The following is a 144,179-nucleotide window of genomic DNA, read 5'->3' as shown; positions in this document are numbered from 1 at the left end:
TCCATGTATTATAATTCACCTCATAGTACTCCATATATTATACTGCACCACATAGTCCTCCATGTTTTATAATGTACCCCCATAGTCTATGTATAAGGTAGGCTCCATAGTCCTCCATATATTATAATGAGACAGATCAGCGCAGCTCCTCTCTCACTGGCAGGAGCTGGCTGCTGATCTGCCGGGCAGCCGCCGGGCCCCTAACCTCCTGGGCCTGGTTGCAATGGTGACCGCTGCAACCACGGTAGTTACACCCCTGTCAAGGTCCCTTTGCTAACATGAATCATATAGTGGCATACAGTCCTTCTCATAATTATTGGCACCCATGACGTTAAAGTACATAATATGGAATATCTCCAGAAAAAATTAAGTTTTCTCAAGAAATTTCTTGAGAGTCTGAAAGATTAGCGCACTTACGTTAAAAAAACGCATGCAATTTTACCGCAATTTGCCACGTTGTTGCCGCATTTTTGGTGCGTTTTCCCACAGGTTGATCCCTGCATTTTTTTTACCATTATCTATGGCAAAAAACGCACTGCAGAAAAGAAGTGACATGCACATTCTTTTTCTCAAGAAATTCTGCAGAAAGAATGTTCTTGAGAAAAAAACGCAGTGTGCGCACAGCTATTTTTTTTCCATAGGTTTTGCTGGGGAATGTCTGCAGAAAGGTTACAACCATTTTCTCAAGAAATTTCTGCAGCAAAAACGCACAAAAAACGCAGTTAATAACACAGTGTACGCACATGGTCTTATTGTATAGAGCAATTGTGTTAAATGCAAAAGAGCAAATGATAAACAATAATTTTAAAGAAAAAACAATGGGAGGGGAAAAGACAAAAACCTAAAGCTGCTGTGACACTGGTATTGGCATCCCTTACATTGAATAAGTATGGAAACATATTTTGACTCACTTGTGGTAAATTACAAATGTGAATCACTTGGGATAAATGATCGGTGCCCATGAGACATGAATTAGTCAAGGAGGGATGACTTCAGAGTTTTAAAAAGCCATATGGTAGGCCCTGTTCCTTTATCACAATGGTGAAGATCAAAAAGGCTATAATTAGTAAACACAAGACATCTATCCTGTTATGTCTTAGGCTATGTCCGCACGTTGCTTTTTACCTGCTTTTTTGCTGCTTTTTCAACTGCGCTGCTTAATGCCAAAATGGTTGTGTTCTGCTTTTCAAGCAAAGTCTATGGGAATTTGGGTTTCTTGTCCGCACTATGCAGTTCAAACTGCAGCCTTTGTGTTGCAGAACTTTGGTCAAAAACTCAGCTTTGCAGTGCAAAACCCAAATGGCAAAAACAATTGACATGTCACTGCAAAGCTGAGTTTTTGACCAAAGTTCTGCAACAAAAAGGCTGCAGTTTGAACTGCATAGTGCGGACAAGAAACCCAAATTCCCATAGACTTTGCTTGAAAAGCAGAACACAACCATTTTGGCATTAAAAGCTGCAGTTGAAAAAGCAGCAAAAAAGCAGGTAAAAAGCAACATGCGGACATAGCCTTAGAGGGAGTGCCCTACTCCCATCATTTTGAGTCTTTCCTGGTTGAAAAGACATAATCTAGTGATTAATTGGCAGTCAGGAGAAGTAGTCAGTTGGAGACGTTCTTGCGGAAGCAAATGCCTGGGTGCTTCCATCTCAGGTGGACTCCTCATAAAAGACATGACCCCCTGTCTGCTAGTGGTGACTGTAAAGGTTCCTAAGAAAAGGGACTATGTGTTACCCTTATCCCCAATGGAGGTTAAACCCCAGTGTTCCCCTATGCACTTTGCCTAAACCTCCTATGGACTTTCCCCTGATCTTCATGGACTTTACCCATTATGGACTGTTTCCTTTTCCTAAGGACTGTTGTTGGGGGGAGGAGGGATGGAGACTCAATATCCCAACTTGGTTGGAGTCAAGGACTTTATCACCATCCAATGGACTATTGGGCTCAGTGCCTGTTTACAAAAAAAAGGACTTGGTTTCTTTGGTTCCAGGATCCTAGCCTAATTGGACCGATTCAGTGTTGCTCTTAAAAGAGAGGAGATGTCAACATGGTTCTGTGTTCCAGAGAAGAACAGTGGAAAATATTGTGATAATTAATATTATGTTATGTACGGCATTGTATATTGGTGTTTTCCAGATTTCCAGATGGTTGAGGACAGCCATCATTAAAAAGGGGAGGAAGGAAGGAGGTGGACGGACTGTCACGTTCCCCACCATCACCCAAAGACACCAGTTGTGTTGATATAATGTGAACTGTAATGTGTAATGTTTAAATGGGTTTTCTGGACACAGGGTATGATAGACTTAATGTTTGCCTGCATCATTTTGTGCATTGCCATGTGAAATGTACTATGTTTCTATATAATGTATGCTGTAATACAGTTATGTATAGCAGTGTTTTAGGAATGTATAGTGTAAGGTATAGTAATATATAAGATGTAGTTGTGTTGATAATGTAATGGAAGTGTATTAGGCTAAGCAATAAAGCATGCAAGTGTTTGTAATGTAATATTTTGCATGGAACTGTGTGAAAGGTTAAGTCTGCCCAGCAACATTTAACATTTGGGATTAGCTCACAGTGGGAACTGCTAGAGTATAGAGAAAAAGACAGTTTTTTTCAGTATGTAGTGTGTAATGGAGACCTTCACAGAGAAGACAAGTCTATGAGTGTGTGTGTTCTGTAAAAAGCAGCATCTATTAGATATCCTCTTCCAGATTTTATTTGAGATTTTGAGGATGTTTTTTTTCTGAGACTGAATCTAAAGTTCTTCCCTCGCAAAGGTCATATGTTTGTGCTATCAAATTTATATCAGGGACGAAATTGCCTAAATCTCCTCTTTTTAAGGCTATGTGCGCACGCTGCATTTTTTAGATGCTGCGTTTTTGTGCGTTTTTGGACGCTAAAAATGCACAAAACCGCATAAAAATGCACCCGCAGCAAAAACCGCATAGGTAAAAACGCATGTGTTTTTACCGCGTTTTGGTGCATTTTTGGCTGCGTTTTGCTGCGTTTATGATCTCTGCGTTTTTCTGCGTTTTTCCAATGCATTGCAAGGGGGAAAAACACAGAAAAACGCAGGAAAGAATTGACATGTCCATTTTTTTTTTTGCTCAAAGACGCAGCTTAAAAAAAAGTTGTGTGTGGACAGCAAAAATGAAAACTCATAGACTTTGCTGGGAAAGCAAAGTCATGCAGTTTTGAGCCCAAAAACGCACCCAAAAAATCCTCAAAAAAGCCGCAAAAAACGCACTGTGCGCACATAGCTTAACCGCTCATTTCCTGAAAGAGATGCCTTGAAGAGCACATTCAAAAGAGTCTCTCTAAGGCCATGTGCGCACGTTGCGTCCAGGACATTGCAGAAATGAACGCGCCCTCTGGCAGAATTTGTCAATGTCAAATTTGGTTTGACCACAAAAACGCTGGAAATACGCATGCGTTTATCTAGCGTTTTTGCCGCGTTTTGACCGTGCTTTACATGCATTTTTTGTACTTAAAGTCAGCTTTGTTTTCAACACAAATACACTACTAAATAAAGTTTAAACATTCAAACACTGAAAAAAATGGAAAAAAAAATAAAAAAATCATGCTTTAAATCATACACAAAATAGCTAATTTTAATAAAAAGATTATTGTGATTTAATATTTATGTATAAAATAACGTAAAAATATTGTTTGACTTTTTTTTATAGTCGGGCTAGATATATGTGTGAAAGGAGACGTCATTACTTCACTATAATTTCAAAACCGCATGCGTTTGGCATCAAAAAAGCATGAAAAACGCAAGAAATTTGATTTAGGATGCGTTTTGATCATTATCATTGACTTCAATGTTAGCAAAACACTGCCAAAATGGCAAAAACAATTGACATGTTGCTTCTTCAAACGCAGAGTTTTTGACAAATTTTACGCAACTAAAACGCTGCATTTTTAAAAGCATTGTGCGCACAAGAAATCCCTATTTTCCATTGACTTTGCCTGGATATCAAATGCAAGATCAGCAGTGACTTCAGTCAGGTTATGTGCGGTGACAGCTGAAGTCACCGCTGATCCCACGCGGCTTACTTCACTTGCGGCCTGACCCTCATAGCGAGCAGTCATGTTCTATGGCCTCTCTCTGTGATTGTCAGATGCAGCAGAGCTTTATGATTCGTGGGACCTCGTGTGGATTACGTCGGACCTGGAGAGGTATTTTTGTGTGTTTTATTTCAAATAAAGATTTTTTTTGGGTGATTGTGTTTATTTACTTTCACTTACAGCTTAGTGATGAGGGAGTGTCTCATAGACGCCTGCCATCACTAAGTTGGACTTAGTGGCAGCTATGGGCTGCTGCCATTAACTCCTTATTACCCCGATTGCTACCACACCAGGTCAATCAGGATGAGCCGGGTAGAGTCCCAGGACTGTCGCATCTAATGGATGCGGTATTTCCGGGCGGTTGCTGGCTGATATTTTTAGGCTGGGCTGCTCCCCATAACGTGAGGCACCCCATCCTGAGAATACCAGCCCTCACCCATATGGCTTTACCTTGGCTGGTATCAAAATTGGGGGGACCGCACGTTGTTTTTTGAAAATTATATATTTATTTTACTGAATGATATAGACCTGCCCACCTGCATCTGTGATTGGTTACAGTGAGACAGCTGTCACTCAGTGTGGGGGCACATCTGCCTGCAACCAATCACAGCCACCGGTGAGCAGGGAAGGAGTGAATATGTTATGAGCCTAATGAGCGGCCGTCTCAGGAAGATGAAAGAGCTGCGTGACAGCCGCCCGGTGATCGGTGAGTATGAAGTGCTTGCTCCTACCCCTTTGCGCTCGATTCTGGTCCCCATAGACTTCATATGGGGAGCAGTATCTGGCCAAATACCAGCCCTCCCAAAACGCAGGGACAAAATGCAAAAAGAATTGACATGCTGCATCTTTGTGGTCACCACAAAAACGCAGCTAAAACAACCTGCAATGTGCGAACAACAAAAATGAAAGGTCATAGACTTTGCTGGGGAAGGAAATTCATGCAATTTTTAGAACAAAAACACACCCAAAAAATGCGTAAAAATGCGGCAAAAAATGCAGCATGCGCACACAGTCTTATGCAAATTAAAAGCTGATTTTTACAGTACAAGTAAAAGTTAGGAGACTTGCTAAATCTAATGCAGAAGATAGTTTGTTCCTGACTGATATGAAAAACCGCTGCATTTTTTAAAGAAGTAGCATGTCAATTCTTTCAGCATTTTTGCAGTGATTTTTCAACATGGAAAGCAAAAAGAAAGTTCAAAAACGCTACATGTGAACATAGCATAACGGCAAGATGAGACATTTTGTTTGCCTTACGTAGGAGTCATTATACAGGAAAGAATGTTTTCTAGTCTTTCTTCCCATAAAATCATTTGATCTTCCATTTGCTATATTTAATTGTCACCATGTAAAAGTGGCATAATACTTTCACAACATTGTTTCCAGCAGCAACCTGGGAGTCAGAGATGCATCCAGGCATGTTCCCCATGGGGTTCCCTTACCATTTGAGCGCTGATTCGATTCATTTCAGAAATTTTCCTGCCTCCCCAGACCTCCTGGGGTTGGTCTGTCGGAAAAATGGTTGAGATTCCCATTCACTTCCATCATATTCGTTACTCAAGTGGAACCCAACCAAGCTTCTGACCTACTTGATTCAGATAACGAGCACTCAAGCATTTTAGTGCTCGCTCATCACTATTTTTTAGCATTTTATATCTAATGTGGAGATAATATTATAGTGACATAATATTTTGCTGTGATATTGACTGTAATAAATATCCTTCCCAGGACGCACATATTTCAGCAGAATGACACAATAAATGAAAGTCAACTTCTCTGCTTGAGCAAACAATATGAAGATGAGAGGTAATTTGGGGATATCTGTACAACAACTTGAGCCAGGTTCTTTGTTGAAGAATTAAAGCTCGGTATTTTAATTTAGATTGCGTGACAAGATGCACATTGCCACTGCATTGTAATGAATACTTTAGCATCATTTTTTAGACCTTAAGTAACCTTTATTTTTCATAGAGTAGGCTATTTCCTTCTGAATTTACATATTCAGCTGCCTAGTTTTACCCCTCGTTATAAGATGTACTAATGTCTGGCCAGCATAGTGATGCAACCTACACTTATGTAGCCATCAGATCAATAGAGTCATGCATTTTGCCCCTACATTTTTCCCCTACAAGATCTATAGAGTTAAGCACTTTGCCCCTACGACACCAAGTTATGGCGACCAGAAATATGCATTTGTTTTATGATTATGACAATGTTTACCATTATTGAAGAATGAGCGTGCTCGGCAATGCTCGGTACTTGACAAAGTATCGTCGTATATGGTTGCCATGCTCAAATCCCCACCCCATATGTTTTTCAGCTGTTTTTCAATCACTAAACATGCAAGAATAGCCTGCCAATCACGGTAATGATATAATAATGTTGATTACTGGCATTACTGTGATTGGCAGGCTCCATCACATCATTTGGTCTATATAAGACACTGTGACACTGTGCTCGGCACACTATACACAGGAAATAGTGTAGAGAGAGCTGCTGGAGAATGAATAGTGTATTAGAGGCATGTACACAGGAATTCTAACCTTACAGACCTTGCTGCTGTTACATTAACAAAAAGTCCACTTCAGGGCTAATTTATATCTATTTGTATTAGCCCTTTAACCCTAATTCAATTGAATTCAAAGTACCCTAATTCAAATCTATTCTTGTGTAAATGGATGCACACATGGTATGCCTTCACAAGTAGCTCCCAGAGAACAATAGAAGAAAATCGGGTTTTTATCAGCCGCGCCAATGATCCCTTCTCAGGTATTCAGATTAATGGATCTTTTACTTTGCACAGGTCTACGCGTTTCTGGAGTCTCAGCTCCCTTCCTCAGGACCATCAGGCATAAGAACACATGAATGTGTTTGATGTGTTCTTATGCCTGATGGTCATTGGCGCGGCTGATAAAAACCCGATTTTCTTCTATTGTTCTCTGTTATCTGCCGTTTGGGTTACTGCTGCCGTGATCCCAGTTTTCCATGCCTATATAGTAGTTGTGACTTTCACAACTTCATTTGGTGAGTATTACTGCTCCCTGTCTTTACCCCCTGTGTTATTGGGGTAAAACCCTATTGCGCTTCTTTTCCACAGCTCTCTACTCATCGGCTTCACAAGTAGCTCAGGCAAATTTGGTTAAGTTTTCGGAAACCACTGAACCACTGAGTTGAGGATGTGGGCCAGACATAGCATATGTGTGAGCCTTCCAAGCTTCAGAGACACCAACAGGCTACGGCTATTATCACACACAGCCATGCATAGTTGTAGGTTTAGTGGCAAGAGCCACAGATCTGTTTGGTCTGCAATTCCTTTCAACAATTCTGCAGCAGTATGCTGTTGCCACATAAACAAATTAGTTTTAGCATAGCAGGAACTTTTTTGTCAATGTATTAATCTATATCAATTTACATTCGAGTAGAAATATGTAAAACCTACTTGATAGACTAAATATGAACCTCATTAGAGAAATGTCATCATTCTCCATAGGAATTCAGCAGACAAATATTTAGAAATAATAATGGTGACTGGATAAAATACTTCACATTTTATTTCAAATATTAATTACTAAGAAATTGTTACAAATACTTAAAGTTAGGATAAATAATTTAATGTTTAGATTAGATTTACTAGAAACAAACATTTTATTTTAAGTGTTTGTCTTTTTACATGATGCTAAACTGGTGTCAGTAAAACGTTCGGGGGAATTAGGCTGTGTGCACAGTTTATTGTGGTGTTAAAAAAAGACTGGTATTTAAATGAAAACCGCTTCAATTAAACTCTACTTTTTTGGAAAGTTTTTGAAGGCGTTTTTCATTTCCTGAAGCGGTTTAGAAGAGTTTTTGAAGCGTTTTGGAACATATTTTTTATTGTTTTTTTTCTCCAGTCTTTTGATTATAATTAGACGGTGTCAAGTTTAGAATGGATTCCATGAGTAGCCATTTGCAGAAGCAACATGCACTTGAAAATGAAGCAGAAAAAAATGCTCAAAATATTGAGCACATGAAAAGCAAAGTGGTTTACAATAGAAATGAAAAGTAGGAGTCTTTCAAGCCTTGTTTCTTAAAAAATTATTATTAGCGTTTCTTTTTAAATTGACCCGCTCAAAAAAAACTAAGTGTGCAAGGTACTCAGTAGTTAGCGATGTTGGCTGAGATCCTGGGTTCAAATTCCTCTGAGGACAACACCTGTAAGAAGTTTGTATGTTCTCCCTGTGTCTGCGTGGGGTTCCTCCGGGTTCTCCGGTTTTCTCCCACACTCCAAAGTCATTCTGATAGGGAATTTAGATTGTGAGCCCCAATGGATATGGTGATGATAGTGTTTATGAAGTGTTGTGGAATATGTTATATTAGCAGTAAATAAGAACTTCATACCCTTCATACTCTTAAAGGTGTTGATAGAATTAGCCAGCACTTCCTAGCCTCTAATTTGGAATTGGGAGGAGCAGTGAGTGAGTTTTCAGTCCTTAATGAGGACTGCGTATTTCTTGACAATATACTCTACTTTCTCTCAAGGCTAAGGTCACTAAATGTGACCAGGAAATGCTAACTTTGGTCCCATATTGATTTTAATAGGCCTTCTCAACTCTCACAACTTTCAGATAGTCTTATGGCTAATCTATCCTCTGTGCCTTTATAAGCATCAGATAATATATCACAAGTATTAGAAGAATCCATAGTTGGAGTAATTTTTGAAACATGAACACTGGAATTTTACTACATTATTCTCAAAAAAATATGACTTACCATACACTCTTTGACATTGAAATTGCAACACAAAAATGGAAAAGTTGTGCAATTATGAAAATCATTTTTTTTTTGTGACATGCAAAATGATGAAAAAATGGAAATAACATTTTCAAAACATCACATGCAGAAATCACCACACTTACAGACCTTGGCTGCTATCACTGAGGCTTTCAATGGTAGTCTGATTAATTTTCTGCCATACTGAATGCACCTCAGCATCTCTAAAACCCGCTTTACACGTTGCAATTTCGCATACAATATCGTATGCGATTTGCAACGCCCCCATCGTTTGTGCGGCACGTTCAATTTGTTGAACATGCCGCACAGACGATTCACCCCCGTCATACGTACTTACCTACCATACGACCTCGATGTGGGCGGCGAACGTCCACTTCCTGGAGTGGGAGGGACGTTCGGCGTCACATCGACGTCACGCGGCAGCCGGCCAATAGAAGCGTAGGGGCGGAGATGAGCGGGACGTAAACATCCCGCCCACCTCCTTCCTTCCGCATTGTCGGCGGGAGCCGCGGACGGAGGTAAGCTGTCGTTCAATGTTCCCAGAGTGTCACACACTGAGATGTGTGCTGCCTCGGGAACATTGCACAACCTCATGTTCATTTTTTGAGGAATGAACGACGTGCATGCGATGAACGGATATTCGTTCAATGGCATTTGCTCGGAGGTTTTACACGCTACAATCATACTTACGATGCCGGATGTACGTCACTTACAACGTGACCCCGCCGACACATCGTAAGATTTATTGTAGCGTGTAAAGCGGGCTTAAAACATGAAGATTTGCTGCTGCCAACTGAATTTTCCAATTACCAATCAAGGACGTCCCAGTTATGCTCAATAGGAGAAAATCTGGTGATGCTACAGGCCATGACACTTAGGCCACGCAGGGTCCTAATAGTAGCACAAGCAACATTTGACCTGGTATCGTAGTATTGAAAAACAGCTCCTGGGAAACTTCACGTTCCTGCATAAAGATTTCTTTATGGAGTTGCCAACGTGGTATAAAGACTAATATCCGGCTATCATTTTATCAAAGACAAAAATGGGACTCACTGAAGAGAATAGACATCCATTACAGCCTCCATTAATGACTTGCTCTTCATCATGACAACCTTCAAGAGTGGAAAACCTATAGCTGAGCATCTGGCTCATAGACAAATGTCGTGCAAACACCTTTGGTTTGTGTAGACACTTACATCTTGGACTTCTGACATCTAATTTCACTTGCAGTACAGATTGGATCACTATTCACCAATCTTCAAACCAGATAAGACTACATAGGTGAAGCCATGAAGTGGCCTTATGAAGAAATGTCCCACTTGCCCTACTTCCAGATTATGTTGTGTGGTGTGTGGGCAATAAGCTCTGGTAGGTGATGGCAGGGACACAGAAAAGAGGCACACAAAGTCCAAAAAAGTTAGTGTTTTATTCACACTTGATAGCAAAAACATACATGCACAGTCTTACTTTAGACCAAGAAACACAGGAAAAGTCCAGTTTGGTAGCAGCATAACATAAGTCCCAGCCTTGACAGTCCATTCACATGTGCTTTCCCCACAAAGTCTCCTTCAGTTCTCCAGCCCAACCACCCACACACTGAGAAGTTCTGGTTGCCTTTTTATGCTTTGCTAACCATACACATGTGCTCATTAGGCCTTGCCTCACAACCTGAACTAGCAGAGAAGATCCAGGCCAGTAGTAACCTCTTCTCTCCTGTTCACCAGTGCAAAGGACAAAAGACCAGTAGGAATAGCTCCCATCAACCACCTTAAACTTTACTGCGTCACAGGTGGTATAATGTGTTGTAGTTGGACCCCTCTATTTTTAATTCCAGTGGTATTGCCATTTCTGCAAAGTGTGCCATGAGGCATTTTTCCAATTTTTCAATGTTGAGGAGTGTATATACCAATGGAAATGGTGTATTTATGTCAAGAAGCAATTAGCTTTACCTTGTAAGTTACCTGTGCATTTTTCCCTTATGTAGTTGCCATTAGGCAGCTAATAAAATGTGCAGGAACGGGAAAAATCATTATAAGAGACTTTCTCCTTATTACCAATATTATAAAAAATGTGGGTTGTACAAAGGTTGCATTACAATGAATAAAAAGGATTTCTGTTTATTTGCAGTATCTGAAATTATGCTCGTAATGCCTTCCATTATTAGTTGAAACATTAATACCATTACACTGAAAATGAATTATTCCTGCTAAAGAGTTTACATTTTGCGCGTACATGTTATTGCTCAATGTCACTTAGCTATGCAGAAAATTGTGATTTATCATCAAGATAAAAAGATGCATGCTGGCAACACAAATCCAATGCTCTGTCACACATAGAAGGAAGAGAACGTTAGATGTTGGTGTTCTATAACAATTGTGGACATGCAAAGGTCATTGCTAGTTTATCAAAAGAAAATAAAAAGGTAACAGCTATGGAATAGATATGAAATCCAATGAGATCAATAAAACAAAAACATCTTCTAAGCATCTGATTATTATGCCTCCTGGTTTATTAACTTAGGACGAAGCTTCCGATGTTTAGAGGAATATATTCAAACTAGAAGGTGGCCCGATTCTAATGCATCAGGTATTCTAGAATTTATTGTGTAGTTAATGTATGATTTTTGTTATATATATATATAGATGTTGTTGTGTGTAGTTGCCAAGTGTTTGTGTAGGGCACTGTAAATGTTCTGGGTGTTGTCTGGGTGGGGGGGTGTGTAAGAGCGGTGTTGTTTGTGTGTTGAGTTGTGTGTGTTGCGTTGTTTGTATGGCGCTGTGTGTCTGCAGCGTTGTGTGTGTGTGGTGCTGTGTGTGTTGCTCGGTTTCTGTGGGTGTGTGTGTGTGGGGTGCGTGTGTGTGTGTTATATGTGTGTGTCGCAGTGTTTGTGTGTTGGGTGTTGTTGTGTGTGTGCGGCATTGTCTGTGTGTGTGTGTAGGGCGGTGTTTGTGGTTCCCAGTGTGTGTGTGGTGTGTTGTGCGGTGCGTGTGTGGCAGTGTGTGTGTGTGTGTTTTGGGGGGAGGTGTGTACCCCCATTGTGCTCCATCCCCCATGCTGCACACCCCCCATCATGCTCCATCCCCCATGCTGCACACCCCCATCATGCTCCATCCCCCATGCTGTGCACTCCCTTTGTGCTCCATCCCCCATGCTGCACACCCCCATCGTGCTCAATCCTCCATGCTGCGCACCCCCATCATGCTCCATCCCGCATGCTGCACACCCCGATCGTGCTTCATCCCCTCATGCTGCGCACCCCCCATCGTGCTTCATCCCCCCATGCTGCGCACCCCCTATTGTGATTCATTCCCCCATCCTGCGCACCCCCATCGTGCTCCATCCCCCATGCTGTGCACCCCTCAGAGAGGAGCAAAATAGGAGGACTATAATAGGAGCAGTATAATAGGAGGAGTAGTACTGGGGGGAGAGAAGTATAATAGGAGGAGTATTCCTGGGGGGAGAGGACTATAATAGGAGGAATAGTCGTGGGGAGAGAGGAGTATAATAGGAGTAGTAGTCCTGGGGAGAGAGGAGTATAATAGGAGGAGTAGTCCTAGGGGGTGAGGAGTATAATAGGAGGAGTAGTCCTGGGGGGAGAGGAGTATAATAGGAGGAGTAGTCCTGGGGGGAGAGGAGTATAATAGGAGGAGTAGTCCTGGGGGCAGAGGAGTATAATAGGAGGAGGAGTCCTGGGGGGAGAGGAGTATAATAGGAGGAGTAGTCCTGGGGGGAGAGGAGTATAATAGGAGGAGTAGTCCGGGGGGGAGAGGAGTATAATAGGAGGAGTAGTCCTGGGGGGAGAGGAGTATAAAAGGAGAAGTAGTCCTAGGGGGAGGGGAGTATAATAGGAGGAGTAGTCCTGGGGGGAGAGGAGTCTAATAGGAGGAGTAGTCCTGGGGGGACAGGAGTCTAATAGGAGGAGTACAGTAGAAATGCCTGGCTCAACTATATTGATAAGAAAGGTGCTCGGAAAAAAACGTATCCAATAATTAGAAAAAATGCCGGAACACTAATAAAGATATCCACGAAAAAAATCTTTTTGTGAAAGTTTTTATTGTATTGCGTTATTCTTGTGAGGATGTCAAATAAACAATTGTTCTAGTCCAACGTTACGACCACAATCTTTGGTCTTTTTCAAGGACTATACTCAGCGATTTGTGAGATAGCATGTAGCACATGAAACGAACTGTTGCATTTGTCTAGTGTTCACCACTCATAAAGAGCCTTGGCACCCTCATATTAGTATTCAGAATGTGAATGATCCTCTTATCCACTCTCTGTATGAAGCTATCAATCCAGAGAAAGGTCCAATATAGTAAGAAAAAAAACCACCAGGGATGTTCTTATATGGTAACTGGAAAAAAGGCTAAAGACACCCTAGGACACTGAGTAATATGTTGACTCCAACTTGTATAGCTTGAGATCTGCAGGCTCAAGGCTCTTTATGAGTGGTGAACACTAGACAAATGCAACAGTTTGTTTCATATGATACATGCTATCCCACAAATCGCTGAGTATAGTCCTTGAAAAAGACCAAAGATTGTGGTCATAATGTTGGACTAGAACAATTGTTTATTTGACATCCTCACAAGAATAACGCAATACAATAAAAACTTTCACAAAAAGATTTTTTCCGTGGATATCTGTAATAGGAGTAGTAGTCCTGGAGGGAGAGGAGTCTAATAGGAGGAGTAGTCCTGGGGGGAGGTGTCTAATAGGTGGAATAGTCCTGGGGGGAGGTGTTTAATAGGTGGAGTAGTCCTGGGGTGAGGTGTTTAATAGGTGGAGTAGTCCTGGGGGGGAGCTGTATAGGTGCCCAATGTGTGCGGGGGGAGGTGTACAGGGGCCCAATGTGTGCGGGTTGCGGGGCCGAGCGGCCAACGTGTGTGGGGGCGGGGCCGAGTGGCCAATGTGTGCGGGGCCAAGCGGCCAATGCGTGCGGGGGGCAGGGCCGGGCCAAGCTGAGCGGCCAAGGCGTGCGGGGGGCGGGGCCGGGCCGAGCGGCCAATGCGACAGTTGTCACTGTAATAACATCATTTTGGAGCAAGACAGACAGACAAAATAAGGCAATTATATATATAGATTACTAATACCGGTATATACACATTTAAATATGCTGTTTTATAACTCATAAGTCATACCCACTGGTTAGCAAACATTTCTCCCTCATTTCATGCAGCTTGCATTTTAAAAATACCCACAGATGGGGGATATATAAGGCAAAAGATCCACATACAACCTTTTTATCCATAGTCACAATTACTTCAAATAAACAAATACAGCTCTGGCAAAAATTAAGAGACCACTGCAAATTTTCAGTTTTTCTGAGTTTTCTCTTTATAGGTATATTTTTGAGTAAAATGTAATTTTTTTTTATTGCATAAACTACTGACAAAATGTCTCCGAATTTCCAAGCAATACATTTTGTATTTATTTTCTGAAAATGAGAAATGGTCATAATAACAAACGTATGAATCAAGGATATATAAATCAAGCCGCATAAAAGATTATCCTCGAAAACTAGTTGCTTCCTTCTGCTCAGGCAATGTTCTACAACTCTGAGGACTGTTTTTTCTAGCAGGACAATGCGCCATGCCACACAGCTACTGTAGGTCAATTAATGATGAAGGACTACCACATCAAAACCATGTCATGGCCAGCCCAATCTCCGGACCTGAACCCCATTGAAAACCTCGGAAATGTAACCAAGAGGAAGATGGATAATCACAAGTCATCAAACAAAGAACTGCTTACATTTTTGCACCAGGAGTGGCATAAGGTCACCCAAAAGCAGTGTGAAAGACTGCCAAGACGCATGAAAGCTGGGATTAAAAATCATGGTTATTCCACAAAATATTGATTTCTGAACTCTTCCTGAGTTACAACATTAGTATTATTGTTGTTTCTAAATGATTATGGACTTGTTTTCTTTGCATTATTTGAGGTCTGAAAGCAATGCATATTTTTTTTGTTATTTTGACCATTTCTCATTTTCAGAAAATAAATACAGAATTTATTGCATGGAAATTTGGAGACGTTGTCAGTAGTTTATAGAATAAAAGAACAATTTACATTTTACTCAAAAATATACCAATAAAGAGAAAAATCGGAAAAACTGACAGTTTTGCAGTGGTCTCTTAATTTTTGCCAGAGCTGTATACTTGTCCAATATGTGATGTGTCCTATCTCAAACATTAGAGTTGAGTGAATAAATTCAAAGTTGAATTATCTTTCTCCGAATAGCTGTATTATGAAAAGTTACCTTAATTTCTGTCCCACTAATCTGATTGACACCTCCTCAGTGTCCTTCCTCCCTGCCACTGCTGAGATCTCACAGTGCTCTTTCCAAGGTGGAACAATATATGAGACTATGTGGGTAGAGAATGAATGCACTTGAACTCATGTTCGTGTTTGCCGGGATTGGATGGAATATAGTCCAAAGTTTGATCCACCCAGACTTAACCGGACTCGAACCCGGATCCAAACCCCATATAAGTTATTGGAGACCTGAACTTAACTGATGTAAAAGGCTCGTAATAAGGGTTAAGGGGCTTCAAAAGGAAGCAAATGAGAGTAACAGCAGAACAGTTATACATACCACTTTTCCCTGAAAATAAGATGGTCATAAAACTGCTGCACTGGCCCCATGTTTAAACAAAATAAATATTCACTGATTCACCCACCCACCCTGTGTGCCAGCATCTGTGATTTGTTGCAGTCAGTCTGCTGTATTTTAGTATAAAAATAAATAAATATTTTTTTTTAAAAAGTTACATCTGGTCCCCCCTATTTTGCTAACCAGCCAATGTAAAGCAGCAGTTGCGGGATGATATTAGACTGGGAAGGGGCCAGTAACTATGGCTCTCCCCACCCTGAATTAGCAGCCCAAAGATGTCAGTTTTACCTTGACTGGTTATCAAAAATAGAGGGGCCCCCAACATCTTAAATAAATAAAAAAATAAATAATTTAAAAAAAACGGAGTAAGGTACCCCCGTTTTTGATAAAAAAGCCAATGTAAAGCAGACATTTGGGGGCTGATATTATCAGGGTTAGAAGGGCCATGGATATTTGGATTTTCCAGCATAAAAATAGCAGCCCACAGTCACCCCAGAAGTGTCTCATACATTAGCTGATCCAATTCTGGCGCCCTGCCCTGCTCTTTCCGATTGCTCTGGTGTGGTGGCAATTGGGGTAATGGTTTTTGGGTTGATATCAGCTGTGAAGTGACCTATGGAGCCTTGGTCTCTGTACCAGTCTCCATAGCTGTTAATAATGAATTGCTGGACGTCATGGGACCACACTAGTTCCCGTTATTGGACTACATCTGATTCTGTCGATTACATCTGATCTTCATGATTTTGTTTGAATTTTTTAAATAAATTGAACGAAGGAGTAGGGATGTGTGTTTTCAACTAAACTATTTTTTCCTGAGTCTGTGTTTTTTTCAACTCTTTACTTGCCGGTTTAGGAATGGGGGTGTCTGATAGACCCCTCTCCATTACTAACTCTTGAGCTTAATACCACCTGTCAATTCACAGATGACATTAACCCTAAAACTGTTACCCCAATTACAACTGCCCCAGGGCAATTAGGAAGACCTGGGCAAAGCACCTGAATTGGCACATGTAATGGATGCACCACGTCTGAGGCGGTTGCGTGGTGCTACATTTAGGCTGAGTAGGGTCAAACATCCATGGCCTTCTTGCACTTATAATATCAGTCCCCAGCTGTCTGTTTTACCTTGCTGGTTATCAACAAAAGGGAGCTTGCCATGCTGGTTTTTAAAATTATTTATTTAAATAATATAATAAACCGGCATGAGATCCCCTCTAATTTTGGTAACCAGCTTAAGTAAAGCTGGGAGATGGAATTATCAGGGTATGAAGAGGCATGATATTGGCCTCCTCCCAGCCTGATATCAGCCTGCAGCTGCTGCTTTACCTTAGGCTGTTTATCAAAATACGGTGGGATCCCACATCATTTATTTATGGTTGAGGAGGGCAGCAAAATCAGTGAAATGTTAGAAAACAGTGATTAAATGAATGAGAACAGTAAAAAACAGCTAATAAGATTTGCAAGGTACTACAGCTCACATCAATCGTGGCACAACACTGAGCACAACGCTGAGTCGCGGGTCTGATGAGAGTTGAAGTCAGTACTTGACAAATAAAAATAGCTGTTTTTTACTGTTCTGATTCATTTGAGAGCTGGTTTCTACCATTTCACTGATTTCCCCGCCCTCACAAGCCCTTAATAATAATACAAAAACTAACTATTCTCCTCCGAACTTGAACACGGACTTCCCTGAGAAGTCTGTGAGTTTGAGACAAAGCCACTAGGTGTTGGGTATGAATTTCAAACTTTACCGTTCGGGTTCTCTCATCACTACTCTTGAGCTATTACATTCCATAGCTGGACTCATCTTAATATCAGAATTATATAACCATTCTACCTACAATTTTCTACGTAAACACACCTGTCTGATCAGATTTAAGATATCTATTTAATAATGTGTGCAATTTTTATTGTGAAATCCAATGACAAATCTATTTTAAGCAGGATTCTCAGGTATTTATATGAAAAATTATTTTGTGCAGCTATTCATTTTATTATATAATTGGCCCAGTTTTACTTTTGAATATACCAATAATAACTAAAAGACAATTCACTCGTTACAATTAGTAATGGGCGAACCAGAACTGTTACGTTCGTGGTCTGAACCGTATACCTTGTGTCCTTGCACAGACCCCGAACACGGAGCTCACAGGGAAGTCTGTGTTACTGTTCGGGTTTGCCCACCTGGATAATTTAAAAACAATAAAGGAAAAAGAAAGAAAATAAGGAATAAAGCATTATACTTACCAACCTTCCCCACGGCTGTAACAATACTTTTGGGTCTTCTCATTAACTCTCATACATATTCACTGTTTCCCCTGCCCACTTGCAGTCCCGGCGTCTGTGATTAGTTGCATTCAAACCGCATCCCCACCCTGTGTGACAGCATCTGTGAATGGTTGCTATCACACAGGCGATCTGCATTCCTGTAGTGGTGTAAAAATAAATAAATAAAAAAATAAATTGGCGTAGAGTCCCCTCATATTGTGATACCCAGTGCAGATAAAGCATACAGGCTGCAGCTCCAAGCAGATAAACTGATGTTACTGCCTGAAGCCGCAATGGACGGTCATGTTCTGTTATGTGCCCACGGACTGCAACTTCAGATTGTAGCAGAGCTGGGTTAATCGTGGGATGTCATGTGGATTACGTCAGAGCTTGGTGTTTGGAGGGTTAACAAACTGGAGAAATAGGGTGTTTTTTTTGGTATGCTATTTCAAATAAAGGATGTTTTCGGTGTTTGTGTTCATTTCTTTTCACTTACAGGATTACTTATGGGGAGGTCTCATAGACCCTACCCATTACTAATCTAGTGCTTAGTGGCAGCTGTGAGCTGTCATTAACCCCTTATATTAGCGCGATTGCCACCGCACCAGAGCAATTAGGATGAGCTGGGTAAAGTGCCGAAATTGGTGCATCTAAAGGATGTGACAATTCTGGGTGCTTACAGGCTGCTATTTTTAAGCTGGGGGGCCCACTAACCATGGGACTCCCCAGCCTGAGAATAGCAGCCCCCAGCTGTCGGCTTTATCTTGACTTGGTATCAAAATTGGTGGGACCGTATGCCGTTTCTAAAAATTATTTATTTAAATCATTAAAAAAAAAAAAAAAGCCTCATATGGTCCCTCTTATTTTGATACCCAGTCAAGAAAAGAAAATAGGCTGAGGCTGCAGCCTATAGCTGACCACTTCATCTGTGCTAGATATCACAATATACAGGTGACCGTACGCCAATTTTTTTATTTCTATATTTATTTCTACACTAATAAAGGGATGCAGACAGTGTGTGATTCCAATCAATCATAGATGCTGTCACACAGAGTGGGGGTGCAGTCTGACTGCAACCAATTGCAGACATCGGGACTGATGGGAGGCGAGGGAACTAGAGAATATTTATGAGAGTTAATGAACGGACCCAGTAGCTGTGTGACAGCCCCACGAGAGACTCGGTAAGTATAAATGCTCTGCTCTATTCCCCCAATCCCTTTTTACCACCATTTTACAGCATAATGTTCAGGTCCTAATAGACTTATATGGGATGTTGCGTCCGAGCAGATGCTCAGGCTCAAGTTCGTTCCCGAACCAGACTTTTTTTTTTAAAGTCCGGCCAGACTCGCCGAACACAAACATCTGCAGGTTCACCCATCTCTAGTTACAATGACATTTTGGATAAACATACAATTGATGAATTGTATTACAGGAGATGTTTTAGTATTCCTATGTTATATGAAATGCTCCTTATTTTCTTTAGTGTATATGTGAAAGCACATCAATGGGATCTAGTACCATTGCTAAACTAAGCTTGAATTATTGTCCAGCTTTATTAATGTATTTCCAGACTTTGCTCAACTCTTAGGCTATGTGCGCACGTTGCGTACAAGCCCTGCAGAAATTTCTGCAGCGATCTGAAGAGCACATGTGCGCTTAGATCGCTGCAGAAATGTCCGTAGTGAGCGCCGATTCCATGCGCTCTGCCTGCAGCTCCTGCCATAGACAGAGCAGGAGCTGCCGGCAAAGCGCAGGAAAGAAGTGACATGTCACTTCTTTTTGCGCAGCGCTTCGGCAGTAGCCGAGGCGCTGCGCTCTTAAACGCCACGTGCGCACGGCCCCTGCACAGTCTCCATAGACTGTGCAGGGGACGCAGGACGCATGCAGTTACGCTGCGCTACAAAGCGCAGCGTAACTGCATGTTTTTACGCGACGTGCGCACATAGCCTTACAATTCATCCCTTGCAGTGAGCAAACCACATCCCCTATACATCATACATTTGTACTAAAAAGACAGTTGTAAAATAACCACATGAAGACATTGCTTTAAAGACTGTGAAATATTTTTTAAACTGAAAAAAAAATCTCACAAGGAGATGCAAGAGATAGAGAGTGGCTGAAGATATGTACTTAATAATACATTAGAGATGAAAGCATGAAAGGAAAGCAAACTGGAAGAGAATAAGGTTAAACTGTACCAGAAGGCTTCTTATGAAAATGTCAGCCTGAACCTCGCATGATACCAAAGTAATACAATGATACCTGAGCATTAGAAAATGATAAATTATTAGGACTACTGAAAGGGTGATGGTGAAAACAGTATAATGTCAGGCATAACACATCGGTCTCTGTTGCATATTATCTGTTATACGACTGCCTCATGTTCAAGCACAAAAGCTGTCTACTCCATTCTAGCGTTTAATTGATATTTATTAGCATAGGCTTTGGACAACATTTTCGCATAAGTTATTGTATCTAGTTTTATACATGCTTAGACCAGTATTTATACTTCACACAAAAATAAAAGTAGCTAAGCTGGAAAAGGTTAAAGAGGTGGTTCACCCATATTTTTTTATTTTGTAGATCGATATTATATTGAGAAATAAATGTTTCTCTCAAATACCGTATGTTGGCAATAGTGCCTGTGAGAGGCGCTATTGCAGACCATTGTTCCCTGCTCCATGACCCCGGGCTCCGTTGACGTCACGTCAAGTTCCTGACACTGCAGCCGGCCGCAGTGTCCGTGAGTAATGGGCTGTGAGCGGTGTTTCACCACTCGTCACAGCCCATCAGCTCCCTCCTTTCTCACAGCAAAGCGCTGCAAGCAGGAGACACACTGGGCTGTGACAAGCGGTGAAACACAGCCCACTGCCCCGTGACTCAGGAAGACTGGGGCCAGTCGCAGTGATGTGATGTGTCTGGAACTTGACGTGACGTCACCGGATCCCCAAGGTCACAAAGCCCAGGGGTAACAGAGCAGGAAACAGCAGTCTGCAATAGCGCCTCTCACAGGCACTATTGCCAACATAAGGTATTTGAGAGAAACATTGTTTCTCAATATAATATCGATTTAAAAAATAAAAAATATGGGTGAACCACCCTTTTAATGTAAGACAATATGTCAAAATTTGAATGCAAAAAATTGGTCCAAAAAAGTCAACTGATATATACAGTATAGTGTAATGTACAACACCAAAGAAGAAAAAAACGAACAAGGGGGTCACAAAAATTGTCTTTATTAATATTCAATTAAAAGAAACACAATAAATATCTCATACAATTGTTATTTTTAAATAACTGACAACAGCTGAATATTATACTGGGTCATGACCTCTGACCACAATTTTTACTTAGTATCTGACATTCTATCTTTATGTTGAGATCTATTTATGTGCACTTATTGATTCAACTCTGTACTATACCCTTATTTCTATACAATCCCATTTATATGCAGGTTACCTTGTGACGCCCCCTTTCCAGTCAATGGTTGTGTTTTTTAAAAATAACAATTGTAGGAGATATTTATTGTGTTTCTTTTAATTGAATATTAATAAAGACAATTTTTGTTTTTTTCTTCTTTGTTGTATATTTAAACTCCGAATGGTCTTAATGGTCCAATATATCCCCACACTTGATACATTTTTCTGCTAATAATTATTGTCATATATATTTTTGTCGGTGTCGTACGGGTTTATTCTCTAATTATTGGTGTTTAGTATAGTGTAATGACAGACAAAAGTTCCGGAATATGCCCCAAATTTAATATCCAACAGTTGCCATTGTGATAAATTTGGCGCATTTCAGGCAATCTAGGTTGGTACTATCCATATATTAGACAGGATTGGTAAATCTGTCCAATTGTGTTTACTTTTATTTTGTCATATTGTCAATGTTCTCTGAAATTCAATAGCTTTGCTCACATTTACAAAAGCGCTTCACCCGTGATCAACTCATGTTCTAAGTTTGTTAAGCGTTTTCACAATACTCCAAAAGGAAGGATCTGAATTGTTAAAATATACATCAAAACCATAGTAAAAAACTAGGCTAAAATGTAAAGTACGGTAACCAAACATTGTACGAAGTGTACAAACATGTTAAGAAAGGCAAACATACTAAGGCTAGGTTCATTAATATGGTGTTTTCCATTGAGCACTACATTGGACTTTCCATCGGAATACCATAAAAACTGTATTCTCAAGGGATCCTTGACTGATCCCTGATGAAGCCATTTACTTGCAAGAAGTCAAATGCAGTCGGTGTTACACTGTCTGTCATCCTTCTTGCAAGTATTCATGTTTTTGGTCATGTCTGAAAAAGGTGAATGCTGCCAGTGACTCCATTGGCTTCATTCAAGAGAATGGCTTTCAAACGGGCTCTGTTGGTTCTGATCAGAATACAGTTTTTTGGGGATTCTAACAGAAACACATATTGCTTCTCAGAGTTTTCTTGTATCAGTGTAATTAAATATAAAAGAAGCAAGAAGGCGAACACTGTCCACATTTAAAATTATATATTTTTTATTATTCAAAAATAGAACAAAAAATGGTGTAAGATTAGAAATAGTGGTGAAAAACAAGCCTCACCTGACAATTTACATATCAATATAATAATCAACTACAAACCAAAATTTATCAATAATAATCACTGTATATATAATCACAACAATTAAGAAATATGCATTTATATATAAACAATATATTATCTACCTGGGGTTAAGCAAAAACTACACACTGATTAAATAAACCTCATGCTGCCAGGAATAATATTAACACAAAAGGAAAAGGGGGAGGTGTCTAAACATTAGACTGCAAAAGGAGCTGTGGAAAGAGAAGGCGCAATATTGTCTTAATCGGTATGACACAAGGGGGTGAATGCAAATAAAAGCACTCACCTGGTAGGGTTGTGCCAGTCACAACCCCTTAGCAAGCATATATTTATCATGGAAGGCAGCAGTCCCGCAACGAAGAGGTATATCAGATAGCAGGAGAAAAGCAGGTTTAAATACTGCGCCAAACCACAGGATTCCAGATGATGTTATTAAATTTCTTCCCTTTATTTTCACAGGTCTATGCGTTTTGAGGACATATCCGTCCTCTTCCTCAGGACAATGTACAGAGAATACTTTGATAGTATTCTCTGTACATTGTCCTGAGGAAGAGGACGGATATGTCCTCGAAACGCGTAGACCTGTGAAAATAAAGGGAAGAAATTTAATAACATCATCTGGACTCCTGTGATTTGGCGCGGTATTTAAACCTGCTTTTCTCCTGCTATCTGATATAAACATTAGACTGGAGAGTATCACCAGTACAGCTATTGAATGAAGTTGAGCCTCTGCTACTAACATGACCGGTAGCGTTCCATTGTTGATATGATGAACTCAAAAGTTACCGTAACATTTAAGCATATGCCTCCCTAATGTGGGATGAAACCTGTAAATAAAAATGTTCTTCTTTTTCTATTCTACAGTTTTGAAAAAAAATAAAATAAACCTCTGATGTCCTGTAGCTCAAAGACGAGCTACATTTAATCAAGGGGGAATGTGACTCCCCTGGACTATCGGGTCGTCACAGGGTATTGCACAATCTGTCCTCCCACACAGTATCTACCTCCTTCTTGGTTTTGGGTCCCTAACCATATGGTGTTGCCTACACCAGCTAATCAAATCCTAGATACACCCTGCATCACACCCACCAAACACACCAGTGGACGGCTTGAGTGGAATAGAGTCGCCCACCTGGGGGGTTGGGGAGGGGAGGTGAGGAGTGTCAAAAAAAGAGAGTAGTCTGTGGAGTGACAGTGAGAGGAGGTTGGGAGCAGGGCCTAGAGGAGTCGGATCCCCGGTCTCAGGGGATCGTGGCAAGGGGCACAGAATTGTCGAGGAGTACAGCCGGCGGACTTGCACCATCACCGGGCTGGGACCAGGGCACGACGGGGTATGTGGACCCTAGGTCAGGGAGTAGCTTCAGGCAACCTGACAATTTACCCAATGAGAACGGAGCCTTCAACATCCGCTCTCCACCCACTCCAAAATTGGGGTACTAGCGCAACGAGGGAGATAGGACTTCCACTCAAACGGACCAGAAGATCCCAAGCGTGAACCCTGAGCGCAAGCTCCCACACTTAGCAATAGTGGGGAGCAGGAGTGGGCAAGTTCCATACTACCAGGACCAACAGAGAAGTAAAATTAGTGCCAGGAGGCAGGTCACGGATCACCAGGCAGCACCACTGGGGACTGGACCCAAACTAGCTCCCCTCAGCGGCATCCAGAACTTTCATTTATCCAGTTGTCGGTGTCAGCTTAATGGACTGAGTGAGTACGTAAGTGACCCCTTTGCACCCAACGGCACTCCCCCACTCCAACACCGACCCCGGGTATTCCCCCTACCCGTGGAGGGTCACAACACCTGGCTGCCCCATTCCATCATCCTCAACTGCAGCAGTGGTACTCCTAGTTACCACATACCATGGATGGCGTCACGAACTCTAATACATTCCCCTGTAAATACCCCCTTCATTTGAGTGGCCCCACAACCCCCGGGTCCGGAGACCCCTTGAGCCACCGCGGGCCCTGATCAGAGCAGCTCGGCTGCTGGCATGGGGGCGGCACATATTCACTATGCTTTAATTATTTTGACAAATGTAAGAGCTTCCACACTTGCAGAAGAAAATCCAGTAAGCTTGGTTGTTACAAAGACACCTGCAGCACTGAATATTATGATGGTCCCCTGGAGGCAATACACCCATGATAAACTGAGCAGGTTCTTGCCCCTCATCCACTCAGCCTACCCAGAAGTCCATGTGGATGGGGCTTAGAGTATCTGCCTGATTAAGGTGACAGTCTAGGTATGCCTGAACCTGTCTGTTGAGGCAGTGCATCTATGTTTACTGATGTGCATTAGGTTGTCACACTGGCAGAAAAAACAGTTTGGGCGATTAAATTTAGAATATTCGACATGTAGGGAGAATAAGTTACACTGCCCAGATGTAGTTGCAATAGAAAAAGATAGTGAACCACTAAATATATTTAAAAACAATAAATCAACAGTGTGCTTGTTAGTGCAATAAGAGGCAGACTACAGACAAGGAGAAAAGATATTGCACACAGGAAAACAAGAACAACTCAGATACGAAAAATAATGAAAACAAAACCTTTATTACAATTACACGATTAAAAACAATTGAAACAGTTTATCGCAATAAATAAAAATCAACACTCTAAAAATTTTTTTTTATATGTATATTATGTAATATAATGTAAGTAAATGACTAGAGTCTCATAACCACAGGAGAACTGTAACCCATTGTTGGTGCACAGGGGAAAAGCAATTGTTCACAATAATCATAGCAGTGCATACAGACCCATATTCAAGGATAAAGTGCATGGAAAATGCATGGCATACTCAGAAAAGAATGGTGCTAGAAAAACAATTAGTGAAATAATCCCCAATATGCAAAACACATGCAACAAGCAAAATCTGCCTGATGTAGTAAACAACCAGTGAACCTTATGCTAAAATAAAGGAGATAAGATACTATAATCTATGGGCAAATGATCACAAAGCAAAGCAAACACCACACAACTACCAACGGATTGTTGAATAAAGCAATCCAAGGCGCAGTGTAGACAAACCCGGGAGAGTGCTGCAGGAAGATCTGCTGGGGAAGTCTGCGAGCGCTGCCTAGTTTCCCCTCTGCCTCCACCGTTCTGCGCAAGGGCTGCTCCGCTCCTCCCATCAATTTCCTGCTCCAGGGCAAGATGGGAAAGAGGTGACATTGGGTCATCTGGCCAGGGCATGCGCAGAACGGTGGAGGCAGAGGGGAAAGTGCGGGCACGGTTATGGGCGGGTTCTTGCTGATGAAAATCCCAGCGCCGCCCATAATCTCGTGCCTGCGCAACGTCACCAGTGGTCACACAGTGCACAGTCCCGCTAGAGTGGCAAGGCGCATGCGCGAGACCTCGGACGCACTGGGCGGTGTCCAGAGTAGAGATAAGCGAACCGGCCGTGGTTCAGCTCGAGTTCGGATCATCGAACGGAGGTCTCGTTCGAGTTCAGTTCGGCGAACGTTCGACGAACCAAACTCGAACCAATAGGAAATAATGGGAGGCAGTCACAAACACATAAAAACGCATTATAAATGTACACATACAGTTAATAAACATTGCCATAACACTTACCGGTCCCCGCGATCCCTCCTGCACTCTGTCTCCTGAAGCTATTCCATCCGATGATCGCTGAATCCTCCCGGTGACCAGCACTGCCAACAGTGATGCAGGACCTATCGTGACGTCAAAATAGCCATGTGACCAGTCATGTGGCTATTATCTCATTGGCTACAGACTGGTCACATGGCTTTGACGTCATGTCCTGTCCTAGGTCCTGTCATTGCACCCTCCGGTACACGGTGCACATTTGTGTATCGCCGTGTACCGGCGACATGCTCTAGCACACGGTCGACTCCCCGTTCCGTTAAAGACCGGCTGACACAGCCGGTCATTAACGGAGATCACCGTTGCCATAGCAACGCAGTTAGCGGTGACGTCACCGCTAACCGCGGCTCCGGGAATTACATGATCGGAGCACCGTTGCTATGGTAATGCGTCTGTCAGCGTTACCGCTGTTACCGCTAACAGCCAGCAGCACTGATCACTCACGGAGTGAAGGCTGCACACTGCTTCCCGTGCAGCCTTCACAGAGTGATTTCTGCACGGGAAGCAGCGTCTTCCCCCATGCAGCAGTGATGGAGCAGAGCTCCATTTGTTGAATGAGAAAGATAGAAGACCATAGATCGTGGAGGGCTGACAGGGGGTAATAAAGATGGAGTCTCTAATGTGTCTGTGTATTTATTTCTATTAAAGTATTTTTTCTCTGTGTGGTGTCTTTTTTTTAACCCTTTATTGGAGATTCTTAGTGGCCGGGTAAAACGTGCCTGACATTAAGAATCTCTGGCTTAATACTAGCTAGTAAAACAAAGCTAGTATTAACTCATTATTACCCAACAAGCCACCCGGCTTCAGGGCTGTTGGAAGAGTTGGATACAGCGCCAGAATATGGCGCTTCTATGAAAGTGCCATTTTCTGAGGCGGCTGCAGACTGCAATTCACAGCAGTGGGGCCCAGAAAGCTCAGGCCAACCTGTGCTGCGGATTCCAATCCCCAGCTGCCTAGTTGTACCTGGCTGGACACAAAAGTGGGGCGAAGCCTACGTCATTTGTTTTCTAATTATTTCATGAAATTCATGAAATAATAAAAAAAGGGCTTCCCTTTATTTTTGGTTCCCAGCCGGGTACAAATAGGCAACTGGGGGTTGGGGGCAGCTGTGCCTGCCTGCTGTACCTGGCTAGCATACAAAAATATGGCGAAGCCCACGTCATTTTTTTGGTGGGCAAAAAACTTCTGCATACAGTCCTGTATCCAACTCTTCCAGCACCTGCCTGCTATACCTGACTAGCATACAAAAATATGGCGAAGCTCACGTCCTTTTTTTGTAGTTTTTTGGCAAAAAAAAAAAAAATTGCTTCCCTGGATTTTCCATTGCCAGTGAAGGTAACACCAAGCAGTGGGGGTTAGCAGCCAGTAGCTGCTTGGATTACCCTTAGCTAGCAATACAAAAAATGCAGCGGGAGCCCATATATATTTTTTTTTAATTATTTATTTAAATAACTAAAAACAAAATGGGCTTCCCTGTATTTTTATTGCTGGACATCACAGTGCTGTAAAAATAAATCTTTAAAAAAAATGACGTAGAGCTCCGCGGTATTTTTGATTCTCAGCGCAGATAAATCAGACAGCTATGGGTTGCCACCCCCATCTGCATGCCGTTACCTTGGTTGGCAATCAAAATACAGGGAAGCCCATTAATTTTTTCTATTTAAAAAATTGTTAAAAAAAAAATGACGTTGGGTCCCCCATTTTTGATAGCCAGCTAGGGTAAAGCAGACGGCTGTAGCCTGAAAACCACAGCTGGCAGCTTTACCGTGGTTGGGGATCCAATGTGGAGGTCACCCCAGGCTCTTTTTTTATAATTATTTTATAAATATTAATAATTACACAAAAAAAGTAGGGTCCCCCGCAAATTGAATAACCAGCCAAGGTAAAGCGGACAGCTGTGGTCTGGTATTCTCAGGATGGGAAGGTCCATAGTTATTGGGCCTTCACAGCCTAAAAATAGCAGGCCGCAGGCACCCCAGACGTGGCGCATCCACTAGATGCGCCAATCCTGACGCTTCACCCCAGCTCATCCCGTGCCCTGGTGCATTTGCAAACGTGGTAATAAATCGGGTTGATACTAGCTGTAAAGTCACCTGAAATCAAGCCCAGCAGTTTGTGATGTCATGGCGTCTATTAGATACCCAACATCATAAACTGTCAGTACTAACAAAAAAAAAATCGACAAAAGAAATTTATTTGAAAAAGCAGTCCCCAAAACATTTCCTCTTTCACCAATTTATTGTAAGAAAAAAAATAAAGGGGTCCCACGACGACTCTGGACCGTCTAGAATATGGGGGGGGAGACATTCAGGGAACGTATCCCTCATTTTCTAGGAGTGCAGACCCTTCATGTGAGGAGTGTGGGTGCAATGAATCTGCACTCACTCTCCCCGGGTCCACAGCAGCAGAGTCCATGTCGTAATGGTTGCTACCAAAGCTGCAATGCCCTGCTCATGAGGTAAGGGCATGCCTAATCAGGAGAACTATTCTACATTTCCAATCATTGGTATTTGCTGATATTATTGCTATTCCACCTACTATATATTGGGGATAGAATCTTGGAGATGGAATACCCCTTTAAGTCCATTTATCCAGCTGAATGAATACTTAACAACAGAGCTCGCTATTTAGATGTGTTTTCTTGTGGCGTATAACGGACTCTCATGTTTGGTAGTCGTTCAGCAGGGAAACTATAAAAGCAAATCCCTCCATTTGGAAATGTAGTATATAGCTCTCCTGATAAATTATGTTCCTTACCTCATGAGCAGGGCATTGCAGTAATAATAATAATTTATTAATTTATATAGCGTTATTAATTCCATAGCGCTGTATGTCTTTGGAGTGTGGGAGGAAACCGGAGGAAACCCACGCAAACCCGGGGAGAACATACAAACTCCTTGCAGATGGTGTCCTTGGTGAGAATTGAACCCAGGATCTCAGCGCTACAAGACTGCAGTGCTAACCACTGAGCCACCATGCTGCCCGTTTAGCTTACAGATGCATAACCACCACTCTCTGTGTCTGAACACAGGAAGCTGAGCTGACAGCCGCTCTGTGCATGCGGCAGCGTCTATTGTGAAGGAGAGGGCCGTGGGGGGATCAACGCTGCACAGGTACCGTGGGACACCGGGGAACACCGGTGGGGTTATAGGGGGTGACCTGGTAGGGCCTGGGGAGGAGTTTTCTGTCGCATGTGTCATGGCACATGCGACAGAAATCAGAGGAGTAGGGTGAATGCGGCCGGCGCGCTGCTGTGCGCGCGGCCATCTTGGATTTCTGGGAGGGCATCAGGGGGGCACTTTGGCGACACCGGGGGACCGGAGGGGAACGGGGAGGAGATTTATCATGTTTGTTCATGCCAGATGTGAGATAAATAATTTTTTACCGGCGCTGTCATTTACTGTAACGTGATCATCGGTGTATGGTGTATACCTGTGATCACGTGAGCGGGGACCGGAAAAACCGTCCTGAATCATGATCTCCAGGGTCTCAGCTAGCCCTGAAACCCCGGAGATTTTCTGGCGCCGGGGGGCGCTATTCACTTATTTCTGCCTGCTGTTTATAAACGGCAGATCAGAATAAGGCTACATTAACATGACCGATCCATTTTTGCGGTCTGCAAAAAGCAGTCCGTTTTTTTCACGGGTGCATCCATGTGGCATCCGTTTCCGTTCCGTAGACGGTCCGTATGTCATCTGTTTGTCATCCGTGTGCCTTCCGTTTTTTTTGTGTACTGCAAAAAACTGAAGGAGGGAAAATACATAAATTTACCCAGGATCCATAGCTTCATCCTACATGAGGCGGTCACATGTTCACTCCAGTGCCATTTTCTACTGCTTTTCACAGCGTAGAGCGCTCTGGTGATTTTCTTGTGCTTGTGCACTTAATATCAGTCTTTTCTGTCATTATAATGGCAGAAAGACACATAATGTCCCACTCTCCTGCATTTTGTAATTTTGCACCCTTTGGTGCCTTTCATGTGGCACTAAGGGGTGCTTAGCTTTGTATTTAGCCAAAAAAAAATAAAAAAAAAAATGACGTAGGGTTCCCCCTATTTTTGTAGCCAGCTAGGGTAAAGCAGACGGCTGCAGCCTGCAAACCACAGCTGGCAGCCTCACCTTGGCTTGTAATCCAAAACTGAGGGCACCCCACGCTGTTATTTTAAATTAAATAAATAATTTAAAAAAAAAACACGTAGGGGTCCCCCCAAAATTGGATCACCAGCCAAGGTAAAGCAGACAGCTGGGGGTCTGATATTCTCAGACTAGGGAGGTCCATGGTTATTGGACTCTCCCCAGCCTAAAAATAGCAGGCCGCAGCCGCCCCTGAAGTGTCGCATCCATTAGATGCGCCAATCCTGGTGCTTAGCCCCAGCTCATCCCGTGCCCTGGTGCGGTGGCAAACGGGGTAATATATGGGGTTAATACCAGATGTGTAATGTCACCTGGCATCAAGCCCTGGGGTTGGTGAGGTCAGGCGTCTATCAGATACCCGACATCACCAACCCAGTCAGTAATAAAAAAAAATAGACGACAAACACATTTTTATTTGAAAAAACACTCCCCAATACATTCCCTCTTTAACCAATTTATTAGAAAGAAAAACAAATCCAGGTCTGGTGTAATCCAAGGGGTTGCCATGACGATCCACACTGTCCCAGTCAATGAAGAGCAGGATGTTCCCCATTGGCTGGGAGAGCAGTGCAGTGACCTGAGCTAACATCAATGGGTCAGCCCAGGTCACTGCAGGGGATGACAAGTGCTGCTGTCAGCGAGGTACATTACCTGCGCTGATCTCCTGCACTGCTGACAGCACCTGTCACTGAGTTCAATGACTGCCGCCTTCACAGCCAAGTATCGCAAGCGGCCCGTGACGTCACCGCTAGTCAGTCTCGGGTCGGAAGCGAGAGAAGGTGATGTGACAAGCGGCGGCCATGGAGGACAGTGACAGCGCTGAGGTCGGGACTTCATCACCGCAGGTAAGCCGAGCGGGACCATGTGTGCAGAGTGCAGGTGGGCGGAGCCATGTGTGCTGGCGGCGGAGTGCGAAGTGGGTGGCGCTGAGGGCGTCAGTGTCGTGGACTGCTTGGCTGGGGACAGGTGAGTGTGAGTGTGTGTGTGTGTGTACATGCCGCGTGCAGGAGGGGGCGGAGTGAGCTGAGCGGGGAAGTGTGGGCTTCCTGCACGTAACTAGGATAAACATCGGGTTACTAACCAAAGCGCTTTGCTTGGATACCCGATGTTTATCTTGGTTACCAGCTTCTGGCAAGCTGCCAGCGATGGCTCCTGCACACTGTATCTGTAAAAAGCCCTGCTTTTTGCTGCTAGAACCGTTCTCGAACATATCTAGAACTATCGAGCTTTAGCAAAAAGCTCGAGTTCTAGTTCGATCTAGAACAGGCCCCAAAATCACTCGAGCCGCAAACTGGAGAACCTCGAACCGCGAACCGTGCTCAACTCTAGTCCTGCGGTATGGAAATGAGCATTGGGGGATGGCCTAAAGTGGCAGGAGGAACAGTAACGGACACCAGACAGCCCGCCCCCGTGGTAGAATTAACAAGATTTGAATACAAAAAGGTACCAATTTATAAAGTATTTATTTTGGTCTAAAAGGGGGCAAAATAACTATAGGAACCTTGCTAGAATGCAGCTCAGGAGCTGCAGAAGGGGAAACTTTTAGGTTTAGGGCAAAATTTCTGCTGACAGGTTCCCTTTAAGTTGGCACATAAGCGTATGATTGGAAGCATATGGTTGCTTTCTGACCATAGAATCAGGTGATGGCACTGACCAGATACTACTTATTAAGGATGTAACATGGATATCAGAAAGATGAGTGCAAGGAGAAAGGGTATTAAGATAACTTGCTTTTCCCACATGAGCAGGTGATTCAGCTTCATGCACTGATGGAAAGCCATATATTATGCACATACATATTCCAACACGAATAATGGGGGAATAAAGCCTATCACAATGCAACCACACCCACACCCCACTGGTTTCTGTACAGACTAGTATCCCTAGCTTCGCAACACCCAAAAGTTCCTACCCAGACTGGAATACTCAAAGCCGTATAACTAGAAACCCACAACTCGGACCTATCTGCCTGAAAGACTGGCAAGTAGTTATTTGTACCTCCTAACGTACAAGAGGAGAGTTTGCTAAGCCTTATGTGCCGCCCCTGCAGCAGTCGGACTGCTCTTTCTCAAGGATCCCCGGACCCAGGGCTCAGCGGCCACTTTGATGTAAAGGGGGGATATTTGCAAGGAGAGTTTGTGACGTCACCTGCGGGTTGCGGTAAAGGGGAGTACCGCCGTTGCTGGATGGAGGACCGGGGAAGATGGTGTGGAGCAGCTGGATGGCAGGTTCCTCCACAGGTAGGAGTGGATGAGATGGAAGGCTGGGTACAGGGGCAGGGTTTTACTCACTGTTGGGTCCACAGTACCGCAGAATAAGAGGCACACACACTGCTGAACCACATCTCTGAGTCACTGCTGCTCTTAGGGAACATGTCCAGGTCCCGTGCCCCAGGTGTCATTAGTGATCCAGTGCCTGCTTCCATGCACAGTGTTTCTGTCTGGAGTCCCTATAGTCTGGAGCTATCAGGAATGTTTTTTCTGTTATTAGATGAAGTCATTGCCCTTGGGAGCTAGCAAGCAGAACCTTAGCAGGCTGTCTGTATGGGAGACCCCATCCCCCTCAGTGTGCTGTCGCCCCAACCTCTGGGCTCATGGGGAAGGTCCCTGAAGGCCCCTTTTCACCGCAGGTCAATTATTGGGTCGCATAGAGCTTCTCCCCAATCTGGGGTCCTGGCACCCTGTCGTGCTCGGCACCAGTCAGTCATTGTCGCTAGCTGAGGCCGGCTACCGTCTCCTCTGGCCCTGGGTCACTGCTTGCGACCCAACACAAGTCCCTTCAGGGAGCTTCAACTCCCTCCAGCTCCTCACACTTTGTGAGCTCTCTCTACACTGTCTACTCACTTGGTTCCTCCCACTAGTCTGCCTGACCCCTAGGTGGGTGGCCCTTTCCCACTAGACCATTCCACTGGTGTGCCTGACATGTGAGGTGCATGTTGGGATTTGTAGTGCAGATGGTATGACACCTGAATCTGGGTTTCTGGAACCACAGGGGGTGGGCCCTGCACTATGAAGGAGAGGATGCAGTTCCCTGTAACACCCTGATATAGTCAGGGGTGTCACACATCCAAACCAAGATAGGGAGAGCATGCAGAAGTAGATGGAAAAAGGGGAAAAAAGAGAAAGACAAGTGTAAGCAAGGGAAACCTCACATCAACCTAGTAGAGGAAAAAAATAAGGTTTTGGGAAGGCAAATAAGAAAACACAGAGTAATCACAACACTGGTCTCTGCCTGTGGCCTCTTCTCCACTAGCGTTTTTTTCCTCCAAATTCCATCGCATTGAGAAATGGTTTGCAATCTTGCAAATGGTTTTAAATGAAGCTGTCTCCATTTCCCTGTTTTTCTCAGACGATACACGGGCTCTCCTTGAAATCGCAGCATGCTGCGATTTGATGCGATTCTCAACTCTCTCACCCCCATGCAAGTCAGAATCCGGGTGGCATGCGCATGTCACACGGATCCTGACACTTGCATACCGCGTCAGACTGGCTACTGGAGGAATCTCCTGTAAAACCAGTCCTGGCCGCTGTTACATGCACTGAACCCCGGAGCTGTCACCTGAGCTCCAGAGTGCAGCCTGAACAGCGAGCGCCGAGTGATTGATTCCCCGGCGATTGCTGTTCAGGTCAGCACAGCTGCAGACAGATCAGGCAGAACGCTGGAGCTCAGGTTACAGCTCTTGAGCTGAGTGCAGGTAACCGCGGCCAGGACTGGTTTTACAGGAGATTTCTCCCGTAGCCAGTCCTACGCTGCTTGCCTAAAAACTCACATAGCACTCGCATGCCGCTCACATGTCATACGAATGCTATGTGAGGAAAAAAACACACACTGTACGCATATCACACGCAGATCACACGCAGGATACTCGACTCACATTTTGAGCCGAGTATCGCTGTGATTTATAAAACGCTAGTGGAGAAGAGGCCTTAGGCCTCTTCTCCACTAGCGTTTTTGTCCTGCAAATTCCCTCGCATTGAGAAACGGTTTGCAATCTTGCAAATGGTTTCTAATGATGCTGTCTCCATTTCCCCTTTTTTTCCAGACGATACACGGGCTCTCCTTGAAATCGCAGCATGCTGCAATTTTATGCGATTCTCAGCTCTCTCACCCCCATGCAAGTCAAAATCCGGGTGGCATGCGCATGTCACACGGATCCTGACACTTGCATACCGCGTCAGACTGATACCGGAGGAATCTCCTGTAAAACCAGTCCTGGCCGCGGTTACATGCACTGAACCCCGGAGCTGTCCCCTGAGCTCCAGAGTGCCGCCTGAACAGCGAGCGCCGAGTGATGGATTCCCCGGCGATTGCTGTTCAGGTCAGCACAGCTGCAGACAGATCAGGCAGACGCTGGAGCTCAGGTTACAGCTCTGGAGCTGAGTGCAGGTAACCGCGGCCAGGACTGGCTTTACAGGAGATTTCTCCCGTAGCCAGTCTGACGCGATATGCATAAAAACTCACATAGCACCCGCATGACGCTCACATGTCATACGGATGCTATGTGAGGAAAAAACACACACTGTACGCAGATCACACGCAGGACACTCGACTCACATTTTGAGCCGAGTATCGCTGTGATTAAAAAAACGCTAGTGGAGAAGAGGCCTTAGGCCCCTTCTCCACTAGCGTTTTTGTCCTGCAAATTTCCTCGCATTGAGAAACGGATTGCAATCTTGCAAATGGTTTCTAATGAGGCTGTCTCCATTTCCCCGTTTTGTTCTGACGATACACGGGCTCTCCATGAAATCGCAGCATGCTGCGATTTGATGCAATTCTCAGCTCTCTCACCCCCATGCAAGTCAGAATCCGGGTGGCATGCGCATGTCACACGGATCCTGACACTTGCATAACGCGTGAGACTGGCTACCGGAGAAATCTCCTGTAAAACCAGGCCTGACCGCTGTTACCTGCACTAAACCCCGAGCTGTCACCTGAGCTCCAGACTGCAGCCTGAACAGCGAGCGCCGAGTGATGGATTCCCCGGCGACTGCTGTTCAGGTCAGCACAGCTGCAAACAGATCAGGCAGACGCTGGAGCTCAGATTACAGCTCTGGAGCTCTGTGCAGGTAACCCCAGCCAGGACTGATTTTACAGGAGATTTCTCCCGTAGCCAGCCCTACACTGCTTACCTAAAAACTCACATAGCACCCGCATGACGCTCACATGTCATACGGATGCTATGTGAGGAAAAAAACACACATTGTACGCATATCACACGCAGATCACACGCAGGATACTCGACTCAAATTTTGAGCCGAGTATCGCTATTATTTATAAAACGCTAGTGGAGAAGAGGCCCTAGGCCTCTTCTCCACTAGCGTTTTTGTCCTGCAAATTCCCTCGCATTGAGAAACGGTTTGCAATCTTGCAAATGGTTTCTAATGAGGCTGTCTCCATTTCCCTGTTTTTCTCAGACGATACACGTGCTCTCCTTGAAATCGCAGCATGCTGCGATTTGCTGCGATTCTCAGCTCTCTCACCCCCATGCAAGTCAGAATCCGGGTGGCATGCGCATGTTACACGGATCCTGACACTTGCATACCGGGTCAGCCTGGCTACCGGAGAAATCTCCTGTAAAACCAGTCCTGGCCTCGGTTACATGCACTGAACCCCGGAGCTGTCACCTGAGCTCCAGAGTGCAGCCTGAACAGCGAGCGCCGAGTGCTTGATTCCCCGGCGACTGCTGTTCAGGTCAGCACAGCTGCAAACAGATCAGGCAGACGCTGGAGCTCAGATTACAGCTCTGGAGCTCTGTGCAGGTAACCCCAGCCAGGACTGGTGTAACAGGAGATTTCTCCCGTAGCCAGTCCTACGCTGCTTACCTTAAAACTCACATAGCACTCGCATGACGCTCGCATGTCATACGGATGCTATGTGAGGAAAAAAACACACACTGTACGCAGACCACACGCAGATCACACGCAGGATACTCGACTCACATTTTGAGCCGAGTATCGCTGTGATTAAAAAACGCCAGTGGAGAAGAAGCCTAAGGCCCCTTCTCCATTAGCGTTTTTGTCCTGCATATTTCCTCGCCTTGAGAAACGGATTGCAATCTTGCAAATGGTTTCCTATGAGGCTGTCTCCATTTCCCCGTTTTGTTCTGACGATACACGGGCTCTCCTTGAAATCGCAGCATGCTGCGATTTGCTGCGATTCTCAGCTCTCTCACCCCCATGCAATCCTATGGGGGTGAGAGAAAAGTCAGGATCCGGGTGGCATGCGCATGTCACACGGATCCTGACACTTGCATACCGGGTCAGCCTGGCTACCGGAGAAATCTCCTGTAAAACCAGTCCTGGCCGCGGTTACCTGCACTGAACCCCGAGCTGTCCCCTGAGCTCCAGACTGCAGCCTGAACAGCGAGCGCCGAGTGATGGATTCCCCGGCGACTGCTGGTAAGGTCTGCACAGCTGCAAACAGATCAGGCAGACGCTGGAGCTCAGATTACAGCTCTGGAGCTGAGTGCAGGTAACCGTGGCCAGGACTGGTTTTACAGGAGATTTCTCCTGTAGCCAGTCTGACGCTGCTTACCTAAAAACTCACATAGCACCCGCATGACGCTCACATGTCATACGGATGCTATGTGAGAAAAAAAAACACACACCACACGCAGATCACACGCAGGACACACGCAGGATACTCGACTCACATATGCATCCCATACTCGCTGTGATTTTTTTAACGCTAATGGAGAAGGGGCCTAAGGCTGGCATCACACTTGTGACTGTAAAATCAGTCCGATTTTCATGCTTGAAAGTAGGATGAGCTCTGTCCGAGTATTGATCCGTGTGCAATGCAACTGCAATGCGATTATGTGATTTTTCTCTAGATTGTAGTCCGTGTGCAATCCGTGTGTGATCCGTTTTTATTCTCAGCAGCTATGTCATCTGCCATTCAGCTCTGCTACATTCCCGTTGACAGCAGACACAGACAGAGTCGCGTGATAAGAATGAAGTCGAATGAACTTCACCTGACTTCATTGTCATTCCGCGGCTCTGTCTGTGTGCCGCGGCCTGATTTTCGGTCACCGATGAAGGACTCACCGGTGACTGCAAATCCCATGAGTGACTGAAGTGATCTGCACGATCAGCGGTGCCATCACTGAGGTTACCCGCAGCCGCCACTGAAGTCCTCCACCTGAGATCTTTGGCCGCGGGTAACCTGAGTGACGTCATCGCTGATAGCGCAACTCACTTCAGTTGCTGTGGAGAGCTAACAGAGAGTGGTCATGGTCTTTGGCAACTCTCTGTCAGTTCTGATGTAGCAGAGCTGAAAGCATCGTGGGAACTCCTGTGGATTACGTCGGACCCGGATGGGTGTTTAGGGATTAATAAAATGGTGAAAGAGGGTGTTTTTTTTTGTCTTTTATTCCAAATAAAGGATTTTTGGGTGTATGGGCTGCCATTAGCTCCTTATTACCCCGATTGCCACTGCACCAGGGCAATTCGGGATGAGCCGGGTACAGTCCAGGGATTGTCGCATCCAATGGATGCAGCAATTCCGGGCGACTGCTGGCTGATATTTTTAGGGTGGGGGGCTCCCCTTAATATGTGGCTCCCCATCCTGACAATACCAGCCTCCAGCCGTATGGCTTTACCTTGGCTGGTATCAAAATTGGTGGGGACCGCACGTCGTTTGTTTTCAATTATTTATTTATTTTACTGCACAATATAGACCCGCCCACCGGCAGCTGTAATTGGTTGCAGAGAGACAGCTGTCACTCAGCATGGGGGCATGTCTGACTGCAATCAATCATAGACTCCGGTGGGCGGAGAAAGCAGTGAATACGAGATGGAATAATGAGAGGCCAGCATTTTTAAAAGAGGAGCCGCCAGAGCTTTGTGACAACTGTGCAGCGCCGCGCCGGTGATCGGTGAGTATGAGAGAGGGGGTGAGAGCGAGAGACCAACTGACAGAGAGAGAAAGACCGACATAGAGAGAGAAAGAGAGAGGAACCGACATCTGATACCTGACGAAAGCAATAGAGACTTTGCTGAAACGCGTTGTATAAAACAGGAGTTATCCTTTCTATTACTATTATTAATAAAGCGAATCACCTACAAAGACTGGCAGCTCATTCACTAGCGCTCAACCAGACCGAAATTGAATCCATTATAGTTACAGGGATGGAATTTCTTAGCAGTAATTCACATAGAAATACCTAGTAATGTGCTAGAAAGAGGCAAAGGAGTTCCACTGTGACCTGGGTTTGGTAGTGGTACTGTCTGGATGTCTAGTGGTGCTGCTGCTTGAAGTCTCCACGTTTTTAAGCGGAATATGGGGAGTTTATATTACCATGCTAATTGGAATTGCCTCTTTCTTTTGCCAAAAAATTTCTACAATATAATAACTAACTTTTGACAACCTTATAACCCTAATTATTCCCCCAATGCCAAAAATGATGAAAAATGATATGGGTGTCATCGTGGACTAGTATTATAGATAACACTGGGCAACGCAATTTTTCTGGCAAAAGGTTTTAAAACATATTTTAAGTCAATTTTTCCTGCTGATTACGAATATGAACTCCATTTTTGGCTATTGTGTCGCCCTGGGCAAGCCAGGGGACACAGATAACAACACACACGCACCCCACATTCCCTGTAGGTACACCAGCTAACCCAAAAATCCTTGTTGCCTTCCTCCAGAGGTTGATGATGCACACCAGGGGGTGGGCCAGGTGGTTGGCTCCGCCCACCGAGGAGCTCACAACTCTGGAGGCAGGAAGAAACCAGGCAGTTGAGTCCAGGAGGAGGAAGTGGAAGGAGATAGGAAGAGGAGATAGCTCAGGGAGGAGCAGGAGTGAGGAGCTAAGAGAGAGATTAGCCCAGGCAGGGCTTGTGTGAGAAGGAAACAACAGAGTGTGGCTCAGGAGGGAGCTAGAGTGAAACAGCAGTGGAAGTGACAGAAAGCCTGAAGTTGGTCTGTGGCTGTGTGCCCAGACGGAGTCAGCAAGGTCAGCAGACAGTGGTGAAGATCTGCAGTGGGACTGTCTGGAGGTTGCTGGAAGGGCCACGGAGGCTGTGTGTATCCGGGGGCCTGGAGCAGTATACAAAGGGCAGTCAGCACCAGAGCAGGGGCTTTCGGAACCCAGCAAGGCTTGGAGTCGCTGTAAATTGCTAAATCCGTTAGTGAAGGGGACGTAGATCCCCCAACAAGCAAGTCCTGATTGACGGCAAAGGTCCAACCACAACGGGGAAACACCGCCACCGCCAAGGCACCAGTTTCCCAGGGCCGGCGCCTGCGGGCAAAGTGTGGAGCTCCTCCGGCACAGATTGCAGTCGGGGAGCGGGTAACCGGTGGGAATCCACCGCTACCAAACAGACATTTCAAAGGTGCAGGGAAGAGACCGTCACCGCTAACTGCAGGGAACTGCAGCACCGTGAACCGTCCGAGGGACCCGTCCAACCAGCCGTTTGTTTACCGAGAACTGTGTCGTGTTTACTGGCTGAGTGAGTACCTCAGTGCCGCAAGGCACAGCGCTGCCCCTGCGCCCCTGCACCCCACTGGGCCCCGGGATCACCAACCCCTACCCACGGAGGGGCGACACAACAACTGGCTGCTCCACATCACCATCCCCGGGATCCCCATATTGAGCAGCGGTGGTGAAATCACCACAACCGTGGGTGGCGTCACGAACTATAACAATCCCCACACCCAACTACCCCCCTTTCACTCACGGGCGAGGAGTGTCGCTCGAGAAACCCCGGGATCCGGCCCACCGCTCGAGCCACCACTGAGCAGCTGCCGGACCCGAGCAGAAGGGGTGAGCGCGGTGTGCTGACACCCTCCTCCCCACCCGCGACACTATCACATCAGGATTTCGAGATATTTACAATTTTTGATGAACATTACTCATATTGAATGTTTTATGATAAAAACACATGATTTTAGGTACTACATTTTGTATATTTTTAATCAAGGAATAACAAAGATTACAAAGTCTATCTACCTCAAATCAAATATACTTACAGAATTAAACTACAAAATATAAAAACACATATATATGGCACACAGATGAATGGCAAATGGCAGTTATTTGAACTTTCTTTTCTTGGCTGATCTGTGATGTACAGCTTCTGGGTTGTGTCTCATCAAGCTCCAGCAACAGTCAGCCATCATATGTGAGCCCCACCGGCCTTGATACCGTTCTTCCATTGTTTTAATGTCCTGATTAAAACGCTCCCCTTGTTCCTCGCTCACATCCCCAAGGTTCTCTAGAAAAATTTCCAAATGGCTGTGGAAATAGTGAATCATGATACTCATTCTACATAAAAGATTTTGCAGACTCATTAGTAGCTCTTCCACAATCTCTTCCTAGTTGTCTGCTTTCTTATTCCCTAGAAAATTCTGCACCACATTACAAAATGCATTCTAAGCTCTATCTTCTGTCTCATTCATTGATGTGATAAAATTTGGGTCTCTCATAAGTGTTCTTATTTGAGGACCACCAAATATTCCAGCCTTTTTCTTCTCTTCACTAAGACCAGGAAAAGTTGAACATATAGTTAAAGCATTCTCCACTGTTATAGAGAGCTTTGACAAACTGCTCCATCAATCCAAGTTTTATGTGCAAGGGAGGAAAGACAATGTTCTTCCTATCCACTAGAGGATCATGGATGACATTCTTATTGCCAGATACCAAACTCTGTCGCTGAGGCCATTCAGTTTTCACCCAATGCTCTGCTGTAGCTCTACTGTCCCAGTAGCACAGAAAACAAGGGTATTTTGTGTACCCTCCTTGCAGATCCAAAAGGAAGTTAACCATTTTCAAATCAACATAAATTAACCACCCATGAACATTATATTGTAACCTCTCTAGAACAAGCTTGATGTTTTTATATTCTTCTTTAAGTTTTACAGAATGACCAATTGGTACAGAGCCATACTTATTTCCATTGTGTAACAGAACACATTTTAAACTTCTTTTGGAACTATCAATAAAAAGCTTCCAATTCCTTGAATCATATGCTGGAAGTCCCATAAAGAGAAGTAGCCCTTCAACATCAGTACAATAGACAAGCTGGCCATCTGAATGAATGTACTTATGCAGTTCTGCTTCCCTGTTACGACAAAATGAGACACTTGTTCCGGATTTCAACATTCTATTTTCTTGTAGTCTTGAAGTCAATAGTTCAGCAGACTCTTTTGGTAGATAAAGATCTCTAACCAGATCATTCAAAGCAGACTGAGTAAACAGAATTGGTTTGTCACAATCTTCATCACATGGTTGAAAAATATCTGGACTGTCTTCTTCATCAGTATAACAATGTGAGGAGAGATCTGTGTCAACATTTTCTGGAAGCGCAGTATATTTTGGAACAGGTATGTCTTCACTATGGGAAACTGGTAGAATAGCTGAAGGGATACTCGGGTATTGCAAATATTGCTTGTTTTTCTTATTAAAACCTTTTACATCGACAAGGCAGAAATATCAGTCTTCTAAATGATTGCTTAGTTCTCTCCAAACCATAGGAACTCCAAACTGAAGTTTAGCATTCTTTCCTTGAGACCATGATCTCAATCTCTCAATACAGGTTTTACACACTTTGTGAGGAGCTCAATGCTTGTCTTGGTCTCCAACTTTTACTTTGGAGTACGCAAAATACACCCTCTTAACAAAGTCAGTAATGTTGCGCCTTTGAGTCTTCACAGTAAAGTTTCCACAGATACCCCGTTTTTCCCTGAGGAAGCCATCTGGATATGGGGGGGTTTGCTTTAGATCTCCACCTCCTCCATGACTGCTTTTTCACCATTGCTCTGTTTGCCTTAATGGGAATTATTCTGCATGCCCCTTTTTCCATCATTGTGATTCTGGTAAAGATTATGGCGTTGTATATATTTACTTATATGTAAACCTGCTTTATTCCATCTCACAAGCTTTTCCATGCCCTCTCCTATGGTTGATTGGATTAATATATGTATTTGGGCATTTTTGCATATTGCATATTGATTTTTACATATTAATGTATTAGCCATTTGTCTTTAGGACTGACACTTATATCTTTGCGGGGTTTTTTTTTTTGCATGCTATATGATTATGCTTCATTGGTGTTATTGATTGCAGTACATGGTCTAAAATCTCTGAGGTGGACACTTCTCAGAGGCTTATGCTTTATTATAGCAAACCTCTCATGTTTATTGTACTTCATGTTTTTAGATGTTTGTAAACTATGTTGGTGTTTTTCCTACAATAAACTTTTGAATATTTATTGCCATTATTGTTTTGGTGATCTCCTCATTAGCACACCACCCTTTTCTCCTTTTCATTGTTTCCACAGATGTAACAAAAAAATATTTGGATCATTTGAGCACTGTCTTCTGCGAGATGTAGAGGCCATTGATAGATCAGCAAAACATCCTGCAGAGAAATACAAGAAAAAAGTTGTTAGCTACCTGAGTTGTTCATTGAATTTCTGTCCCCCACACCTTAGGTATTGATTCACAAACAAAAAAACAGTAAAACAGCAGGATAAAAACAATACATATCAAAATTCATTGAAAATTTCAATAAATAAAACAGTACTTGCACACGACTGTTGTGTACGTTGAAAACTGTTTACTTTGTTATCATAACAAATGGGAATTATGCAGGTTCAAACAAAATAAAGATATTCTCACATTTATTGGGAGACTAAATGACAACTAAATTTACCTTAGTGAACCGCACTTTTGATACACTACTTATATTTTTCATGGAATTCATGAAAATGGGATATATACCTATAGTGCAAAAACGTGATGTGATAGAGAAATTATTAGGTCAGATTTGAATTCAGCACCCTCAAATTAGTCTAAAACTCTTAAAGTTCATGACAGAATTTTTTTTTTTTTTTGTAGACCAGTATAATGCAAAAAACAGACATGCACAGTTAAATTACTTTTTTTGCTATTGTTTTTTAAGCACTTTACTTGTGACGTGCATACTACTTTGGGAAGTAGACAGTAGAAAATAAATCAGTTTTTTTGGTTATCTTTCTTTTGTAATTTTAAAACACAATTAACTCCCCCTATAAGGATTGCATAAGAGATAGAACAGTTAACAATGTTACTAGCTTGTAAAAGCACACTTTCCCTGACTGACACTGAGTTCAGTTGTTTATTGTTTTTTTGCTATATGAAAAATATTGTTTTTGCTTGCCGCTTTCTAGTGTATGAAAAAAATAAGAAAAAATGTGTAATTCATATTAAGTACTGTAAACTGCCTGTCCTGGTCCACTATATCACAGATCAATAATACTGACTGCTCTATTGCTGAGCTGTGAGCTCTCAGGTATTCTCTCTATCTTGTATCATTCTAAAAATGGCTGCTGCATTCCTTGCCTTGACTTTTATCCAGACTATGATAGTCCTGCCTGATTTATTAACTTAACATTTTAATGATTTTTTTGTCTACTGGATAGCAAACAATAACGATCCCAGTGAGACATCTGATAGGATAGGATTCTTTTTGCCAATTATAATTCAATATTCCCACAGCCAGATTAAATAGTAACATACTTGAACTAACAGCGTGTATGAAAATCACTTGCACAATTTTAAACACATACAATATTTCATGAACAGCTGGACTGTGTCAGATCTTTCACTTGTGTTTTATCTTCATCACTTAAGTAGTAAATGCAGCTCAATGGCCCCATAAATATTTTGATAGTAACTGTGATGATTTGTCTTTGTCTCGATGCATAATAGAAGAATGTTTAAGGCCAATAAATCTTAGCAGTGAAAGTCCACAATAACAAGAACTGTTGTCGCTATCTAAATATGCGTACTATATGTTATGTAATGAATAGTGATGAGTGAGCACTAAAATGCTCAAGTGCTCCGTACTCAATTTGAGCAGGACAGACGCTCAAGTACCAAGTATAATGGAAGTCAACGGGACACGCGAGCATTTCTCCTGAAGACCCTAACAGGAGGGCTAGGAAGGCAGGAAAATTGCTGAAATAGACAGAAACTGTCCACAAATGGAATGGGAACAGCATGGGGAAGATGCCTGGATGCATCAATTACTCCGAAATCGTTGCTGGAAACAATGTTGGCAGAGTATGACTCCACTTTTATGGACTAACAGTAAAACATACAAAACAAAAGATAAAATGTATTGAAAGGAAAAAAAATGTTAGAAAACATTTTTCCGGTATGATGACTTGTATATAAAGCAAAATTAAAAAGAGGAAAAAAATGCCTCCTCCACCCCTTAATAGCTGGGCCACCTCTCACCGTATTTCTCTATTGCCTATAACTATAGTAGATGACACAGTAGAGTGGAAAATAAACCTACACCCACCAATAGTCACCAGTAAATGTCATTTTAACATTTTACTACCTTCTTTGTGCATGTAGTGTGTGTGACATGGTCAGACACAATATGTTTAATTTATGGAGAAGGGACTCTTAAACTCGCAAAACCTATGAGAACAATGCAAGAACTGTCAAAAAGTAGACGGAAGAGGGACTCTAATACACCCTCTAATGGGTCTCCTTCACACATCCGTGTCTCCAGTACATGTGGTGTCCATTTTCACATGTACTGGAGACATGCAGCTCTTCCATCGTTCAGGTAAAGGAATAAACACTTCTCCATTACTAACACCAGAGCTTGAAACCATTACCCTGATTGTCACCGGACCAGGGCAATCAGGATGAACCAAGGCAAAGCACCAGAATTCGTGCATCTATTGTAAGGCACCACTTCTGGAGCAGCTGCGGGCTAGTATTTTTAGGCTGTGAAGAGCCCAATATCCATGGACCTTTCCAGTCTGACAGTATCAGCTCGCAGCAGTCTGCTTTACCTTTGCTGATTATAAAAAATGGGGGGATCCCACTTGTTTTTTTTTTTTCATTTAATTATATATTATTTGGTTAAAAGCTGTAAAATCTGGGTCCTCTCCTGTAATAATATTCCCATCCTGGCCCCTTCTTTAAATAATGTCCCCACTCTTGGCCAATGCTTGTAATAATGTCTCCATCCTGGACCCCTTCTTGCAATAATGTCACCATCCTAGAACCTTCCAGTAATAATAACCCAGTCCTGAACCCTCCCTGTAATAAATGCCCCCAACCTTGGCCCCTTCCTGGTATAATGTCTTCCATCCTGGCCCCTTTCCTTTGTATTATACTTCATCCAGGGCCCTTCCTCTAATAATGTCCATATTCTGGCCCTTTCCTGTAACAATGTCATACATTTGTGCCTTTTCCTTTCTCAATAATTTCTCCTGTCTTGGGTCTATTTATGTAATAGTGCCCTTCATCCTATCCCCTTCCTGTAATAATGTCCTCCATTCTAGTCCCCTTCCTAAAATATGTCTTGGCCCCTTCATGTAATAATGTGCCCCTTCTGGCTTGTTCCTGTAATATCCCCAGTACTGGTCCCTTCCTGTAATAAATTTCCCCATCCTGGGCCTCTTCCTGGTATAATATTCCCCATCCTGGGGCGCCTTCCTTGCATAATGTCCCCATTATATGACCCTTCCTGTAATATTGGCCCCTATCCTCTGCTCCTTTAGTAATAATATCTCCCATCCTTGGCCACTTCTTGTAATAATGTTCTCCATCCTGGGCCCCTTCCTGGTATAATGTCCCCCATCCTGGGCCCATTCCTGGCATATTGTCCCCCATCCTAGACCCATATCAATAAAAATATCACCCATCCTGGGATCCTTACTGCTATGCTGTCCTCTATCTTGAGCTGTTTCCAATAATAATGTCAACCCTTCTGCCACTTTTCTCCAACACATTTTAAAAAGAAAATGATTTTTCTTAACTTCGACCACTTATTTTCCATAGCCAGTGCATATGACATCTATGCCATGCAATACCCTTAACAGGCATGCTGACATCAACTGCCAGCTTCTGATTGGCAAGCTACTTGGATGCACATCCAGCTGAAATAAGTGCTGGCGTCAAAGGGCCGCACTCTTTCATGTGCCAGCTGTAACCACAATCATTACTGTCTTGTAAGTAATGTATACTCACAATTTTACCCTTACTATTTCAGTACTGCATCCTACATGTTTTTTTTTCCTGTCTGATGTATACCTTGGAGGTAATGGCAATGTAAAGTGTACAAATGTAATAAATCTTATTATAACCTACATCTTAATAATTTGTCAGAGAAGGATATGTAAGGTAAAGGAAACCTGTCAGCATATTTTTGCAATATAATGTGACAGCATCTTGATGTAGGAGCAGAGACAATAATTCAATTGATGTGTTTCTTACTGAGCTGCATGTTACTGTTTCAATAAAATCATTGTTTTCTCAGAAGGGGATTATCATTACAGGAAAAGATATCCTTGTGCCTCTTAGTCCATTAATGCCCCCACCACTGGCTTTATGTCAATATACAATGTAAAAAGAAAGCTGTTAATCAGTGGTTTAGCTAGGGTTATACAGTAATGGTCAAAAGTGTTGACAACCTTGAAATTGTTCCCGAAAATGTAGTATTTCTCTCAAAAAATTATTGCAATTACACACACAAAACTCCTAAAATGGCCCTGACAAAATTGATGGCACCCTCAACTTTGGTTGCACACCCTGTGAAATAAATAACTGCAATCAATCGCATCTTTTAACTGTGCCGCCCCTGTGCCAGCACCTGCCACTGCTCGGATCCGGACCTTCAGGGGTGGTGACTCGAGGGTCTCCGGACCCGGGGGTCTCGCGGACACGCTGAATAAAATGGGGGACGTAGATGTACGGGCTAGGCCGTAATAGGTTTGTGACGCCACCCACGGTGTGTGGTGAGGTGGGACACCATCGCTGCTGTTATGGGGCACCCGGGTGAGATGTTGTGCAGCAAGATGTTAACCCCTCCGTGGGCAGGGATGGTGGCCCCGGGACCTGATGGCTCTGGTGCAGGGGGAATAATGACCACAGAGGGTGTTGGTGTACTCACTGTTAGGAAAACACACAAGTCTCTGGTAAACCAAGATGGCTGTGGCCGGTGCCACGGCCGGTTGCGTTCGGGATCCCCCCACCTGCCTGGTGGTCTCGATCTTTTTCCTGCACTGTTTTAGTTGAAAACACTTCCTTGTATGAAACGTAGCAGTCCGCTTCCGGCTGGATGTGGCCAAAGGAGCCGTGCCCGCAGACGCTGGCGCGTGGGATCTATGGGCCTTGGCAATGACCTCTTATCCGTAATCGGTGGGCTATTGTCTTCTATGAGGGACTTTGGGTGGGACAGAACCTCTAGTCCTGGCCTCAATCGGTTAATTAACCAGTTCCAGTAGGTTCTGGTTAATGGCTTCAGGATCCGAGTACCCACCTTTGTGCTACGGTTTCCGGGTCGGTTCCCCGTGACGGTACCGGCGAGCTCCAACCCTGGCCTGGTCCATCTCGGTTCCACCGAACCGTCTTCCCACCTCCTGCTGACGGAGACCACCGTCTGCCTCCTAGCTAGTGGCACCAGGGCTCCTACCCTGGTACCTGTCAGTTAACTTCAGGCCTGACACAAAGGCCTGACCTCCACTCTCACTGAACTCTAAAATTGATCTGACTACTTTCCCGCCCCCGGGCTGTCTAAACCCCTGGGTGGGCGTGCACCAACCACCTGGCCACGCCCACCGGTGTGTCTATCTGTCCCTAAGGGGGGTGACTAGGGTTTAATGGTTGGCTGTGTGTTTCCTAATGAGGGAAAGGTGTAATGCGGGGGCCTATCTGTGACTACCTGGTTTTGCCAGGGCATCACATAACCATCACCAATCTTCTTACATCTCAACTAGAATTTTAGACCAATCTTCTCTTGCAAACTGCTCTAGGTCTCTCATATTTGAAGACGCCTTCTCCCAACACAAGTTTAAGATCTCTCCACATATGTTCAATGTTATTTAGATGCGGACTCATTGCTGGCCAGTTCAGAACTCTCCAGCGCTTTGTTTTCATCCAGTTTTGGGGGTTTCTTGAAGTATCTCTTGGGTCATTGTCTTGCTGGAAGACCTATGAAAAATTACACATACCCAGCTTTCTGACACTGAGAACTACCTTGCGACTCAAAATCCTTTGGTAGTGTTCAGATTTCATGATGTCTTCCAGACAGTCAATGAACCCAGTGCCAAAGGCAGCCAAACAACCCCAAGACAGCTTTGAATCTCCACCATATTTGACTGTAGGTATTGTACCCTTTTCTTTGTATGCCTAATTCTGATTTCAGTAAACAGTAGAATTATATGCTTTATCAAAAACATATATCTTGTTCTCATCTGTCCACAAGACTCTACCCCAGAAGGATTTTGGCTTACTATCATATATTTTGGTAAATTGCAGTCTAGGTTTTTAGTCTCTGTGTCAGTGGTGGGGTCCTCCTCTGTCTCTTGCCATAGGCTGTCATTTAATTCAAATGCCAATGTTCACGCTGAAACTGATGCACCCTGATCCTGCAGGCAGCTTGAATTTCTTTGGAACTTGATTGGAGCTGCTTATACAGCACTCTGGCTATACTGCATTGTAATGTTTCATAATTTTTTCTCCGCTGTCCACATCCAGGGAGATTAGCTACAGTGCCATGGGTTATAAACGTCTTCATCATAATGTGCGCTGTGTACAAAGGAACATCAAGATCTCTGGAGATGGACTTGTAACCTTGAGATTGTTGTTTATTTTCAACAATTTTGCTTCTCAAGTCATCAGACAGTTTCTGTTCTCCGTGCTTAGTGTGGCACACAGACCCACTATTAAAAGATTGCATCAATTTCTCCCCTTTTTATCTGTTTTCAGGTGAGATTTTCATATTGCCCATATCTGTTACTTGCCACAGGTGAGTTTGAATGTACATCACATGCTTGAAATACAGTTGTTTAAACACAATTTTGGAAAGGTGCCAACAATTTTGTCAGTACCGTTTTTGGGGTTTTGTATGAAATTATGTCCAATTTACGTTTCTTATCAGTTTTATATGTGTTCCAATACACACAATGGAAAAAATAAAGATGTGTAAAACAAGACGTGTAATTGCATAATTTTCTGGAATAAATACTTAATTTTCTGGAACAATTTCAAGGTTGCCAACACTTTTGGTCATGACTGTGATTGTATCACAACTGAAAACTGGGATTGTATCACAACTGCTGCACCATTAAAATAAGTGATATATTGTTGGAATCAGGGTCTCTATGCCTACATCATATTACTGACAGATTATATACCAAAATCATGCTGAGAGATTACATTTAAGAGCAACAAGATTTTTAAACAATGCACAAGTCTGGGACAGATGTCCAATTAAGTTTCTAATTACACTATTTTTGTGTCGTTACATCTCAGTGCTGAGTCAAATTAACATGTGAAAGAGCTTTATATCCCACATGTACGTGTACCGCCCCGTGCTCTGCAGCCGAGCCGCTTGGATCCGGACCTTCAGTGGGTGGCTCGAGGGTCTCCGGACCCGGGGGTCTCGCGGTCACTTCAACTAAAAGGGGGGTTGTGGTTTGGGTACGTAGATGTACGGCCAGAGCCGTGTTAAGTTCGTGACACCACCCACGGGATGTGGTGAAGGTGGACACCACCGCTGCAGTTACGAGGCACCCGGGGGAGATGTTCGGCAGCAAGTTGTTAACCCCTCCGTGGGCAGGGATGGTGGCCCCGGGACCTGTTGGGGATGTTTGGCGGTGCAGGGAGATGGGCGACCGGAGGGTTCTGTTGTACTCACTATTAGTAAACACACGAGTCTCTGGTAAACCAAGGTGATGGTGGTTGATGCCCGCAGCCGGCTGCAGTCTGGTCCCCCACCCAGCTGGTGGTCTCTGTCTTTCTCCCACACCTGTGTTGGATGGTGGACTGCCTGTGCTTGCAACTTCAGGAGTCCGCTCCTGGCTTGTGGTCGCCTAAGGAGCCCTTTGCCCACAGACACTGGCCCGTGGGCTCTCTGAGCCGTGGCGGTGGCTGCTTATCCCCCTCATTGGGCTGTTGTCTTCAGTCGGGACTTTGGGTGGGACAGGACCTCTAGTCCTGGCTGCAATCAGTTAATTAGCTAGCCCCCAGTAGCTTCTGGACCTAGCTTCAGGGTCTGGGTACCTCCCTTTGTTCTCCGGTTTCTGAGTCAGTTTTCCGGGTCAGTACGGGCGGGCTACAACCCTGTTCCAGTCCCCCTCGGTTACACCGAGCCGTCTTCCCGGCTCCTGCAGAAGGAGACCTCAGTCTGCCTCCTAGCCAAAGGTACCAGGGCTCCTACCCCGGCACCTGCTCAAATTGGGTTTTTTCTCCTCTGCTGGAGCTGCACACAGCTCCAGCCCACACACCTCTCCAACTTGAACCCTGAAACTGTTCTGTTTACTTTCCCGCCTCAGGCTCTCTGAAATCCTCGGTGGGCATCTTCCAACCGCCTGGTTCCGCCCCCTGGTGTCTCCATCAAGCCCTGAGGGGGGTGACTAGGGTTTAAGTGTTTGGCTGTATGTTACCTGAGGGACAGGTGTAATGCGGGGCCCTATCTGTGACTACCTGGACCGGCCAGGGCATCACATAGGCTGCAGTCAATCACGAGCCATGAGCACACATGAGCCACAAGACTGCTGAGATAAGCTTTTGGCTGCAGCGAGCTAGAGGGGGTATACAAAATGTCACCAATACAGCAAAAGAAACCCAACACCAGTGGAGAGAATGAGGTTAACTGGATCCATTTATATTACTTACTTATTTTAGCTGTATTAATGGCTACGGGCAGAGTTTTAAGTTACTTTAAAAACTCTTTTAACCGTTGTTCTATTCACTGTAAGTAAATTGTGGAGTAAAAGGACTTCTTATCACTTTGTCTAATGGTGTGAATCGATTTGCAGGATTAAGTCCAGTGGCCACGTAACATGTGGTCACTGAGTGGGGGCCCTGTGAAGCGTCTTTTCTCAAACAGCATCTAAGCATCTTTTTTGATCAGCCTGATGCCACATTATCATGATGTACAGGAACATCGGCTTATACTGGCTAATCACAGATATGAGCTGTAGATGCCAGCAAGTAGGTGCTTGTTCATAGGGCACTGTCGAGCAGTCAGAGAATATTATTAGTAGTATTTATTATTATCCAAGAAAAGAAAGAAAAATTCAGCTCACCGAGTTGCTGCAATCCGCTGTCTGTCAGGGCCTGCGCACGAAGGGCTAGGCTGCCAAGTAACGATCAGAAGAAGGAAATTCTAGCGCAGTCCAATATGTCCGATTAAAATTCATTTTTATTCAGTAAATCCATAAGCTGAGCATGATTAAGACTCAACGTCGAAACGCGTAGCTTTGTGGGGTCTGTACAATATCCATGCAATATCCTGCTGACCGCCTTGTATTTTCCTAATTTTTATGGATTTACTAAATAAAAATGAATTTTAATCGGACATATTGGACTGCGCTGGAATTTCCTTCTTCTATTTATTATTATAGCGCCTTTTATTCCATAGTGCTTTACATGTGAGAAGGTATACATAATAGGGATAAGTACAATAATCATAAATAATACAAGGCACAGACAGGTACAAAAGTCGAGAGGACACTGCCCACGAGGGCTCACAGTCTACAGGGAAGGGGTGGTACAGGAGGAGAGAGGACCCTGCCCACAAGGGCTCACAGTCTATAGGGAAGGGGTGGTACGGGAGGAGAGAGGACCCTGCCCGCGAGGGCTTACAGTCTACAGAGAAAGGGTGGTACAGGAGGATAGAGGACCCTGCCCGCGAGGGCTTACAGTCTACAGAGAAGGGATGGTACAGGAGGAGAGAGGACCCTGCCCGCGAGGGCTCACAGTCTACAGGGAAGCGGTGGTACAGGAGGAGAGAGTACCCTGCCTGCGAGGGATCACAGTCTACAAGGGATGGGTGAGGATACAGTGGGTGAGGGTGGAGGGGGTCGTGCAGCACTATGGTGGACTGAGGATCAGGTCCTGTGAATCTATTCACATCGTATTTACTTATCACATAGCTCCTAACATTTTATTGCCTATTTAATATCCACGTGGTCTGCTTTATATATAAACGAATGTAGCAGTTCAGTGCAAAGCAGAAGAAATTTGCTTAAATTTCAGATAAAAGCAATAACAGATGCCATCTAAATAAATTGCTACCTCTCTATCAGAATTTAATGACAAGAGATGTTATAATGTGAGTAGTTTTAAACTATGGAATCATGTTAACGTTTAACCATTGATATAATTTGTTATTGTCCATAGAACAGAACGACTTTGAGATAATCAATCATCTAGTGTCATTCCTCTGACAAAAACTGACTACTATAGATTTATTGAAACCAAATACTGTGCATCAGGTGCAGGAGTGCTGATTTACTGGGTTTCCTGAGTGATCCTCATCCCTAAATGTATGAAAACATGGATGAAAAACTGCTAAATGTACTTTCCATGGTGCTGAAATGCAGAAGCATCATGGTGGCTATCTACAATAATTACTCTTGAGAGACCATTATTAGTCATATGTAACAGGCTAAACCTCGCTCATCCCAATCTTAATCTAGTTTTTGCTATCAGAAATCATGTTCATATAACCTATCCCATCTATTAAAGTCAATCAAAATGAATATCTAAACTAAGCACAGTACTTGTAAGTAACATGACACTTAAATTAAAGTTAAATAAAATTCTACCTTTAGTGTTTTATACCGTATGCCTGAAATCTTATTCAAAAATGGTGATAAAGAGCTTATTAATACCTCCTTGGCTTGGCCAAGTGATTAAACACATGTTTCCATCTTCATTTTAGTGAATCCATTTTACAGGATCCATTTTACAGCTGTGTTAAATTTTGGTGTTATCGCTCACATACTTTCATACTAGTCACTGGAAGTTGAACATTGCAACTCATGGTCAAAAAATTCTGTGAGGATCTGAAAAAAAGAATTATAGCTCTACATAAAAATGGCTCAGGCTATAAGAAGATTGCCAACAACCTGAAACTGAGCTGCAGCATGATGGCCAAGACCATACAGCGGTATAGCAAGACAGGTTCCACTCAGAACAGGCATTGCCGTGGTCGACCAAAGATGTTGAATGCACATGGTCAGCGTCATATCTTGAGGTTGTCTTTTAAAAAAAATGTATGAGTGCTGCCAGAATTGCTGCAGAGGTTAAACTGAAGGGGAATGAGCCTGTCAGACCATAAACTCCTGTCGTCCAAGAAAGAAGCCTCTTCTAAATATGATGCAAAAGAATGCCCAAAAACAGTTTCTTGAAGACAGGTAGTCTAAGTACATGGGTAACTGGAACCATGTCCTGTGGTCTGATGAGACCAATATAAAATATTTGGTTGAAATGGTGTGAAGCCTGTGTGGTGGCAACCAGATGAGGAGCACAAAGACAAGTGTGATTTGCCTGCAGTGTTGCATGTTTATGGGAATGTCATGGTTTGGGGCTGCATGAGGGCTGACACCTGTGGGAAGCTACAGTTCATTGAGTGAACCATGAATGCCAACATGACCTTTGATATACTGAAGCAGAGCATGATCCCCTCCCTTCAGAAACTAGTTGCAGAACAGTATTCCAACATAACAACAACCCCAGACATACATTGAAGATCACCACTGCCTTGCTAAAGCAACTGAGAGTAACAATGCTGGACTAGCCAAGAATGTCTCCAGACCTAAACTCTATTGAGCATTTGTAGGGCCTGCTCAAGTGGAAGGTGGAGTAGAGCAAGGCCTCTAACATCCACCAGCTCCGTGATGTCGTCATAAAAGGAGTGGAAGAGCATTTCAGTGACCTGTGTGAAGCTCTAATGAGCTCCATGCCCAAAACAGATAAGGCAGTGCTTGAAAATAATGGTGGCCACACAACATATTGACACTTTGGGCACAATATGGTCATTTTCACTTTTGTTGTCGGTTGGTTTAACATTAACAGCTGTGTTGAGTTATTTAGAGGGCACACCAAATTTACACTATTATACAAGCTAGACACTGACTACTTTACATTGCATTAAAGTGTCATATCTTCAGTGTTGTCCCATAAAAAAATATAATAAAAAAAATTATAAAAATGTGAGGGTGGTACTCAATTTTGTGATATACTGTATACAGTATATATGTGTGGCATTAGAACACATCACGTTAAACAACTTTGTAAAATATTTTAACCTACAATGGAATCAGGGACTACAATGTCATCTGAAAAATTATTTTGTTTAATAATTGGAATTTAAATTTAAAATACAATGCACATAAAATAAACGCCAGTGTTGGGGTAAGAGGACCAAGACACAAATAACTTTGTAATATATCTTATCAGAGAACTGTGCTTGTTTCTCCTTCTGGACTTATAATTAATTCTCAATTCAACCAACTCATTTGTAAAATTTGTATTCACTGAAAATAGATTTTACTATTACTAAAATTCCTATTCATAAAATCTCAGGTTACAGAAATCAGTGGTCAGGAAACTCTGATATCAGCAAAGAATCCAAAAACTGATCTAAAAACTAAATTTTTAAGGTTTCCATAATATCTAAGGTAAATGTGTTCAGAAATGATTATTATTTATTTTTAAAGAACCATTGATTCCTTGGTGCTGTACATGGTTAAAGGGATTACATACAAAATACAAAAATAAATTACAATGAACAAACTAAGAACGAACAGACTGGAACAGAAGGGAAATGATCCTGCCCCAACCACTTACATTATACAGGATAATCGGGAGGACACAGTAGGTTGGGGATTTGTAGCAGCTCTGTCATGGTGAGATGGCAACAGCTTCATTGCAGGCTGTAAGCTTTCTTGAAGAGATGGGTTTTTGTCACATGTAGTTTTTCACAAAACTCACTGACTGTCATGGCGGCATCAAGCTCTGTTCACATTGCAGAGTCTGATACTCCGTACGATGGAATTTCTGGTGTTTCTGATCAACTCAGACAGATACGGGTGTCTACCTGCTGTCTTCTCATTTATAGACAGGCTAGCAAGAGTTAACCTCTGCTAGCCTGTTTGTTATGCTTCTTTCATCGCATGTCGTAGGGAAGCCAATCACTTCTGCTCCTCTAATTTTTAGGCTGGAGGAAATCTTCTACCTATGCCAACTTTATGCTGTCTTGGTCTGTGAGTTGTGGTGTCCCAGACTTGCTGGAGAAAGAGTTGCTTTGTGCTTGGTGTTGTTGTGAAGGTTTCTGTTATCTTGTTGTTTGCACCCTGCTCTTGTTTTCTTTCTAATCTCTTATTGTCTTATACCTCTGTGTGTGTGTGTGCTGTGTGACAGAATTTTGGTTTTTCGTTTGTCTATTTCTGTGAGTTAAATCACACTACTGTCCTGGCCTCCCCTGGGGGTGGGAGTGGGGGTATATAATCAGGGCTGGTCAGGAGAAGGGCCAGTAAGGAGACTCAGACATCCCAACTATTAGGGGTATCTCTGAGAATAGGGCTAGCACAGGGCCTTCTAGACTGAGGATCAGCTTGGGGGACCCGGTTTCCCGCTATCCCCATAGTCCCTCATGATAGTTTTCAAGTTTAGGCTGAAAGTTAGGATTATCGTGGATAATCGGATGTGTTAGCACACAGAATTCAAGTGGATGCTGGATTGTCGGGAAAAGTGGAGGCGATTGGGTAACATAAAAGTGTAGAGGAGAGAAGTAGGTATTGGGAGAACTGGAGATTACATGTTGGAAGATACTGGAAAGTTAGATGGGAGATACACTAGAATAGTATTCACGGCAATTCCGTAAAATATGTGGATACTCTGGTAGGGTCCAAGTCTGTCTAATAATAAATTTGAACTAGGCACTCCAATGAAAGCAAGATGAATAATTATATTTACAGCATCAGATTCATTGGAGTGCCTGGTTCAAATTTATTATTAGTTGGGAGATACAGTCATGGCCAAAAGTGTTGGCACCATTGAAAGTGTTCCCGAAAATTATGGCAATTACGTGTTTTGCTATACACGTACTAATTTACTTTTTCTTTAATGAAACAACACAAAAAAAAGATAAAAAAGGCACATTTTTTCTGCCTCTGACACTGGGTGTCTTGACTGTGTGCAAGCCATTATTAGATTAGAAGATTACCACATAATTTGAGTTACAGTGTAGTGCCCAGTGTCAGAAAGCTGGGTTTGCCTCCTAGGTCATGGATCTTCCAGCAGTACAACGACCCCAAACATATTTCAAGAAACACCCACAATTGGATGGAAACAAAGGGTTAGAGACTTCTAAAATGGCAGCAATTTGTCTGGATCTAAATCCCATTGAACACCTGTGGAAAGATCTTAAAATTGCTGTTGAGAAAAGGCATCCTTTAACCCCTTAAGGACGAAGCCAGTTTTGTACTTAATGACCAGGCCATTTTTTGCAATTCTGACCAGTGTCACTTTATGAGGTCATAACTCTGGAACGCTTCAACGGATCCCGGTGATTCTGACATTGTTTTTTCGTGACATATTGTACTTCATGATAGTTATAAATTTAGAACGATATTTTTTGCTTTTATTTGTGAAAAAATCGGAAATTTGATGAAAATTTTGAAAATTTTGCAATTTTCAAACTTTTAATTTTTATGCCCTTAACCCAGAGAGTTATGTCACACAAAAGAGTTAATAAATAACATTTCCCACATGTCTACTTTACATTAGCGCAATTTCTGAAACAAAATGTTTTGGGGTTAGGAAGTTAGAAGGGGTCAAAGTTCATCAGCAATTTCCCATTTTTTCAACAAAATTCACAAAACCATTTTTTTAGGGACCACATCACATTTGAAGTGACTTTGAGAGGCCTAAGTGACAGAAAATACCTAAAAGTGACACCATTCTCAAAACAGCACGCCTCAAAGTACTCAAAACCACATCCAAGAAGTTTATTAACCCTTCAGGTACTTCACAGGAACTAAAGCAAAGTGGAATGAAAAAAAGCAAAAAATAAAATTTTACCTAAAATGTTGCTCTACCCCAAATTTATTCACTTTTAGAAGAAATAACACAACAAAATGAACCACAAAACTTGTTACCCACTTTCTTATGAACGCGCCAATACCCCACATGTGGTCAGAAACCTTTGTTTGGACAAATGGGAGGGCTCGGAACAGAAGGAGCAATATTTGAATTTTGGAAAGCAAATTTGGCTGAAATAGATTGCGGGCACCATGTTGCATTTACATGTCCGCCAAGGTACCTAAACAGCAGAAACCCCTTACAAGTGACACCATTTTGGAAACTAGACCCCTTAAGGCTTCTATCTAGGGGTATAGTGAGCATTTTGGATCCACAGGTACTTCACAGATTTTGATAACGTTACGTTGTCACATTGAAAATTTTCATTTTTTTCTCAAAAATGTTGCTTTAGCATCAATTTTTTCACTTTTTCAAGAGGTAATTCCAAAAATGTGACCCCAATGTTTGTTACCCACTTTTTTATGAGCGCGGTGATACCTCACTTGTGGTCTGAAACCTTTGTTTGGAGAAATGGGAGGGCTTGGAACGGAAGGAGCAATATTTGAATTTTGGAAAGGAAATTTGGCTGAAAAAGATTGCGGGCACCATGTCGCATTTGGAGGACCCCTAAGGTACGTAAACAGCAAAAAAACACCACAAGTGACCCCATATTGGAAACTAGGCCCCTCAAGGAATTTATCTTGATGTTTGGTGAGTACCCTGAACCCCCAGGTGCTTTACAGAAGTTTATAACGTTGAGCCATGAAAATAAAAAAATAAAATTTTACCACAAAATTGTTACTTCAACCAGGTAGCTTTTTTTTTCACAAGGGTAACAGGAAAAAAATCACCATGAAATTTATTGCGCAATTTCTCCTGAGTTTGTTGATATCTTGTATGTGGTGGAAATCAACTGTTTGGGCACACTACAGGGCTCAGAAGAGAAGGAGTGCAATTTGACTGCAAAATTGGCTGGAATCAATAGCGGACGCCATGTTGCATTAGGAGAACCCCTGAGGTGCCTAAGCAGTGGAGGTCCCCCACAAGTGACCCCATTCTGGAAATAAGACCCCTCAAGGCTTTAATCTAGGTGTATATTGAGCATTTTGAATCCACGAATACTTCACAGAATTTGATAAGCTTAGGTTGCCATATTGAAATTTTCATTTTTTTCACAAAAATGTTGATTTAGCGACACATTTTTCACTTTTTCAAGAGGCAACAACAAAACGTGTACCCCACAGGTTGTTATCTAATTTCTTGTGAGCGCAGGGATACCACACATGTGGCCAAAAACCTTTGTTTGGATAAATGGGAGGGCTTGGAATGGAAGGAGCACCATTTGAATTTTGGAAAAGTTGAAGTAAATTGCGCGCACCATGTCACATTAGCAGGGCCCCTTGGGCACCTATACATCAGAAACCCCCCACAAGTGACCTCATTTTGGAAACTGGACCCCTCAAGGATTTTATTCAGGAGTATAGTAAACATTTTGAATCCACAGGTACTTCACAAAACTGTTGCTGTAGCAAAAAATTTCTCACTGTTAAGGGGGCTTTACACGCTGCGACATCGCTAATGCGGAGTCGTTAGGGTCACGGAATTGGTGACGCACATCCGGCCGCATTAGCAATGTTGCTGCGTGTGACACCGATGAGCGATTTTGCATCGTTGCAAAAACGTGCAAAATCGCTCATCGGTGACATGGGGGTCCATTCTCGATTATCGTTACTGCAGCAGTAACGATGTAGTTCGTCGCTCCTGCGGCAGCACACATCGCTATGTGTGACGCTGCAGGAACGAGGAACCTCTCCTTACCTGCCTCCCGGCCGCTATGAGGAAGGAAGGAGGTGGGCGGGATGTTCCGGCCACTCATCTCCGCCCCTCCGCTTCTATTGGGCGGCCGCTCAGTGACGTCACTGTGACGCCACACGGACCGCCCCCTTAGAAAGGAGGCGGTTTGCCGGTCACAGCGACGTCGCCGGGCAGGTAAGTATGTGTGACGCATCTGCGCGATGTTGTGCGGCACGGGCAGCGATTGCCCGTGTCGCACAACAGATGGGGGCGGGTACCCACGCTAGCGATATCGGGACCGATATCGCAGCGTGTAAAGTAGCCTTTAGGCTATGTGGCCATGATCCAGCGACACGGCGTCTAGTACCCAGTGTCAGCCTCCTGCAGAAATGTGAGTGTTGTCCACGGGAGAACGCAGCTGCCCATGCCCACGATTTGGGTTCAGGCTGCTGTGGACTTTAGTTCTATTCTACCTGCAAAGAACACTCATCTCCGCAGCATAAATTGACATCCTGAGGCTCGGGAAGCTGCGCCACAGGTCGATTTATGCTGCGGAGAAAAGAAACACAGTGGGCACGGGATTTCTAAAAATCCTGCCACTGTGCTTCTACTGCACAACGCAGCGTTATGGACACAGGGAAAACACTCTGCGCCCAAAACGTTGCAAACCCTGATTGTGGGCACACAGCGTAAAATGCTACAATGGATGAATGGATAGATGTCAAACATATATAACGTCCCACCCCCCTGCATATTCTAAGCTGGCGCCCTTTAGTGCCTTTCATGTGACACTAAAGGATGCCTAGCCTTGTATTTAGCCCAAAAAAAAAAAAAAGAATTAAAATAAATGACGTGGGGTCCCCCCTATTTTTGATAGCCAGCTAGGGTAAAGCAGACAGCTGTAGCCTGCAAACCACAGCTGACAGCTTCATCTTGTCTGGTGATCAATTTGGAGGGCTCCCCAAGCTGTTTTTTTTTTTTAATTATTTATAAATAAATAATTAAAAAAAAAAAACAAACGTGGGGTCCCCCCAAATTAGATCACCAGCCAAGGTGAAGCTGACAGCTGGGGTCTGGTATTCTCAGGATGGGGAGAGCCACGGTTATTGGACTCTTCCCAGCCTAAAAATAGCAGGCCGCAGCCGCCCCAGAAGTGGCGCATCCATTAGATGCGCCAATTCTGGCGCTTCGCCCCAGCTCATCCCGCGCCCTGGTGCGTTGGCTAACGGGGTAATGAATGGGGTTGATACCAGGTGTGTAATGTCACCTGGCATCAAGCCCAGCAATTAGTTATGTCACGGCGTCTATCAGATACCCGACATAACTAATTGACAGTAATAAAAAAAAAATTGACAACAAAAAAAAATTTATTTGAAAAAACACTCCCCAAAACATTCCCTGATTGACCAATTTATTGAAAAGAAAAAAAAAAATCCACAATAATCCATTTGGACGTCCCACGTCGACTCTGGACCTTCTAGAATATGGGGGACACGTTCAGGGAACGTATCCCCCATTTTCTAGGAGGGCAGACCCTCCATTTGAGGAGAGTGGGTGCAAAGAATCTGCACCCACCCTCCCTGGGTCACAGCTGCAGAGTGCGAGCAGCCAGCGTCCTGAACACAGGAAGCTGACAGCTGCGCTCTGCTCATGTGACCGGAGTCTGCTGTGAAGGAGCCGGAGGAGGGGGCCGCGGGGGATCAGCGCTCCGACAGGTATGTATGACACCGGGGGACACCGGGGAACACCAGGGGGGGGGGTAGGGGGGGACCCGGCAGGGCCTAGGGAGCAGGTTTCTGTCGTATGTGTTATGGCACATACGACAGAAACCATAGGAACAGTGGAAATGCGGCCGGCGCGCTGCTGTGACCGCCGGTGCGCGCGGCCATCTTGGATTTTCGGGAGGGGGTTGGGGGTCGGGGGGGCACTTTGGGGACACCGGGGGACCGGAGGGAACCGGGAAAAAGATTTATCTCCCATCTGGCATGTTTGATCATGCCAGATGGGAGATAAATCATTTTTTACCGGCGCGGTCATTTACTATAACTTGATGATCGGTATACGGTGTATACCGGTCATCAGGTGAGCGGGGACCGGAAAAACCGGCCCGAATCATGATCTCCAGGGTCTCAGCTACCCCCGGCAGCTGAGACCCCGGAAATTTTCTGACTCTGGGGGGCGCTAGACCCTTTTTTCCGACCGCCGTTAAAAAGCGGCGGATCGGAAAAAGTACCCTTATTTACCGCCGTTAAAAGGCGTATCGGCGGTCGTAAAGGGGTTAAATATGAGAGACCTGGAGTATTTTGCAAAGGAAGAGTGCTCAAAAATTCCAGTTGAGAGGTGTAAGAAGCTTCTTGATGGTTATATGAAGCAATTGATTGCAGTTATTTATTCCAAAGGGTGTACAACCAAATATTAGGTTGAGGGTGCCAACAATTTTGTCTGGACCATTTTTGGGGTTTTGTCTGAAATTATGTCCAATATCTCTTTTTTCTCTGTTTTTTTTGTGTTGTCTAGTTCACTCAAAGAAAATAAACATGTGTATAACAAAACATGTAATTGCATATCCCTTTCTGTAGAAATACTTAATTTTCTAGAAACATTTCAAGGGTGTCATCCCTTTCAGTCATGACTGTATACGGAGGATACAGTTTATTAACGGCTTTGTAGGTCAATGTTAGTAATGTTGGAAATATCATGTCTATATCTTTTGTGTTAAAATTAGGATGAGTACATCCTATGTCTGCGCTGACTGTTTGCAGAACTGTTGTATTTTAACTTTATAATATTTTGCTTTCAATTATATAAAATACCTAAATGTGGAACTCATATTTTGAGAACAGTGATAATTATTAGGGATGGTCGAATATCACAAATATTCGGCTTTGCGAATATTCGCCGAATAGGTTGCCGCTTTTCGAGTATTCGTGAATATTCGATGCGCAGTGTAAAGGGGGCTTTGCATGGTAGCGATATCGCTAGCAATTTGTAGCGATAGCAAGCGTGTAAGTACCCGCCTCCATCGCGCATGCGATTGTTTGTGATCGCTGCCGTAGCAAACATTATCGCTACGGCAGCGTCACACATACTTACCTGGTCGGCGTCGTCGCTGTGACTGCCGAACAATCCCTCCTTCAAGGGGGAGAGACGTTTGGCATCACAGCAACGTCACCGCAACGTCACTAAGCGGCCAGCCAATCAAAGCGGAGGGGCGGAGATGAGCAGGACGTAACATCCTGCCCACCTCCTTCCTTCTGCATTGTGGCCGGCGGCAGGTAAGGAGACGTTCCTCGCTCCTGCGGTGTCGCACATAGTGATGTGTGCTGCCGCATGAGCGATGAACCACCTGGATAAACAACCCTTACCGATTTTTGAGTTTGGGATGACCTCTCCATGGTGAACGATTTTCACCATTTTTGAGGTCGCTTAAGGTCACTGGTCAGTGTCACACGCTGCGATATCGTTAATGACGCCGGATGTGCGTCACTAACAACTTGACCCCGACGACAAAACATTAACGATATCGTAGCGTGTAAAGCCCGCTTAAGTCTATGGGAAATTCGAATAACAACTATTCGGGATTCCCATAGACTTACATTGCGCATCGAATATTCGCATAGCGGCAACCTATTCGTCGGATATTCGCGAAGCCGAATATTTGTGGTATTCGATCATCCCTAATAATTATTAGAATTCAAATGATCATACACAATTTTACTACCAACAGCCACAATAATAAAGCAAATCCAGACCCATTAAATACAGTGAAGTTCTGTTATAACTTACAATCAGTTGATAATTAAACTGTTTCTTATATTACAGTGGTATAAAAAGATCAAATGGCCCATTAAACAACTGGTGAAGCCTGCTAGCGGAGAACGACTGCCTGATTATGTCTGCTAATTTACTGTATGGAGATCTTTCACAATCATTTCTCCGTGTGATATTTAAAAATGTCCGGAAGAATGGAAATTGAATAATTTAGTGTAGGTGACTGCACATGTAGGATATGATTGATAATGATGGTCATGGATATGTAATAGAGAAAATGAACTGCACTGCCATCACATAGAGTCTCAGGAATGTATTTCTAACCATGTCTTTGTGCTTTATTATAAGGCGTCTTCTGTTTTGTATCTTCCTCATATCTTGTGGAGTGCTTATGACCAACAGAGAGCACCTGTCACTTGCCTATTACACTGACGCTATGTTATGGCTCCGGGTTTCAAGTATGTAATTCTGTAAGGAGTTTCTAGTGACATAAATAAATCACTTGACCTTTAGATCTTTGCTTTGTAAAATCACAAGCCCTACTTAGCAAAATTGCACTGCACAAAAATAATGCCGGGTCTGATGGCTGTATCCCTGCCCTGTTTACGTGAGGGTTTTCTGCATATTAGTGTTTGCTTATGTGCATATTTCCAGCTATCGCCCGAACACTGCGTTGCTGCTTGGGATTGTCAGCCTCAGTGACATTTTAATGTTAATACGCGAAGCTCTAAGAGGAAATATACTCAAAGGGCATTTTATTCTTTCATCTGTATACCAATTATGCTTGAATAAGCCTCATGTTTTTGCACTTATTTTGTGCTCCTGTCTAAAAAAGGAAACACTATTTCTTTCATATACTTTTTCAACTCTCATTTAAATTACTGATCTCCCCAGTATGAGACGGCAACATTAGACAGACAGGGCATTTGAGGGGCATGTTTCTAATGAAAAAGAAATAACTTTTAATACACAGTTTCTCTGTTGTTTATGGAATGTAGAAGTAAAAAAGAAGAATCCTCTTACTCTAAACTTCTTATGATTTATACAGACTACTTCTAATTTGAAGCGCCACTCAAGCATTTTGTCCTGATTCCTCAGTGCAGAGCATCTTGCACACTAGGAGTTGCTCTGCTGTGTTTCCTGAGCTACTGAGCTGGCAGGTTGATTGACAGTGCAGGCTTCCAGATGGGTCGGGGAGGTGCTGATTACTTAGGTGTTCCATCTTCTGGGTAATTGCTCTGCTTCTTTAGTGCGCATGCTCTCCCAGAACCTTGCCAGTCATACATTCTGGTTCTGTTGTTGTGCTGTTGGCCTGTGTTCCTGCCTGTGCTCTGATCTTTTTTCTGGACCCCAGACTGTTTTTTGACTCCTCTCTGCCCGTGCTCTGTACCTGTCGTGACCTCCTAGCTTTTGACCTCGGACCATTACCTGACCACATCTCAGTTTTCTCTCTGAATCTATTACGTGCCTTCCCGGAATTCTGACCCTTGTATCGTGACCTGACTATGCCTCTGTGTACTCCCTGTGTCCATACGTGTCCTCCTGTTACCAGACCTCAGCCTTCTTGACTACTCTACATATTATACTACCCGTAAGAAGTGACTAGCATCAAGCATTTTTTTATTTTACCCCAGAGTGGTGCTATCTTAATTCCCTGCCTCTAGTCTCTTATTATTCTTCCGACGTCTTAATCTGTTATCAGCACCACTCCAGTCCATCTTCTGCACCTGCTGGCTGCGCCAGTGCTTCATTGAGCAAGCTGGATGTTACAGCACAAGGTAAGTCGATAAGAGCCTTGTTGTGACTTTTATAGACTTGCATTGAGAGCTGGTGATGTAACTTTTGACTTGCAGCCAGTGAGAAGTCGTGGTCACAAGATGAAACCACAGGGTTCAAGTGGCATCGGTAAGCTGTGAAGAAGCCAGAGGGTCAGTATAAGAGTAGCGGCAAGGTCCTTATGATAAAAGCGCCACTGCAGCGCTGAAAAACAAAATACAACAGTGGTGATTTAAGAGCCCAACTTATTTGTGCATTACATAAATTGTTCACTGTGACCGCTGTGTCCCAAAGATTTGTCTGGAGCAGGTGTTCTCAATATAATATGTTCACGGGGCAACGTGAGAGACTGTGACTGGTCTGGAGGGCGAACCAGCTGAACTTATTTGTATTAATATTGTTTTATATTACTTTTTATCACTTAATACTGAGCAGAATTAGATATTTTGGCTAGCTACTAATGTTAATCCATGACACTATAGGGCTATTTGTAACCTGTATTCTTGTCTGAAGTACTTCTATGAAAACCATATAATTTACTGCATTTTATAAATTTTCTATAAAGCAATAAATCACACTGCTCTTGTTATTCAGTTCTTGTATCTTAATTGACAGTTCCCAACAAAATATCATGCACCCATAGTCCCCACACATAGTATGATGTCTCCAGATAGTATGATGTCACCTCACCACTCCTGAAACAGTAACTTCCCCTCAAACAGTATGATCTTCCTACATAGCCACCTATGCAGTATGATGTCCTCATACAGCCTCACTAAACAGGATTATGTCCCCAGAGAGCCCCTGACACAATTATGTCCCCACACAGCTCCCATGTAGAATATCCCCTCACAGACCCCTTGCATTGTATTATGACCACACACAGCCCTCATGCATAATGATGTCCCCAAATATTCCCCCATGTAGAATGATCTACCCACACAGTCCCCTTATGCAGAATGATGTCCCCACACATTCTCCCATGTAGAATTATATCCTCACACAGCCCCCCATTTATAATGGAGTCTCCTCACAACCCCCTTAGACAGTATTATGTCCCTACACAGCCCCCCACTCAGAATAATGTCCCCACACAGTATTATGTCCCCAAACAATACTCCATTCATAATGAGGTAAAAAAAAAAGACTACTCAGATCACCGTCACGATTTCTCTATGCAGAGCATCTCACAGACCTGGAGATGCTTCGAGGCACTTACAGACTTGACAGTGTGTCTATTCCTTTCTGCAGAGCATCTTGCCTTTGGAGATGCTTTGCGGTGCCATCCTTGACAATGAACTAGCAGCTTGATCACTATACTGGAGTCAGGTTGGTTCTGGGAGGTGCTGGTTACTCGGCTGTTCCATCTTCCGGGAAATTGCTCAGGCTTCTTTACTGAGCATGCTCCCCCAGAACTCTGCCAGTTGTATTTTCTGGCTCTGCTGTGTTGCCATAGTTTGTGTATCTGCTAGTATTCTGACCTTAGAGTATGGAGAGGCTGTGGAAAAAAAGCGCAATAGGGTCTTACCCACAAACACACAAGGTGGACACAACTGGGGTTACTCACCAAGTCGAGTTGTGAGAGTCACAACTACTGTAAATGCATGAGATATAGGCCACGGCAGCAGCAACCCACAGGCTGATGACAGAAAATAATGGAGAGAGCGTACTTAAAACACCGCGCCAATGACCACTGGTAAAGATGATAAGATCAATGTCGCTTTATTGCATGTTCAGGTCTACGCGCTTCAGGAGGCTCTGCTCCCTTCCTCAGGACAAACAGCACAAGAAACATCAAATCTCTGTTTTGTTTTTTTTTTCTTGAGGCTCTGCTCCCTTCCTCAGGACAAACAGCACAAGAAACATCAAATCTACAGACAAGGCAATAGACTAAACATATATACCATTGGTGTGACGTCATAGGTCCACCTACTTTACAGAAAAAAAACGGCGGGAAATCCATACATTTAATACATGACGTAATGTGGTGAATTCATTGTAAACCAAAGCAATCTTCAGTGGGCATAAACCTCTGATAACCATGTGAATAATCAAGTATAATAAAATTGATTATGCAGAAAAAATGCAGTGTGTTTATTTGCAGTAAAAGAGAAAAAAAAAATAAATATATATATATGTCAGATGCAAGCAAGGAATAGAATCAAGTGATAGTGAGGTCAGCATCAAACTCACAAAGAAAGTAGGGTTATGTCAAAGTCCTTGTATCTACGGAGTTCTGACCACTGGACCATCAGTGAATGTGTGCAAGAACAACAAAGAAAAAATAAACAATAACTTATCACACCAGAAGTACAGAAAAAAGGAAATAGTTCAGTATCATAGTATAGATAAAACATCCCACCACTATATGTACTAGAACAAACGAAAGACAACAGACGGGGTCATAAGAGTGCAAGACCGTGGGAAAAAAAACTACTGCGCATGCGGAGAAAGAAAGACAAGGAGCCGGAGAGCTGTGTCAGGTCAATAGAGTTCAGAAGCGTGGGAAAAAACAATACTGCACATGCGGTGAAAGAAAAGATTTGATGTTTCTTGTGCTGTTTGTCCTGAGGAAGGGAGCAGAGCCTCCTGAAACGCGTAGACCTGAACATGCAATAAAGCGACATTGATCTTATCATCTTTACCAGTGGTCATTGGCGCGGTGTTTTAAGTACCCTCTCTCCATTATTTTCAGTATTCTGACCTTGGTATTCTGACCCTGGATTGTTATTGGACTTCTCTCTGCCCGCTCCTTATTCGTATCGGGAATTCCTGTCTTGGAACCCAGACTGTTATCTTACTATGCCTTTGCTTGCTCCCTTTTACTACTATGGGCTCTTCTGGTATTGTGACCCTTGGATTGTGCCCTGACTACATCTCTGTTTACCCTTTAAGATTATACGCGACCTACTGTTACCAGACCCCGGCTCTCCTGAATTCCTGTCCGTTCATGTGACCCTGTAAGGTGGTGAGCGTTACAATCACCCTGTTCCTTGCAGCTCCAGTGTAGATTGTGCATTGAGGCACAGCAGGTGCAATGTAGTTACATCATCATGCCTGCTACACTCTGATGCACAGGCCCAGTAATGAAATAGGAAGCCGACAGCTCCTTCTAGGATGAGTGCTATCTTATTTTCATGTTGGGTCTATTTTTTAAAACTGGAAAATCACTTAAAATATAAAGTGTTAGTACCTGTGAAAACAATGTACACATTAACATCATGTATTATTTCATTTTGATGCATTTTACAATGCACAGAATAGATGTATTTCTTAGTTTATGTATATCATACTGCTGTCTCCTCAAATATTTATCCATTCGCCAAGAAAATTATGAAAGAAAAATAGTCTGATAATATTACCGTCTACATTATCGTAAGAGCTACCTCATGTGTAATCGCTTTTCTATTTTATTTTATATCATAATAAAATGAAAGGACTGTTTCATGTATTGGAACATTATTACAGCTGTCCGGTAACATCTGTTTCATTAATACAGCTCCAGACGGGAACACGCAGGTCGGTTTCCATAGGGAAGGTTTCTTTTGATGTACAGCACACATTGATTTCACAGATTGATATTTTATGTGAATATCAATAATACAGTAATTCATCGCTTTGTATTTATGACCCCATTGACCCTGACATAATGCCAGGTTAAACTATTAGGCAGAGTTCAGATAAAATACCACAATGGCTTTTCATTGCAAGATTTAATGGAAATGAGAACAATACAGCTTTTTGTAAAAAAAAGTACAATTATTTTTTTAAGAACTATTTTTACAGTTTTGTAAGTTTCACATTTTAAAATAAAAATATTTCACTTTGTATGATTACAAGACATTATATCATCAAGCAGCAGCTGCAAAAGCAAACAAGATTCTAGGGTGTATAAAAAGAGAGATTAGATCCCGCGATCCCAACGTATTGTTACCCCTCTATAACTCACTTGTAAGGCCACATCTGGAATATGGGATTCAGTTTTGGGCTCCACATTTTAAAAAGGACATTCAGAAGTTAGAGTCAGTTCAAAGGCAGGCAACTAGACTACTACAAGGAATGGAAGACCTCCCATATGATGACAGGTTGAAAAAGTTAGATATGTTTAGCTTAGAAAAAAGACGTCTCAGAGGAGATCTCATTTATACAGTTAGTTCCAGAAATATTTGGACAGTGACACAATTTTCGCGAGTTGGGCTCTTCATGCCACCACATTGGATTTGAAATGAAACCTCTACAACAGAATTCAAGTGCAGATTGTAACGTTTAATTTGAAGGTTTGAACAAAAATATCTGATAGAAATTGTAGGAATTGTACACATTTCTTTACAAACACTCCACATTTTAGGAGGTCAAAAGTAATTGGACAAATAAACCAAACCCAAACAAAATATTTTTATTTTCAATATTTTGTTGCGAATCCTTTGGAGGCAATCACTGCCTTAAGTCTGGAACCCATTGACATCACCAAACGCTGGGTTTCCTCCTTCTTAATGCTTTGCCAGGCCTTTACAGCCGCAGCCTCCAGGTCTTGCTTGTTTGTGGGTCTTTCCGTCATAAGTCTGGATTTGAGCAAGTGAAATGCATGCTCAATTGGGTTAAGATCTGGTGATTGACTTGGCCATTGCAGAATGTTCCACTTTTTTGCACTCATGAACTCCTGGGTAGCTTTGGCTGTATGCTTGGGGTCATTGTCCATCTGTACTATGAAGCGCTGTCCGATCAACTTTTGCGGCATTTGGCTGAATCTGGGCTGAAAGTATATTCCGGTACACTTCAGAATTCATCCGGCTACTCTTGTCTGCTGTTATGTCATCAATAAACACAAGTGACCCAGTGCCATTGAAAGCCATGCATGCCCATGCCATCACGTTGCCTCCACCATGTTTTACAGAGGATGTGGTGTGCCTTGGATCATGTGCCGTTCCCTTTCTTCTCCAAACTTTTTTCTTCCCATCATTCTGGTACAGGTTGATCTTTGTCTCATCTGTCCATAGAATACTTTTCCAGAACTGAGCTGGCTTCATGAGGTGTTTTTCAGCAAATTTAACTCTGGCCTGTCTATTTTTGGAATTGATGAATGGTTTGCATCTAGATGTGAACCCTTTCTATTTACTTTCATGGAGTCTTCTCTTTACTGTTGACTTAGAGACAGATACACCTACTTCACTGAGAGTGTTCTGGACTTCAGTTGATGTTGTGAACGGGTTCTTCTTCACCAAAGAAAGTATGCGGCGATCATCCACCACTGTTGTCATCCGTGGACGCCCAGGCCTTTTTGAGTTCCCAAGCTCACCAGTCAATTCCTTTTTTCTCAGAATGTACCCGACTGTTGATTTTGCTACTCCAAGCATGTCTGCTATCTCTCTGATGGATTTTTTCTTTTTTTTCAGCCTCAGGATGTTCTGCTTCACCTCAATTGAGAGTTCCTTAGACCGCATGTTGTCTGGTCACAGCAACAGCTTCCAAATGCAAAACCACACACCTGTAATCAACCCCAGACCTTTTAACTACTTCATTGATTACAGGTTAACAAAGGAGACGCCTTCAGAGTTAATTGCAGCCCTTAGAGTCCCTTGTCCAATTACTTTTGGTCCCTTGAAAAAGAGGAGGCTATGCATTACAGAGCTATGATTCCTAAACCCTTTCTCCGATTTGGATGTGAAAACTCTCATATTGCAGCTGGGAGTGTGCACTTTCAGCCCATATTATATATATAATTTTATTTCTGAACATGTTTTTGTAAACAGCTAAAATAACAAAACTTGTGTCACTGTCCAAATATTTCTGGACCTAACTGTATGTATAAATACATGTGTGGTCAATATAAAGGACTGGCACATGACTTATTTCTTCCAAAGACAATACTAAGGACCAGGGGGCATTCACTGCGAGTGGAAGAAAAGCGATTCCGACAGCTAAATAGGAAAGGGTTCTTTACAGTTAGAGCAGTCAGACTGTGGAATACCCTACTGCAAGAGGTAGTAATGGCAGATACTATAACAGCTTTCAAAAAAGGGCTGGATGATTTCCTCAGTACACACAACATTGTTGGTTATAAATGACTTGGTGACCAGGTGTAGAACTGGTGGAGGAAGGTTGAACTAGATGGACCTAGGTCTTTTTTCAACCTTAGTAAGAATGTAACAATGTAACAATATATACTGAACACAAATATAAATGCAACACTTGATTTTATTCCCATTTTACATGAACTAAACTCTAATGTCTTTGACTTTTTCTAAATTTGTGTTAGTGATCCAGGTGTCAGGTTCGGTGCAAGGTGGGGGATCCATGGGACCGCGTACCAGACTCCCCCAAGGAGACCACCAGGAGCGAACCCCTATACAGGGGCTGTCTGGCAATCACCCCAGAGGGCCTAGATACGCAGCAGCCAGGGCATAGGAGCGTTGCAGGTTAGCGTCCGAGGATGTCCACACAGGATATGGAGGCTGGTCCCAGTGTAGAAGTGGACTGAGAAGAACCGGGTACAGGTGCCGACTGGAGTTTGCAAATGGAGTCCGGGGTAAGCGAAGGTGCAGTCAGGAGATACCGGACAGAGTCCAGGATCGGTGACGAGTACAGGCTGGAGGAAGATGACGGGATCCACAACAGTCTGACACCGGGGATTCTCCTGGAAAGCTGGAGGACCGGACACGCACAGGCAGCAGTCAGGATCTGCGGGCAGAGACATAGTTAATCCTGGACACAAGACACAGAGGGACCTGAACACTAGCACAAGAGACACGGCTACTGGTACAAGTTGAACAAGCACTGCCTATAGGGGAAAAATGTCTTATATACCTTGTACCTGTTATCAGCCATTTCTTGTTTCAGAGATGCTGGCCCTTTAAGAGAAGGGGAGAGAGTGCGCCCGCGCCCTAGTGCGTATGTGCGAGACCCGGGAGCCGGAGAAATGTGCAGGACGCAGGAGAGATGAGGCGGAGTCCTGGGCTTCAGCAAGACGCCGGGACCACCGAGCGGGGAGCACCACGTTATCGGGAGCCCACCACCCTAACAATATCACCCAGCAGCCGCCCGGAATTGCCACATCCATTAGATGCGACAGTCCCGGGACTCCACCCAGCTCATCCCGAATTGCCCTGGTGCGGTGGCAATCGGGGTAATAATGAGTTAATCATGCCAGGCGTCTCCCCGAGATACCTTCCATGATTAAACTGAAAGTGAAAGTAAAGAAACACACACAGTGAAAAATCCTTTATTTGGAATAAAAGACATAAAACAACTCATTTACCTCTTTATTAATCCCAAAACAACAATCTAGGTCCGAAGTAATCCACACGACACTGTCAGCTCTGCTATATGAAGATGCAGGGAGCAATCTTTGTCCTCTCCATGTAGCACCTGAACTGAACCGTGCTGTAGTCTGAGACTTCAGTCTGCAATGCAGAAGTCAAGATTACCAAATCTGCCTTTTTTTTTCATTAGAGCCAGTAGCTCAATGGTTAATGCGCTCAACTCAGAAGCATTAGTTCATGAGTTCTAGTCCTGTTAAAAAAAGTTAATTTAATTTTAAATTAGAATTATTTATTTATAATTATAATTTAATTTAATTTAATTATCCACTGAGGGGAGGAGCCGGACATCAGCTGTGAGCCACACCTCTAAAATCGGAGCTTTCTCTCTTTCTCTCTCTCTTTCTCTCTCTCAGTCGCTCAGTCTCAGTCTCTCTCTCTTTTTTTCTCTCTCTCCTTTTCTCTCTCTCTTTTTCTCATTCTCTCTTTTTCTCTTTTCCCCTCTCTCTCTCCTCTCTCTCTCCTCTCTCTTTTGTTTCTCCTCTCTTCTCTCTCCTCTCTCTCTTTTCTCTCTCTTCTCTCTCTCTCTCAGTCTCTCAGCCTCTCTCTCTCAGTCTCTCTCTCTCTCAGTCTCTCTCTCTTTCTCTCTTTGTCTCTCTCAGTCTCTCTCTCTCTTTCTCTCTCTCTCTTTTTCTCTTTCTTTTTCTATCTCTCTTTTTCTTAATCTCTCTTTTTCCCTCTCTCTCCTCTCTCTTCTCTCTCTCAGTCTCTTTCTGTCTCTCAGTCTCTCTCTCTCAGTCTCTCAGTCTCTCTCTATCAGTCTCTCTCTCAGTCTCTCTCAGTCTCTCTCTCTCTTTCTCTCTCTCGCTCTCTTTGTCTCTCTCAGTCTCAGTCTCTCTCTCTTTTTCTCGCTCTCTGTTTTTTCCTTCTCTCTTTTTCTCAGTCTCTCTTTTTCTCTTTTTCCCTCTCTCTCTCTCCTCTCTCTTCTCTCTCCTCTCTCTCTCCTCTCTCTCTTTTCTCTATCTCCTCTCTCTCCTCTCTCTCTCTTTTCTCTCTCTCTCTTCTCTCTCTCTCTCTCTTTCTCTTCTCTCTCTCCTCTCTCTTTTCTCTCTCTCTCTTCTCTCTCCTCTCTCTTCTCTCTCCTCTCTCTTCTCTCTCCTCTCTCTTTTTTCTCTCTCTTTTCTCTCTCTTTTTTCTCTCTCTCTTCTCTCTCTTTTTTCTCTCTCTTCTTTCTCTCTCTCTCTCTCAGACCTGGCGATGATCAGCTGATGCGGACGGAATCAGCTGACACTATAAGTCGAGCGGTGAGGCCGGCTTTTTACTGCCAGGCCAGCTAAACTATCAGCTGATGCTGTCAGACAGGAGTCTGCACAGAAGTGTGTAGTTTTTTTTTTTGCACTGATGCATCATCTGATTGTATAAAAGCCGTTTATACAATCAGCTGCTGTGTTATGTGATTCAAGCCCTTGAACCTGACACATCATCTGATCGCTTTGCCTTCCAGCAAACCGTTCAGATGATATTGGATCCGGATTGAACGGCGTGGGACCCTTGACCCAGGATTACTGCGGAGGGGGGTTCTTTATTTCAATAAAGATGGAGTCACTAATTGTGTTGTGTTTTATTTCTAATAAAAATATTTTTCTGTGTGTTGTGTTTTTTTTTATCTGTACTAGAAATTCATGGTGGCCATGTCTAATATTGGTGTGACACCATGAATTTCGGGCTTAGGGCAACTTGATAATATACAGCTAGCCCTAACCCCATTATTACCCAGCGAGCCACCCGTCACCAGCTGGAAGAGTTGGATACCGCACCAGAAGATGGCGCTTCTATGAAAGCGCCCTTTTCTGGGGCGGCTGCAGACTGCAATTTGCAGCAGGGGTGCCCAGAAAGCTTGGGCACTCTGAGCTGCGGATTCCAATCCCCAGCTGCCTAGTTGTACCTGGCTGGACACAAAAATTGGGCGAAGCCCACATCTTTTTTTTTTTTTTTATTATGTCATGAAATTCATGAAATAATTAAAAAAAAAAGGCTTCCCTATATTTTTGGTTCCCAGCTGGGTACAAATAGGCAGCTGGGGGTTGGGGGCAGCCCATAGCTGCCTGCTGTACCTGGCTAGCATACAAAAACATGGTGAAGCCCACGTAATTTTATTTTTGGGGGGGGGCAAAAAACTCCTGCATACAGTCCTGGATGGAGTATGCTGAGCCTTATAGTTCTGCAGCTGCTGTCTGTCTGTATGGGGGAGAGCAGACAGCAGCTGCAGAAATACAAAGCTCAGCATGCTCCATTCACTAGTGTATGCAGGAGAGCAGACAGCAGCTGCAGAACTACAAGACTCAGCATACTCCATCCAGGACTGTATGCAGGAGTTTTTTGCCCAAAAAATGATGTGGGCTTCACCATATTTTTGTATGCTAGCCAGGTACAGCAGGCAGGTACGGCTGCCCCCAACCCCCGGCTGCCTATTTGTACCCGGCTGGGAACTAAAAATATAGGGAAGCCTTTTTTTTAATTATTTCATAATTTTCATGAAATAATTAAAAAATATCAACATGAGCTTCGCCCCATTTTTGTGTCCAGCCAGGTACAACTAGGCAGCTGGGGCTTGGAATCCGCCGCACAGGTTAGCCCGAGCTTTCTGGGCCCCTCTGCTGCGAATTTCAGTCCACAGCCGCCCCAGAAAATGGCGCTTTCATAGAAGCGCCATCATATGGCGCTGTATCCAACTTTTCCAGCTGCCCTGAAGCCGGGTGGCTTGCTGGGTAATAATGAGTTCATGCTAGTTTTGTTTTACTAGCTAGTATTAAGCCAGAGATTCTTAATGTCAGGCAAGTTTGACCTGGCCATTAAGAATCTCCAATAAAAGGTTAAAAAAAAAGACACCACACAGAGACAAATTACTTTAATAGAAATAAATACACAGACACACTTAGAGACTCCATGTTTATTACTCCCTGTCAGCCCTCCACGATCCTGCTCTTCTGTCTTCATTCTTCTTCAACCCATGCGGCTCTTCTACATCAGACAGCGCTGCATGGGAGGAAGACGCTGCTGCTCCCCGTGCAGTCTATTCACTCAGTGAGAGTGAGCAGACGCTGCAGGCTGTAAGCGGTGACGTCACCGCTGACAAGCGGGTTACCATAGCAATGGTGCTCTGATCACGTGATTTCCGGTGCTGCTGTGGGTTGTAGGCGGTGATGTCACCACTGACAGGCGGGTTACCATAGCAACGGTGCTCCGATCACGTGATTCCCGCTGCCGCTATTTACCGGCTGTGACAGCTAGTCCCTGCGTGTGGGCTGACTCTGTAAAGAGCGCACACATGCAGGAATGGGGAGTTGACCATGTGCCAGAGCATTTTGCTGGTATATGGAGATGCTGGAACGATCACTGCGTACCGGAGAAATGCAATGACAGGACCTAGCATGACGTCATAGCCATGTGACCAGTCTGTAGCCAAGGCGATAATAGACACGTGACTGGTCACATGCTTTTTTTGACATCACGGAAAGTCCTATCATCAGTGCTGGTTACCGGGAGGATGCATTGTTTATCAGAAGGAAAAGCGGCGGGAGACAGAGTGCAGGACGTGTCGCGGGGACTGGTAAGTGTTATGGCAATGTTTATTAACTGTATGTGTACATTTATAATGTGTTTTTATGTGTTTGTGTTTGCCTGCCATTGGTTTCAATGGGGCTCGAGAGGTTCGTCGAACCGAACTCGAACGGGGCCTCCGTTCGACGAATTGAACCGAACTCAAGCCTTCAGAGGCTCGCTCATCTCTACCAGAGAGATCAGACCATCAAAGGTAGGAGAAAGATCACGACCAGCCAACTCATCCTTGATGCGACCGGAGAGCCCCTTCCATAAGGCCGCAGTCAATGCCTCGTTGTTCCATCCCAATTCGGAGGCAAGCGTGTGTAAACGAATGGCGTATTAACCAACGGTTAAAGAGCCTTGGCGTAGTCAAAGGAGAGAAGAGGCTGTCACGGAGGTACGTCCCGGTTTGTCAAAGGTGTTGTGGAAGGCCTCTAGCAATGACCGGATGTTGGTGGTCACCGGATCTTCTCTCTCCCATAAGGGATTCATCCAGGCCAATGATTCTCCCTCCAGATGGGACATCAGGAAGACCACTTTCGCCTGATCCGAGACAAAGAGGTGTGGCCGCAACTTCAAGTGCAGGGAGCATTGAGTCAGGAAGCCTCTACAGGCTTTGGGGTCCCCGGCATACCGGGGTGGAGCAGCCAGACAGAGCTTTGAGGCTGAGGTGGACGCAGCCGCGGGAACCACTGCCGTAGACTGATCAGATAGGGCTGTGGCTGTTGCCTGAAGAGCATTCAAACGGGTATCCACGGACATCATAAAGGCCAGCATGCAAGATTGGGTCTTGCGTTGTCGCACCAGTTCTTGGTGTAATTCAGCCAGTTGGAACGTTTGTGACCCAGCGGGATCCATGGCCTGTTCAAGCTGTCAGGTTCGGTGCAAGGAGGGGGATTCATGGGACCGCATAGCAGACTCCCCCAAGGAGACCACCAGAAGCGAATCCCTATACAGGGGTTGTCTGGCAATCACCCCAGAGGGCCTAGATATGCAGCAGCCGGGACATAGGAGCATTGCGGGTTGACGTCTGAGGATGTCCACACAGGATATGTAGGCTGGTCCCAGGGTAGACGTGGACTGAGAAGAACCGGGTAAAGGTGCCGACTGGAGTTGGCAAATGGAGTCCGGGCTTAGCGAAGGTACAGTCAGGAGATACCGGACGGAGTCTAGGATCAGTGACGAGTACAGGCTGGAGGAAGATGACGGGATCCACAACAGTCTGACACCGGGGATTCTCCTGGAAAGCCGGAGGACTGGACTCGCACAGGCAGCAGTCAGGATCTGCAGGCAGAGACAGGGTTAATCCTAGGCACAAGACACAGAGGGATCTGAACACTAGCACAAGAGACACGGCTACTGGTACATGTTGAACAGGCACCGCCCATAGGGAAAAGGAAGTCTTATATACCCTGTACCTGTTATCAGCCATTTCCTGTTTTAGAGACGCTGGCCCTTTAAGAGGGGGGAGAGAGCGCGCCCGCGCCCTAGTGCGCATGTGTGAGACCCGGGAGCCGGAGAAGCGTGCAGGACGCAGGAGAGATGAGGCAGAGTCCTGGGCTGCAGCGAGACGCTGTAATACATCCCCTACACTACCCCTCTCCATAATACACTCGCTACACAACCCCTTTCTATAATATCTCTCCCACACTGCCTCTCAATATCATATAACCTCCACACACTGCCCCTCAGTATAATATCCACCCACCCAGACACTGCCACTCTGTATAATATCCCTCACATACGCTGCCCCTCTGTATAGTATCCCCCCACACAATCCCCTCTTTATAAAATCCTATTGCACAAACTGCCCCTCTCTGTATTGCCCCCTCACAATGCCTCTCTGTATAACATACTCCTGGTATATATGTCCTCATGCATGTCCTGGTATATTTGTCCCCATCCTGCTTTATTTGTCCCCCTCCTAGCATACAGTATATGTCCTCCTCCTGGTATATATGTCCCCATCCTGGTATACATGTTCCCTTCCTGGGCCTCTCCTGATTATATATATATATATATATATATATATATATATATATATATATATCGCCCTTTTGGGCACATCCTGGTATATATATTCTCATTCTGCTTTTTTCCCCTACTTGGTATATATGTCTTCCTTTTGCTATATATGTCCCCTTCCTGGGCCCCTTCTGGTATATTTGTCTGCCGCAAAAGGAAATAAAAACAAAACATTTTACTCACCCTCCCTGGCTCTCACATCATGCGCCATCCTCTCTGAGCCTTCATGCATTTCATCTGGTTGTGACGACAGGGACTGGGGTCGGCACCCCCCCCCTTCACCCATTTTGAACGTCCCGCTCCTGTCTTCAGCTCACAGAATGCTTACCTTTCCCCAACAGCTGCCGTGCGCTCGCCACCTCTGCGGATCTGAGTTGCAGCAGTATGATGAGGTCACAGAGGAATTACCTCATCACGCTACTGCACGCTGGGCCGTGGGATGATGTGACTGCACCCTTCTCTGCTACACTGACCTTGCATTCAGCAAATGGCTAATTTGCATATGATGCCCTTAGCATGCAACTTAGTAATGTGTAGAGGTCGAAGAGACACGGCTGGGCCCCTCTGCTATGGCTGGGACTGGGACCCCTGAAGAAGGGGGCACGGATGGGTGCAGAGCTTAACAAAGCTAAGCAATTACCCCAGGCCTGCCTGGGCCCCCCTTTTCACCAAGCCCCATACACCAGTCATGGTTATCGTGCCCTAATAGCAGTCCTGTAGTGAGCACTTCTCCTTTGCCAAGATAATCCACCTCACAGGTGTGGCATATCAAGATTCTGGTTATATAGCATGAGTATTGCACAGGTGTGCCTTAGGCTGGCAACAATGAAAGTCCACTCTAAAATGTGCAGTTTTACAGTATTGGAAGGCACACATGTGCAACAATAATCATGCTGCTTAATAAGCATCTTGATATGCCACACCTGGAATATCTCCACAAAGGAAAACTGCTCACTAACAGATTTATACCACTTTATTAACAAAGTTTGAGAGAAAACAGCCTTATGTGTAAGACGAAAAAGTCTTAGATCTTAGAGTTCAGTTTATATAAAATGGCAGAAAAAATAAAAGCGTTGTGTTTATATTTTTGTTCAATGTATATGACAGAGGAATGTCTTAAAAAAATAAAAAAAAATCTATGGAAATAGGTCATGGAGACACATGTAAAAAAACAAATTGGTGAAGTTTGGTTTTGTGCTACCATTGCTAACAGAGAATAAAAGGTGTCTAAAGAAATGTGATCCCTTTTTGGAATAATATTGTTTGTAATACTGTAAATCTTTATACAGTAACTTACCTGTTCTGGCTTCAGTACCAGCCCTTGTATCTTCCAACTACCACCGTCAACTCTTTGCTTTCCTTTGTGTCAAGATGCTATAGTAACCCTGTGTTTATCACTGTTAACTTGTTTAGCCTTTGAAAGGGAATCTGTCACCAGGTTTTTGCCACCTAATGTAGAATAATGTAGAGGCAGAGACCCTGACTCCAGCAATATTTCACTGACTGGGCTGCTTAGTTTACTTTTCATAAAATCACTATTTAATCATCAGGAAATTATCATTAGAGGACTAATTGGCCTCTTGCCAGGTAGTCAAGCATATTCATAAACTCTGCATTACCATCCCCACCACTGATTGGCAGCTTTCTACAGTTGTGCTCAAAAGTTTCTTGTCCTTTTTTTCAGAAAATATGAATGATAACACAAAATCGTTTTTTCCACTCCTGGTTAGTGGTTGGGTGAAGCCTTTTATTGTCAAACTACTGTCTTTTCTCTTTTTAAATCATAACAACAATCAAAAACATCCAAATGACCCTGATCAAACGTTCACATACCCCAGTTCTTAATACCGTGTATTGCCCCCTCTAACATCAATGACGGCTTGAAGTCTTTTGTGGAAGTTGTGGATCAGGCTCTTTATTTTTTCAGATGGTAAAGTTGCCCATTCTTCTTGGCAAAATGCCTCCAGTTCTTGGTCTGTATCCACCTCCACAGAACACAGACGTAGCCCCTCGTCGGACGGGCAGTTTATATGTGAAGCCCCACAAGTGCTGTATCGGTGCATACCTTCAGGGACTCCACGTAGCTGGTGCTGGTCACAGGTAGGGAATCTTCGGTTTTGATCGTGACGCCACTCTCAGTATTGCGGTCAGTGGGGACCGCCACTGCAGGTTAGGGGACGCCTGGGGCTGATGGTGGGTGCAGTCGGATGTAGTAGCCTCCTGAGAGTGAGGCAAGCCCCAGGGCCCTGTGTAGGTTTGTAGTACCACAAGTCGCAGAATGACTCACACAGGCAGAACTGTCTTTCAAGGGCTTTACTCACATTTGATGGCAGGGTGAGTAGCCCGGGCGTAGCTGAGATGAACCAGGTGGGAACCAGGTATCCTTCAGGCTGACTTTATGAGGGTGACTACTGACTCGCCTTCCTTAGCCCTTGGTGGTTTGGGGTGACCCCGACTTTGAGTCCCTATGGGGGTCACCCAGGGAAGATGCTGCAGCCTCTCTCCCCCTTTTGTTTGCCGTTTGCTTGTTCCCCGGACCAGGCCACTCCAGCTGCTTGCCTCCTGTGACCTATGGGCCCTCACTGCGGTTACGTGGCTGCGGCTTTTGTGGTGTTGTGGTGTGGGCTTTGAGAGCCCCACACCGGCAGGTTTAGCAGAAGAAAGCTGGATCTATCTTCGCTTCGGGATCTGCCGCCCGGTTGGGCCTGGTGCTCTCTAGCAGTCTCCTTACTTCCCACTCCGTGCTTTCTCTCTAGCTGAAGCTGGCTTTCAGGTAGCACTCCTAGTTGACCGTTCTCCCCCGTCAGTAGCCACTGCGCGGGCGCTGTTAGACAGCATCAACCCCACAGGTCTGCTCCTCACCGAGCCCTCTGGAGTTCTCCTTCTAACTGACTCACTGCTCCTCCTCTCCTGTTCTTGCCTACGCCACCTAGCAACCAGACTCTCCACCACACCCCTTGAGAGGAGATGGAGGCTTTCGACCCCCTGCCACTATTCCAGTGGAGGTATAGGCTTTGCCCCCTCCTGGGATCCCCAGGGGTCCTCTCAAAGGTACATGTGTGAGACCTGATCACTATGCGCCTGTGTTCCACACCCCGGTCAGCCTTCTGGATTACCTGTATTGTACTGTCCCCAGCATGGGTGCAGTACTCAGTGGTGCCTGACCAGGTCAGGGGCGCCACATTCCCCCTTAGTTATCACCAGCACGTCCTCGGGCTGCAAGACAACATTTTAAAATGCATAAAACATTAAAACATGTTAAAACTTTTAAAAGCACCAGGTACCATACATCACCACCCTCCACCCACAAGTCCGTTAACCCACCCAAAACCCTTTCACGTTGGCCGCGACTTCAGCCACTTCTGGCAGGATGTAGAGGCGGCTTACATGGGCTGGTGGTTTCAGGGTATACCTGGCCTGGTGGATCCGCGCCTTCAGCCTCTTCTGGCAGGATGCAGAGGCGGCCTCCACCGTTGGTGCTGACCAGGTACCCTCTTTGTGGTGGTGAGCCAAGGCCCCATAAACAGGCGTGCTCTCTGGTTGCAGGTGAGCCAAGCCCCTAAACAGGCTGACTCCGGTGGCGGTGGTGCCCTCTGGTGTAACTATTTACACTGCGAGAGTTTGTGGCTATAGCCAGTTCATAGCCTTAAGGTTTATGGTTTTCTCACAATAGTTTTTGTGGGCACATTACTTGAACTTGAGAACGTTGCAAAACAAACTTTTTCAAAACTTCAACTGGTAACTTCTTTCTTTACTTTACTCCTCTTTACCAGGGCTTGAGCCTGTATGGCGGTGGCACCTGCTGCTTTCCTGCTCTTTGTCGTCGTCTGTGGTCGTCTCATCCGTAGGTTCTTTTTCTCTGCTTTGTCTTCCTTCTCTTTCTTTAGGACTTTGTGTTACGTCCAGAGCATACAATCCTCTTTCGCCTTGATGCATAGTAAACTGGACTGAATCTCCCATCTTTAGATTTCTGCCAGGGTGTCCTCTAGGCAGATGAGCTCTCACATCTCTTCTGTTGACAAATATCCCTTCTTTGATACCAGGGGCTACGATGAATCCATATCCACTTCTCAGATTAAAATCCTCCACTACTCCTCTGAAAAGGGGTCCTCTGGCCTGGGCTTTGGACCTTCTCAGGGCTCGTTTTTCTTGCAGGTCTCTGGCGGTGACTTCCCGCTGCTCTGGGGATGACGGTGCAGGGGATAGTTGCGTTCTGTTGCGGTGTGTCTTACGGGCTGGATTCTGTAGGGTGCAGCTCACAAACTCCCAGGTAAGGCTTTTGGGCAGTTCTTCCTCAGCCGAGGGTATCGGGTCGTCCTCATCCCAGCGAGAATAAGGCAGCATCTCGGGCTCTGGGTATGGCTCTGGAGTCAGCCTCTCAACCTCCTGGCCTCCTCCCCCCCTTAGTTCTTCCTGGCACTCCTTGGGTAGCAGTGCTGGGGATGGACTTTGTTTTGCCGGCCCAGGTGGGGAACTCTTTGCCGTGGTTGCTGCAGGGGTTGTCGGGATACTCTTTGGGGTGTGCGGAGGGAGCATGTACCGCTCCACCATCTCCCGTGGGAACTTAGCTTCCATGTCGGCTTTTAGCTGCCAGTATGCGGAGTCCTCACCTACCAGGGATTGCCTAGCAGGGACTTCCTGAACCTGGGGAGCCTTGTCTGCTCTGGCCTTGCAGGCCGGGGTAAATGGTACGTCAGCCTTGTCTTGGCGGGCCGCGCCTGGCATGGCGGCGGCCTGGTCTTGGCGGGCCGCGCTTGGCATGGCGGCGGCCTGGTCTTGGCGGGCCGCGCCTGGCATGGCGGCGGCCTTGTCTTGGCGGGCCGCGCCTGGCATGGCGGCGGCCTGGTCTTGGCGGGCCGCGCCTGGCATGGCGGCGGCCTGGTCTTGGCGGGCCGCGCCTGGCATGGCGGCGGCCTGGGTCAGTGTCGTTGTTGCAGGGGGCTCTGTGCGGGCCGGGCAGGGCATCGCTGCGGCGGCCGGGGCTTGACGGGCCGAGCAGGGCATCGCTGCGGCGGCCTGGGCTTGGCGGGCCGCACCTGGCGTGGCTGCGGCCTGGCTCAGCGTCGCCGCGCCGGGCGCCTCTTCAGGGACCGCGGGCGTGGCAGCAGGGGTCGGGGCACTGGCGCTAGCCGGGGCATCACTCGACTCACCCTCCGTTGGCAGCATCGGGGTCTGAGTTGTCACCGCCCGATCTGGCACTCGGTGCGCGGCTCTCTCCTCGTAGGCCCGAACCGCCGCGGTCATCCATAGAAACTCCTCGCGTCCCTCTCTGATCAGCCTTCCGACCCTGGCTTCTAGTTGATCACAGAACTCGGCAAGCTCCCGACACCACCAGGCAGCGGAGCCTGGCTCTGGGTCTCTGCTCTCAGACGCCATCTTCATTAGCAAGCTGCTGGCTTCTCTTCTGCTCCGCCGTCTCCGGACGCTTCCGCTCTCTTCGCTGGCAAGCTCAGAACTCTCCAGGGGATCTCTGGGTAGCCACACCTCTTCGTGGGCGGTAACTTCTTCCAGCGCGGGCTGCTGTTGTTTTTCAGCGCGCTTTTCATGGTGGCAATATGGCGGCGCTTCCAATTTTTCAAGCGGACCGCCCAGGCACATGGTCACCTGTCTGAACAGGTCTAGTCCTTATCCTGTTCGTGACGCCAGATGTGGAGCCCCGCAAACGCTGTATCGGTGCATACCTTCAGGGACTCCACGTAGCTGGTGCTGGTCACAGGTAGGGAATCTTCGGTTTTGATCGTGACGCCACTCTCAGTATTGCGGTCAGTGGGGACCGCCACTGCAGGTTAGGGGACGCCTGGGGCTGATGGTGGGTGCAGTCGGATGTAGTAGCCTCCTGAGAGTGAGGCAAGCCCCAGGGCCCTGTGTAGGTTTGTAGTACCACAAGTCGCAGAATGACTCACACAGGCAGAACTGTCTTTCAAGGGCTTTACTCACATTTGATGGCAGGGTGAGTAGCCCGGGCGTAGCTGAGATGAACCAGGTGGGAACCAGGTATCCTTCAGGCTGACTTTATGAGGGTGACTACTGACTCGCCTTCCTTAGCCCTTGGTGGTTTGGGGTGACCCCGACTTTGAGTCCCTATGGGGGTCACCCAGGGAAGATGCTGCAGCCTCTCTCCCCCTTTTGTTTGCCGTTTGCTTGTTCCCCGGACCAGGCCACTCCAGCTGCTTGCCTCCTGTGACCTATGGGCCCTCACTGCGGTTACGTGGCTGCGGCTTTTGTGGTGTTGTGGTGTGGGCTTTGAGAGCCCCACACCAGCAGGTTTAGCAGAAGAAAGCTGGATCTATCTTCGCTTCGGGATCTGCCGCCCGGTTGGGCCTGGTGCTCTCTAGCAGTCTCCTTACTTCCCACTCCGTGCTTTCTCTCTAGCTGAAGCTGGCTTTCAGGTAGCACTCCTAGTTGACCGTTCTCCCCCGTCAGTAGCCACTGCGCGGGCGCTGTTAAACAGCATCAACCCCACAGGTCTGCTCCTCACCGAGCCCTCTGGAGTTCTCCTTCTAACTGACTCACTGCTCCTCCTCTCCTGTTCTTGCCTACGCCACCTAGCAACCAGACTCTCCACCACACCCCTTGAGAGGAGATGGAGGCTTTCGACCCCCTGCCACTATTCCAGTGGAGGTATAGGCTTTGCCCCCTCCTGGGATCCCCAGGGGTCCTCTCAAAGGTACATGTGTGAGACCTGATCACTATGCGCCTGTGTTCCACACCCCGGTCAGCCTTCTGGATTACCTGTATTGTACTGTCCCCAGCATGGGTGCAGTACTCAGTGGTGCCTGACCAGGTCAGGGGCGCCACATATACTGCAGACTGGACATGCATAGCATGATGCCATGAGTATTTCTAGCCATTGAGAGATTTGTGATGGTTCTGTGATACGAGCTTCTCATATACTTCTGAGGCTCTACATATTAAATGTACTTGTTTCCCATTGGTGCAGCCAGGGTTAATATCTTTTTCCTTGCTGCTACCGTGTTTTTCCAAAAATAAAACCTCCCCCAAAAGTAAGCCCTAGCAGGGATTTTCAACATTTTCAGAGAAAGGCTTAAATATAAGCCCTCCTCCGAAAATAAGCCCTTGTCGCGGTTCAGTAATGAAGTGTCCGTGCAGCTAAAAAAGATACAGATACTGCAGTAGACTTCATTATAGACAGCGGGCACCCGGCAATTACACTCACCCGACACTGAGCAGCAGGACCTGCAGTGATCACACACCCGCACACATCAGCTCTCACACACACACACACACACACAATCAGATCTCACACACACACCAGATCTCACACACAAACATCGGATCGCACACACAGTCAGATCAGATCGCACACATAATCAGATCGCACACACAAACCGGATCACACGCAAACATCAAATCACACACACAAACATCGGATCGCACACACATCGGATCGCATACACACTCACCTCATCCAGCGACACCGATCTCTTCTCGCCGGGAGAATCCTGAGAGGCAGTGCAGTGGAGCGCAAGGAACAGGACCTGCGGTCGGACACGTGACTTGCTCTCATTCCCTGCTGCCGTAAGTTCTGGATGTGATGTGATGTGATGTGATGTGTGTGTGTGATCTGCTGTGTGTGTCTGCGATCGGCTGTGTTTTTCTGCGATCGGCTGTGTATGTCTGCGTTCGGCTGTGTGTATCTGTGATCGGCTGTGTGTGATTGTGATCGGATGTGTGTATCTGTGATCGGCTGTGTGTGCCTGTGATCGGATGTGTGTATCTGTGATCGGCTGTGTGTGCCTGTGATCGGCTGTATGTATCTGTGATCGGCTGTGTGTGCCTGCGATCTGCTGTGTGTGATCTGCTGTGTATATCTGCGATCTGCTGTGTGTGTGATCTGGTGTGTGTGTGATCTGCTGTGTTTGATCTGCTGTGTGTGCCTGCGATCTGCTGTGTTTGTCAGCGTGTGAGCTAGCAGCAGGGTAGGACGGCGTGCAGCACCGACCGGAGATCACAGGAGGACCTGGGAACCACGCAGACGTCCTGGTCTGGTGAGTATGAGTCTCCTGGGAAGTGGGGGGGGGTCTGCTTTTTTGGGGGGTAAATTTACACCCAACCATGTTTCTCCAAGAATAAGACCTCCTCCAAAAATAAACCCTAGTGCTTTTTTGGGGGGCAAAAAAAATATAAGACAGTGTCTTATTTTTGGAAAAACACGGTAGCACCTCATTAGTTGATCTCAGCTGCAGTTGGTTTGTGATCTCTCCCCTCCTTAATTAGTCATATGATCCATCACCTGATGCTGGCAATAGATTCACTCTGTTCTGACCATCCAAGGAGAGAGGAAGGCTGTTGTGGTGGCTGAAGATTCTACTATTGGAGCTGTGTCATTTGTAGTCTGTTGTTGTGCTGCAACAGTTTGTTATATATCCTTTTCATTGATATCCCCTTGTCTTTTTACCTTCCCTCGTGTTGTATTATTGTAGTGGTGGGACTAGCGCTCTCGCCAGCCTTCTCACTAGCCAGGGTGAGTTTAGGGTAATGGGATGAGAGAACCCATATAGGGACGTTAAGGAGTGCAGGGCACAGACTCAGGTGAGTGCAGGAGGTTACCTCGCTACCCTCTCCCTAGCATCAAGGTCCACCATTGTATCATGTACCCTGTGTGTTGCTGTGCTCACTAGGGGTTCCCTTGTCCCTGGCATAGCCCCAAAAGTCACACCATGACACATGAACAGCATTGTCCCCAGCTACAGTCCATTTGCGCCACCACCACCCCACTGTATTGCCCCACCCACTTTGGGGTATCCACCCCTTTTTGGGCTACCATCCCTTTTTGGGTACTCCAGTCTAGAGGGGGTACGATCTGTGAACTCCCCAGGGAATTTTCGTGTACTAATTCGTACAGTTCCTTGGTGTGCAAGGTGTCTCCTTGGGCACTCTGTGTCTGCACTGGGCCCATTACTGCCTCATCAAGATGCTCCAACAGCTATTGCTGTGGCTGACACAGCTCCCACTGCTATCATTGGAACTCCAGGTTTCTCTGGCTACCAGTTCGCTGCCACTGCTCCCGCTGCTGTCGCTGGAAGTCCTAGCACCTTCATCTGCTGGTCCCATGCCACTCCTGCTGCTGCTACTCCCACTTCTGTCATTGGACCTCCTGGCTCCTCCAGCTGCCGGTCCCATGTTGCTGCTGCTGACCTGCACCAGGTACTTTCATGGCTCCTCCATTTCATCTGCATCTAGTGCTCCACTCATGGCCACTATGCTCCCACAAGTCTGTACAGCTCCCCCGGATCCACAGCCTCGTCTGCAGTTGTAAAATATGCTTCCTGGATTAATGCCTGCACTCTAGCACCAAATGTGATGGGGTTACTCACTCAACTTGTTGGTTGAGGCAGTACACAGGAACAATTTCTATTTAAATTCAGCAGGTTTATTCCTTCCTCATAAACTGTTCTATCAAAAAACTACTTTTTCTGGCACAAAGTCTTAACCAGAATATGAAAAGACCCCAAGATCCCACAGGAGATGTTCCAACCTACACACACAGGACCATGTGTCAAACAAACAGACACCATTTTAAAAACATGAGACACACTCAGGGGCCAATGTATGTAGAGAGACAAACCCAACCATCTCTCCAGCTGTTAAACTAGCTCTTTGAATGCCTTAACAAAACTTGCAGCACTAAATTTACCAGCACTGATATTCCAGGTTTACATCACAAAGGAAAACCATCTCTGGGATATATACCCTCTGCTATGTTACACCTTCTTTACTAGGAGATTAACTTTAACCAGGAGCATAACTTGTGTTGGAATGAGGCTATATAAGACTCATGTATAGCTCCGAAAAGGGGCTTTAGTTGGCATTCAGAGAAGAGTCCCTTGAAGAAGGCTGGCATTTAGATATTCATCCCTGAGACAGGTAAGGCATACCAAGGAGAGGACATTACAAGGAAGTTAGATTTCTATACCAAGGTGGCTTGACGAGGAGGAACTAATGAAGATGCCAGATAGATAAGGACTGCATATAGAGATTTGAGTGTGTGAAGGGTTCTTTTTTGGCAACTATTACATTATGGAAATCAACATACGCTTAAGGACTTAATATCTCTTTGTAAGTAATACAGTAATCATTTAGATATTGTGATTTTGTTATATAAATTTTAGATTTATTATATGCTTCTAGATACAAAATAATTTCATTTTACACACTTTTGTCGGTGTGCTTTTTTGCTTACCCTCCCCTTGAACCTGTGTAGGGATAGTGATGCTGTGCAATATTCTTATGGATTAATAGTTTTGTATGCAATACTATTTTTTGCTATTATTGTTGCTCAGCATCATTTTAATACAATATTGATATTGTTCTTTGTAGTGTTATGTCCTACATATTATATATACATTTCTACTAATATTTATGGGTAATAAGCTGATGAAATTTCTAGGGTAAATAAATCAAAATTATCAATTAAAAAGGTTGTTCACGACTTAAATATTGATTACCTTTCCTTTGGATAGGTAATCAATGTCTGAACAGATGAAGTTCGACACCCAGCACCCCTGTCAATCAGCTGACCTCTGTGGTGATAGCAGCAGTTAGGTGGAAATGCAAAGTTCCAGAGTTACTCTTTCTTTTGATAAGTGTCACGGCCAGGTACTGTACATTGGCCTCCTGTTCAGATGAATAGTGGACAACCTCTTTAATTTATAATTTAGATTTGCTTTACCTAGAAAATTGATTAGCTTATTTCCCCCATACTGGTATATATGACCTCATCCTGGTAAATATGTCCCCATCTTAAGCCCCACCTTGGTATATATGTCCCCATCCTGGAATACTTGTCATTCTCCAAGGACCATCCTGGTATATATGTCCCCATCCTGCTATATGTGTCCCCCATCCTGGAATATATGTCCCCATCCTTATATACATGTCCCCATCCTAGGCCCCACCCTGCTATATATGACCCCACCCTGGAATACATATCCTTATCCTGGGACCATCCTGGTATATATATTCCCATCCTGCTATATGTCCCCCATCCTGGAATATATGTCCCCATCCTGATATACATGTCCTTATCCTAGGTTCCTTCCTGGTATATATGTACTCTTCCTACATGTCGTTATCCTACATGTCGTCATCCTGGACCCTCTATTATCCAAAATAACAGTTGCACTCAAATAAAGGGGAGTGGAAAATAACTTAAGTATGTAAATAGTGAACACTGAAATGTGAATATGCATTACTTCCCAGAAAACATGACATTTTTTGGGGAAAGAAAGGAGTTACTCCAAATAAAAATGGCCATCAACGTCTGTGCCTTAGCAACACATGATTGGATGCTGATGTCAACTGTCAGTCACTGTTTGGCCGGTGGCTTGTATTGCAGAGCAGGGACCCAACAGGTCTCTGCATTGCAATACATTTCAGCTGGAGGTGCCGCCGAAGTCGCATATCCAACTGAAGCATGCACTGGAGTTGGTGGTCCCTGGCACCCCTGGACCCAGTCGCGACCTCTGTCTGTATGTCTTGAATACAAATTTATACTGTTGAATACCATTTATACTTCCAAGATTAGAAGCTACAGAAACAAGACTATTATTTAAGGTTTTTTTTCTCTATTTTATTTTTTGTGAGTATTCTTTTGAAAACCAAAAATTTCAGGGTGACAGATGGAATGTGTAATAATGATAAACTACAGCCACTCCACAATAGCATCAATAGAAAGGAGAAGAAAAGGAGTACTAAATGGCCAACCACAAAATCAAAAAACATCAAGACCATTGTCATTATGGTATAAAACCTAAGTAAGTTTATTAAACATAATTTCAGACAATGGTAAAATCACAATATTAGAAAAAGACATAGTAGGTAGGAGATCAGTCCCAGAAAATCATTCCCAAAACAAGGGGACAACAGCCCTATATAGTAATGGTATATACAAAAATGGGCAAGCAGCACCCTGAGGTGTAGTAGAGGAATTCCTCTTGCTATAAATACAATAAAGTGTCTATAGAGCAAAGCTGCATACCCATTAGAAAGTGCAAAGTGCTAGGTCAGTGCCAGGGCAGAGGTCCAGATATCAGTGGGGCTTCTCCCACTGATATCTGGACCTCTGCCCTGGCACTGACCTAGCACTTTGCACTTTCTAATGGGTATGCAGCTTTGCTCTATAGACACTTTATTGTATTTATAGCAAGAGGAATTCCTCTACTACACCTCAGGGTGCTGCTTGCCCATTTTTGTATATACCATTACTATATAGGGCTGTTGTCCCCTTGTTTTGGGAATGATTTTCTGGGACTGATCTCCTACCTACTATGTCTTTTTCTAATATTGTGATTTTACCATTGTCTGAAATTATGTTTAATAAACTTACTTAGGTTTTATACCATAATGACAATGGTCTTGATGTTTTTTGATTTTGTGGTTGGCCATTTAGTACTCCTTTTCTTCTCCTTTCTATTGATTCTTTTGAAAACACAGATTTCTTTATAGTATGGGAAGTAGGAAGTACAGTCACAGAAGTCATTAAAAACATTATGGCAAATTACTCAATTAGCATAGCCCCTAATGTAACAAACCAGAATGAATAAATATTGTAAATCTGACCATAACTAAAAATTCAATGCAGAACTGATAGAAAATTGTGCATGAGATTAATTACTTTTTCCAAGAATGTTATGTGAGATCCTAAAGAACAGGAATGTAAAAGCGATTTTGTAAATAGCACTAATATTTTGGAGATATGTACTCCAAATTGACAGATTCAACACCTTTATCACCCAGCAATTTTCCGTTTTTTATTTTTTCCTCCCCTTTTTCCGAGAGCCCTAACTTTTTTATTTTTCTGTCAATATCAATATAGCCATATGAGGGCTTGTTTTTTGCAGGACAAATTATACTTTTGAATGTCACCATTTGCTCTGCCCCATATTGTACTGGAAAATAGGAAAAAAAAAATCCCAGTTTCTGTGAAACTGCAAAAAAGTACATTTGCACAATAGTTTTTTTATTGTACTGGAAAATAGGAAAAAAAAATCCCAGTTTCTGTGAAACTGCAAAAAAGTACATTTGCACAATAGTTTTTTTATTGTACTGGAAAATAGGAAAAAAAATCCCAGTTTCTGTGAAACTGCAAAAAAGTACATTTCACAATAGATTTTTTACTTAATTATTTTACTCTCCAACTTATTCCCTGGTTCAAAAATGTATTAAAAAACCCATGAAACCCATGCAGGTCTGACGTAGTCCAGGGAATCCAACATAGTCCAATCCAGGGAATCTGATGTAGTCCAGAAATGGAAACCTTAGAAGCATTAAAAAAGAGGAGTGAAATAAGAGACTTTCTCTTGTTCACAAACTTATTAGAAAGCAAAGCTCCCACACAAGTCCAACGTAGTTGTCACACTTCCCGGTCCCCTGGTCCCGTCCTCTGGTTCCCGTGGCTCGCTCCCCGCTCCCCGGCGGCATCCCCTACTTACCACTCCGGTCCCGGTCTCCTCTTCCCCGCCTGCGGCCTCCATGCGTCCAGCTCCCCGCTCCCGGCGCTCCTCTGCGACATGGGACTCCCAGCCGGGCGCTCCTGCTTCCTCCTCACCGCTTCCTGGACTGGCTTCTGACACACGGGCCTCGTGCATGCGCATTAGGGCGCGCGCGGTCATTGACCCTTTCTTAAAGGGCCAGCACCCAGAAACAGGATATTGCATAGACAGGTACAGGGTATATAGGGTTTCTCTTTCCTGGTGGGCGGGGCCTGTTCTACGTGTTTAGCAAGCTAGTGTTCAGGTCCCCGTATTGCTTTGCTCTGTGCTTTGCCTTGTATTAACCCTGTCCTGTCTCGTAGAGCCTATCCTGCCACGCCAGTCGCTCCGAACCAAGTCCATCCCTGGACCCTGACGGTGACTTCGGCGGATGTCCCACCTCCTTGGCAGCTCTGCCAGTCTCCAGTCTCTGGCTCCGTTCGGTGACCCGTTCCATCGCTCAGCAGGTTCCGGATCCCGCCTGACCCTATATCCCGGCCTCGGACCCTGAGCCTCGTCACCCGGACTACTGTCCAGAACTCCGTGGGTTCAGCATCATCCACCTTTCCTGCTTCTCTACGGACTGTCCAGCTACCTATAGTGCTCCGGCTGCCGTGCATCAGGACCCTCTGGCGGGGTGACCAGCTTGGCTGCCTTCTCAGGGGAAATCGGTGTACGGTCCAGTGCTTCCACCACCCGGACGTAACAGTAGTCCAGTGCTTCCCACGACATTCTTCAATTCCGATGATCAAAGGAGCCTCAGAATGAGGCTCTTTAGGCCTTGAGCAGCAGCCACCCCAAGCTCACGCTGCCACTCGCGGGACCGGGAGACTGTGATGAATAGTGAGGTTAGTAACATCACCACTGATCAAAGTGATGAGCGGTGATATAACTGATGTCACTGCTCATCACAGTGATAGGCGTGGACATTACAGACGTCACTGTTCATCTCAGTGGCTGGGTCTTGTGGAGGACCGCGTGAGCCACGAGTGGCTGTTACTCAAAGCCTATAGAGTGTCAGAACAATGCTCCAAAGACTTAAATCGTCGGATTCGCTCTGGACTACGTCGAACCTGCTGAAGATTTTTTTCTGGGAGGGAATAAAGTTTTGAAAAAGGGAAAGTGTCTTGTTTTATTTTTCTGTGCTTTTATGTTTCACTTTTTTTCACGTTTCTATTTGTAGACTATGTTGGATTCCCTGGACAGGACAATGTTGCATTCTTTGGACTATGACAGACTGTTTTTTTCTTTTTTTTTTTTAAATAAATTGCTGAGCTAGGGAAAGAGTCGAGAAGTGTTTTTTAAAATAAAATATCTTTGTGGGTGCTTTTTTCTTTTTATGTACTGGGTTAATGATGGGGGTATCTGACACACACCTGTCCATTACTAACACCAGGGCTTGATGCTAGCTGACACTACAGAATTGACATCAACACCAACTACCTTTACCCCAATTGCTAATACATCAGGGTAATCGGGAAGAGTCGACGTTAAGCACCAGAATTGGTGCATTGAATGTGATGCGCCACTTCTGGGGCGGCTGCAGCTGATATTTTTAACCTGGGAAGGGCCAAATAACCATGAACCTTCCCAGCCTGATTATGCCAGCTGTGAGATGAAATGGTGAAAAAAAAGCAATTCTGCCTCTGTTTGGATTTTGTCTTTATAGCGCTCATTGTATGGTAAAAATTACCTGGCAATACGATTCTTCATATTGAGTAGTAAGAAGGATTATGGAATACCAGACCTGCATAGGTTGTTTTTTTTTTTTAAAAAAAAAAAAGATAAAAAGAAATTCAGAAGTTTTAGAAAAAAAAATGTTTGTCTTTAGTGAATAGCGAACCCAAAAGGTGAAGTTCAGCGTTCGTACTGGACACCTCGTGTCTGGGTCTCGCACTCAAACACGGACTTCTCAGGGAAGTCCATGTTCCAGTTCAGTGTTTGGAGGCCAAACGGTTAGTTATTTTATTGTTATTAAAGGCTGGGGAGGGCAGGGAAATCAGTTAACTGGTAGAAATTAAAAATGAATGGGAACCGTAAACAAACATCTACTAACATTTGACTACAACTCTCATCAGAGCCACGGCTCAGCACTGTGCTCAGCGCTGTGTTCAGCATTAACATTAGACATCTGACATCAACCCCAAAACCTTTACCCCAATTGCCACTGTACCTGGCCATCAGGAGGAGCCGGGCAAAAGACCAGATTTGGAGCATTTATTTGATGCACCACTTTTGGAGCAGTTGCAGGCTACTATATTTATACAGGTAAGGGCCAAATATACATGGCCATTCCCACCCTGTTAATACCAGCCCCCAGCTGCCTGCTTTACCTTGGCTGATTATCAAAAATGTATATATAAAATATGGGGAACTCACACTGTTTTTTCAATTATTTATCTATTTATGACATGGGGTCACCTCTATTTTTGATAATCAGCCAAGGTAAAGCTAACAGCTGAGGGCTACTATTAGGAGGGTGAGAAGAACCATGGCTATTGAACCCTTTCCAGATGGATATTAGCCCACAGCTGTTGCTTTACTTTGGCTGGTTAGCAAAATAAGGGGGAACTCATGTCATTTTTTAATTTATTTTTATTTCTTTTTAAACTATAATACAGCAGGCTGACAACAACCAATCACATATGCCGACACAGAGGGCAAGCTGGGGAAGCAATGAATATTCTTTTTGTTTAAACATTGGGGGACGTGTATAGCAGTTTGACTGCAACCAATCACATATACATTTTGTTTAAACATCAGGCCAGTGCAAGAATTTGATGACCATCTTGTCTTCTGATAAACACGGTATATATAATTTCCTGCTCTTACCCTCATTTGTTTCCTTTTGAAGCCCCAGAGACTTTACTAGGACTATTTTACAGCAGTTAAGTTTGGTTCTCCATTGACTTTCATGAGGTTTGGCTCCGAGTTCGAGACCAGGTAAAGTCCAGGTACCCGGACTGAACTCTGGACTGAAGTCCGTCCGAACCCAGCGAACCCAAACATTCACAGGTCCGCTTATCCCTTTTTGTGTTACTACCTTTCAATTCCATTTTTACTTTGCTGTGGATGGAACTGTGGGATGGCTAGTGTGCGTCACTTTGAGGTCCTCCTGTGTTCCACAGTGGTTGCTCCCTCTGCTGGCCAGGAGCAGCATCACTCACGCAGAGCTAGTGAGAGCTGAGTGTGATACTGCGACCCAATGTTTGTGCATGTGTGTGAATGTGCATGTGTGTGAATGTGTGAGCGCAGTGATACTGCACCCTGATGTGTATTTGTGTGTGTGAGAGTGGAGTGATACTGTGATTAGATGTGTTTGTGGAATGATACTGGGATCAGATGTGTGTGTGTGTGTGTGTGTGTGAGAGTGGACTGATACTGTGTTACGAACCGACGCCATCATAGCCGCAAGCACCCTGCTGCGGTTCCGGTTGCGCCCAGGCGCCGGCTGCCGTTCTTGGCCATGCCTCGGGTCGTCCAGTTGGCTGCTCCTTCCACCACGTCTGAGGCAGCTAGTGCGCATGCACGCGCTGATTCACCCCAGCCAGAGCTTAAGTCCGGTGTTTTGCCTAGTGAGCATGTGCAGCCTGATTGTGTCATTTCTGAGACTAAGGGGCACTTTGCACACTGCGACATTGCAGGTGCGATGTCGGTGGGGTCAAATTGAAAGTGACGCACATCCGGCATCGCATGCGACATCGCAGTGTGTAAAGCCTGGATGATACGATTAACAAGCGCAAAAGCGTCGTAATCGTATCATCGGTACAGCGTCGGCGTAATCCATAATTACGCTGACGCCATGGTCCGATGTTGTTCCTCGCTCCTGCGGCAGCACACATCGCTGTGTGTGAAGTCGCAGGAGCGAGGAACATCTCCTACCGGCCTCACTGCGGCTTCCGTAGGATATGCGGAAGGAAGGAGGTGGGCAGGATGTTTACATCCTGCTCATCTCCGCCCCTCCGCTCTGATTGGCCGCCTACCGTGTGACGTCGCAGTGACGCCGCACGACCCGCCCCCTTAACAAGGAGGCGGGCCGCCGGCCACAGGGACGTCGCACGGCAGGTGAGTGTGTGTGTGAAGCTGGCGTAGCGATAACTTTCGCTACGCCAGCTATCACCACATATCGCTGCTGCGACGGGGGCGGGGACTATCGCACTCGACATCGCAGCATCGGCCTGCGATGTCGTAGTGTGCAAAGCCCGCCTAAGTCCTCAGTTCAGGCTACTGAGCATGCTCCCACAATTAATCCTAACACATTCTTTGCACAGGTACTTGGACCTTCGTGCTGTGTCTAAGTTCTGGGATGTGCCTTCTGAGCATGCTCAGGCAGATAGTCTGATTTCTGAGCCTGTTGTGCAGGCTACTAAGCATGCTCAGGCACTTAGTGCATCAGAGGCTAGGTCCAGTAAGGACCTCACCGAGCAGGTCCGTGAGGTGGCAGGCCCTGATAGGGCAGACAGTGTCAGGTGTGCTTATGATGTGGTCACTCCGGACGGGCTCGCAGTGGCCCGCCCCTATGATCTGGCACCTCCCCATTGGCCGTCAGACGATCACTGGTGAAGTGTTTGGGGCATGGCTGCCATGAAGTCATCAATGATGTGCAGTTCCGTTCCAGATAGGCCGCTGGTGACGTCGCTGATGACATGGCACTTTGCTATTGGACCTTTGTGGTTCCACCCTGGGTTTGGGGCGGACCCAGGTTATAAAAGGGGCTGGAAACAACATGGAGGTGTGTAGTCTTCCCTTAGAGTTCATGGTGGCATAAGCTTTGTTGGAAGCGGTAAGTGTGGCGCCCCAGGACCTGGTCGCCACAACAGCATTGCCCTCCCAAAAGGGTTAATGCTGAGCCTGGAGGTAATTGGGAGGTCCATTGGCCAGCAAGTTTAACATCCAATGCAGTTCTCCCTCCGGCCAGTAGGGGGAGCCCTGAACCTGGAATTCCAGGGAGCCTTCCTCAAGTCTGACCAGAGGGAGGAAGTAGTGGTCAGTCTGTAGAGAGAGGTGCTAGTGAGCAGACGCAGAGTGAGTTGTCCTGTGGATCTGGGGCCTAGAGCTAGAGTAGCTTGGCCCAGGGAAGCAGGAGCAGCAGAGAGGCACAGAAGAGACTCAGACATCGGAGTCTGTGGCCACCAGGGCTTAAAATACCCCTGGTAGCCGAATCCGAAGGGCAGGAGAGCTGCAAGCACCTGGCCCATGTACATCCCGAACATACAGCTGCAGCATCAGGGCCCGGTGTGGACTCCAGCAGAGAAGCACCAGAGAGGGCCTGCGCAGCCTGCTACAGAGGGAGAGGGACGTACCATCGGTCCCAGCAGCAAAGAGGGCCATTGCTGGATTCAGAGAAGCAGGGTCCTATCATAACAAAGAAAAGCACAGGAGTAGGCCTCATACTCAGCTGGTCAGAAAGATCACCCCAAATACTTCCAGGCCGAGCGGATCCCCATCACCACCTGTAACGGTCTCCCAGGACTGGACTGTTCCCAAAGTAAAAGAGGAAAAGGTAAAGAGACTGTTGTTTGTGCCTGGTTCTTTCATTGCCTGTCGGCCCTGCACCGTGTTAGCCACACAACACCATAGACTTTCACGAGCACTAACAGTGTCCCCGGGGCTCCGCTCCACCTGTGGGGAGCAGTACCACCATTGCTGCTATATCATCACCCCGGAGGCCTCACACAGCAGCGGCGGCTTAATAGCCGCATACCACAGGTGGCGTCACGAACACCAACTTTACTCATCAAGCCACATACTCTACTGACACCCACCAGGGCCACGGAGCCGGGCCCAGCCACCACTGACTACCACCGGACTAGTCCGGCCCGGCACCGGGTGTCCCATAGCCCTGGGGTGGGCGAGTCATAGGCAGGGCTAGGCAAACGGTGCCTGTCACGCCAAGATTCGTGGCTCAGCACCTCAGGGTCAGGTGCCGTGCTTCCTTGCTGACGTTTCAGTTGTGCTATAGCAGTCCAGTGGCGTTAACTGGTCTGCGGCTGCTGCGCTACGTGTCCAGTTGTGTCCTCTACGCACACAGACAGCATACCTGCTGCGTCACCTGTCCGAGAGTGCTCTCTACACACACGGACAGCGTACCTGCTGTGCCACCTGTTCAGTTGTGCCCTCTACGCGCACGGACAGCGTATCCCAGAACCCCTGTGGAGTTAACAGTGTGTTCCTGGATTGGTTGTGTGAACCCTATTTCCCTCCTCGGCTTCCCAGTCAAATACTACTGGTGTGACTACCTGGTCTGACGTGTCCTTCATACACGTGGCCAGTCGAGTGGTGACCAGAAACACTAATCAGAGGACCGCTCAGCCTGACATGTCTTACACAAGTGGCCGACAGGGCGCTGTCGCAGCAGTCTTCTCGGTCAATGCTAACTGGTTACCATTCAGCCTGACGTGTTCCCTACACACGTGGTCGGAGTAGCGCCTGCTCCACCAAAATGTTAACTGGTTTGGTTGTCCGGTTTGACGTGTCCCTACACACGTGACCGGTTCCCAGGTCTCCTGGGTTATCTCTGAGTCATCAGCTCTATAGTCTCCGCCTAACTCACAGGGTGCCAGCAGCTCCATTGCCATCTGGAGCACGGTGGGCCCCGACTGGCGATTGGGATATATACCCCCTGGTTCTAATCTGCCGATCTTCCCATAACATACTGCGATTGGATGTGTATGTGTGAGAGAGAGCAGAGGGATACAGGATCTAATGTGTGTGAGTGGAACGGCCAAAGACCTCACTGCAACGTAGATCACTGTGGGAGAGCCCATCCACGGTTGGCACTTGCTAGCTGTTGTTGTTTGCAGTCTGAAGAGTGCAATATTTTGGGAGGCTGTCTTCTCTCTTTTGGAGCTGTCTTCTCTATTGGGAGTGTCTTATCTCTTTTGGGGATGTCTGCTTTCTTTAATGAAGTATCCTGCGGTATTCTTTAACTTTTTTAGCTGCCTGAACATTTCATTATTGAACCTCAACTAAGACTTATTTTTTTAGTAGGGCTTATAATTTTTTTGGGGGAAACAGGGTAGACTGATGTGGCAAAATCAGATACGTTTATTGTATTTCAGTGGAGAGAAGGTGGGCGATTTAATTTTTTTATGTTTTTATTTTCTAAAGTTTTTTTTGTTTTTTTACTTAAAGGGAACCAATCACTAGGATTTTCGTATACAACCTAAAGTCAGTGCTATACTGGCACTATCAAGCTGATTCTCTACATACATGAAGTGGTCAGCTCGGATATTTACTTTCTTGCATTTCGAAACCTAAAGTTTATAAAATCATCAGCTTCTTGAGTGACAGCAGCTGAGGATCATATATCTGGGGGAATTCAGAGTTATCCCCTCCCCCTGTTAGAATTAACGGAAGTATTATACCATCAATTTACTTTTACATGCAGGACCTGTGGTGAGGTCATACCCATGTGACCGGAAGGGGCGGGGTCTCAGCTAACGATGTGACCAGCTGGTCACATGGGTATGACCTCACCACAGTTCCTGCATGAAAAAAATAAATTGATGGTATAATACTTATGCTAACTCTAACAGGGGGATGGGATAACTCTGAATTCCCCCCAGATATTATCTGATCCTCAGCTGCTGTCACTCAAGAAGCTGCCGATTTTATAAACTTTACTTTCTTGTATTTCGAAACCTAAATATCTGAGCTGCCCATTACAGGTATGTATATGTGATGCGAAACCAGGTAGTCACAAAAGTGTACATCCTCCTTGTCACCACCAAAAACCCAGACTCAGGCACAACACACAGCCATTAAATCCTAGCCACCCTCTCATGATAATAAGGGCACAACAGTGGGCGGGATCAGGCGGATGAGAACGCCCACCTAGGGGTCCTGAGGTGTAAGAGGCGGGAACACGTCAGTTTGAAGTGAAGTTCAAGTCAGTTTGAAGTGAAGTTCAAGTCAGTTTGAAGTGAAGTTCAAGTCAGTTTGAAGTGAAGTTCAGTTAGTTGGAGTTTGGAGTTCAAGTGAAGTTGGAGGTAAAGTGCAGACTGTGCAGTGGGTAGGGGCCCCTGGACTACCTGGCTAGGTGGCAGACAGTGAGCAGGGCCACAGTCGACAGAGATCTGGTCGCGAAAGACCTAAAATGGACCGGGGCAGGGTTGTAGCCTGCTGGTGCCGACAGTGGGAATCCGGTCCGGAGGCCTTGCACAGTTGGGGTGCCTGGACCCTAGGACGAGGAAGGTTGCAAGCCCCCTTGTTAATTCACCAGCAGAGGACGAGGTTTCAGGCCTTGTTCACCTGAAGCCCAGAGAGTGAAACGGAAGCGAAACGTGGAGGATAGGGTGTCCGTCAGAACTCACAGAAATCCCAAGGGTCAGATTTTGCGGGCCACTGCTCCCAAATACATACAAAACCGGGAGTGGACTTCTCCGTTTCATGCGTATTCGTCAAACAGGAGAGCCAAACATAACATGCAGAAGGAAGGGACACCTGTTCTCTAACCGGGGTGTGGGACCTGAATACACCCTCCAACGGCAGCCGGTCACAGGCAACTTGGTTTACCACTGGACTTGTGTGAAATTACTGAACTGAGAGTACACCATTGATCCCCGATCCAATCCGGCGTGCCACCTCCCGCAGACATCACTCCCGTGCACAGACACAAGGCCCCGGGACTACACTTCCCCTACCCATGGAGGGGATTCCATCTAGCTGCCCCGTTCTACCAGCCCGGGCGCCCCATCACCAGGCAGCGATGATGTCACCATCCCTCACCGCGACCCACGGGTGGCGTCACAGAAAAATCCCCTGTAAATACCCCCCTTTACGACGGTTTTGAGGACGGACGGACGGAAGTGCGAGCCGGGACAGTCACTACTCGGGTCCAGTAACCCGGATCCCAGCAGCTCCGGAAGCGGCAGCGGGCCCCCGCAACATATAGAATCAGCCTGATAGTGCCAGTATAGCACTGACTTTAGGTTATATTGCAAACTCCTGGTGATTGGATCATTGTCACTTTGGAAGACTAAAGGCTGCTTTACATGGTACGACCGATTGTGCAATTTCACAATCGATTGTACCCGCCCCTGTCCTTTTTGTGTCACGGGCAAATTGCTGTCCGTGGCGCACAAAGTCGGTAACCCCCCATCACATGTACTTACCTCCCGTCCGAGCTCGCTGTTGGCAGCGAACGTCCACTTCCTGGATTGGGAGGGATGTTCGGCGTCACAGCGACGTTACACGGCCGCCGGCCAATAGAAGCGGAGGGGTGGAGATGAGTGGGATGTAAACATCCCGCCCACCTCCTTCCTTCCACATAGCCGGCGAGAGCCGCGGGTCACAGGTAAGCGATGTTCATCGTTCCCGGGGTGTCACACGGAGCGGCGTGTGCTACCCCGGGAACGATGAACAATTAAATTAAACGATATTATGAAACCTAGCGACCAGTACACGACTCACGATTTGTGAGCGATACTGCGTCGCTAGGAGGTGTCACACAGGCCGGCATCACAAGCGATGCCGGATGTGCGTCACAAAAACCGTGACCCCGACGATCTATCGTACGATAGATCTTCTGGTGTAAAGCAGCCTTTAAAACTGTGATTATTTGATTGTTTATACTAAATACTATAGTATTGCAGTAGATAATGAAACTGCTCTTCTCTTTTGAAGCTCAGCCTGTTGCGGAGTTTCCCAGGAGTGCCACAATGGCAGCACTGAGGGCTTTCAGTAAGCTCCCCTGGTTTGTTAACCCATCAATGCTCAGCTACCATGTCACTGTGCACTGGGAGCATTGACTTCATTTATATGGCACTCTTAAAGATTGACAGCGGCATCTAAATGGCTAACGGCAGCCATCAAGCTCAGTTCAGGAAAAAACTTTTAGACGAAGAGCAATCATAGCATAGAGATGTCGACATTTGAATTCACCAAATCTCTCAGATTTTACTTGGAAATTCAATTTGAAGTGTAGTTATATTGAATGTTTTTATTTACCCTGTTAGCCTCTCCAGAGCATAATTAATGTAGGATTAAAATAAGAAGACAACTCTCATCTCACTGCTCACCTGTTTGACTGCTCACACTGTGTATTTGAGCTCTGGTATTTTTTTCCCTAAGGCTACTTTCACACATCCAGCACTGCGGCTCAATCCGGCTGTGAAACCTATGCAACGGATGCAGCGAAAACACCGCATCCTTTGCATACGTTTTTACATGCGGCCGGTCCGTTTTTTCCTGGTTGCGGCACGCTACTGAGCATGCGCAGTGGAAGAAACCGCATGCGGCGGCCGGATGCGTTTTTTTCCGCATTGCGCCGCATCCGGCGTCCATAGGCATGCATTGAAAATGCGCCGCAGCTGCCAGATGCGGCGCGATGCGTTTTTTTTTGCCGGAGCAAAAAACGTTGCAGGCAACGTTCCATCCGGCCGCGGCATCGGCTAAATCTGCCGCATGCGGCAAAAACCGGACCGAACGCAAGCCCATGCGGCACAATACGGCACTAATGTATTCTATGCAAAAAAAAAACGCAACCGGCGGCAAAAAAAACGGTTGCGGTTTTTCTGCAGAGTGCCGTATTGTGCCGCATTGCAGAAACCGGAGGTGTGAAAGTAGCCTAAGTCAGAAATTCTGGGTGTAAGTAGTCTTTGGCTGGACTCGATGATGGGCAGCAAACAGCAGATTAGGGTGTGGGGCAGATAGATGGCTATGACATTACTGTTACAGGACTTGCTTTTTGCAGCTTTTTGCCAGCCCTATACATGCAGCGAGATAGTGGCCAATTTAATCATTTTATGTGGAGTAAATTTTAAAAACTCCATATTCTACAGATTACACATTGTAGAAGTCAATTTCACTCGCACATATTTGCTCTTTTCTAGCCAGCATCTTCCATGTGAGGAGAGAGCTTAGCTTTTAAGCTTACTCCACATGTGCGGATGCCAGTGCAGGACATGCCCCCATATGTGTGAAGGAGATAAAAGCAGTTAGATCCAGGATACACCCCCTTAACATTTATTATTTATCTGTGTTAAATGAACTGGAATCCAATTGCTGAGATACTTAAATCTTCTATTATTTCTCTAGTATATGAATGTGGTGAGAAAAAAGTAGTATGAAGTATCCAGTAGAACTTAAACTAATTCCTATTTAATATAATTCACGATTTGCTGTAACTCTCTACGTCACCAGCAATATAACAAATGTGGAATAAATATTTTAGGTAGAATAAACTTGATCAGTGATTGCTGCCGGGGACTCGGCTTACCCGACAACCCAGCCCCGGCACTCAAAGCCCCAGACGGTGCCCATGCTGTCCCTGGCTGTTTAACCCCTAAATGGCGCGATCCATATCATTCACTGCACTTATGGGATTGGGAGAGGGATCGCGCTCAATCTCCCCTCCAATTGGTGCCTCTGCGATGTAATCGCAAGGTCCAGATCCTGGTCATGGTGACCTGAAGTCCTCATAATGACCTCATGTTGGATCATGCCTGCAGCATTATTACTCTGGCTTTTTCAGTGCAGCACTGACAGTTGCGATGTTCTGCAGTGATCGAGTACTGCAGAACATTGATGCTGCAATCAGACCAATGTAATGTAATGTCCCATAAATGGACTAAGTGAAAAAGTAAAAAAAAAAAGTTAATATATTGAAAATAATCATAAAATAAAGAACAAAAAAAAATGATTGCAATAAAGGTATTTGTGTAAATAAAAAGTACACATATTTGGTATTGCCGCATACGTAGCAACCCGATCTATAATACTGTCACACTAATTAACCCCTTCAGTGAACATGGTAAAAAAAACACAAAACACGTAGCAAAAACTGTCTTTTCATCATACAACTGACAAAAAAAGTGAAATTAAACACGATCAAAAAGTCATATATAATAAAAATGATACAGCTGAAAATGGCAACTTGTCCCGCAAAAAACAAGCTGCTACATAGCTCCATAGACAAAAATATAAAAGTTATAGCTCTTAGAATATATACAGCATACATATTATATATATAATATAGAGCAATGCAAAAAAAAATTTTTTTCCTATAAAATAGTTTTTACGGTGTAAAAGCGGCAAAACATAAAAAAACTACATACAGTTGTGCTCAAAAGTTTTAATGGCCAGAAGGATTTTTTGCTTTTTTTGGCCTTTTTGTTTAGAGAATATGAATGATGACACAAATACTTTTTTTCTGCTCATGGTTGGAGTGGTTGGGTGAAGCCATTTATTGTCAAACTACTGTGTTTTCTCCTATTAAATCATAATGACAACCAAAAACATACAAATGACACTGATCAAAAGTTCACATACCCCAGTTCTTATTACCATGTATTGCCCCCTCTAACATCAATGACGGCTTGAAGTCTTTTGTGAAAGATGTTGATGAGGCTCTTTATTTTCTCAGCTGGTAAAGCTGCCCATTCTTCTTGGCAGAAAGCCTCCAGTTCCTGGAAATTCCTAGGCTTTCTTGCATGTTTTTTGAGTTGTCCCCATAGTGGCTCAATGATATTAAGGTCTTATGTTTTGGATATCCTTGTCATGTTGGAACATCCAAGTACGTTCCATGAGCAGCTTTCGGGCTGATGACTGCAAATTTGCCTCCAGTATTTTCTGACAACGTGCTGCATTCATCTTTTCCTTCAACTTTGACCAAGTTTCCTGTGCCTTTGTAGTTCACACATCCCCACATCATCAGCAATTAACCTCTGTCCTTTACAGTAGGAATGGTGCTCCTTTCATCATAGGCCTTCCTGACACCTCTCCAAATGTAATGTTTATAGTTGTGGCCAAAAAGTTTGATTTTAGTCTCATCACTCCAATTTACCTTGTTCCAAAAGTCTGGAGGTTTGTCTCTGTGCTGTTTGGCTTATTGTAGGTGTGGTATTTGTGCAGTAATGGCTTTCTTCTGGCGACTCGACCATGCAGCCCATTTTTTATTCAAGAGCCTCCATTTTGTGCATCTTGAAACAGCCACACCACTAGCTTTCAGTGATGTTATTTGGGGGGTTTTCTTTGCATTCCAAACTATTTTCCTGGCAGTTGTGGCTGAAATTTTTGTTGGTCTACTTGATCGTGGTTTGTTTTTTTCAGAGCCCCTGATTTTCCATTTGTTAATCACAGTTTGAACACTGCTGACTGCCATTATCAATTCCTTGGATATCTTTGTGTATCCCTTTCCTGTTTTATACAGTTCAACTATCTTTTCCCATAGATCCGTTGATAATTCTTTTGCTTTCCTCTTGACTCACAATCCAGAAATGTCAGTAGCTGGATGAAAGATGCAAGAATCTGTCTGGATCCCAGAAACTCACTCAGCTTTTATGCACACACACTGATTGCAAACAAAAAGGTCACAGGTGAGGATGTCACCTTTATTAGACATTCAAACCCATTTGTGTAACTTCTGTGCATGTTATCAGGCCAAAATCACCAGGGGATGTGAATTTTTCATCAGGGTTATTTGGATGTTTATGGTTGTCATTATGATTTAAAAAGAGAAAACACAATAGTTTGACAATAAATGACTTCACCCAACCACTAACCATGAGTGGGAAAAAATATTTTGTGTTATCATTCATATTCTCTGAAAAAAAGGCAGAGAAAGCAAAAAATCTTTCGGGTATGTAAACCTTTGAGCACAACTGTAAATGTGGTATTGCTGTAATCATACTGACCTATCTTATCACTTATACGACAAGGTGAATAGCATATAAAAAAAAAACAAAAAAAAACTAGACAAACATCTATTACTCAGTTGCTGTTTCTTCTTGATTTTGCCTCACAAAAAGCGGAATGAAATGCTTTAAAAACAATTTTAAGCCCAAAATACCTCCAACTCATCCCACTAAAACAAGCCCTCACATAACTCTGTTGGCAGAAAAAAAAACACTATAGGCTTCAAAATTCAGTGATGCAAAAAAAACGTTATTTTGTAAACAGCGTTTTTAATGGAATAGTTGCTAAACCTAAAAAAAACTATAAAAATCTGGTATCACTGTAGTTATACTGTCCCAAGGAATAAAGCCGCCTAATCACTTATACACAAGGTGAACGATGTTTAAAAAAAAGGCCACTTCTTCAACTGCTATTGTTTTATTCATTATGCCTCTAAGGCCGGTTTCACATTTGCATTGTTTTGACGGAAACGGAATCCAGCACAGATGCAGTACAGTTCATTTATTTACAGTGGAAGCGGAACACCATGTGGTTGTGTGCTTCATGCACAATCGCTTGTGTTCACATGGTGTCGCGCTTCCACTGTAAATAAATGAACTGTACTGCATCTGTGCTGGATTCTGTTTCTCTCAAAACAACACAAATGTGAAACCGGCCTAACAGATTGCAGTATGGTGTCGCTCATATTTATCCTCCGCTCTACACTGAGCAGTTCACCAAAAACATATACCTTTAAAATATACCTTTTAATTATATCCTTTAAAATGACTATAAAAGTCATCAAAAATAGCTAAAAAAACAATACATAAAGGTGACCATAAAAAACGGGAATAAATAATGTATATGTTTTAGATACCCCGAGTCTGACCTTATTGGGCCATGCCTATCCACGGAGCTTTATGCACCCTAGGGTTCGAGTGGTGCCCTAGTTCCTCGATGGCTAGCCCTTCCTGAACCTGTTACACCCTATTTGACATTTAAGTGTGAATGTTGGGGTAACAAGAAAAATACTCAGTCTCATAACAAATTCTACATCAAAAATTTGCATGATATATAATCCTAGTATAGCCTAAAGTGTAAGATACTACTTCTAATCTATGTCTGGGTGAGGGTCTATCCCCCTCCCAGATACCCTATCATACTAGGAATATTAAACCAGTATATGCAGCCTTCCTTTAGTATACTCTGTTTATGTATGTACTGGCAGAAAAAATACTCTCACAAATGTAAGAATTCTGTGGGAACAAAACAACAATGCTGCACCTCAAATTGTATAGATTTGTGGGCCAAGTCCCCAGCTTGCATCTGTTGCACATACAATAAACATCAATAAAGAATCAACACAGAAATATATTCATGTGTATTTGTTGTACTCATCTCACTCAATAAGTTTCCCCCTGCCTTGGGTTCATCAGGAGTGACAGATGTATAATATCAGCACATTGTGTGCAAGACTGTGCCTAGTTTGAACATCTGATTTATACAAAAAATATTGGCCTAAATTTGCCACTATCGGGAAGTAGAATAACTTATGAAAAAAAAACCACTCAGAATCACTGGGATCCTTTGAAACATTCCAGAGTTATAACCTATCAAAGTGGCACTGGTCAGAATTGCAAAAAAATGGCCTGGTCATGTCGGTGGAAACAGGCTGGGGTTAATGTCAAACTCACTGGCAATAAAAGTGAGTACACCTCTAAATGAAAATAGCAAAATTGTGCACAAAGTGTCAATATTTTGTGTGGCCACCACTATTTTCAAGCACCACCTTAACTCTCTTGGGCATAAAGTTCACTAGAGCTTCACAGGAGCAACTATAATCTGCTTCCACTCCTACACAACGACACTATGGAGCTGGTGGATGATAGAGACCTTGCGCTCCTCCACCTTTTGTTTACGGATGTCCCACTGATGCTCAATAAGTTTTAGGTCTGGAGATATGCTTGTGCAGTCAAGCACCTTTACCCTCTGTTTCTTTAGTAAGGCAGTGGTCATCTTAGAGTTTTGTTTGTAGTCATTATCATGTTGGAATACTGCCCTGTGGCCCAGTTTACAAAGGGAGATGATTATGCTCTGCTTCAGTATTTCACAGTACATGTTGGCTTTCATGGTTCCCTCAATGAACTGTAGCTCCCCACAGTTGGCAGCACTCATGCAGCACCAAACCATGACACTACTACCACTATAGTTGACTATGAGAAGACACACTTGTCTTTGTGCTCCTCACCTAGTTGCCACGACACAGGCTTGACACCATCTGAGCCAAATAAATTTATCTTGATATCATCAGATCCCAGGAAATGGTTGTAGTAATACATGTCCTTTGTGAGCTTATCTTCAACAAACTGTTTGTGGGCTTTCTTGTACGTCATCTTTAAAAGAGGCTTCCTTTTGGGATGACAGCCGTGGAAACTAATTTGATCCAGTGTGCAGCGTATGGTCCGAATGTGATGCCCTGGGGCCACCAGGTGGTCACAGAAGTACACTACACTCCACACAACACCATTCAACATCAGGTTCCATCAGCCACAGAACCCTAGCCACCCCCCTCAGGGTAGGAAGGACACACCAGTGGGCAGGACCTGGCGGATTAGGAGCGCCCACCTAGGGGTCTTGAGGATCCAGGTGAGGAAACCAGTCAGTTTTGAGTTCAGTTTGGTTTGGAGTTAAGTCAAGTTCAGAGTGGAGAGCAGTTCAAGTGACCGCGCAAGGTCAAGGCTGAGCCTAGTGAAGGGTAGCCAGGGTAGTGGCCCTGGTTTACTGGCTAGGTGGCAAGCAGTGGACCGTGTCCAAAGGCAACAGGAGTCCGGAAATCCAGGGTGGACCGGGACAGGGTTGGAGCCCGCCGGTACCGATAGCGGAGATCCGGTCCGGAAACCGTGCACAGGCGAGGTACCTGGACCCTAGTTAGAAGACAGTTGCAAGCCCCTTCTCTAATTGGCAAGGTTCCAGACATTGTTCCAGAAGTGTTAGCCCAGATAGAGCAAAATGGCAGCCCACCGTGGGAATAGGGTATCCACAAACACCCATTGAGATCCCATGGGTCAGTTTTCGCGGGCACATCTCCCAACCAAAACCAAACTGGGAGTGGACTTCCCCGTTCCATATGAGGTCAGCTAAAATAGAAGGAAAATACAAAAGTGCCGGAGGAAGGGACATTGATACACCAGCCGGGTGTGCGAACCGTATACACCCTGAAGCGGCAGCCGGCCACTGACACCTTGGTTTACCAGCAGACTCGTGTGCATTTATTCAACCATGAGTGAACACCAACACCCTCCGGTCCGGCCCGGTGCATCACCACCAACAGCTATCACCTCCCGTGTTTTGGACACTGAGACCCGGGGCATCCACCCCTACCAACGGAGGGGTTGACATCCAGCTGCCATCCCATCGCCCCCAGGTGCTCCCCAACAGCAGCGGTGGTACTCCACCTTACCACACACCGTGGGTGGTGTCACAAATTATCCACAGACAATCCCCTGTACATATTACGCCCCTTTTTATTTGAGTGTCCGCACGACCCCCGGGTCCGGAGACCCCTCAAGACACTCCACATCCGAGCAGCTCGGCTGCTGGCACGGGGGCGGCACACGAGCACTGACAGGCTGACGCCCCCCCCCCCCCACACCCTTTTAACCTCTGCAGCAATTATGAAAAGACAATCTAGATAGGACACTGATCACATACACTAAATTTCTTAGGTCAACCATGGTAAGGCTTGTTTTGATAGGAACGTGTCTTGTTAAATCACTGTATGGTCTTGACCACTGTTTTGCAGCTCATGTTCAGGGTGTTGGTAATGTTTTTAATGCATAGGCCACCTTTAGGTAGAGCAACAATTCTTTTTTTTTTTTCAGATCCTCAGAGAATTCTTGACTATGAGGTGCCATATTGAACTTCCAGTGATCAGTATGAGTGAATTTGAAAGTGATAACACCAAATTTAACACAGTTGTCATACCTTCATACCTGAGACCTTGTAACACTTTTAAGTCACTTGACACCGTGGAGGGAAAATGGCTAATTGGGCAAAGTTTGACCATTTTCACTTAGAAGTGTTATTCACTTTTGTTGACAGCGGTGTAGACATTGATAGCTAACTGTGTGTTCAGTTATTTAGAGTGACACACCAAATTTACAATATTATACAAGCTGTACACTGACTACCATGAGGGGGTTATAAATACTGTATATATATATATATATATATGATAGACAGACAGTGATTATGGAAAGTGTTCAGACCCCTTTAATGTTTTTTACTCTGTTTCATTGCAGCCATTTGGTAAATTCAAAAAAGTCCTTTTTTTACCCTCATTAATGTACACTCTGCACCCCATATTGACAGAAGGAAACCAGAAATGTTGACATTTTTGCAAATGCATTAAACAATAAAAATGAAATATCACATGGTCATAAGTATTCAGACCCTTTCCTCAGTATTGAGTAGCAGCACCCTTTTCAGCTAGTGTAGCCATGAGTCTCCTTGGGAGTGATGTAACATGTTTCTCACACCAGGATTTGGGGATCCTCTGCTATTCTTCCTTGTGTGGTTTTCTCCACACATACTGCTTAGAATTATCACCAAAAAGTTCTATCTTCATCTCATTAGATCAGAGAATCTTATGTCTCATAGTCTTGGAGTCCTTCATGTGTTTTTTGCAAACTCTATGTTGACTTTCATATGTCTTGCACTGAGGAGAGGTTTCCATCGAGCCACTTTGCTATAAAGCCCCGACTGGTGGAGGGCTGCAGTGATAGTTGACTTTGTGGAACCATCTCCCTACTGCATCTCTGGAGCTCAGCCACAGTGATCTTGAGTTCTTCTTTACATCTCTCACCAAGGCTCTTCTCCCACGATTGCTCAGTTTGGATGGACATCCAAGTCTAGGAAGAGTTCTGGTGGTCACAAACTTCTTCCATTTAAGGATTATGGAGGCCACTGTGCTGTTAGGTACCTTGAGTACTGCAGAAATTCTTTTGTAACCTTGGCCAGATCTGTGCCTTGCCACAATACTGTCTCTGAGCTCCTTGGGCAGTTCCAGTTTCCTTATATAAACAGATGAGTGCCTATCAAATCAAGTCCTATCAGTTTAATTAAACACTGCTGGACTCCAATGAAGGAGTAGAACCATCTCAAGAGGATCACAAGGAAATGGACTGCAGAGTATACATTAATGAGAAAAAAATTAACTTTTTTGAATTTACCAAATGGTTGCAATGAAACAAAGAGTGAAAAATTTAAAGGGTTCGGAATACTTTCCATCCAGATTTATCAGGTTTGATAAGATGCAAATAAGTTAGAGCCTGTAAACTTCAAACAAGAGCATGATTTATTAACAGATGCATAAATCTTACAAACCAACAAGTTATGTTGCTCAGTTAAATTTTAATAAATTTTCAACATAAAAGTGTGGGTCAATTATTATTCAACCCATAGGTTTAATATTTTGTGGAATAACCCTTGTTTGCAATTACAGCTAATAATCGTCTTTTATAAGACCTGATCAGGCCGGCACAGGTCTCTGGAGTTATCTTGGCCCACTCCTCCATGCAGATCTTCTCCAAGTTATCTAGGTTCTTTGGGTGTCTCATGTGGACTTTAATCTTGAGCTCCTTCCACAAGTGTTCAATTGGGTTAAGGTCAGGAGACTGACTAGGCCACTGCAACACCTTGATTTTTTCCCTCTTGAACCAGGCCTTGGTTTTCTTGGCTGTGTGCTTAGGGTCGTTGTCTTGTTGGAAGATGAAATGACGACCCATCTTAAGATACTTGATGGAGGAGCAGAGGTTCTTGGCCAAAATCTCCAGGTAGGCCATGCTATCCATCTTCCCATGGATGCAGACCAGATGGCCAGGCCCCTTGGCTGAGAAACAACCCCACAGCATGATGCTGCCACCACCATGCTTGACTGTAGTGATGGTATTCTTGGGGTCGTATGCAGTGCCATCCAGTCTCCAAACGTCACGTGTGTGGTTGGCACCAAAGATCTCGATCTTGGTCTCATCAGACCAGAGAACCTTGAACCAGTCTGTCTCAGAGTCCTCCAAGTGATCATGAGCAAACTGTAGACGAGCCTTGACATGACGCTTTGAAAGTAAAGGTACCTTACGGGCTCGTCTGGAATGGAGACCATTGCGGTGGAGTACGTTACTTATGGTATTGACTGAAACCAATGTCCCCACTGCCATGAGATCTTCCCGGAGCTCCTTCCTTGTTGTCCTTGGGTTAGCCTTGACTCTTCGGACAAGCCTGGCCTCGGCACGGGTGGAAACTTTCAAAGGCTGTCCAGGCCGTGGAAGGCTAACAGTAGTTCCATAAGCCTTCCACTTCCGGATGATGCTCCCAACAGTGGAGACAGGTAGGCCCAACTCCTTGGAAAGGGTTTTGTACCCCTTGCCAGCCTTGTGACCCTCCACGATCTTGTCTCTGATGGCCTTGGAATGCTCCTTTGTCTTTCCCATGTTGACCAAGTATGAGTGCTGTTCACAAGTTTGGGGAGGGGCTTAATTAGTCAGAAAAGGCTGGAAAAAGAGATAATTAATCCAAACATGTGAAGCTCATTGTTCTTTGTGCCTGAAATACTTTAGGGGAACCAAACAGAATTCTGGTGGTTTGAGGGGTTGAATAATAAATGACCCTCTGAATAAACTTTTCACAATTTAAAAAAAAAAAAATAACATTCTTTTTTGCTGCAGTGCATTTCACACTTCCAGGCTGATCTACAGTCCAAATGTCACAATGCCAAGTTAATTCCGAATATGTAAACCTGCTAAATCTGCAGGGGGTTGAATACTACTTGTAGGCACTGTATATATATATATATATATATATATATATATATATATATATATATATATATAATAGATTTTCATTTTACTGTAGGTGTCAATGAAATATAGATTGTATTGATGACATTGTAAAAAGGGATGATTAGGATTTTATTGCAGATAAATACATTCAAAGGGGCAATACGAATTTTAGAATTTTGTTTTCCTGGATATGTCTGTACAGGGTTTGAGTGTGGATTAACAATATAGTCCTTGTCAGTTTCTATAATCAGATGTAAATAAGACCGAGCCTAGTGAGAGTTTATTTAGATTTGACGCTCATTAGGTGGCTGACTGCACAGTCTTTGAATAAACAGTCAGCAGGAACGCCGAGAGTCAGATAATACAAGAACAACCTCCCAGATCATGCACCGCACAATATTTCTACAGTATGGCAGAACACTGGAGTTCTTTTATACAGATGTTAGAGACGCAAGTATACAGCAGACCCTCAATTATATTCCTACATTTAGGCTGAAAATAGAGGGATTTAATCAAAGATGGCAAATGACCAAGTTCTTCAACTTGCTGCCAACTTTTAAAGGGTCCTCTCTTTTGGCACATAAAATTTGTAGATGACAGTTAAATTCTGTAAATTGCCTGTAAAGAATTAATAGCTATTAAATAAGTAAAGGTCAAATAAATGTAAAACTGCCACACACCCTGTGTAAGCAAACTGCCATTATCATACACTAATCATCCACTCTGAGAATAAAGCTGGGGTCACACATAACGACGCAGCAGCGATAACGACGGGCGACCTGACCTTATCAGGATTGCTGCTGCGTCGTTACATGGTCGCTGGTGAGCTGTCAGGCAGATCTCACCAGCGACCAGTGACCAGCCCCCAGCCAGCAGAAACGTGTGGAAGCGATGCTGCGCTGGTAACTAAGGTAAATATCGGGTAATCAAGGAACGCACTTCTCTTGGTTACCCGATATTTACCTTAGTTAGTAGCATCCGCCACTCTCACGCTGCCAGTGCCGGCTCCCTGCTCTCCTAGCCAGAGTACACATCGGGTTAAATACCCGATATGTACTCCAGCTACATGTGCAGGGAGCAGGGAGCCGGCACTGGCAGCGTGAGAGCACACTGCTTAGCGCTGGCTCCCTGCACACATAGCTGGAGTACACATCGGGTAATTAACCCGATGTGTACTTTGGCTAGGAGAGCAGGGAGCTGGCACTGGCAGCGTGAGAGCGGCGGATGCTAGTAACTAAGGTAAATATTTGGTAACCAAGGAAAGGGCTTCCCTTGGTTACCTGATGTTTATCTTGGTTACAGCTTACCGCAGGCTGCCCGACACCGGCTCCCTGCTCACTTCAGTTTGTCGCTCTCTCGCTGTCAAACACAGCGATGTGTGCTTCACAGCGGGAAAGCGACGAGCAAAAAATGAAGCAGGACATTCAGCAACGACTGGCGACCTCACAGCAGGGGCCAGGTCGTTGCTGGCTGTCACACACAGCGACAGCGACGGGACATCGCTGCTACATCACAGAAAATGGTGACTTAGCAGCGACGTCGTTGTCGCCGTGTGTGACACCACCTTAAGACTTATGGAGATTTCCTATTTAAGAATACAAGTGATGTCATTAGTTTATGATCAAAGAGGTCTGATCTCTGAGAACTTCCGATCCTGAGAATGAATTGGTGCTGCATCTTCATCGTTGTTTTGCTTATAGAAGTGTTCTTCAGCCAGCCAATGTGTGGCAACCTGCAGCACAAACACTTGCAGTTGCCTGCAGAACGCCAAGTGACCAAACTCGTTGCTGTGCAGCAAAAACTAAGAAATACCCCCTTAACCAGCACCAGTGCTTTCTCATGATGGTGGGGCTCCCAGCAATATGCTTTGCCTTATAAGATGAGAAAATCCTGTTAAAGCACACCAATCACCAGGATTTTCCTATATACCCTAAAGCCAGTGCTAAACTGGCACTATCATGCTGATTCTATACATACCTTTAGTTGTCAGCTAGAATGTATAGTTTTTGAAACACAAGAAAGTAAAATTTGTAAAATGAACAGCTTTGTGATTGGCAGCAGTTGCCGATCAGCTAATAGCTGGGGTGGGTTTTGATACTGATTCCCCCGGCCTGTCCATCCTCCCCCTATCGTTTATTTATGCTAATTCTATTATAGAAGCATTTTACTAATGGTTGTGGCTAAATCAAAGTGGCTAGAAGGACTTTGCTGATATCATACCCTTGTGACCAGATGGGGCAGGGACTAAGCCAACAAAAATTAATGTTGCTTCCTGGCAATGTTGGCTGAATCCCCTCCCCTTCTGGTCACATGGGTATGACATCGTCCTTCTAGCCACAACTATCAGCAGGAATCACTGTCAAAACCCATCCCTGTTATTAGCTGATCCGCAGCAGTTGCCCAGCAAAAGGCTGTTCATTTTACAAACTTTACTTGCTTGTGTTTCAGAAACTGTACATCCTAGCTGACAACTTAAGGTCTGTATAGAATCAGCCTGATAATGCCAGCATAGCACTGACTTTAGGTTATATAGGAAAATCCTGGTGATTGGTGCACTTTAAATACATCGACGAAAACATCACGAACTTACAATTTTCCTTTGATGTTTAAAATGCCCATACATAAGTAAACCAACAAAAGATCAACTTGTATAATTAAAGCCAGCCAAGCAGTGGATATGTACGTTTTGCTAATTCATCCATGGTTAGTGTTAAATCCTTAAATACACTGCATTAACATATGATGGTTTGGAGCTCCCATCAAGTCTCTTGTGGATTTGAGCCTTTCTACTTCAATAGCTGAATATTTTTGCTTAAGGATTAATTTTAGTAAACTTTTTTTATCTTTAATAACTCAATAAATCAGATTTCTATTTTAGTGCTACTGGTTATGAGAAAGGAAAAATTCACTTTATATATTAGATTTTGATGCAATTTTTAATCATATATTTAGCTAGTAATACTGATTACATATTTTATTTTTCAGTAAATCTAGATAAATTTAACTCGATCCATCAGCAATTTTATTGAACAGGGAAGCATGGGTTGGATTCATTTAGTTTGAACCTTTGCAAATGTTTATTTTCTTCAAAAAATGAGCAGTGTTAAAGATACTTCTCCTATTTTACCTACTTGCCAATTTCACAAAATTATCAAATTAAAGCTATCTTGTGTGAATGTCCAACTATAAAAATGTATAACAAAAATGTGCATTTCTAAGGCTAGTTTCACACTTGCGTTGAACGGTATCCGTTGCATTGCGTTGTGTGATGGATGCAACGGATGTGTTGCATATAGTGACACAACGGATGCAACGGATGCTGCAAAACAACGCAATTCGTTTTGTTTTTTTACAGTTTTACCGTCGGCAGACTACTGTGAACGATCAGCTGATCGCTAACAGTAGTCGGCCGCCGGGTGATCAGCCGATCACTCACAGCAGCCAGCCGCCGGGTGATCAGCCGATCACTCACAGTAGCCGGCCGCCGGGTGATCAGCCGATCACTCACAGTAGCCGGCCACCGGGTGATCAGCCGATCACTCACAGTAGCCGGCCGCCGGGTGATCAGCCGATCACTCACAGTAGCCAGCCGCCGGGTGATCAGCCGATCACTCACAGTAGCCGGCCGCCGGGTGATCAGCCGATCACTCACAGTAGCCGGCCGCCGGGTGATCAGCCGATCACTCACAGTAGCCGGCCGCCGGGTGATCAGCTGATCACTCCCAGTAGCCGGCCGCCGGGTGATCAGCTGATCGTTCGGTCGCCGACAACGTGTGCGGGGGCGGAGTGCGAAGTGGGTGGAGCCGAGCAGGGCCATGGCTGAGGGCATCAGTGCCGCGGGGACTGCATCACTGGGGGACAGGTGAGAGTGTGTGTGTGTGTTTTGTGTGTGTGTGTTTTATGTGTGTTGTGTGTGAGGGAGGGAGCGGAGCCGAGCGGGGAAGTGTCGGGCTCCCAGCACACGTAACCAGGGTTCCTTGGTTACCCAATGTGTACCCTGGTTATGGGTGGAGGGAGCCAGAGAGAGCATGCGCAGTGAAATCCAAAGGATTCCGCTGCTCAAAAAAACGTTACATGCTGCGTTCCTTCCGCCCGACGCAGCGTCAAAATAATGACGCTGCGTCGTGCAGCGGATGCAACGCTGACACTTGCGTTACAGTGCGTCATCCATACAAGTCTATGGAGAATAGCGCAGTGCGTTAACGGACTGCGCTATTCTCCATAGTGACGGACTCCACTGAACGCAAGTGTGAAACTAGCCTAATACATTTCTAGTTGCACCTAGGACAGAGAAATCCTATTGCTGCATATACTGTATATTAAATGGAAGTAAACTCGAGACTACAGAACAGGAGAAGGACTTGGGTATTTTGGTTACAAATAAGCTGAGCAGCAGCACTCGATGTCAGACAGCAGCTGCAAAAGCATACAAAATTTTAGGGTGTATAAAAAGAGAGCTTAGATCCCGTGATCCCAACATATTGTTACCCCTCTAGAAATCACTTGTAAGGCCACATCTGGAATATGGGATCCAGTTTTGGGCTCCACATTTTAAAAAGGACATTCAGAAGTTAGAGTCAGTTCAAAGGTGGGCAACTAATAATAATAATAAGCTTTATTTCTATAGCGCCAACATATTCCGCAGTGCTTTACAATTCAGGAGGATCATATACAAACAAGTAACAGTTATAGAAAACACAATATTTAGAGGGAAAAAAGACAACCCTGCTCGTGAGAGCTTACAATCTAGAATAAGTGATGGGGGGGGCAAGGTACAAGTGCTTATTTACAATGACAATCCAGCCATCTCAAGGAAATGGGGGATAGATAATGGTTTCCTGGACCAGTTGGCCAGAACCTTGAGATGCATTAGGGTGCCATGGAGTTTGATGTGGAGTTATGTTGTGAGAAGTTGTAGAGGGACTATGTGAATTGAATCTGATTAAGGAGTGTGATAGGCCGCCCTAAAAAGATGCGTCTTTAGGGTGCATCTGAAGCTGAGTAAGTTGTGATTTGTCCTAACTTCTTGGGGTAGAGCATTCCAGAGGGTTGGTGCAGCTTGGAAGAAGTCTTGGCTCAGGGAGTGGGAGGTTCGAATTAGTGTGGATGTTAGTCGAAAGTCGTTTGCAGAGCGTAGAGAATGGGTGGGGTGATAGACAGAGAGGAGGGTGGAGATGTACTACTACAAGGAATGGAGGCCTCCCAGATGATGAGAGGTTGAAAAAGATAGACATGTCTAGCTTAGAAAAAAGACCTCATTTATATGTATAAATACATGTGTGGCCAATATAAAGGACTGGCACATGACTTATTCCTTCCAAAGTCAATACTAAGGACCAGGGGGCTCTCACTGAGAATGGAATAAAGATTTCCAGCAGCTTCATAACTAAAAGTTCCTTTACAGTTAGAGCAGTCAGACTGTGGAATGCCCTACCACAAGAGGTAGTAATGGCAGATACTATATCAACTTTTTTTAAAAAGGGCTGGATGATTTCCTCAGTACACACAACATTGTCGGTTATAAATGATTTAGTGACGAAATTTATAATTGGTGGAGGAAGGGTGAAGTAGATGGACCTAGGTCTTTTGTTAAACCCATGTAACTATGTTATTTTCTACTATGTAACAGTGCTTTTGGGAATGTCTAGGTCAGTAATCATTCTTATTTTTTTTTTCTTAAATCAAATAGATTTTATTTAAATTGAAAATATTACAGATTATATAGTTCTCAGCATAGCTTCCATTTTTTAACAATAATAAATTAACTTTCCCTTTCCACCCCCAGTACAGAAGACAGATAATAACTGAAGAAGGACACGAAGCTGAATGTGCAGTTCAATTTCAATAATGAAGGTACTTTCCAATCTATAGAAAAAAGGTTTTCAGCTCACCTGTCATCCGACGCCATGGGAATCCTCAGGGTGCACGGAGTCCTCCGGCCAGTCCACGCCGGTGAAGCAACAGGACTGTGAAAGAGTATGGACCCGGCACAATATCCTTAAAAATCACTTGTATCCTTTATTGAAAAATGTCATTAAAAATCAGCCAACAAACGCATTGCACCAAGCGTGGTACAGAAAAACTTAACGCGTTTCGGACATAGTATTAAAAACAAGTAAGTCCTTAATCATAAGTTACTTGTATAGAGCTAATATCAGAGTATATACAGTTAGGTCCAAAAATATTTGGACAGTGACACAAGTTTTGTTATTTTAGCTGTTTACAAAAACATGTTCAGAAATACAATTATATATATAATATGGGCTGAAAGTGCACACTCCCAGCTGCAATATGAGAGTTTTCACATCCAAATCGGAGAAAGGGTTTAGGAATCATAGCTCTGTAATGCATAGCCTCCTCTTTTTCAAGGGACCAAAAGTAATTGGACAAGGGACTCTAAGGGCTGCAATTAACTCTGAAGGCGTCTCCCTCGTTAACATGTAATCAATGAAGTAGCTAAAAGGTCTGGGGTTGATTACAGGTGTGTGGTTTTGCATTTGGAAGCTGTTGCTGTGACCAGACAACATGCGGTCTAAGGAACTCTCAATTGAGGTGAAGCAGAACATCCTGAGGCTGAAAAAAAAGAAAAAATCCATCAGAGAGATAGCAGACATGCTTGGAGTAGCAAAATCAACAGTCGGGTACATTCTGAGAAAAAAGGAATTGACTGGTGAGCTTGGGAACTCAAAAAGGCCTGGGCGTCCACGGATGACAACAGTGGTGGATGATCGCCGCATACTTTCTTTGGTGAAGAAGAACCCGTTCACAACATCAACTGAAGTCCAGAACACTCTCAGTGAAGTAGGTGTATCTGTCTCTAAGTCAACAGTAAAGAGAAGACTCCATGAAAGTAAATACAAAGGGTTCACATCTAGATGCAAACCATTCATCAATTCCAAAAATAGACAGGCCAGAGTTAAATTTGCTGAAAAACACCTCATGAAGCCAGCTCAGTTCTGGAAAAGTATTCTATGGAGAGATGAGACAAAGATCAACCTGTACCAGAATGATGGGAAGAAAAAAGTTTGGAGAAGAAAGGGAACGGCACATGATCCAAGGCACACCACATCCTCTGTAAAACATGGTGGAGGCAACGTGATGGCATGGGCATGCATGGCTTTCAGTGGCACTGGGTCACTTGTGTTTATTGATGACATAACAGCAGACAAGAGTAGCCGGATGAATTCTGAAGTGTACCGGGATATACTTTCAGCCCAGATTCAGCCAAATGCCACAAAGTTGATCGGACGGCGTTTCATAGTACAGATGGACAATGACCCTAAGCATACAGCCAAAGCTACCCAGGAGTTCATGAGTGCAAAAAAGTGGAACATTCTGCAATGGCCAAGTCAATCACCAGATCTTAACCCAATTGAGCATGCATTTCACTTGCTCAAATCCAGACTTAAGACGGAAAGACCCACAAACAAGCAAGACCTGAAGGCTGCGGCTGTAAAGGCCTGGCAAAGCATTAAAAAGGAGTAAACCCAGCGTTTGGTGATGTCCATGGGTTCCAGACTTAAGGCAGTGATTGCCTCCAAAGGATTCGCAACAAAATATTGAAAATAAAAATATTTTGTTTGGGTTTGGTTTATTTGTCCAATTACTTTTGACCTCCTAAAATGTGGAGTGTTTGTAAAGAAATGTGTACAATTCCTACAATTTCTATCAGATATTTTTGTTCAAACCTTCAAATTAAACGTTACAATCTGCACTTGAATTCTGTTGTAGAGGTTTCATTTCAAATCCAATGTGGTGGCATGCAGAGCCCAACTCGCGAAAATTGTGTCACTGTCCAAATATTTCTGGACCTAACTGTATGTGTATCTGCCAGTGAAAACTTATGATTAAGGACTTACTTGTTTTTAATACTATGTCCAAAACGCGTTAAATTTTTCTGTATCACGCTTGGTGCAATGCGTTTGTTGGCTGATTTTTAATGACATTTTTCAATAAAGGATACAAGTGATTTTTAAGGATATTGTGCCGGGTCCATACTCTTTCACTTTCCAATCTATACTTGGATGTTTTTCATTAATTAATCATGTGCATATCAATCGTACCTCTGCTGCAACATATATATATATATATATATATATATATATATATGTATATATATATATATATATATATATATATATATATATATATATATATATATATATTTGATCATCTGTTAATTCAAATCTGACATCCAAAACTCTAGGATCAACAACCAAACTGAGAGGTGAAACATTCATTGTAGTCATTTCTTTATTTATTCATTATTCATTCATTCATTCATTCATTCATTCATTGTATTCACCAATTTAAATAAGTTACAAACTCTTTAAACAGTTCCTTTGGTCCATCCCAAAAAAATAAATATATCATCCACATATCTTTAATAGGTTTTTATATATTTAATAAAGGGAATACTTACTGAATGAATATATCAGTCCTCAAAAACCTCTAAAAATATATTAGTAATTGAATACGTGACTGGGGTCTCAATTGCTGTGTCGTTTAGTTGTAAATACCACCTGTCCATAAACTTTCAAGCGTTCTTTGTGATAAATTTTTGTGCATCACAAAGTCAGTAAATTTTGCACTTCTTTTAGTATTTGAGAAAATCTGACTAAGGCCTGTTTCACACATCAGTGATTCTGGTACGTTTGTGCTTTTTTTTAAACTTACCAGAATCACTGACATACGCAGACCCATTATAATGAATAGGTCTGCTCACATGTCAGTGATGTTTCACTGACCATGTCCCCGTGCAGCGTTCACGCGTGTCCGTGATTGCTGCACGGAGACATGTCCATTTTTTTCTGGCATCACTGATGTCCCACGGACCACGCAGTGGTGTAGTCCATGAAACACGTGCCAGAATAAAACGTGCTTTTAAAATAAAAAATATTTTTACTCACACGGCTTCAGCGGCGCTCTCTGCAGCCCGTTCTGCTTGCTGCTTCAGAGCCGGCTCATTACTGTCGCGCATATTCATGATGCACATCACAGCCGACCCGATAGCAGCTGCTGCGGGGGTCAGCGCCGGCCGGATGCTGCACCGCGGGAGTGATCAGCACCATGGAGAGCGGGAGCGCGCACAGGTGAGTTGATTTCTAAGTGCAATCACGGGCCACGGAGAACAGAGCCCGGATTGCACTTAGACAACCCACGTGTGCCGTAATTCATAGCACACGGAGGGACATGTGCGTGTTTTACACGCCAGTGAAAAACGTCAGTGTTTTTCACTGACGTGTGAAACGGGCCTAACTGACTCAATTCCCTGGTCGTGCGGGATTCTAGAATACAGACTCAAAAGAAGAATTCCCTGTTACTCTAAATAAATTGCTTGTATCCTTTACATAGGATTGGATGCCTACCAGAAGGGGTTGTAGGAGCCAATCACATATTTCTAGAAACTTTAAGAAAACCTACCACTATGAATTCACTTTTACATTTTAACAGCACTCACCCATTCTTTACAAAAAGGTCACTTCCATTTAGTCAATTCTTAAAATTAAGAGGGATTAATAATTAAGCCCCCTAGCCCTTAGTATGACCATTTTACAGCCATTTTTCAGTTCAGAAATTTGGGTCCCCTTTGACTTCTATGGGGTTTGTTGTCTGGTGTCAAGTCTGGTTCCCAAACCAAACTTTTTTTCAAGTCCGTCTGATCTCTGCAAACTTAAATATCTAAGGGTCCCCTCATCTCTAATTCTGAGTCAACAGATACCATTGGCAAGAATTTGTCCAGTTTGCTACTTTCATGTTAAGCCTCCAGTGTAATGTCAAAGGCGTGTTCAGCACAGCCGCTTCCTTTGTCAGACCCAATAGGACCAGCTTATCCAAAACAAGTATGGAAAACCTAAAAATTGTCAAAATAAATCAGGCATCAATCAGTGCTGATTTACAGCATTTACTTACAGCTAATGCCAATGATTAAAATGACTATACTATCTGCATTTTTCTAAAAATAAATATGGCAATGCTCAAATTATGTTTAGGTGCCCGTATAGATTCCCAAACCATATGCATGCTGTATATATGAAAAAATCGGCACTGAATTGCATGAAAAAGAAATCTCTTTAATTCTTGAAATCCAACAAACAAAGGTAGTGCGAGTATATATGCAGGATGGTCCAAAAGTAGGTAGACAGTATGTGTAATAGGGTTATGAAAGGGGGAGATTTATCAATCATGGTGTAAACTGAAACTGACTCAGTTGCCCTTAGCAACCATCCACTTTTCATTCTTCACAGAATCTTTGGAAAATGAAAGGTGGAATGTGGTTGGTTCCTAAGGGCAACTCAGTCAGTTTCACAGATCCAGGTTCCACAGATAAATCTCCCCCCAAATCTGTTTTCTTTTCAGATAACTCAGAAAACCCATTATGGCAAATAATTTAACTACAGATCAAAGAAAATGGATTTCAAAAGAGTATTGGAAATCTCAAAGTACTGAAACCGTTAGAGCAAATTGGGTTGAAACATTTGGTACTCAAGCTCCAAAGAGACAAACCATTTACCGCATTAGTGACAAATTCAATGCCACTGGCTCAATCCTTAATGCTCCAAAAACTGGTCAACCCAAAACAGCCTGTACAGAAAATAATAAACAACTTGTTGCTGAAACATTTGTTCAGAGTCCAAAAAAGTCCACCAGAAGAGTCTCTTTAGAATTGGGAATTTCATGAGCTTCTATCATGCGAATCCTGAACTCTATTGGGTGGAAAGCGTATCTAATTCATGGTTTATTGGGGGATGATCCAGACAGGCGGCTGCAATTTAGTGAGATTATGCTTAATGAATTTGATGAAAATCCAGTAATTTTAGATAACATTATGTGGAGTGATGAAGCTTCTTTCAAATTATCCGGCCATATTAACAGACATAATTGTATTTACTGGTATAATGAGAACATGCATTTAACATTAGAGAAACAACTAAATGAGCCTGGTGTCAATGTTTGGGGTTGTATTTCATGTTTTTGTGTTTTAGGACCAATATATTTAATGGAACAGTCACGGGAGATAAGTATCTCGAAATTCTAATGAATCAAGTTGTTCCCAGTTACAGCAACAGCCTAATTCAAATGACCTTTATTTCCAACAAGATGGGGCCCCTCCACCTTATTCAAGAGTAGTCCGCGCATATCTTGATGAAACATTTCCTAATAAATGGATTGGCCGAAGAGGCCCACTTGATTGGCCGGCACGTTCACCAGACTTGACCCTAATGGATTGAACCAAAAAGTGTCAGTGATTTCAAAAATTACATAAGAGATGCATTTCAAGAAATTAATACCCAAAGAGACTTGTGCAAAAATGTTTGTCGAAGTGTAAGAGGCAGACTTCAAAGCTGTACAAATGTAATGGAAAACAGATTGAGCACCTGCATTGATAAAATTTAAGGGCTTTTGTATTATTGGTCATGCTCAGAATAAAATGTAATTGTCAATGTTATGCTTGTGTTAGTAAATATTTCATATATAAATCAAAATAAATGTTATTATTTTCTGTCCACCTACTTTTGGTCCACCCTGTATATATCACTGTGGGGATGGGCATCACACAGCACTGCTGATCTGTGTGCCCCCTGTGTGTGTTTGACAAAGGTATATAGTTGACCAAAATGTTACATTGTGCACACCTTTGGTTGTTGGATTTCAGAAATTAAAGAAATTTTCTTTACATGCAATTGGGTGCCGGATTTTGTGTATGTGTGGGTGTGTGTGTGTGTGTGTGTGTCATATATATATACATATAACAATCTGTTCCTGAAAGTGTCAAATGCCCATGCTCACCCGATACTCCTTTCTACAGGCCCCCGGCTGTCAAAGGAAGTCTAATGCGCCCCATTGTCATGTCATGAGTATCCCATTCCAGGTTACTGTTATTGCTATTATCAGAGTTTGACAGCAGCTTCTAACAGGTAAACAGATGCATTTTCTCTCATCCAACAGCTATTAAAGGCAGGTCCTGGCTTTATGTCACAGCCATAATCTGATGGGTATATCGTGGTACTAGAGATGAGCAAACTTGATTGAAAAAATGTTTGCCAATCTCAAATTTGGCATGAGCCTTGCCTATTTGGATTCGTGCTCGGAAGCCCGTGCACTTTACTCACAAATTGGCAATGTTCAGCTTTGTTCGGTAACTGTTTGTGGTTGCACTAATGCTTTTCTTCTACCTTATTATGACTTTGGCTTGCATAGTGGTGCTGTATGATGAATGGGGGGGTGTTTGATGAGGAGAGGGGGTGGGGAGTGGTCAGAGGAGTGGCGTAGTGTTTTGTTTTTTTTCTTAATGTGTGGATGTTCCGATAGCCAATCAGGGTGCAGAATCCATCCACAACCTTCAGACACAAGGGTATGTGTCTTTGGCTGCCTAACTCACATGTCCCTCTATATATAAGAAGCGGAAATGCGGTGTCAGTGCCATTTTAAGACTGCATCAGATTGGGGACAGTGCTGCTGCATATAAAAGCAAATAAATACAAATTCCCAATAACTCTGTGCTCCTGGTACCAGTTGGCATTTCAGCATCTAGATCCTGATTGCTAGTTCTGTGGTTCTGCAAGTGTTTAAATTGCAGCACCTAAATTCTGATAGCTAATTCTGTGGTCCTGCAGCCTGCCCCAAATCAACATTTCAGCATCTTAAAAGTGATTGCTGCTTCTGTGATCTGGCTAAAAATTGCCATTTCATCATCTAAATAGTGATTGCTACTTCTGTGGTCCAACCAAAAATTACAATTTCATCATCTAAGTAGTAATTTACACGTCTGTGGTCCTGCCCAAAATTGCCATTTCATCATCTAAATAGCAATTTTTAATTCTGTGGTCCAGATAAAAGCAGTAGGTAAAATAACGGTAACCATCTCTCCATATGCAGAGTTTACCATTCTGGGAGAAGGGATGTAGGGTAAATGAATGGTGACTACCCTGGTACAGTAGATAAAATAGGGCATTGTCAATGAACATTCCTAATAATGATTTGTTGGAGATCAAAACATTAAAACTGTATACAGTAGTATCTTCTGCATAAAAAAATAGACAAATTGGCATTGCATCCTGCAAAACAAAAAGAAAACTAATTTTCAAATATTTGTCTTCATTACATAAATAAGCTGCATTAAGTGGCCTCTCCTAATCTTCCTCCACTTCAACACCACACACAGTATAGTCCTCAGAGGTGGCACCCCAATTACCTTTGTTTCCCCCAGTGTCACAACTCTTCATCTGCCCAACTGACTGTGGGGAACCAAAGATAAGCGAGTCTGTAGAGCTTTTCACACATTCTATTCGATGGGGATCAGAGATCTATTCCAATGATTCACAGACTCAATAGGAGGAAAGCATCTGCACTGACGCCCAAAATCTTTGTCAATTGGATTTGGGGGGTAGACGAAGTAGGGTTCAAGCAGAATCCAGACCCTTGTCACCAGACGCTAACCCATGGGGATGGAGGTGATTATGAGACTCAGATACTTGAGGCACACGTGTGCTGTACTGTGTTGTCAGGACAGGAAGAGGAGGAGGTTGACTATCTGGTTGAAGAGTGGGACAACAGAGAGGATAATGATGAGGTTCTAGGTCCCACATAGTGTGAACCTAGAGGTACGCAGTTGAGTAGCTCAGCAAGGAGGGGGAGGAGAACTAAGATAAGGAGGTTACGTTGCTGCTTCCCGCATAAACATGGGGTGGAGCAACCACGACAAGCACTGCATTAACATCCACAACTCTGGCTGTGGCCAGCAGCAGTCACGGGTCTGAAGTTCACATCGGCAGCAAGGGCTGCCAAGCCTGGGCTTTTTTTTGAGACCTCAAAGGATGACTCAACTTACGTTATCTACCAACTTTGTAAAAATGACTCAGTAGAGGAAGAAATTCTAATATTTGACTACTACATGCATGAACCAGCACATGCGCAACCAACATGCAATATTCTGGGAATCTTACTGCACTAAAATGAGGCCTATTGGGTCTTGCCAACCATCGGCTGCACAATCAACCACGTCTGTTGCTTCTTTCCCCTCCATCACCATGGCAAGTGTTCTCAGACATGCCTCTGGCCGCAGAACCTCAATTTGTTTTCCTGCTACAGATAGGGTGAGTAAGAGCCCATCAGCTATTAGAGAAGTTGATATGCCTGGTGTTTTTGAACGATCTCAGACAGTGAGCACACTACATCTTTCTCAATTTACCATAACATCTCTGCCTGCACCTCCCTTACAGTCAAGCAGTTTTCTGTGTACAACCTACTCAACCTTCTCTAACGTAAAAGATTATTTCCTCCTACACGTGCCAAAGCTAAAAGCTTGAACGTCAGCATATCTAAATGTCTGTATAAACAAGGCAGAAATACTGCTTTTCTGCCTGGTGGATACAGACAATTTGCTAAAGCTTATAGCTGTGCCATTCACACAGTACCAGTTGCCCAGTGGCTATCACATCACTTATAAAGCTGCCCGCACTACACCAGCATGTTGCAGACAACATCACCCGTTTCTTGACAAATTCTGTTTCTGAGAGAGTGCATTTCACCACTGACACCTGGATGAGCAAGCAGGGCCAAGAGCATTAGCTCTTTCTCACTGGGCACTGGGTGACTCTAGTGGCTGCAGGGGAAAGGTGGGGATGAGCCAGCTCCACAATTCTTGAAATCTGTAAGGCTTGCGGGACAAACCTCTGCATCTACCACTTTCTCCACTGCTTCTGCTTCCTCCACTTCCTCTAGAGCCTCGACCTGTGCCCTCAACCTCTCCCTTAATGTAACACGAGTTCCAACCGTGCAGAGAGAATCCCCCTATATTTTTGCAGTGCAGCCAGGGCTCTCTGCAATCAGGCAGTTTTGAAATTAAAACGCATTGGAGAATGCAGTCACACAGCTGAAGAGTTATTGGCTGCTATCCAGGCCAGGTTTGAGCAACGGCTGTCTCCATTGTACCTGATGCCAGTGAAAGCCATGTGCAATACCATTGCAAACCTGGTGGTGGCTGTACATCGGTACAACATCACACAGGTTGCCTTGCATGGCTCACCTCTTCAACCTGGTTGCACAGCAATATATAAGCTACTATGTTGGCCTGGATGCACTGCTGCAGAAGACACAGTTGCTGTGTGCTCACTTCTGCAGTTCAAACACCACGGCTAATCGACTTGCATTGCTACAGAGGATTTATGGTCTACCAGTTAACTGGTTGATATGCAATGTGCTGACATGGTGGAACTCTACTCTGCATATGTGAAGCAACTGTGGCAGCAGAGATGAGCCATGGTACAGGATGTCATGATGCATAGCCTAGGCGAACACAATCTGGTCATGGGGCAAATCACGCTTCGAACTAGGCACTGATGAAGGACCTTTGTATCCTTCTGCAGAGTCCCAAAATGGCTACTGAGATGGTTAGTTATGACAATGCCATCATCAGCATCACTATTCCGGTTATCTACATGCTGGGCACACTTTAAATAGTCTGCGGGATTAGGTGGTGGTCCCAGATGAACAGGAGGCAGCAGAGAAGGATGCATAAGGGATACTAAAATCTCTATGGTCCAGGCTGTTGTTGGACAGGTGGGTGGCATGGGAAGGTGGAGTACAGCGATCGAGGGTAACTCATGGTATCAGACAAACTGTTAGTGAAGGTGAAGGAGCCAAGGAACAAATGAAGCAGGATGAGGAGGAAGAGTTCATGGGAATGCAACAGTCAGGAGATGAAGAAGATCTTGATCCCCTCTCTGTGTCCATGGTTGGTGGAAGGGGATGGAGGATGCAATCTTGAGTCTTACCCTGCCACCAAAACACCATGAACTTAGAACTTGGCTATGTAATTTCAGGACCGCATGCTGTCAGGGCTAAAATACATATTTCAGCAATGCGTCTCTTATCTGATTGCCTGCTGTTGTTTACTTGCAATGATTGTTTTAGCACAAAGAACATATTATTGCTTGGACTACATCAACAACTCCAGCACATGACTGCTAGTCCATCCACACACGATCCTTTGATAAGCAGCTAACTATCTATAGACATTGTTTATATAGACAACACATATCTCACAAAAAGAGCCATTAAATGTGAGCACCAGGCCTACCGAAGTAAGGCAGGGAGGGTGCCAGCACTACTCATAGTAATGATAATACACTGGAGGACAAGAGTAAAGTGCAATTATAAATAATTTTTATTGAATACACAACAAGAAAAATAGTAGTTAAAATGGTACACTACCAAAAATCTTAGGGATGCGTACATATAGGACCCAATGGAATTCATAATAGCCCATCCAATTACATCTGGAATATTGAATATAGGAGTCTATGTTAAATAAGGGCTAGCAGGTAAAGGGGTCTAATATGGACGATATGAATAATTCAAAAGGGACTGCATTACAAATATAGTACAAGGATCAAACCATGATTCCCCACCATGCATTGGTAGGAAATCATGGTGATTATGCTGGAAGCACCGTGGAGAAATGAATGTTAGTACTAGTCCACTAGGGATAGCACCAAATAATGGTGCAACCAGAATGTGCAGGGTAAAAGGAAAAAACTCTCTTAACCTAAAGTGCTTAAGTGCAATGCCGGTGCAAAAAAGTCTCGATGCGACCAGCAAAAATAACGCAGTCCTGAATAGAATGAAGTGGTAAAAAATAAATAAAAATTATTTATAATTGCACTTTACTCTTGTCCTCCAGTGTATTATTATTGTTTATATAGAGCCTGGTGTGGGTGAGGGTAGACGTCTTCACTCCGTTGCATTTCCAAATCTGAAAACTTTGTGCCAGAACCAGTGAACCCAGTCAACTAAGTGATACATTGTTGGATTCAGAGTCCCTTTGCCTACATCATTTTTTTCTCAGATGAGGTACCAAGAAACAGTTGACAGATTCACTTTAAAGAGGATCTGTCATCAGGTCAAAAGTGGACAGATTTTGCTCTTATTTGGTCTTTTTGCTCCCTGCATTTTCCATTCTTTATTATTTTTTTAACCTGCCTTAAAGTTCTAGGAATATGGGCCTTTTCACTTATTGAGTCCCAAATAGTAACTTTTATGATATTTACCAAGGGGCACTGCTCACAGGAGACATGACCTGTGTGCCATTAGGCTGCCATAACCGATTATACTACAAGTGCCATGACTCCTCTGGTAAATGCTACAAAAATTAGCACTTGATAGTAAGTCCCATATTTTCCAAACTATATGGCGTATAAAATAAATTCAAGGAATACTCAGGGGAGCAGGATAAATAAAATAAGAAACCAATTGGGCCCATTTTATCTAGTGACAAGCTCTCTTTGACACAGTTAAGTTTGACCAGTCAAAAAGATTAAAAAAATAAAGAAAAAAATAAAGAAAAACACTTAACACATTCAGATCTTTTTGTGTTTAATATCCTAGGGCAGCTTCAATATTACAATTTATTTTCATGTTTATTATAAACAAAGGCAATTACCATCTAGGATCACTTCACACGAGGTCATACAGGATATCACATTAGCATTAAAGTATAGAACGTGGTAACTTTTTATAAAATCCTTGCAACAATTGAAAATCTAATTACAATGCATGGACATTTGTGTAGAGGGAACCGGCATGCTCCTCTAAACTATGCCACTGCTCATTTAATAGCCTAAAGATCGCATGATGTCATTTGTGCTAAATAGTAACTGAACTTTATACCTTAAATTCAGATGATTGAGCAATGCTTTTTCTCCTCCTTTCCCCCTCCACTGTGGGATAGCAAAAGGCAAGGGCATTCTCAGTCAATCACAAGCATTTGCTAACATTATACCATGCCCTCTTCTTCAATATTCATTATTTCCAGTTAGATGGCTGTAGTGTTACTGAACAAATGGACAAAGCAGGGAGATTACTGAGAGTTCCTCTGCCACTGTCAGATTCATATTATGAGGGTCAGTGAATATGGATGGTGTGCTCCAAATAAAGTTTGCTACAAGAGTTCAAATGATATTTTTAGTTCTGACACGTAACAAATACAAGGCACAGATGAACTGGTTCAGCAGAGATTGAATGAACTGCTCCACATTTAACACATATCGCTACAAAAGGTTTCAGAAAAGTCACGTCCTAATTCCAATTGTTATATCCTATAAAAGAGGCAAAACTTGTGCCAAAATTTGAAGGTTGTTATATAACCCTAATTCCAAAAATGTTACATAAAATGTAAAGAAAACTACAATGCAATGATATGGAAATCTCTTTTAGTCATATTTGATTCACAACTAGAGATGAGCAAACCCAAACTGTAAGGGTTGAGGTTCATACCGAAAACCAGGTGTCCAGGTCCTGCACCCGAACACAGAGTTACCCTTATGTCCGGTTCCTGTTCGAGTTTGGTCACCGGGATAATGAAAAAAAGGATGCAAATTGGTTAGAGCAGGACACACTTACCAGTCTCCACGTGGACACCTTTCACATTGCTTCCGGGTCCACTTTTTACATATCATGCATATTCACTGCTTCCCCCACCCCCCATCCATGACAGCATCTGTGATTAGCTACAGTCAGACTGCCGGCGTGCTGACATCTCTGATTGGTTGCCCTCACAGAGACGGTCTGGGTCGCCAAATAGTGTAAAAATAAATAAATAAATGGACAGGGTACATTGTATATTGATACAGTGCAAATAAAGCAGACGTCATGGTGTGGATTACATTAGACCTAGGTGTTTTAAAGAGTTAATAAATTGGATAAACAGGGCTTTGTTTGTTTTTTAATAATGGACTTTTGTGTGTTTGTGTTTATTTCTTTTTTACTTACAGGATTAGTAATGAGGGGATCTCATACACTCTTACCCATTACTAATCCAAGGCTTAGTGGCAGCTGTGATTTTTGACAAATCATAGCTGTCATTAACCCCTTATATTACCCCAATTGCCACCTCACTATGGCAATTGGGATGAGCCAAGTAAAGTGCTGATATTGTCGCATCTAATGGATGCAACAATTCTGTGTTGCAGCAGGCTGCTATTTTTAGACTGGGGGGGCAATACCCATGGGACTAGCCAGGTTGAGAATGTCAGCTCCCAGCTGTCTGTTTTATATTGGCTGGGTATCCAAATTGGGGGGGGTTGCAGGGAACCACACATCATTTTTTACAATTATTTATTTAAATAATTAAAAAAAAAAAATGCATGGGGTTCCTCGTATTTTGTTATACAGCCCAGATAGTGCACATGGCTGGGGGCTCCAGCCTGTAGTCATCTGCTTTATCTGCACTGGGTATCAATATATAGGGCACCCTACATGATTTTTTTAATTTATGTATTTATTTTTACACCATAATAGGGATACAGACAGCATGTGTGATTCCAACCAATCACAGATGCTGTCACACAGGGTGTGCGTGGTCTGGCTACAACCAACCACAGACACTGGGACTGACGGTGTGCAGGGGAAGCAGTGAATATACATGAGAGCTAATGAATGGACCCAGAAGCAGTGTTATAGCTGTGGGAAAGGTCAGTAAGTATAATTGTCCTGATTTATTCCTTATTTTCTTTCTTTTTCAGGTCCCCTAGCCCATACTAATGCCATTTTGTAACACATATGCTCGTGTCCATTAGACATTTGGGGTTTTTTAGTCTGTGCTTGTCCTGCAAACCCGAATATCCATGGGTCGCTTATCACAATTCACAACAGAAAAAGTACACCTTTTAGAGTTCAAAGTTTAACTCATTTAGAAATTAATTGAAGCAGCACATTTTAAAAATGTTTAAAAATTTAACAAAAAAATGGAAAAGTAAGTGATGCTAATGAAAAATAGCTAAAGAGTCAAATTGTAACAAATTCTGTGTATAAAAAGCATGTTAGAGAGGCAGAGTCTCTCAGAAGCAAAGATGGTTAGAGGTTCACCACTCTGTGAACAACTGCATCTAAATATTGAGAAACAATATAAAACAAAGGTTGCTTAATGTAAAATTGCAAAGACTTTGAATATTGCTCCATACATATCGGTACACAAAATCATCACAAGATTTACTGATTCTGGGGAAATCCATGTGCATAAGGGACAAGGCAGATGGTCCGTGTTGGATGCTTTTGGATTAAAAACAGGCATGATTCGGTCATGCAAATGACTGTATGGGTTCAGAAAAACGTCCACAAGCTATTCACTATGAACACAGTTCCCTTTGCAATCCACAAATGAACGTTACAGCTCTATCATCAATAAAAAGGCCATATATCAACCCAATCCTGAAACACTACCATTTTCTCTGAGCCAGATCTTATTTAAAATTGACTCAGGCAAAATGTAAAATTGAAACACCTACAATCAGAGGAATGTACTCTAATCAATCAATGTAACTAAAAAAGGGAAACTAGGCCAAAGTGAACCCAAAAATAACCTTTAAAGACACCAGTGGAGAGTTGAGACCAGAAATGTATAAAGCAGCAAATTATACATTTAATTAAATTATAAATATTGTTGGGCACCAACAAAAATAAAAATAAGATAAAAAAAAACATGATATAAAAAATATGTAAAACCATGGGAAGCGATGAGACACAGAACATGTAATATACAGTATATAATAAATTCTGGACATAAATAAATGTGATAACAAGTGAATTTAAACCATGATTAAGTTACAAATGGACACCATAAAAAAGAAAATAAAAAAGTAGAATGATAGCAAAACTAATGCAGAATATGACCAGGTAACAAAGCAGTGATATAATAAAAAAATAACACTCAAAGAAGTAACATGAAAAGTTATGTAATGCAAATCAAATAAGAAAAAAAGATTTAAGATCAGGTAGTAATGTGCAAAAATGCAAAGGTATGTGCAATCAAATAGCAAGACCAATGGATCCATCATTTAGGATGTTGTCCAAAATGATATATATACTTTGTGTGTCCAAAAGTTTGGACACACCTTCTCATTCAAAGAGTTTTCTTTATTTTCATGACTCTGAAAATTGTAGATTCACATTGAAGGTATCAAAACTATGAATTAACACATGTGGAATGAAATACTTAACAAAAAATTGTGAAACAACTGAAAATATGTCTTATATTCTAGGTTCTTCAAAGTAGCCACCTTTTGCTTCGATTACTGCTTTTCACACTCTTGGCATTCTCTTGATGAGCTTCAAGAGGTAGTCACCGGAAATGGTTTTCACTTCACAGGTGTGCCCTGTCAGGTTTAATAAGTGGGATTTCTTGCCTTCTAAATGGGGTTGGGACCATCAGTTGTGTTGTGCAGAAGTCTGGTGGATACACAGCTGATAGTCCTACTGAATAGACTGTTAGAATTTGTATTATGGCAAGAAAAAAGCAGCTAAGTAAAGAAAAACGAGTGGCTATCATTACTTTACGAAATGAAGATCAGTCAGTCCGAAAAATTGGGAAAAATTTGAAAGTGTCCCCAAGTGCTGTGGCAAAAACCATCAAATGCTACAAAGAAACTGGCTCCCATGAGGACCGCCCCAGGAAAGGAAGACCAAAAGTCACCTCTGCTGCGGAGGATAAGTTTATCTGTGTCACCAGCCTCAGAAATCGCAGGTTAACAGCAGCTCAGATTAGAGACCAGGCCAAAGCCACACAGAGTTCTAGCAGCAGACACATCTCTAGAACAACTGTTAAGAGGAGACTTTGTGCAGCAGGCCTTCATGGTAAAATAGCTGATAGAAAACCACTGCTAAGGACAGGCAACAAGCAGAAGAGACTTGTTTGGGCTAAAGAACACAAGGAATGCTGTGCTTTGGTCTGAAGAATCCAAATTTGAGATCTTTGGATCCAACCACCGTGTCTTTGTGTGACGCAGAAAAGGTGAATGGATGGACTCTACATGGCTGGTTCCCTCCGTGATGCACGGAGGAGGAGGAGGTGTGATGGTGTGGGGGTGCTTTGCTGGTGACACTGTTGGGGATTTATTTAAAATTGCAGGCATACTGAACCAGCATGGCTACCAAAGCATCTTGCAGTGGCATGCTATTCCATCCGGTTTGCGTTTAGTTGGACCATCATTTAATTTTCAACAGGACAATGAACCCGAACACACCTCCAGGCTGTGTAAGGGCTATTTGACTAATGCGGGCGTCACATGGTACGATCTATCGTGCGATTGCATGAGCGATCGTACCCGCCCCTGTCGTTTGTGTGTCACGGGCAAATCGTTGCCCGTGTCACACAAAGTCGTTAAACCGCCATCACACGTACTTACCTGCTGAGCGACGTGGGTGGCGAACATCCTCTTCCTGAAGGGGGAGGGACGCTCGGCGTCACAGCGACGTCACACAGCCGCCGGCCAATAGAAGCGGAGGGGCGGAGATGAGCGGGACGTAAACATCCCACCCACCTCCTTCCTTCCACATAGCCGGCGGGTACCGCGGGACGCAGGTAAGCTGTGTTCATCATTCCCGGGGTGTCACACAGAGCTATGTGTGCTGCCCCGGGTACGATGAACAACTGGCACCATGAAAAATAAACGATTTTTTAAAAATAAGCGACGTGCACACGACTCACGATTTGTGACCGATTCAGTGTTGCTCGGAGGTGTCACGAAACGACGTCGCAAACGATGCCGGATGTGCGTCACGAAAACCGTGACCCCGACGATGCATCGCACGATAGATCGTCTCGTGTGACGCCCTCATAAGAAGGAGAGTGATGGGGTGCTACCCAGATGACCTGGCCTCCACAGTCACCAGACCTGAACCCAATTGAGATGGTTTGGGGTGAGCTGTGAAGGCAAAAGGGCCAACAAGTGCTAAGCATCTCTGGGAACTCCTTCAAGACTGTTGGAAGACTATTTCCAGTGACTACTTCTTGAAGCTCATCAAGAGAATGCCAAGAGTGTGCAAAGCAGTAATCAAAGAAAAAGGTGACTACTTTGAAGAACTTAGAATATAAGACATATTATCAGTTGTTTCACACTTTTTTAAGTATTTCATTCCACATGTGTTAATTCATAGTTTTGATGCCTTCAATGTGAATCTACAATTTTCAGAGTCATGAAGATAAAGAAAAATCTTTGAATGAGAAGGTGTGTCCAAAACCTTTGGTCTGTACTGTGTATATGTATATATATATATATATATATATATATATATATATATATATATATTTATATATATAATTCTATTTTTCCTATCTGAGTACTGTTTTATTCTATATCACTGTAACACCGTAATCTTTATATGTGGGGGAGGGCTACCTATTCCTTTGGCAACCACTCTGAGGCAAGATAGATTTCCTCATTTCATTCTGTGAGGCGTAGCTAGTTTCTCAGGCTGTGACGTGGTATCTAGGCATTTAGAAATGCTCCACGGTTACTTCTAGTGTTTTCTCATAGTCAGGGGATTGCGGTCAGCCCAGGTTCCAACTACTCGTGTTTCTTGGTGTTTTTTCACCAATGGGAGTTTTTTGTAATCTTTCACGGTTACAGGATCATAACAAATACTGGTATTACCTGCATTTGCTTAGGGATAGCTTCTGTATTAGAGGCCTGTAAGCAGTGGTTTTAGCCCTGGACTGTGCTCCTGATACCTTAAAAATTTCATTTATTCTCTAATAATACCACACAATACCACACTGAGCTGCGTTTACTGCAGGGCAAGCTTATGGAGTAGGGGTAGTGTATTAGAGTCATGAATGCAGTGATTGTAGCCTTATAGACTGTGCTGTTGATACCTAAAAGATTTAATTATAATCTTATAATACAACTCTTACCTGCATTTAGTGACGGTCAAGCTACTGGAGTAGGGGTAGTGTATTAGAGGCATGTAGGCAGAGATTCTAGCCTTACAGACCATTCTGCTGCTTCTACATAAAAAAGCTATTCTATTCTCTAACAATACCACTCTTACACTCTTAGCTGCATTTAATGTAGGCCAAGCTGATGGAGAAGGGATGGTGTATTAGTGGCATGTAGGCAGAGATTCTAGCCTTACAAACTTGGCTTGTGCTACCTAAAAAAATCTATTCTATTTTCTAATATTACCATTCTTATTGTGGGCAAGCTTCTGGAATAGGGGTACTGTTTTAGAGGCCTGTAGGCAGTGAATGTAGTCTTACAGACTGTGCTGCTGATACCTATAAGATTCATTTTTTTCTCTAATAATACCGGTATTATCTGCATTTACTGTAGGGCAATCTCTTAGAGTAGAGGTAGTGTATTAGACGCCTGTGGGAAGTGATTGTAGCCTTACAAACTGGGCTGTTGATACTTATATATTTCATTTATTTTCTAATAATACTGCTCTTAACTTCATTTACTGTAGGCAAGCTTCTGGAGTAGGGTTAGTGTATTAAAGGCTAGTAGGTCAGTATTCAAGCCTTACAAACCATGTTGCTGATACCTAAGAAATTTAATTACTCTCTAATAGTGATGGATGGACCAAAACTTTAAAAATCCAGATTTGCGCGGATTCAATAGCACCATAGTGCCGGCCCTGGGCCCAGAGTTCTCAGTGAGCTCTGGGTAACTATTCGGAATCCGGAAACTAGAGTAATTAAAAAAGTAAAGTAAAAATAAAGAAAATCAGTGAAAAGCCCTTACCCTGTGTGCTGCATGGCTGTAAAGCTACTTCCGGGGCTTCTCATTATCACTCATGCATATTCATTGCTTTCTCCACCCACTGGCAGTCCCAGCATCTCTGATTCATTGCCGTCAGAAATGCCCCCTCCCTGTGTGACAGTGTCAGACACTCTATGTGTCCGTTTAGTGTAGAAATAAATAAATTGGCGTAAGGTCCTCCCATATTAGGATACCCAGCACAGATAAAGCATATGGCAACAGGCTGCAGCCCCCAGCCATGCACTTATCTTGGCTGTGTATCAAAATAAGAGGGGTTTTAATTATTTACATAAATAATTTAAAAAATCTGCATGCAATCCCCCCAAATTTTGATACCCAGATATGATAAAGTAAACAGCTGGGAGTTGGGAACTACAACAAATCACAGATGCCGGGACTGCTGGTGGTCAGGTGAAGCAGTGAATATGCATGAAGGATAATGAGCGGCCCTGAAAGTAGCGTTACAGCTGAACAGGACACTGGTAAGTATAACACGCTTGCTCTAATCCCCCTAGCCCTTCTACCACCATTTTAAAGCGCAGATTCTGGTCCTTATAGACTTATATGGGAACTGGCACCCAGGCAGATATCCATGATCTATTCTGGGCTGGAACAGGGGTTTGGTTTTCTTTAAACCTGGTTGGACCTGCCGGGTATCTGCGAGTTCACCCATCACTACTGTCTAATAATATCTCTCTTACCTGCATTTAGTGTAGGGCAAGCTTCTTAAGTAGGGGTAGTATGTTAGAAGCCTATAGGAAATGATTTTAGCATTACAGACCATGCTCCTGCTTCCTTTAAAATGTATTCTATTATGTAATAATATGGTGCTTAACTGCATATATAGTGTAAGGGAAGCTGATAAAGAAGGGACAGTGTATTATAGACCTGTAGGTAGGGATTGTGACCTTACAGCCCTTGGTGCTGCCTCAAAAATCTATTCTTTTCTCTAATAAATCCACTCTTGACTGCATTTAGTATAGGGCAAGCTGATTGAGAAGGGAAAGTGTATTATAGGCCTGTAGGTAGGGATTGTAGCCTTACAGAACTTGCTGGTGCTACTTTAAAAATATGTTCTATTAGCTAATAATACTGCACTTAGCTGCATTTAGTTTAGTGCAAGCTGATGCAGAAGGGATAGTGTACTAGAGGTCTGTAGGCAGGGATTCTAACCTTACAGACCTTGCTATTGCTTCCTCAAAAATTGAACCAAAAATAGATTCAGAGTGTCTCCTGTACATCTGTTACTAGCTGTATTGCCATGCCTCCTGGTCATTTTGGCTAGGCCTCACACTGAGTGCAGATCTTTCCCACTTTGAGAGTCATGAATTAAGAGTGTTTTCAAAATTGAACAAAAAATGGAATCATAGTATCTCTTGTACGTTTGTATCTGGCTGTATTGCCATGCCTCCTGGGCATTTTGGCTATGCCGCGCACTGACTGCAGATCCTTTCCCACTTTGAGAGCCATGAATTAAGAATGTTTTCAAAATTGAAAAAAAATTAAATGAGAGATTCTCCTGTACATCTGTTGATGACTGTATTGCCATATCTCTTGGTTGACTAGGTGGGCCGAACGCCTCGGGCCACAATCAATGTCTGAGAGTGACCCCACTGCCTCTTCCCATGTGCTATGTTCTGGTCAATCCCCTGTCCGGGATGCAGGCGCAGATGCCTCTCACCCTGAAACTGTCTTTGCACATTCACAAACACCATCAGGAACCATGTTTACTTCCTTGTCTCAGCATAGCATTCAGCTATCTCTACCCGAGGCCTTGGAATACAAGCAGAAATACTCAGCTACCCACCCACAAGCCTAAACTCCAAATGCACACATTTCCAGACTTTTTGTTCTTCAATTGATGGAACTTCAGGAACCTTAAACTCTCCCTTAAGAACCCCTTTAAGGTTTCCTGGCCTCTCAACTGGCACAAGACCCAGTGGCTGTGAGCTCCAGTAACCATTTAGGTTACCAGAGCTCACAGCCACTTGGTCTCGTGCTAGCTGTCAACCCAGTAACTTTAAGAGAGCCTTTAAGGTTTCTGGAGTTCCTAGCTGTTTGGAAGCCTGGAGGCTGTGAACTCTGGTAAGAGTTACCCAAAAACCCAATGGGCACAATAGCCATGGACCTTTCCAGGCTGAGAATACCAGTCCTCAGCTGTTTCCTTTACCTGTGCTGGTTACTACAAATAGGTGGGGGACCGCACGTCATTTTTTTTTTCACTGCGCCTGCCTATCTCAGTACTATCATTAGCAAAGATAGGTACAGCATTACTGTGATTGGCAGGCTTTACCCCATGTTTAGTGACTGAAAATCAGGCATCAAACATGTAGAGAGGGGACTCAAAACTCACAAGGCAAATACCAAAATACTCGACAAGTAACGAATACCTTAATATTTATGCATGTAAAGGTTAGTATATATAACCCTGAGAACATATAGCCAGTACAAAAAATGATCATAATAAAATTAGTTTTTATTAACGAATGATTAAAATGAATAATTAAAAGTACAAAATGCACAAAAGGCAGCATGACAGAGGACAACTATAAATGCAAAATCACAAAAAATATATATTTTTTGTGATTTTGCATTTTTGTTTAACCCTGTTAATTAAACCTGATAGTTTACACTTCAATTGCATCTAAGTTGCTTTATTTTGAATAAAAAAAAAAAAGGCACGCAGAGCCAAAATCACAAAGATTCACAAATATCTCTGGACCTAACTGTTTTTCCTGTGCAAATTTGTAGTGAAAACTCTGCAGTTAATGTTTTTATTTGAATTGTAGACTCTTTGTGAAGATTTGGGTTTCGTGTGCAATTTTTTAATCATATAATTTGTTTTTTTTGGTCCTTTTAGTGATAATTCTTATAAAAAGTCTCAATTTAAAGATCGGGAAAAGGGTTTTGTAGAAGGAAACAAGCCCATCATTTAATATTCCCAAAGCACGTAGTTGTCAGTGAGGTCTACAGGAGAGTATGAGGTCAAGTAACTACTGAGAAGAACATTTATCTGGTCATTCTTTAAGAGCTACATCTAATAGCTACAAAAAATGAGACCTCCACTAAGAATTATAAAGTGAGTAGTAAGTTGCAGTAAAAAAGTATCCTGTCCACATTTGAAGTAATAAATCAGGTCGAGTTTATGAAAACATCTTACAGCACTTCTGGGAACTCAATCCTTGGGCATTTTCCAATTAATTAAAATTTCAACATCTTCTCAGAAGCACTTTCTCTTTTTCCAGATGCCTAGTCCAAAAACTGTGGTTGAGTATCTCTGAGTCTATTAAAAGTGGAACTTAAATGCACTTTCAGGTAACGAATAAGTCATGTGTGTGTACATGAGCAATAACACTCCTTTAATTTTTACCATTAGTCCATTAAATGACCTGTATCCTGTAGTTTAGTCGCTATTACCCTATACTAGAAACCTCGTCAGACTCTCCTTGTGTCTTTCTGCTTCAGTAAATCTTTCTCCTTCTCTATAGCGGTTTATACTACAAGGTCTAATTTGGTCTATGATAACCCACGGAGCCCAAGATAGGAGCTTCAGTCCGTACCTTGTATACCTATCGCCGGGCCAGTGGTTCCGGTTCCATGGCCCTGTGGCAAGGATTGTTCCTGGAGAGGTTTTCAACGGTTACAGTGGTGACTGGGGTCCCAGCCTCCTCTGCTGCGGACCCTTCCTCCGACCTTTCCTCATCCAGGAGTGGAACGGATGTCGACTACGCCACCTGTGGTGTGCGGCCAGGGATAAGGCCGCCGTTGCAGAGTACCTCACCGGGAGAGATGTTGGGGTGCAGCCAGTATGATATTGCTCCCCACAGGCGGAGCGGCCCCCGGGAGGGAGAACGGAAAACTGGGAATCGCCGGATCACAAGGCAATGACAAAGTCAGAGTCACTGGGTTGCGGGTTTCAACTTTGTTGGAAAAAGCTGTGATGCCCCAGGGCTATGGTGTACTCAATCCCAGGCCATATATGTACGGGGATGCTGTGTCACAGTTGTGTTACGGCCGATCTCCGGTTCCGTGACCCTGGGGGTCGCTTTTTAGAGGGAAATTATAAACAGGGGAGATGAAAGAGTTTATATCGTGACATCATTTTCGGGTTGCGGTTAGGGTGATAGAACTGCCGCTGGACAGTCTGTTCCCACTGGGGCTGATGGTGATGGCAGCCTGGATGTTAGGCCCTCTGCAAGTAGGGCCGGGCCCCAGGGAGTGAAGGGTGGGATCCGGTGCAGAAAGAAGGGAGACCACATGATGGGGATGCAGTGCAACTTCTGTTTTTACTCACATTGGTGTTAAGCTGAGGCACTGGCACTGAGGATGGCTGGTTCAGACCCCTGGTCCGTTTTGTCCCAGTTCCGGTGTGGTAACCTGGTGATCTCTTTCCCCAGCACCTCTCACTGGTTGATGGGACCCCGTAGCTTGGAGCGTCTGTGGGTCCCCTACTGTCTGTTGGCAGTCTCTCGTCTGTATTGCAGGCAGTGCGAAACCTGTATATCGGTATTTTGTTCCGGTCCCTGGTTCAATCTTTACTGCTGGTGCCCCCGGATTCTTGGTCAGTGAGGTCCTTGAGGGTCCCCTCACTGTTCAGGTATTTTTCAGGTTGCCTGAAGCATTCTGACCTAGGGCCCTGTGCCCTGTCAGTGCTCTGGTTCCAGGGATACCTGGCTGTATCCTCACTGGCAACCACTCTCCTATGCCACCTAGGTCACTGCTACACGACCGCGTCTGTAGACACGTCCATTCCCTTCAACTGTCACTACCGTACTCCTCTGTCATTCTGTCTGTCCCCTCCCACCGGGTTGTCGTCTAGTGGACTGGACTGGCTCTACCTCTGGGTGGTCATCCATTGGGTCCCGGACTAGTCAGTCATCCCTAATTGGGAGAGGGAAACTGGGGATGTTATGTGTTTTGGTGGTACTCACACTGATCTTCCAATTTCCTGGAGGTAGGCCCTGCATCTTTGGCAGGATGCAGTACCTAGTAGTGCCCTGATGGGTTCAGGGGCGCTACAGGTCCATCACTGCAGACAGATTTGTAGACAGATTTTAATATTATATATAGGTGTATATAATATATATGTACCTGTAATGTACTGCTAAGTGTGATCTGGAGCCTGAGACTCCCTCAGTTCAGTCAAAACACCACTCTAAAGTGTGCAGCTACTACTTGAGCAGCATGCACAGATTAATGTACTGGCTCAATAGTAAGTGTATGGCTGTCCACAATTCTGTGAAAGTGGTGGATGAATGCCCACAATTATTATTGAACTCATACAATCTTTTGTGTGCATAGCTCATGTTGCAGTTGCATAGTTCAGAGTGGTGTTTTTACAGATTGGGAAGGACAAAGACCCTCACCAAGTGGCAGCCCTATACAGTACTATAATATGTAAAAGTTTTATTTAAATGATGGTGTACACTTGAGCCATGTATGCTACACACAAAATAGGGCACTCAGTGTGACTTAATAAGATTATGTTAATGTTATGGGAACAAAGGAAGTAGTGGAGGTATGATTGTACAGAAACCAAGTTGTAAAATCAGAGTGTGCAATTCAGATTACAGTTGGGAAGTTTCATAGTTCCAATCGACTGATAAATGGCATGCACTCACTATACAATTATATCAAGCAATTCCATTTTACTAACTCAATCCTGATTCTTAACATCAGTGTCACCCTACTTATAGTTACAGGAAATAAGTAGCATGTAAACTTAAGCTCTAAGCAAATCTAGCTGTATTAGTGATTCCCTAACTCTAACTCAGTTATGTTACACATTTTCACTTAGCTAGTCCAGTCTCTCGGTACCATACGACTGAGCAGGAAGTAACAGTCAGTTTCCCTTGTTGAGGATAAGAATTGAGTATCCAAAAATACTTAATTCAGCCATTTCATAAACTCAGGTATATAGTTTAGTAGATGTAAGCTAACGCACATATTTATGCATGTCTTTGTTCCTTAACACAGTATATATCAGTATATGTAATTTGAAGATGGCTGCCATATCCTGTCTACACCCAAAGAAGCTGATGAACAAAGAAATTCCAAAGTCTGGACTGTCCAATCAAGAAGAGACTATGCTAATTTGTATATGTCCTGAGTCCAGCCTGCGATACTTGATTAGACTGTATTTTGTCCACACCCTTCACTTCTGGAGAGCTGTGAACAGTTTTAAACAATAAAGACCAGTTGCCTCCGTGCCAGTCATGGAGATAGATATAACTGACTCGTTGTCCGTTATTTAGTCTTGCGTGCACTCATGACATTATAATTTGGAACAGCAGTCAGATCCAAAGAGTGACCGGTTGAGTCACGTCCTTAACACCCTTATAAGTTGCCCTGAGGAAGATGTCCATCCTTACATCTCTGGTACTCAGTATTCTGGCTTCGGTTCTTGACCACTTATTCTGATCTTCTTCCAATGATGATATTTGGTGTTCATACTTCTGGTTCCTTGATGATGGAATGGGGTCCTTGATGATGGAATGGGCTAGTTGGTCTTCGGGTTCCTCGATGATGGGATTGGATATTCAGTATTCAGGTTTCTCGGTGGCGGAATAGGGTATTTAAACTTCAGGATCCTCAATGATGGAAGGTAGGAAAGGTGCCTTTTTTGGTTTCAGCAAATTTCCAGATGCTACCACTGAAGATGATACAGGCACACACTGCGCTGATTTTGTCTTTTCTCCAGGTAGTATTGGTGCCAACTCTGCCTCCCTTCTGATGGTTCAGCCTTTTATATTTCACAACTGCCCTACAGTTGAGCTGACTCAACACTCCCTGCTCGTAACCTTTCCTTCAAGGAAACACACTTACTAACTGGTCCACTCTGCTCTGATTTAATAGCAGAGGACAATGCAAGCCTTCCAATGTTAACAATATCTCCAAAGAGAAAAATGGTGCAAATAACCCAATTAATTAAAGCTCAATTTTATTCAGAATTATCATAAAATATTAAGAGAACATTATCAAGCAAGAAGTCCAAAAAAGAGATCACCTCACCACAATAATTAAATACATTAGTTTACAGTCATATATAGATTATATTATATGTGATGGTGCCATGTACTAACAAGGAGGGCAAGTTAGAAACTTCTAGTAGCTATGGTATATATAATTCAATAGTAAAATAGCCATATATTGTGAACAATCATATAACACATAGTTACCTGTGCTGAGTGTACCTAAATTACTAATAAGGCTAATACCAATGCATATGATGAAAGTACCAGTGTACCCAATATGATCAGATTACAATAATGTATCAAAACCTATGTTGAAGACAATATATGTAACTATTTGGACAGGATCAGTGCAGCAATAAACTGCAACTTATCTAACTGCTGTAATTACTTATAACGACGGCTATGCCCATGTAACCTAATATAGTCCATAGTGCTAAGTAGGAAGGTAAGGTACCAACCTATCAATTCCACAGTGTGAGGCCTCTCGGAGTCCCAACGTATGTTTCACCTCTTCATTAGGGGATGTATGAGCTTTTCAATATTGTAGAGCATGCAATATGGGTGTCTTCTTCTGGCCTCCCCCCTATAATGGGTACACTTTAACTTCACTTGGAAGAACTAATAAAAAAATAGTACTTTTTAGAAAGTCTTTCATTAGAAAAGCTTTACTTTATGCTTAGTTATATTCACTATATGTTAATATACTGGTGTTTAAAGGGTTAATGTTTTTTCTCTGTTGGCGATTACCTAAACTGTAAAGTTTATACAAGTTTAAACTAAATGTTTTAGTAAAAAAATTGCAAAATTCTCTTGTATCAGATCTCAGACCACCCAATATAATCTGAATAAAAATATGTTTTTCAAAATATTCATAATGCTTAATTAAGCATAGACATATATTTTTGGGAAAGTAAGCATTTAATCCCATTAAGTCTTAGACCTAATAAAAAACAGAAGAATTAACTGGGTAGAAGGGCAAAATGACCAGTTGTAAGTACATGGAGTGCTTTAAAATTGCACATAGTTGAATACTGTATTATCACTACTCCCTCTGGGCTAAAAATGGTCTGTAGAATCTGTCCAGATATGTTTTAGTGAATATATGCATTTACATTAATACAACAATTCTGAAACAACTTTTCTTTACTTCTTGGTTTTTACATTCCTCTGTTATTTCTAATAGCATTTTATAACTACATTGACAGCTGAGTGTTACCAGTTTGGGTGTCACTATGATAATGTGCTAATGGATAGTGTGTAGGGGCACACCCCTTCAAAAGTGCAAATTGTAACAACCATTTGTCAAGTTATTCATAAGAGAATTAACACAGATATAAAGCAAACAAAACAGAATTGTTGTTTAACAAGAAATATACAGTAAGTACAGTATTTACCAAAATCAATATGCCATAAGCGATGGGACCAACCTTTTAATTATTTTCCATCTTCCCTGTGTCTTTTGATGGCAGACATTGCGGATTTCAAGTTGGCAACAATGTCTTTTGATGTTTATACTTTACCACTTTGCTCTTGCAACCTAGTATGAGAAGGGTTAAGGCTGTGAGGGAAAGCCAAAGTCTGTAAGAACACCAAGGCCCACG

The sequence above is a fragment of the Anomaloglossus baeobatrachus genome, chromosome 3 (assembly GCF_048569485.1).
Source record: "Anomaloglossus baeobatrachus isolate aAnoBae1 chromosome 3, aAnoBae1.hap1, whole genome shotgun sequence".
Classification (NCBI taxonomy): domain Eukaryota; kingdom Metazoa; phylum Chordata; class Amphibia; order Anura; family Aromobatidae; genus Anomaloglossus; species Anomaloglossus baeobatrachus.
Note: the sequence above shows the minus strand (reverse complement) of the source record.